General features: G+C 46.9%; 2 protein-coding genes across 4 annotated transcripts; both read left to right on the forward strand.

The window, feature by feature from the left end:
- Positions 1–18194: 18194 nt before the first annotated feature.
- On the forward strand, positions 18195–25862 carry AMOTL2 (angiomotin like 2). Of its 3 annotated transcripts, none has more exons than XM_076341792.1 (10): positions 18195–18252; positions 18752–19590; positions 21051–21285; positions 21820–21964; positions 22118–22210; positions 22878–23173; positions 23280–23572; positions 23683–23894; positions 24061–24216; positions 24527–25862. In XM_076341792.1, exons 2-10 carry the CDS (start codon positions 18839–18841, stop codon positions 24583–24585), a joined length of 2241 nt encoding a protein of 746 aa, XP_076197907.1. In that variant the 5' UTR covers positions 18195–18252; positions 18752–18838; the 3' UTR covers positions 24586–25862. The 3 variants fall into 3 exon arrangements, with proteins under 3 accessions (XP_076197907.1, XP_076197908.1, XP_076197910.1); XM_076341793.1 differs by having other exon boundaries at positions 24064–24216; XM_076341795.1 differs by lacking the exon at positions 24061–24216.
- A 23142-nt stretch (positions 25863–49004) lies between these two features.
- RYK (receptor like tyrosine kinase) lies at positions 49005–112697 on the forward strand. The gene is made up of 15 exons (XM_076341800.1): positions 49005–49317; positions 67390–67511; positions 69829–69928; positions 71111–71245; positions 73544–73600; positions 75031–75175; positions 79188–79288; positions 81817–81951; positions 84307–84393; positions 98724–98793; positions 100755–100887; positions 102714–102823; positions 106789–106948; positions 110662–110798; positions 111650–112697. Exons 1-15 carry the CDS (start codon positions 49005–49007, stop codon positions 111759–111761), a joined length of 1917 nt encoding a protein of 638 aa, XP_076197915.1. The 3' UTR covers positions 111762–112697.
- Positions 112698–132080: the final 19383 nt, after the last annotated feature.

Consider the following 132080-nt stretch of genomic DNA (forward strand, 5'->3'; position numbering starts at 1 on the left):
CTTCCCTGTTGAGCTGTCTCCTGGTGGGTTGGCTGGTTGTTAGGGCAATCCCTGGCCCACTATTAAAAGGGCTTTTTAATGTGGTGCTTCCCGATCATTTATCAGCTGTCACCTCTGGGGTGGGAAGCTGCAGGTGTTGCTGCCTCTCCTCCTGGAGAGGCTTTTCCACGTGAGGAGTGAAAGTGACTTTTTAAGTCTATGGAAGGTGAAGAAGGAAGCTGGGAAGCAAACTGGGCAGATAAAAGCGCTTGGGGCAGGAATGGCACTTTGGGGCTGCCCTTGGCACAGGAGGTCCCGCTAGCCTTCCACGCCTGCAGGAAGCCTAAGTGATGGTGGTGTCTGGTTTAATTAAAACGACCTTCCTCATTACTTTAGGAACTTAATTACCACTCCACTTACGCTTCAGGGCTTTGGCCAAGGAAGATGCCTGAGCCCTGGACGCAGAAGTGTGATGTGGCAGCGGCGCACAGGCAGGGCCAGGTGGGTGGTGGAAGCAGCCCAGCAGAGGGCACGGCAGCCCCACGCAGGGCCTGCTCTGGGCCTGCAGTTTGGAGATGCTTCTTCAGTCGGCTTTTCCATTTGTCTCCTCTCCCCATCCCGCATGTTTTAGCTGAACCCTGCAGCCGAGAGCTGGAGGGGGCGCAGGGTGTTTGTTCAAATTCCTGCGTAAGGAAAGATGCGAGGTTTTTCTCGGTGTAGCTCTGCGAAGCCGAGACTCACCTGCAACACTCCTGCTGTTTATGTCCACAGCTAAATTTGCAGAGAGAAAGCAAGAGCACTGAACCCACCGGACAATATCCTACAAATTAGGAAAGGAGGAAGGATGGTCTTTTGGGGAAGGGGTCTTTCCTGCCCACAAGGTAGACATGGCACACATGAGGCTCGTACAGCTGCCCTGCATGGCTTGCTCCCCTGTCAGCAGGCGCTGTGCCAGGAGCGGGGACAGTGCTGAGGCTTCTCCTGCCCTGGGACCCCCAGTCCCAAGCGCAGGTGTGGACCCAGCCCTGGGGCTGCAGGATCACTCCAACAGGCATGTCCCCCCAGCTGCGGTTCCCTCCACCATGGGGTGTAACCCACTGCTGGAGAAGTCTTGGGGTACAGAAAAAATAGGAGAAATCTTCTCGGGAATTATGTTTGCTATTTTAAACAAGCTCCTCTGTGCCTCCTGATAACACCACTTCCTATCCTCACCAGGACAGTGTAAGGACAGTGATTTTAATGCTGTTAAATGATTTTAAAACATCTGTGTGAATGGCTTAGCGTGTGCTGGAAAAGTACCTGACTGTGACAGCAGTGTCAGTGTGACTGTGGTGCCCATCCAATGTCCTGTGCAGCCTGAAGGTTTTGTCCTAGGCATGTGAGGACAGTTAATGTGGAGTTAGATGATCTGATTCTTTTTTACATGGTGCTTGGTACGAAGACTATTGCGATCTCTAAAACATCAATAACCAAATACATAGAGAAGTTAGAATTTCATTAAATTAATGCCACCAGACTGAGAATCTTTCTTCTTGGAGTTGGGTGTCTTGTCGCACCTTACATGAAATGCCTTTTTTTTTTAATCTCTCTCACGTATATGGCAAAAATTTCCTTTTTTGTCCTAAAGGAAAATATAACTATGGCTAGATGTACAAGAGGCTATATGTTGTAACTCCTGGTGTGTCTTTACAGTGCAGTTTTACATCGGTTACATTTCTCAATCCCTGTAATTTATGCAGCTGATGGTTAACTTCATGACTTAATTCCTTACTATGCCTTTGAGCTTCTTGCTCAGTACATTGATGTGTAATGACTCAAAATTGTGACATTTGGTGCATGTAGATCTAGAATCCTGTTACCGGCCATTTAAATACATATGGATTACCTGTCGCCCATCTCCGATCCGATAGTGAATGCAGATAATTACAGAATCTGGGCTCATTAACTGTGTGTTACCCAAAGTCTCTACCTTTAGAGCAGCTTCAGTGTGAAAGCAATGTTGTTCACATACCTGGATGCTAAAGCAGCCTGTTTCAAATTAGTGGGATAACAAAGTAATGCCACTGAATAATAGCCCTTTTGGGGCTAGAGGAATGATTGGTAATTTTAGGTATATACATACTTTTAGGTATATAAAATATAATATACTTAATCTATCATTAAAATATCTTTATTTTACATGTATTCAGGATGATGTCCAGGTGGCACAGCGCTATACCAAAGAGCTGTTTGCCAAAAAGATGTTTTCCCATTTGCCTACCGCACCCTTGGTCTAACACCAAGAGAGGCCAGGTTAGCTCAGTGGCTACGATCCCCATCGTCGTACGGCTCTGGGCACTGCGCCCTACAAAAGCTGCCACTGCCCGTGCTTTCACTGACTGCCTACAAAAAGGGGCTTGGCATGTGGGACTGGAGCTCAGCACTCCCAAACCAGCACTGTGAGTCTCAGCAGTGCACGTTTGCTGATGCTTTCACATCGCCCACTCGCTAATCTTTGCGATTCGCTGCCTTGGGTATCATCCCACTAAATATGATTCAATTTGTCAACATAGCTGCCTTATGACTCGTGTGTGTTTAGCCGGTCAGCCCATTTTGTACCGTCACTCTCTATCAAGTGGGATCACATGCGACAGCAGAAGCGGTTGGAAAACATAGCTTAAATTTCACCCCGGATAGCTCTGAGGCTGGAACTTGCTTGCTCTTTCCCACTGCCCCAGTTCAGGAAGGTTACGCTTTATAATGCAGTGCCTGTAGTTAAGGTGCATTTATAATACTGGTTCGCATGGGTTGCATTTTTCATTCCCTGTAATTTACATAGCTGAAGGTTAAGTTCACGGCTTCGCTGTGTATTACCCCTTTCAGTTTCCTGCTCGGGACGGGAATAGCTCTAAGCACATCACTGTACAGCAGCCCGTTTAAGCCTGTGTTTACGGTGCATCGTAGCTGGTGGGGTGTATTTCACCCAAGCGCCGGCGTCTCCAGCATGCCTGGCTGGGTAACTTCATGCACATACAAACACAGCACCTAACAGCGCATTGTGGGAGCAATGATGACTTTCCTTTGAGGACCTTGCAGCTTGTCCCTGCTTCCCACCCAAAAACAGCCACTCCAGGAGGCACACTGTCTCATGCCCAAGCGTCAGTCTGGGCAGTCTTACTCAGGATGTAAAATTGCAGAGCATGAACTCAACTCCTGGCTGAGCTGAGAAGGGCAGATCTGAATTCATGCCTGTCTTCTCACCTGCCCACTGACGCCTCCCAGACATTCCTTGTTCCCCATGGGCTGTCATGGTGTCATTTGTCACTCCGCTCAGAAGGGACACCACCGTCTCCACCATTTTGTGGACCGAGAAGGACTCTGAGTGCAGGGCAGGGGTCCCTCAGCTTCCCATCACCATTGCCATGGCAGGGGCTTGTGTGGAGGTGGCACATCATCTCACCGAACCCCAGCTGCATAACAGTGCGGTGCCTGGTCCACATCTGATCTCGGCTCTCCACCGTCCTCGTCCTGGGGTGACACTGCTCATAGCAGGGCAGGATTCACGCTGTGAGATGCCACACTCCCACCCAAGCCCGGAGAGCCAGACCCCTGCCCGCAGCCCCTGGGCCCATGCATCGAAAGAGGAGATTGGTATGCCATCCCCAGTGCCCACTCTGAACACAGCTGGTGGTGTGGTGGCCATAGGACCTTCCCAACCTCATCCTGCCATGCCTTCAGGGCAGGTGGTTAACGTTGCCTAAGGGAAGCAGAAGAGGAAGGCAACGGGTGGGAAGGGAAGGCAAGGCAAGGCAAGGGATGGGATGGGATAGGAAGGGAACGCAAGGCAAGGTCAGAGCAAGGCAAGGCAAGGGAGGGGAAAGCAAAGTAAAGGAAGATAAGGCAGAGCAGAGGGCACCTGAAGCACCCTGGCCAGGTCTCCCAACTCCATTTTGAGGTCAGGGTGGGAAGTCCCACCTGCCCTAATATTTCCCCACCTCCCACCCCCCCGCGCTCCCAGCCAGGAAACGGGCCCTGGGGGGCAGCAGCGATGCCCAGGGAGGGTATGCTGGTGCTGGAGGCCTCTGGGAGAGCCCAGAGGCGTCTCCGCTCTGAACTGTGTTTGGAAAAGGGCTGCAAACCGAGACCTTGGAAAGTCTTGGTGTGAAGACAGAGTGCTTAGCCAAGGCCTCCAGCCTGCCCAGAGTCTGTCATGGGTGACAGCAGTGGTCCTCCTAACACCAGATCTCCTGACTGTGGCGCTCCCGGGGCTTTATCCCTGACCCTGTCTAGCGCAAGCGAGCAATTATACTTGACCACTTGCTTCCCGGATCCACCACTCTTTGTCACGTTTCATCAGCGGCTGCTGGATTCATGGACCAGGGAGTACTAGAGTAGTCCCTGCATGGCACTGGCCTGAGTGGTGTGTGCGGTGGCCATCTCCCTTGGGATGGCTCTTTGGCTGCACGGTGTGACTTTATTTAGCTTTTCCTAACAAGGTGGGGCTGCGACTAGTGGGCCAGGTGCCGCTGTCATGCGGTGAGCTGAGTTGTGTCATTATTCTGTGGTCGAGGGCAAACAAAAATATCGTGGTGCAGAAAACAACGCTGGTGATGATGACTCATGTCCCTGCGATGCCACATTACACTTTCTAAACACAGCCAGCTTTTTTTTTTAAGCAGATGCTGAACTTTGCAGATGCAAATTGCCAAGCTAGAAGCCTTGGAAGACTTGCAAAAGCCCTGGAAAGGGAAGGTGTTGGCAGGCTCCCGGGAAGGGACTGCATGCTCAGCACAGCTGTGGCCACGTTAGGAGGATGCTGCTGGGAAAGCTGACATGGAAGCAGGGTTAAACTTGGCTGCTAGACGGAAGGGCACAGGCGCTGACACATGCGATCACAGAAGAAATGCAGAGCCATGCATTAAAGCCAATCCTATTTACCGGGACAAAACCAGTTTCTGAAGGATGTCAACTCACATTCAACTGTGAGCTAGCTGTCGAAAGGTCTCCTGGACTTCTGCTGCATTGGCTGGTGATGAACAGAGGCAGGAAAAACAGGAGGACCACAAGGAAACTGCTTGCAGTAATGATATGATGTACTGAGATGCAAACTCTCAATAATTCAAGTCATGCTCCCACATCTGGATCCCATGGAGCATCCTCAGAGCCACAGCGAGCTCTGTGAAAGCTTGGGCTGCAGGAGGGGAGCTGGGGCAAGCTTTTGGGGCAGGCAGCCCCACTCATGCCTGAGCATGGGCTGCAATTTGGGATAAATGCTCAGGGCAATCTGCATCTTCTTAGTGCATGGCAGGTGACTTGTTGAGTGTGTAAATGAGAATTTTATTCTAGGATGATGACTGCATTCAGCTCTGGGGCCCCCAGCACAAGAAAGACATGGACCTGTTAGAGCGGGTCTAGAGGAGGCCACGAAAATGATCCAAGGGCTGGAACACCTCTCCTGTGAAGAAAGGCTGAGAGAGTTGGTGGTGTTCAGCCTGGAGAAGAAAAGGCTCTGGTGACATCTTATTGCGGCCTTTCAATATATAAAGGGGGCTTATAAAAAGATGGAGAGAGACTTTTTTCCGGGATCTGTAGCGACAGGACAAGGGGCAATGGTTTTAAATTGAAAGAGGGTAGATTTAGATTAGATGTAAGGAAGAAATTATTTACAATGAGGGTGGTGAGACACTGGCACAGGTTTCCCAGAGAAGTTGTGGATGCCCCATCCCTGGAAGTGTTCAAGGTCAGGCTGGATGGGGCTTTGAGCAACCCAGTCTAGTGAAAGGTGTCCCTGCCCATGGCAGAGAGGGTGGACTAGATGGTCTTTAAAGGTCCCTTCTGACCCAAACCATCCTGTGATTCAATGACCTCAAGCATGTGCTTCCCTTTAACTCTCACTTTCAGCAGATGACTTATTTCCTTATCAGTCCCCTCCACCGCTCTTCAAGAAACCGTCCGTCTGGGAGTGGGAGCTGGAGCTTCCTGCCAGGACAAGCCACTGGCAGCTGGAGTCAGAGCAGAAGTGGACAAGCCATATGTAACTAAGCGAGGTTGAATTCCACTTTCTGTGGGGTGGTTTGCAGAAAGATGAAAAAGGAGCCTTTATGCAGCAACTTATCCTTTCAGAGGGGAGAATATTTCCAGCTTACAAAAATTTCTGAGCTTTCTCACTTTCTTGTCCTTCAGGGATTCTTCCTCTTCTTCACCTAGAGAGATTCAAAGCCTGATGTAGAGTCCAGATTATCCCACAACACATAGTCAGGACTAACTGCACGATTGTGAGTTTGTTGCCCAGATAACTTGACAAACAGGAGCAAGTTCTGGGAAATACAGCCAGAGAGTGAACTCCCTTGAAAAATTGTTTCAAATTGAATAAAGGAAGTTCAAAAGAGCATCAGAGAAAGGGGAAGCACATCATTTGGACCGATTTTTTTAAAGAAACCAAAGTGCTGTTTCCCTCCTGCCTTTCTCATGGTCCCTTGAAAACCCATAAATGAAAAATATTGCTGGTCTTTGTCAAACAGCAACAGTCGGGGACCAGCCAGGGAGTGAGCTCTGGTCAAGCAGCCCAGGAGACAGGTTATTCTGCAGAAGCAGCTGAACCCACCAGTGGGACCAGACCTGCTCTAGCCTACCCATTTCTCTTCTCATTCAACCCTGATGTTGCTCGAGGAGTATTTCAGTGGAGGCAAGCAGTTGCAGTGGCATTGCTGCATCTCCTGGGTTGGCATTTGGGACCAGAGAGGATGGGAGTGTTTCCACTCACTTCAGAGGGCTTTAGGGTAGGACGGGGGGTAACAGGTATTGACCCAGCATGACGACCGCTGCTCTCAGGCCAGGCGTCTCGGTGGTTGGAGCTGGAACAGTGGTTGTCTCTGCTCCAACGGGCTCAGATTTGGTGTTGCATTGATTCAGAGTGACCCCTGCCCAACTTGCTAAGGAGCAGGGCTGAGCATTTCCAAAGGAAAACTCACATTAAACGCTGCCAGAAGGCTCTGGTGACCATATGGAGCTGGGAGAGGGGTGGGGGCCAGCCCTGACCTTTATTGTATGGAGGGCACCACTGCTGACCCTCTCCCTGCCCCCCCAGGGTGGCTGTTCCTATGCAGCTCAGGTTGTTCCATGCAGTGCTCAGGGCTCTCTGCTAAATAAGACAATTAAATCCTTGAGTCCAGGTTTTAGTGTTTCCATGTGCCGCCAAGTATCTTAATCTGGGCTGTTTGGGGAATTTTTATCCCGTGGATGCCTTGGTATGCCTGGAATGTTTGCTTTTCCTACTGTGTGTGTGTGTTTGAGGCACTCCTGTAAAAACAAGAGCTTCCTGCCTGGCTTGTAAATCTTTCCTTGATTGGCAGAGTCGCCTTCAGTGATTAATCAAGGGGCGAGCCGAAGCTGACACCCTCAGGGAGCTCGCTCCTTGCAAATGCCTGGCACATCGGTGAGAGACCTGAGAGGGGGACCAAGAGAGCTGGCCGGTCTCCAGAGCCTGCCGAGGAGACACATGTGGTGACACTGGTTTTCGGTAAGAGCCTGGGAGAGGAAGAAATAAACGGAAATTCCAGCTAGCTAAGGAAATGCTCCAGAGGGCTGGGACTTCGGAGGCATTTTCTATTGTATCATCAAGCGCACAGCTAAAACATGCGGCTCCGCTTGAAGGTCTTTGCTCAGTGGGCAACCTAACCTTCCCAAGTTGGGCTGGGCTGGGGAATAGTGAGGTTTACCCCATGCACAGATGAAAGTTTCCTCAGGAGATGAGCCCAGGACATCGCAAAAGGGAATGCTGCTGAGAAGACCAGGACCACCTTGTTGGTGCACTGGGGCTTCATCTCCACGTTCCCCTTGGAGGCTTCCATATGTTGCAGGCTCTGCCTGTATGCGATGCAGGGGTGCCAAGTTAGCTCTGAAGAACAGGTCACCTCCAGAACAACAAAAATAGCTCCAGCATTCTGGCCAAAGGGGCTCTAATTTGCCCCAGCTAATGCAGCTATTGCTCTTCCGACACCTGAACTTGTGTGCCAGCACCATTCTTTCCTAGAGCTGGCTGTGGGATTCCTGAACTGACGCTGTGTTGTGCAGGGCAGACGTATGGACCTGTCCCCATGTCCCCATGTTCCCAGAGGAGGCTCACCTTGGCAAAAAAGCTGGCTCATAGAGCAGAGCTGCAGGCTGCCAGCCACAGGGCCAGCCACAAACTCATTGCCATAAGCAAGAAGACCTTCAGCATGGGAGTCTGGTGGAAACTTGCCACCACAGAGTTCAATACTCATCATTTTCAAGTCCTGGTCTTCCCACTTTTTTCTTTGCTTTTCTCCATTGCTAGAGGCAGCATCCATGCTGCATGCCAGGGGAGGGACACTGCCAGGACGAGAAGGTCCAGGAACAGAGCACTTAATCATAGTGTCACAACTGAGCAGGCAGCCAAGGAGGGTCTGTACCTCCACCCCAGCTGAGTGATGGGAGGAGGGACAGGTGTGCTGGGGGCACACATCCCTGCACGGCTGGGCAACTGATGTGGCTGCCAGCTGCTCCCTGGAGCTGAAGTATAGAAGGAAAGAGCATTTCTGCCATGCACAGCTGTGACAGTCTGGGCAGAGTCCTCCAGCGTCTCCCTGCTCTGAGACAAGCTGCTCCCGAGGCCCTGCCTCTGTTTATCCTGCCAGCTAATAAATAGGTGCTAGGTATAGGTCCTCTTGGAGCGCGTCTCTCCACACCTGTCTGTGTCCCCCTGACAGACAAGACCAGAGGCAATACAGCCTATGGGTTTATCTCTGCTGCATCTTTGCTGGGCAGTGTTGGGTTTGAAGCTGCTGCTGCTCCACCCTCCATCTTTATATCCTGCTTTGCCTCAGCTGTGTTTCCTCCGTACATTTGCTGGACTGAAGGGAGCTATAGAGAGAGATGCTCTTCGCCATCCCCTCTCCACATCTGTCCCGATGCCACCCCAGCCACTCTCACGACCATCACCATATGCAACAGGAGAAGCTCAAAAACTCATGACGAGGGGGTAAAGGGATGTTTCACAGCCACTTTGTGCCCACGCAGGATTTGCCTGGAGCTGCATCTGACTAATGAGCCCTCTGGTAATCCAGCTGCATATTAGTGGTGACCAACTTGGTGACACCCTCACTGTCACCATGCCAGGTGATGTTCAGTGCCGTTAAGGTGTTACCTTTATGTTTTGCATACTGTTCGCTTGTGTTTTCACCACAATGCAGCTCCCAGACATGGCTCAGGTGTTTGGATGCGGCTGGGACCTGTCACAGCAGTGACACAGAGCTAGTCTGTCCCGTCCTGCGTGGCCTTGGTGCCAGGGGCATTCCTGGACACATCTAATTTGTTAACACGGAGTAGCTGGGAAGCCCTCTGCACTGCTATGAGACCAAGTGAGCAGGAGCAAGCGTGGTGGCAGAGCCCTCAGCCAGGGAACCTCCTGCAGCTCTCTGCCTCCTCCTTTACACCGTCAGTCTAAGAGGTGCCGTTTCTTACCGAGGCTTTTCCTGCCATCCTCCTGAAATCCTGCTGGATTTCAGCACTCACAGCCTTCTCCTGGACAAACTGGCAAGACACAAACCAGAAATTGGCTCACAGGCTGTGTTCAGAGGGTGGTGATCAATGGTTTTGACTCTAGCCGGCAGCCTGTCACAAGCGGAGTCCCCCAGGGATTGATACTACACCCCATGCTGTTCAACATCTTCATAAATGATCTGGACGATGGGATTGAAGGCACCCTCACCAAGTCTGTTAATGACACCAAAATGGGTGGTGAGGTGGACACGTCAGAAGGGAGAGCCATCTGACAGAGAGACCTGGACAGGCTGGAAGAAGAGTGGGCTAGCAAGAACTGAATGAAATTTAATGAAGACAAGTGCAAAGTCCTGCAGCTGGAATGACATAACCCACTAGCCCAGCACCGGCTGGGACCTGTGTGGCTGGGGAGCAGCCTTGCTGAAAGGGACCTGGGGGTCCTGGTGGACAACAGGCTGGACATGAGTCAGCTGGGAGCCGCTGCAGCGACGAAGGCAAGTTGGATCCTGGGCTGCATCCGCAGGGGCATTACTAGCAGAGATGGAGAAGTGATCATCCCACTCAGTGCTTGTTAGGCCATGCCTGGAGTACTGTGTCCAATTCTGGTCCCCACAATTCAAGAAAGATGCAGACAGACTGGAGAGGGTCCAAAGGAGGGCCACAAAGATGATCAAAGGGCTGGAGAACCTGCTCTATGAGGAAAGCTTGAAGGAGTTGAGTCCTTACTCCCTGGAGAAGAGAAAGCTCAGGGGGGACCTCATCACAGTATTCCAGTGCTTCAAGGGCGGCTACAAAGAGGATGGAGGCTCTCTCTTCACAAGGAGCCACATGGAGAAGCCAAGGGACAATGGGTACAAGTTACTTCGGGAGAAGTTTCATCTCAACATGAGAAAGAATTTTTTTATAGCAAGAACGATCATTCACTGGAACAACCTCCCCAGGGAAGTGATGGAGTCCCCATTGCTGGAGGTTTTCAAGATGCGACTGGACAGGGTGCTAGATAATCTCAACTAGGCTCTCTTGCCCATGAAAGGTTGGGCCAGATGATCTTTCCAGGTCCCTTCCAACCTGGGCTGTTCTGTGATCCTGTGATCCTGATCTCCTCCACTCCCTTCCCTCCCTCCTTTACCCGCCATGTGCAGTTTCTGCACATGTGTGTCCCTGCAGGGCACAGCCGATGCCTCAGGGAGGACATTCATTATATCTTTCTCCCCTACTCACCACCCCTTTTTCCAGGGTTTGTAGGAAATGTGTATTTCTGAGAGCTCCGTGTCTCTATGGGTGCAATGGGACAACAATTTCTAACTACACTGGAGGGGATGGGCGGACCGCCACACCTACATCCTCCCACCCCAGCCACGTTACCTGCACCTCCCGAGAAAGCCACGAACAGCTCCAAGAGTTTCAGGGGCAGATCAGGTGACTCTCCCAAGCCTTTGTGGCTCCAAAACCCAGAGATGCTGAAAAAACCATGACAATTGTCAGCTTTGGGCTTCAATAGGAGAGCAGCAGGGAAGCCGGGAAGCCCATTGCCATCCATTGGAGGGATGCCCACCACTCGGGGGGGGATGCTCTGCCATGGAGTTGCGTGATTCATCTCCGTGCTGTGACAAGCTGCCTGTGCTGGTGCCTTTGCCACCAGCTGAGTTTCTGGAGTCATGATGGTTCTTATTGCGCAACAAAACCTCGTTAGACACAGCACAAGCCAACAGCATTCCACAAACAGCGGTAACATTTTAATCTGACCTGTGAAGAGAGCCAGCAATAAAACCACTGAGCCCGGTCTCCAGGGATTCTCTTTCCCTCCAGGGATGCTTCGAGGCAGGCTGCCTCTCCCCAAGGGATGGCCACCATCCTGGGGGACCTCGAAGTTACAGAAATGCTGCTGACCTCCCTCTTCCCCAATTCAGGGGGCATGGCGTGATGCATGCCAAGAACTGACCTCTGGGGCATCCCTCACCCTCTCTGCCCTGTTCTGCACCTCGTCCCAGTGCCTCTCCCTTGACACTGCTTTCTGTTGAGAAGCACTCATATCCATCTCCTCCTTTCATGATAGCTGAGCAGCCCCTGAAGAAATGGAGCTGTCATCAGAGCTTTGAAGAGTTTGGCCTTTTTATTGGTGTACTGATAAGACATAATTATCTCTATGGCATTTAAATGGGGGAAAAAGGAAGATCCTTCCTTCTTTCCATCCATCCATCCATCCATCCATCATCCATCCATCCATCCATCCATCCATCATGCCCACTGTATATTCCATATTCTGCAAAACAAAGTTTGTTTTTATGATTTCTCAGGCAGTTAAAAACCTGCTGCTAGCTAAAAAGACCACCCTAGCTGCCCCAAGAAGAAGGTCTGTTGGAGGAGGAGTGTGGTGAGGGCTTGGGGGAACACCTGGTCTTTCTCCTGTTTGCTTTTGTTATTCTGTATTTGCATGAAAATTTAAAAGCAGGTTGTTCGGTGGCTGCTGTCTCCCTTATTCCTGGTGCCAAGCTCCTATATGAAAACGCCTCTCACTTCTGCAGAGGAACTGATGAAACAGCAAACAGGGCTGTGGGTTCAGCTCCAAGATCCCACATAGCTGTCTCCACCATACGCAGGAGACAGCCATGGGTGTGAGTGCACCAGGACATACTCCTTGCATCAGGCACCGATTTGCCTGGAGGGGAAGTCCGAAGAGCGCCTGGTTCTTCTGCTCTCACCAGTGAGTGGGGAAAGCGAAGTCCTTCCTCCAAATCCCTATCTCCTACGGCTTCTGAGCAAAGGGCAGGGTGGCAGGGACCCAGTGGGAGCTGCTACAGGAGGCTGCAGTGCTCAGGTTCAGACACACTCCCTCCTCTCCTGCTGGAGCCACAGGATGAGCCACTGCCAGGGACGTGCCTAATTTAATGCCCCACTCCATGGTGGAGTGTTTTCCAGCAGGATGGGAACACCACGCTCACACCAGGAGCTTGGTGCCCACCTTGGCTGCCCCAGAGGGTACACCCCAAAACCATAACATGGTACCCAGAAACAAAGGGCTGCTCCCAGGCTGATACTATCCAACGCGCCTGCCCTTGTTATCCCTTTACTTTCCTCCTGTGGGTGACACCTTGAGGTGGGAGTGCCTCCAGGTAAAGCTGCACGGCACGGGGTAGGATTTGGGATCCTGGACACCCTATGTGTGGGAGCCAAATTTCTCCCGCAGAGTGGCCTAAAATCCCTCTAGACAGGCCATCAGGTCTCTACCAGGACAGGCAGGAGGCAGGAAAGGCAGCAAGAAGGCAACAAGTTCTTGCTGCACTTGGGGTCCAGTGATGAAGAACAACCCCTGCCCAATGCTCTCCTTCCCACTTCTTATTTCACTTAGCCTGTCCATGCATTGGAGACAGCTAGTTGACAGCCTGTTTCATAAAGCGTCATCATTAGGCACAAGAGTTAACAGCCCTTTTCTCTCCCCTCCCCTCCACCCCAGCATGACTTGGCCAGGGCTGCTCTTCCAGGATGGATAGTTCTCACTTCTATGTTTGGGAACACTACGCCGAGCTGATTTTGCCCTGGCTACATCCCTGGCAGGTTATCCTCACGGCCGGGAAGATGTGAAGCTTCCTTAGGGGTCTGGATGTGTGTGCTTATTTTCATCACCAAAGAGCGATGGGGAGCGGGGTGGCTGGTGTCCCTCTGCCCCTCTGGGTGCAACCCCCCTCCTTCTGCAGTTGGTGGCTCCAAATTAGGGTACTGATCCCCCGCTTGTCTGTAGGGAGGGGATACGGACAAGGAGGTGATGGAGGGATCCACATCAACCTGGAGGTGCACCGGCGCAGGAGGCAGCAGGGACAAGTGTGCAAACATGGCCAGTGAGGGGACGCTGCCCGTGGCCACCTGCCCATGGCACTTTCCGGGTGGTACTGTGTCACCCCACGCTCCTACCCGGTGCCGGGGCAGGGGATGGAGCTGCCCCCTCTCCTGGTGATGCTGGAGCCATGGGGGGTTCCCTGCCAGCCCTCCCGTGGGCAGGAAATCGCACCTGGCACTTCACATTTCTCAAGAAAGAGTGAAAATGCCTCAAATGTGAGAACATGGCCAAACGACAGCGAAGGGCTTTGCTATGGAAATGCCGAGCCATGTCCCCTGGGGCTGGTGGCTCCCGGCATCTCACTGGGACGCGGTGGGTGGCCGCGCTCGACTTTTGTTCTCACTGGCATCTCCTTGGCGGACGCCGGCAACTAAAACCAAAGCCCCGGGTCCCACCGTACAGCACCAGCAGGTCAGGAACAACGAGCCCCTTTCAGGAAACGGGGAAATAAAGGAAAGCAGAAAAGGACAATTTAACATCCAGGAATGGAAATGACTCAGGGGGTTTAAAACGCGGAGAAGAGGAGGAGAAGGGTCCCGGCCCCTTTCTGATGGCCACGTGGCTTTGTCACGTTTGCACATTATCCCTCGCATTTCCTACCTTGCCCCTTACATCAGCGGCCGATGCTGCCTGTTTAGTGGGGCTGGAGGGCGCAGAGGCATCCAGCCTCACTGCCTCCTTGCTGGGCTCCTACAGTGATGGCTTCCCAAAGGCCAGGCAAGGCTTGTCCCTGCCACCGGGAACCGGTTTTGGTCCTGCAGAGTGGCTGCCAGAGCCAGAGCCAGCAGCCAGGACGGCTGGGAGGGTGAAGCTGCAGCACTGCAGAAGCTATCGGTGCGCACACCCAGGAGCACATCCCTGACTGTGTCACACTCACAAATCTGTGTTATCCCGTGGATGAGCAGCAGCTGGGGGGTTTCCAGTTGTGCTTTCCCCCTCCCTGAATTCCTGAGAAGGGGCTTTGTGAATGTGCCTGTGGCATCAACTCCCTAGGTGTCTGATCGATGGAGAACCGTGGCAAAAGTACCCTTGCTGGGGAGCAGGGATGTCCCCTGGGTTACCCAGGCACTGGTTTTGGGATGTCCCAGCTGCACAGCAGGCGGTCCTGCCCTGCCCCAGGGGAAGAGGAGAGCACCCAGGACCAGGAGTGGGGGGGCGCATCCCTCCAAACAAGGGGGAGTCTCAGGGCTCTGGCTCCAGGCCAGACATCTGAGGCATGGAGGCAACCTGCTCTTTCCCGGAGCAATGGGGCAGGCAGGAGCAGTGCTGGAGCCATGTCTCAGGGGATGGCTGCCCGTCCCCTGATGACATCCGTCCCTATCAGCCTCTTTCCAACAGGACTGGCCCTGGTCCCCCCATTGCTCCAGCTGAGTCCCCACTGAGGCTGCTTGGGTTCCCCATGGGCAGGAAGGGATCTTTCCTCTCCTTCCTCCATGGAGGAAGAGCCTTATCAGTCACCAGCTCACGAAGCTGCAAGAAGAGGAATGAGGGGACCAGGCAAAAGCCAGGAGGACCCCATTCCCACCCATACCTTCCCCAAGCACATTGAGGAGTGTTCCCCATCTGAGTCGCGGCCATGGGAAAGACCACAGGAATGGGGTTCACCCCCGTCGCACAGCAGCACCCCAGGCCACGCATCCCCACGGGGGGCAGAGCTGGGACACCCCCAAAACGGCGCGACTCCCATTTCAAGCTGCCGGAGAGAAACCAGTATCAGAGGACATGGAAGAGGAGTCGGGCCTGGTGGGGGTGTCTCCAGGACTGGAGCACTCAGCTGGGATGCTGGGTGGTGAGAGGAAGGGCCTGGGTGCTGCCTTTGCTCCCTGCCCACAGGGATGCAGCATCCCGGTACCCTTGGAGGACAGCCTGGGGGCTCCCCCCAGTGTGCACCCCGCATGGATCCTGGCACCGGGAAACAGCACAGGAAAGGTGCTTGTGTGATTCCTTGAACTCCAGGTTCTCCTTCCCACCTGGTTGCACTTTGAATCAGGAGCTTGGGAGAGAAGCAGGTATCTGGAGGGAGCTTTATAGGGCAAATTGCCACACAGTGGTTTGGGGAGTTCAGCATCCTGCAGCCCAGCAGCGGTGCTCGGCAGCTGGGGGACGCTTTCACCACCATAACCATTGCCCCAGGAGATGCACTGAGCCCAGCTAAAGCCAGCTGCAAACCTTCTCTCCATCGCAGGCACCTTCAACTGCCCACAATGCCCTGGTTATCCGGGCTCGGCATGGCCAAGGCATTTTGGGAGCCATGAAGACAGCCGAGGTGATCTCATCCCGTGAGTATTTTCTTGGCTCATTCGTCTTGCTCCAACGCCTCGCCGATAAGGCTCAGCGGTGAGGTCAGTGGGAGGGTTTTGCATTGCGGAGCCATGTGTCACCCGGGGAGCCTGAGACACTGGCACCTGCGCTCGCCCGCCGCTCCTGTGGATCCAGCTGGAGCCACGAGTCCCTGCCCCACAGCACGGCTCCAGCCGGGCTTTCCACCGCACGCTTCTACCTGGGCAAGAGGGTCCATGTGGGCAGCCCCCGTGGTGCTCCTGCCGCTGCCCGCTGCCCACAGGTCCAGCCTGGCGCGGGGCTGCTGGCTGCTATTTCACCTTCTCCAGGGGAAAACAGAAACATTGAGGCTTTTCTTACCTCCAGCATTAGAAAGAAGAAGAGGAAACCCTTCAGATCACTTTCCAAAGGGGTGTTATCAGCCCAGGAGGGGTTTCCTGCTGCCAAAAATAGAGCGGTGTTAAGAGAGGAAGGGAAGTGGGATGACGCAGGCATAGATAAGGCCGGTGGTTGAGCCAGGAGAGGCAGCCCAGCTGCTGGGGGAGCTGCTGGCTCTCTCGGGGTGGGTCGCTCCATCCCCTTGGGCAGAGCCACAGCCCCCCCCCCCCCGGAGCTGCTGCTGCCAGGCTTGGTATCTCAGAGTGATGCGTCCGTCCATGCATCCATCCATCCATCCATCCATCCATCTGTCCATCCAGCCAGTGCTGGGCTTTGGGCTGGTGTTTCCAGGCTCAGCATGTGCTTGGGGACACATGGATGAGAGCCATGCCTTTCTCTCCTCCCCATGAAGGGGTAGACTCTCGCCGGGGTTTTGGGATCTCTCCCACACCCACAGGGCTGATTCCCACCTCCGAAACTCCAGCCAGGCAGATTTGACTTGTCACTGGCAAAACTGGGCTGGAAAACTTGTTTCTTGAGCCCCGTTACTGTCTGATGAGCTCCCAGGCACAAAGTACAGGCTCAGGACCTGTCTGGGTGGGGATGCTGTTAGGCTTTGTTAAGCCTGAATCCAGACCACGCCAGAGCTGCGTTCTTAATCTCTGGGTCTGTAACGCAGCGATCCTCTTCCTCCAAGCACCCACTCCTTCTCCCCGTATACCTTCTCTGCATGCTCCCCTGCCTTTGAGTCTGTTACCTGCTCCACATTGGGGATTTCTTTTTTCCCCCCATTTTTTAGAAGAAAACCCAGAGGAAAAGACCTGTGCCTGCAGCCCCCTGCCTGCTATCACATCCTGTAGCTTTCAGGGCGCTTGGGGTGGCCCAGAGGTGATACCAGGCTGGGATGGGGTGGATTTCACACCAGCAGAAGCAGCAAAGCAATGAGACGAGGCTGGAAACGACTGTGTCCCCCCTCCCCAGACCTGCCTCCTGGGTCTGCACCGGTTGGAAAGAGTTCCCTCTTGCAAGAATGGGAGCTTAATGTCCCGTAGCTAATTACCAATTTTCCCCTGCACCTGCCTTGCTGCCACCGCCTCCCCTCTGACCATCTGCTGTCTCAGGGCCCCGCAGGCAGCCGCGGCTTTGGGCTCTGCACCGGCAGCCTTGGGCGCTTGGGGCTGAGACAGGGCTTGTGTTTCTCTCCTTTGGGGTTGGGGTTTTCAGCATCCCCCCCTGAAGACAAGCTGGGGCTCTTTGGTGTTGAAAGGGGAAAAGGAATTTGGTCCCTTATGGCTCCCTCCATCCTCTTATGTCCTCCAGCATGGTGGGTGGCCAAGCCCCACTGTGGTCCTGTGGTCGTGCTGCAAACAGCATCTGCCCGCAAAGGGAAACTGAGGCCAGGAGAGAGGCAGGGGCTCGCCCAAAGGTGCGAGCCCAGCGCCTGACAGGCAAGAGCTGGCAGGGACTGCTGCACTTGCAGTGAGCCGACATCCCCCAGCCCGGGGTATGCGAGGAAGGGGGGCGTGAGGGCAGAGCAGATGGGGCCGGCAGGTTTTTGTGGGGCTGGGTTGGTCCTGCAGACAATGGCGAGTCTCTCCGAGCTGCGATTAAATGGGAAGATTTATGCTGCCGGACAGCTGGTGGGCAGAGCTCGCCGGCCCCCCCATCCCGGCAGCTGCGAGCTCCCCGCACGCATGCAGCGCGCACCGGCCCGCAGCGTGCTCCTGCATCTGCCCCCCAGGCCTCCTTGCATGCCTGTGAGTGCCTGTGGCGCGTGCGTGGCCCCTTGCACACCCTGGGCACACGCTCCTGGGCCCAGGCCGGCCGAGCACCCCGAGCATCCCTGCATGCTCGTGGTGTGCTCCCCGCGCGCTTGCAGGGCTGGGAGCAACATCGTCGAGGCTCACGGTGCGGGTGGGCTCCGGTGGGTGCGGGAAAGGCGAGTTTTGGGGTAATTTTGAGGAGGGTGGGAGTTGGGACTGGGGATGCACATCCCGCTCCCTCCCCTCCCCGGGGGTCTGAAGCCGCCAGCCCGGGCCAGTTGCGGCTGCCCCACGACCCCTGTGTCCGTGTCCGTGTCCGTGTCCGTGCTCCCCCTGCCGGCAGCGGCCCCGGCGGGCCGGGGAGGGGCGGCGCGGAGCGGAGCGGAGCGGGCGGGTCCGGCCCCTGCATTCCGGGCATAGCAGCGCCCGGGCCGGCCCCCGCTGCCGGCGGGACGCCCAGTGCCGCCGCCGCGCTCCCCGGGCAGCACCGCCACCGCCCCGCTCCGCCATGCCCCGGTAAGTGCCGCCCCGGCGGGGCTCCTACCGGCACCGGGACCCCGCCGGGACCGGTACCTCCGTGCGGGGCCGGCTTGGCTCGCCCTGGCTGCGGGGGCGGCGGCGAAGGGGGGTCTTGCCCGCCTCCCGGTGGCTGCGTGCCCGGTCCCCCGGGGCCGCCTCGTCCCCCTTCCCCAGGCCGCGGTTCAGCGCCGGTCCCTGGGGGAGGTCCCGGGTGCGTGGGGAGCCAGCACCGGAGCCAGCCCCAACCTCCGAGCCAGCCCCGGCCCCAGGAGCCAGCCCTGGCCATGGGTGTGATGAGAGCGCCAGTACTCAGCCACGACAGCGAGGAGGCTGTGTCCGCACTCCCACCGCCACAGGCTCCTGCCTGGCCAGCACGTCCCAGCCAGCTCGCCAGTGTGCTGAGCGGGATTCCTGGAAAACAAACCCTTGTCGATGAGGGTCTGTGCTGCGTCCTGCCTGGGCCAGTTCCCAATTCTGCCTTCTTTTCCCCGCACAGGTGCTTTGGCGTGGCTGGTTGCTGCTAAGGTCCCTGAGGACGCCCTTCTCGGGTGGAAACGTGGCTTTGCCAACGGCGCGGGCAGAGATGAGGACAGCGGAGGACTCAAATGGGACGGTCCTGCACCGCCTGATCCAGGAGCAGCTGCGCTATGGGAACCTCACGGAGAACCGCACGCTGCTGGCCATCCAGCAGCAGGCCCTGCGTGGCAGCGGCGGTAGTGGCGGTGCCGGTGGTGCCGGCAGCCCCCGCTCCTCCCTGGAGAGCCTCAGCCCGGAGGAGAGCCAAATGGTTCAGCAATCCACACGGCAGGAGCCCCAGGGCCAGGAGCATCACTCCGACCACGTCTACTTGGAGAACAGCGTTTATCGGCTCTGCCAACCCCAGCACAAGGGTGAGGAGCTCCCGACCTACGAGGAGGCCAAGGCGCATTCCCAGTACTATGCCTTGCAGCGGGGCGGCCAGCAGCCTGGAGGGGCCAGCCTGGGAATTTGGGGTGAAAACAGTCCGCGCGGGGCCGAGAGCGGCACCCGACGCCCTGATGAGGGGCTGAAGGACCTGAAGCATGGCCATGTGCGGTCGCTGAGCGAGCGGCTGATGCGGATGTCGCTGGAGAGGAATGGGGCCAAAGCACAGAGCCCCATCAGCGCCTCCCACAGCTACCCTCAGCTCTTCCGCCACCACCAGCTCACTGCCCTCCGAGGGCAGCACCCCGAGGGGCTGGAGCCACGAGGACCCCCCCCGGAGTATCCCTACGTCATCCCATCCCAGGACGCTTACCTGGCCGAACCCCAACCCTGCTCCCGGGAAGGTCCTGGATTTCAGCATCCTGAAATCAGGTAACCTGCAGCCCCTGGGCCCTGCTTTTGGGGTGCCCACTGGGTGCCTCCCAGCTGTGGTGCCCCAGAAGCAGCCAGGATGGATGCTCAGAAGATGTGGGATGTGGAGAGCAGTGGGGGGCCTGGGGCAGTTGTTGCTGATCCCCTTGTCCTTATGGGGCTGGATCCAGCTCAGCCTGCAGGGATCTGTGGGGATGCCTCCAATCCTCTCTTTTCCCCAGTTTCCCCCATCACAGTTGGTTTTTTCCAACTGGTGATGAAAATCCCGTTGCCTCTGCAGACCCTGCCCCTTCCCCATGTGCTGGGAGGATTTTGGGGTTAATTTAGGAGCTGGAACCAGCTCAGGAAATGGCTAAATTTAGAACAATCATGGGGCAGGGTGGAAGGCAAACACGCTCCCCACTCCGTGGAAACCCACCCCAGTTTGCCCCCAGTTCTGCAGGATTGCTGCCGAGCCGAGCCCAGGCTGGTGCGGGGCAGTTAGCAGAGGCAATGAGCAGCACCAGGCAGCTTTCCCCTTCCCTTCAGCAGCTTGACGCCTCTGGCAAAGCCCCACGTTGTCTCCGAGAGGGCCACGGAGAGGTCTGGGGAGCCCGGAGATCCAGGCATTGCCTGGCATTTGGGGAGGGCTGGAAGCAACTTCTTCCAGTCCAGAAAACAATGGGAAGAAGGGAATTGGAGGCTCGATGGGAGGACGCACGCTGCTCCCAGCCCTGCTGACCTATCCAGGCAGAGAGCGATAGCATCTCCGGCAGGAAAACCTTCTCCTTCCAGGGAACAAAGAGGGGAAGGGGAGCCGCGAGGAAGATGTATTTATTCTTCCTCGCTCCTATATCATCCCGCAGGAATGCAGGCCCTTGGCGGGCAGCCCGTGGTGGAGCAGGGCTGGGCCGTGCACAGCCACCCCACTTGGGGTATTCAAGGCGGCTGCAGGATGTCGAGGAACTTGGAGCGGCTGCGTGAGGGGTGGTGGGGCTGGCCCTGCTCCTCCGAATATGGCAAGGACGTATTAATAGTTTGGTGGTGAGAAGCCGTGCCAGGAGCCCTCGCTTTGCCCAGAAAACAAGGAAAAGGGGCAGCGCTGCCGGCTTCCAAGGTGCATCCTTTGCCGAGCTGTCGTCCATCTGCAGCATCCCCAGCAATAGAGTGGGCCTGGGGATATGGGAGCCCATCCTGACCCACCAGCCAGGTCCTGGAGTTGTCAGGTCAAGGCATCCCTGAGAGATGGGGTTTATTTCGTGTTCGAGGGTGCTTGGGTGAGCATGTTTTAGAAAGCAAACGCTTCCCAGCTCTGAAAAGCAGGATAGGCGCTTCCTGCCTCCCTCCTCCTTTGGGGTGACCTGGAGGCACCAGCACCCGCTTGGCCCATGGGTTTGGAGTGGTCAGTGGCACGCTGGAGATGCAGTCGGCTCTCCCGCCCTGCCAAGCCCCTTGACCATCCCTCTCTTCCCTCCCTGCAGGGTGCTGCCCACCCATGTCCCCACCACTTTCCTGCCGCCATCGGGTGCCCTGTGCCCAGGCACGCTAGGTCCCGCCAGTGTGGAGGCACTGGTGAGCGTCCAGGCGGTCTCGGCCAGCAGCCGCCTGGCCCGGGCAGACGCAGTCCTGCGGGAGAACGAGAGGCTCCAGCGGGAGAGTGAGAAGCTGCGGCGGGAGCTGGAGAGCTGCGCCGAGAAGGCGAGCCGCATCCAGAAGGTAAGCAAACAGTGGCAGCCCCATGGCCAGGGCTTCATGTCCCCCCACCCGGGGGGATGCTCAACCAGCTGCTGTGAAAATTCACCCCCTTTAGCGTTTTAATCCCTTCTCCCCTCCCTCCGGCAGCTTGTTCCCCTCCAAGCAGCTGTGTTTTGGCAGCGTGGCAGCCGGGATGGGGGAGAAGGAGCCCATTCTCCAGTGACCCCCTCCCTCTGCCTGTCCCCCTCATCCCCGGCCACCACAGAAAGCCCTTTGTGCAGCTGCGTACAAGGGGCGGCTGTTCCCCACCGGCCAGGCTACGGTGAAGCCAAAACCTGCGGAGGGACTCTTCTGCAAGAAGAAAGGCAGAAAAAATCAGTTTTTCCCCCAAAACGTGCACTGGGGGTCAGTCTAGGGGGGGTCCCATGGGTGCGCTGAGCTCCTCTGGCAGCTTGGGTTGGGCTGAGCGACCCGGGTGAGCTTTGGCCAACGTCTCCCTTTCCTTTCCTCATTCCACAAATATCTAACCCCAGCCTGTCCCTTCCTCTGCCCCAGCTGGAGAGCGAGATCCAGCGCATCTCAGAGGATTACGAAAACCTTGTCAAGGCGTCTTCCAAGCGGGAAGCCTTGGAGAAAGCCATGAGGAACAAGAGAGACGGCGAGATGCGACGGCTCCAGGACTTTAACCGAGACCTCAAAGGTGAGGGACCCTCCGTGTCCCCATCCCCGTGGGCGCTCTCTGTCCTCCGGCTTTTCCCTCTGGGTGTTTCCACGGGAAGCCAGGCTTCTCCCACTTCCCCTGGCTGAAATCTTGTATTTAAATCTTAATTGGGTTTAATTGCCTTTGGACCAGAGCGGTTGGAATCGGCGAACAAGCAGCTGGCCAGCAAGACCCAGGAAAGCCAGGAGAGCAACCAGGGCAGCGTGGCCAAACTCCTGGCACAGAGTAAGTCTCCGGGGATGCCCGTCCTCGCCCGGCTCCCTGTGGCATCTGTGAGTGGGATGGCGGGGCTCAGCACGCTGCCTTTCGGCTGGAGGAGGAGGAGGCGGGTGGCGGGCGGCAGCTCTGGCCCTTCCCCGGGGAGGATGGAGCTGCTCTTGGCGCTGGACTCGAGCCATTAATCCCGGCCGGCCGGCTGGCGGCGTGACCCACATTCTCCGCATTCCTGCTGCCGCGCCGGCTCTTCCAGCACCGAGCCCACACTCCCACCCCGCGCCAGCCCGGCCCTTCTCTCTCTCCTCCCTCCTATGCCTCGCAGCTGCGCAGGCTTGGGCTTTTTTTGGGGAAAATATACCTAAAGCCATTATTTTAGCAGAGAGACATGGTATTGGTGTTAGGTGGGAGGAATCACATCCCCTTCCCTAAGGTGGCTGGATTCACGCCAGGCAGCTTTTACCCTTCATGAGCCAAAATTTAGGCTGGAACGTGGCAAATGTAGGCTTTCGTCCATCTGCCCGAGTGGCTGGGATGTCCCTGGCCCCCATATACCTTGTGTGCTGGGAGAGGGATGGCACAGCCACGTTTTGGGGAGCAAAGAGCCCCCATGGGGCTTCGTGGACCAGCCTTAGGGTGGCGAAGCCTCCTCGTCTGAGGCTTGGGGGCTCTCTTGCAGGCTATGAGCACCAGCAGGAGAAGGAGAAGCTGGAACGGGAGGTCTCCCTGCTGCGCAGCGCCAACGAGGACCAGCGGCGGCGGGCAGAGCTGCTGGAGCAGGCACTGGGCAGTGCCCAGGCACGGGCGGCCAAGGCGGAGGCCGAGCTGCGGAAGAAGCGGGCCTACGTAGAGAAGGTGGAGCGGCTGCAGGCAGCCCTGGGCCAGCTCCAGGCCGCCTGTGAGAAGCGCGAGCAGCTCGAGCTGCGGCTCCGCACCCGCCTGGAGCAGGAGCTGAAGATGCTGCGGGCTCAGCAGGTGGGTGCCGGTGAGACATGGCAGTGGGTGCTGGCAAGACATGGTGGGTGCTGCATCCTCCCAGCACCTCCTCATCCTCTCTTTTGGGATTTTTTTTCTGCTGCAGAGGCAGGCGGGCACCGCGGGCGGGGGGACGCCGGAGCTGAGTGCTCACACACTCTCTGAGCAGCTGAGGGAGAAAGAGGAGAAGATCCTGGCCCTGGAGGCTGACATGACCAAGTGGGAGCAGAAGTACCTGGAGGAGTGCACCATGCGGCAGTTTGCCATGGATGCTGCAGCCACCGCGGCTGCCCAGCGGGACACCACCCTCATCAGCCATTCCCCGCGGCATTCCCCCAACAGCAGCTTCAACGAGGACCTCCTCCTGGCCAGCCACAAGCACCAGGAGATGGAGAACAGGTAGGCCCACCTCGCCGGCAAGCTTGCGCCGTGGTCTGGCCAGGCAGTGCCTGCATCCTCCTCCCCTACCTCTGGCTCCTCTCCCAGCTTCTGCCTCTTCTCCTCTCCAGGTTAAAAGCCCTTCACGCCCAAATCCTGGAGAAGGACGCCGTCATCAAGGTCCTGCAGCAGCGCTCACGGAGGGACCCCAGCAAAGCTCTCCAGGGCTCCCTGCGGCCAGCCAAGTCCGTGCCCTCCGTCTTCGCCGCCTCTGCTGCCCTGAGCTGGCCAGGGGCTGGCCAGAGTGACCGGTTGGCCGAGGGCAGCTCCCGGGGCAGCACAGGTAAATAGAGGCACCTGCCCGTTCCCTGCCTTTGCTTCGTGGCAGGGAGTTGCCTGCAATTTCTCCTGAGGTTTTGGAAGTAGAGGGACTGGGGAGGGGGGGTTTCTCCAATGAGCCATAGGGACCGTCTGGAGGAGCTGGCAATCCCTAACGGTGTCTCCTCCAGCAGGCAAAGCCACTGCCGAAGGGACAGCAGCACCCGCTGCCCTCCCCCTGCCCTCCCACTCCAAGCATGGCAGCAAGGATGGCAGCACGCAGACGGACGGGGTGGCCGAGAGCAGCGGCCAGGGTGAGGGCACTGAGTGCCAGGCCGGTTTGCTGGGTGAGTCCCCTGGGGATGGCATGGGGGAGAGCTGGGGATGCTCCAGCACATGGGCTTGGCATCCAGGAGATGGGCTTTGCACAAGCATTGATGATTTTTTAAGGCATTTTAAAGGCCCCAGTTGAGTCTGGTGGGTTTGAATCCCTGCAATCACTCATTGCTTTTTTGTTTTTAAGGCGCAGAGCTTTTTTCTTGAACACCCTGGGGGGAGGCTGGACCAGCGGTATGCTTGCTGCCGGCCCTTTGGTGGGGTGGGTGCCATGCCGATGCTCTTCACCTCTCCTCCAGCTCTCACCTTCTTTCTCTGTAGAGAGCTCGGCCGCTGCCAGAGCCCTGGACCTGTCTGACATGGTGGAGATCCTGATTTAAGGCCACCCAGGGGCTGCACACTGGCCCCTCTGCCCTCCCTGCCTGCTGCACAGGCAGAGCCGCCCTGCCTGCACCTGCCTGGGACAGAGGAGCCTGCGGGAAGGAGGACTGAGCCTGGAGCTCAGCGGCATCCCTGCGGCTGGTGGCTGGAAGGCCACTGTCCCCACTCAGCACCTGCATGGGTCCCCAGCTGTGTGGGGAGCACTGGAGCCCCGGGACACCACAAGCGGCGGTGGGGGCTCACAACCCTTCTGTAAATACACTTGGGTTTTGTACGACAGAAGCAAATGTATTTATCGTTTCTGCCTCTTCTCCTTCCCGAGGTGGGGGCTTTCTTCCCATCCCCTTCCTTGTTGGCTCCATCCTCATCACAGCTCCAACCCCATCCCACTCCTGGGTCTTGGTCATCCACATCCACTGAAGCGCTTGGACTCCAACTGGAATTTCCCGCTCTGCTTGCCCGAACTGTACCCACAAGCTGATGTCTCTGTGCAAGGGCAGAGCCGGGAGGGATCCTCCGCAGGTCCCATTGACTGCCCGGATCCACGTGGCCAAGCAGAGCGCCGGGAGCCCCAAACCTCCATCATCTGCATCTTGCCTCTGGGTTTTCAGCACAGGGTGGCAGTGAAGCAAAAGAGAAAATGGTAATTGAGGGAATGAAAGGCGGAGGAGAAATCCCCTTGAAGCCAGAGGTGAAACACTCGGAGTGAACTGAGGACGGCTGATGGAGGCAGTGGGACGTGCTGCCCCTCTTGTGGCTTCATCCCACTGCCACATCCCCTGGCTACTGGCAGCTGGCTTCTGCCCGTAGCCAGCGCTGACATCTCGCTCCTCTGAGCTCAGACACTTCCCGTCCTTGCCCTTCGTGTATGTGTATATATATGTATTTTTTTTCTTTCTTCTTTAAACGTGTGCATTTGCTGGACAACTGCATTTTTTATTTTTCTCTCCCAGACACGTAAAAAATGCGTTCGGTTCTCGTGCATTGTTTACAAGGTGGAAAACAAACAAACAAAAAATTATGAAAGAGGAAAAAAAAACCCCACAACTTAATATATTTTATATTAATATTGGTATTTCTTTTTAAGTATTTTTTTTCGTGCTGTGAACTTTTTTTTTCCCCTGCCAAAGACGATGAGTTCTTGTTTGTGCGTTTTAAGTTATCTTAAGTATTTAAACGTAAACCTGGCTGTTTCGTTATGCCGCCCTATACCGAGATTGCTGTAGCATTCCACTTGGTATAACAATATTTTAATAAAAAAAACCCAAATATTGATCCACGGGCACTCTTTTTTCCCATGTGATGGGGCGAGACGGAGGTGCCACCAGGGGGAAGGGGTCTAGGGGTGGTGACCCCCTGGCTGAAACATTGCCCTTCCCAGCTCCAGAGGGCAGCAATTTGGGAGCATAAATGGTCAAGAGCATTTCTGCATTCCCCAAAATCCCACTGGGATCCCATTTCCCTCACCTCGATTGGGGGAAAAGGATGGAGTTGCCTAGAAATGTCGATGTAGTTTCCTTCCTGCGTGTAGTGCTCTGGTAAGTCCATCCTGGTGGGATCCTGCCCTCCTAAGTCCCCCCTGCAGGGACTCCTCAACGGCATCTCCAAGCACAGCTGGACCTTCCTGGTCCCCAACCTCCCCCGTGGCTTTGCAGCCACCTCCAAGCCCTTCCCACCCTGCTCAGCTCCTTGGTCTTCTGGAAGACCAGAAGTTCTCCTGGTGTTCAAGCTAGGGTTGCCTTAAGTCTTCCACAGCCATGCCGTACTGCTCCCCAGCCCTTCCCCTCTGAGCTTCTTGCTCACTGCTGTCATTTGACTCTTATTTTTAATAGCTGTCGCATTAATGCTTCCAGGGGGCATCCCTGGGGACTCTGCTCTGGCTGCCTGGGTGCTGGCAGCCTGGCTGGAGCCATCACCAGCCGGGCTGGGGCTTTCCCTTCTGTGCAACACTTGGCATTTATTGGCAGCTCATTTTTTTTTTTTTTTTTTTTTTTATCCTGCTGTCCCTGGGGACTAGGAGATCTTGTGCAAGTCTCTGCAATGGGCTTTAGCTCAGATTATGCAGAACAATGGCATAAGAAACCAGCTTTGCTGCCAACTCCTCCCTGGAAGGTGGCTTAGGACTCCATTGAGGATCACTGATCTTGGTGGGACTGCGATGCTGAATGCCGGCTTAGTTCTACCCTTCCCACCCAGGAACCTAGAAGGAGCGTGGCTGAAAATTTGGGGCTTCCTGTGGCTGTGGAACAGGTCTACAGCCCTGCAAGAGCAGGTTAGAGAGACTCAGAGCAATGGGAAGCTCGGAGCTGGGCTCCTCCTTCCACCCATGGCTTCTCCTGGGTTTTGCAAGCAGGGAAACAAGCTCCCCCTGTGCACAGGGCATGTCTGAAGGGAACCCTTCTGCCCTCAACAAAACAGGGCCAGCGATGGGGAGGACTGGGTGGGAAGCTCACAGGGAGCTGCTGCTGCTGGGAATATGTCAGGGGGTCCCGGCAACCCCCAGCCAGGGGCCGTACCTGCCCTGCCTCCCCCAGCTTCTGCTGCCCCAGAGCTGCAGGCAGCCGCCCGGGAAGGCTTGCAGCATTCCTGGCATACCGCAGCTCTCACGCCCCACGCTTTATTTACCCAAATCCGGATGTGGAGCGGCCTTGTGGCAGGTCTGGCTGTTTGCAGGCAGCTTTCCGGGTGCAGGGATTCAGGGAATGGGCTCCTGTTGAGAGCTTTGCCCACTGCTTGGCCACCCTCTGTCCTGCCCATTGCCCTCTGGACCCCCATCCCCAGGGCTTTCACAGTCTCCGGGAGCCAGAAAACGGGGGAGCACAACCCTGTACGAGTGAGGTGGCAGAGAAGCGTAAAAAAATGGGAAGGGAAAGGAAAACCCCAAAGCCCATCTGTGAAGGCGGGAGTCGGGCTGTGGGGAGAGGATGCCCAAGCCTGGCAGGTTGGGGCAGGAGGTCACGGCTCCTCCTGTTATGCCCCCAAGGATGCGGCAGCAGTGCCCAGATTCGTTTGTTTTGGTAGGGTTGCTTTTCAGCCAGAGCAACAGTCTGATGGAGCCCCACACCTTGGCGCAAGGAAGGCTGGTGTGGGTGTGTGTTATCACCCACTTTATCACTCTGTCATCACAGGCATTTCCCTCCGCTCTTTCTGCACTGTCTCACCGGGTTTCACCATCAGCATTGCTCAGACCCACAGTCCTTTACCCCATGTGGGTCCTGCTCAGGCCAGGACATGTCCCTGTCCCTGTGGCACAGTTGTCAGTGACTCTTTTGCTGTTTCAGCTGAAATACCATGCAGGAACCAAACCTCCTGCTCCTGCTCCCATCCCTGTGTCCGTGATCTCTGTGTCCTTGATCCTTGTGTCCCAGCATCCCTGCGTCCCTGCATCCTTGATCCTTGCATCCCTGTGTCCCTGCGTCCCTGTGTGCTTGATCTCTGCATCCCTGCATCCCTGTGTCCTTGCACCCCTGTGTCCTCAGCCCTTGCATCCCTGCGTCCCTGCTTCCCTGTGTCCTTGATCTATCTCTGCATCCCCATGACCCTGCATCCCTGTGTCCTCAGTCCTTGCATCTCTGCATCCCTGTGTCCTTGATCTCGCATCCCTATGTTCCTGCATCCCTGTGTCCACAATCCTTGCATCCTTGCATCTCTGTGTCCCTCTGTCCCCATGACCCTAAGACGGGGTGGCTGGAGATGTCTGCAGGGCTGCTGGCTGGGCTGGTGCCTGGATGCAACACCTTCTGTGGGCTGCACATCCACAGCCCTGGAGAGATGGAAAAGGGCCAGTGGGCTCTGCTCTGAATGCCACCACTGTCACCCTGGCGGCTTTGAATGAGACACCCTGTCCTGGGGCAGCAGCTCTCTCGCGGGTGAAAGGGAGGTGGCTCGTCTGGCCTGGGGGCTGTTCGGGGTGGGATGGTCCCTCCCGTGGTCACCGCTGGTCAGGACAAGGCTGAGGATCTTGTTGGGGCCCCGTGGCTGTCCACTAAATCCCATTCCCAGCCAGGAGCACCTCATTCCCCTGGTGCCACACCACAGCAGCATCTCTGCAGCTTTGGTTCCTGCTTTTCCTCATTCCTCCTTGGAGCCTGGAGGTTGGAGCTTGGTTCTTGGAGCATCCTTGGAGCTTGGCAGGTCCTTCATTGGCCCTCGTCCCTCCTCGTCCTCTCCTCCTGCATCTCTTCTCCTTTTCCACTTGCCAAATGCAAGAGCTGGACGGTGAAAGACAAGCTCATCACAACAACCTTATGATGGAAAACAGCTCTTTGAAAAACCAAAAAATCCCCACCAGGATTTGGGCAAAAGGGAATTTCACTCCCCTTCCAAATAATCCTGATTCTTGTAGGGGAAGGTTGGTGATGCTGCGGGCCAGCCCCACAGCTGGCTTCCTAGCAAACCAGTCAGGCAAACCGCAGTGCTTTCTCCTGCCTCAAGTCCCAGCTTGCTCCTCAGGCCGGCAGGAATGAAGCTCTCCCCGCTGGGCCTGCTGAACCCTTCCCTTCCCCCTTCCTCCCTCCCTCGCCCCACCGCCTTCCCCGGGGGCTCTGCTGGACACCCAAGCTCATGGGTTCTGTTCTGTGCCCAGGGCTTGTTGGGGGGCTCTCCCCTGGCTTCCTTCTTCTGCGTGGCCAACGCTCCCCCGCCCCAAAGTCCTTGCATCAGGCTTTGCATTCCGTTGTAGTTATGAGCCACCCCCAAGATGCCCCCTCCATGCAGAGCATTGTGTAGCAGGCGCTGGAGCAGAGGAAGGACCCGCGGGGTGGGGTGAGTGGTGTTATTTAGGGGAGATGCACAACCCCGTGCACACAGGGGTGGCTATGACTCCCTCCGGGATGCTCCATGCACCAGCCGTGGAGCAGCGCGAGCATCCTCCAGCACCCGGAGCTCCTTCTCCATCGTCCCCAGCCCCAGGTCCTTCCTGAAGCCCATCCTCCTGGGCCCGTGGTGGGGACCAGCCCGGTGTCATGGCAGGGATGCCCAGCTCCTGCCCTCACAGCCAGCGCAGGCAGGCCGGGAGAGCCGCCCAGTGCTTTGCTGGGCTAAGCAGAAGCGGTTGGTCCGCGGCACGAGCACGGCAAATTCCTCATTCCTCTTCCCTGTGCTGTGCTGCCTGCCTGCCATCTTTGCATGCAAACAGTAAACAGGCTGTTATTATCCCGGATGCTTTGAATAACTGTGGCTATTTTTTCTCTTCCCAGTATTCTAAAAAGGCAAAAAATTCCCTGTGGTTTCTGAGTCAACTTTTTTTTCTCGCTGTCTTTTCTTTCCTTCCCACCACCTCTGTGACCTTGAAAAACCAGGCGGACAAGCTCGCTGGTTCTCCCCGCTCGCACCCGCTCCCCAGCCATGCTCTGGGTGCCGCTCTCGCTGCTCCCTGCGGCTGGCAGCAGGCAAATTTGAGGCCAAGTCTGGTGGCAGAGCAGCCCCAGGCTGGCGGTGGTGGGCAGGATCCAGCCCGTTGGGCACCTTGCCCATCACCTCCCCTGGCTGAGGCAGCTGGGGATGCTTGAGGCAGCTGGGGATGCTCGAAGCTGCTGGGGATGCTCCAGGGGTGCAGCTCGTGCAGGCAGCTGGGGCAGGGGTGCAGGATGCTGCCTGTGCTCCTTGGTTTCTGTCCCCAGGGACTGGAAGACATGTGTCCGGGAACAATGCAGGCAGCCAGGAGCCGAGGGGAGCATGAGAGCAGCCTGCCCATCCAGCCCTTGCAGGCAGCAGGTATTCCCTGGTTCGCCCCGCAGGTCCCCTGGCAAGGCTGGGACTCCTTCCTCCCCTTTCGTGCCTCCTCATCCTCCTGCAGGGCAGCCCCATAGGCACTCCTCTGCCTTTGCTCTTAGGTGTGATACCCAAAAGGCCTCCGTGGACCTGGTATCAGGGCCTTTGGATGGGCATATGGTGGGCAGGGGCCAGGCAGAGGATGGCTGTGGCCAAAAGCCCCTCTCCAGCCTGGGCTTCAGCACCCTCAGGTCTCCAGGAGGTCAGAGCTGGTGGCAAGAGGCATGGGATGAATCAGGGCTCCCATATCCCCGCCAGCTCCTCTGGCTCTTCAAATGCAAGAGTTTGCTGGTGTGTGGGGGTTGGTTTATTGGGGGCCTTCTTTCCCTCCCCCAGGTACGTTACTTCACACAAAAAATGAGTCTGGGCCACACCGCCCAAGTGCTGGTATGTGGGTCACGCACCCCTGCCTGCGTGCGGGCACTGCCTCTGCAGGCAGCACTGGCTGAGGTGGAGTGTTGGGCCAGGGCCGGCTGCAGGCAGGGAACACCACACTCAGCTGCATCTCTGCCTGCTGGAGGAGGAGATGCCTGGCGGGGAGGGCTCCACGTTCAGCCCCACGTTGTTTCATCTCGGCAACATTTTCAGGATGCTTTGGATGCTCCGGTGGCCAAGGAGCAATGGTGAGCCCGGATGGATGGCGGTGAGGAGACGAGGAAGAGGACGTCGGTGCCAGCTGGGATGTGGAGGATGGGCAGGATCCACGCCGTGCCTCTCGCCCATTGGTGGTTTAATGCCGATACGCGATGGTGCAGCTGGATCTCTCTTCAAGTTTCCGGCTGGAGCTAGGGCTCTGTTCAGACAGCAGTAGCGATGACCAATGAGCGGCTGATAAATTCATCCTCGTGCAGCATCTCCGGGGGAAAACCAGTGCTGGGCTTTTGCAGGGGGGTTTGTCTGTGCTGGGAAGGCACCAGGGCGGGAGCTGGGGGACGGTGGGTCCCCAGGACGGGTGGGCTCTAGACACCAGCTCTATGATGGTGGAGCACCCACATGGACGTGTTGAGGCAAGTGTTGGATGAAAGGCTTGGGAATCGAAAGCTCCCTTGGGGTAATGAGAAGGTGCAGCAAGTGGGATGGGGGCGATTCAATGTCTGGAGAGATCCGAGCGCGAGGCCCCACCTCTGGGACTCAACACTTCCCAGGAACGCGAGAGCAGCAATAACCAGGCAAGAGAGCAGGAGCAAAGGGCTCTCTGCTCGGCAAAGCCGGGTCACGGGAAATCCCAGCATTGCTGAGGTTGGCAGGGAACCCCAGAGACCCCAGGTCACCTCCCCGCCTGAAGCAAAGTCACAGCAGGAGACTGAGAACCTCATCAAGTGGAGCTGCCATTGCCTGCGGGGATGGGAGTCCCCCAGCATCCAGGCAGGCCCCGCTTGTTCGTTAGAGCAGGAGCACGCAGAGGACTCACAGGATGCTGGCCACAATGGCATTGCTGAATGAAAGCAGGGGGACAAGCTGCCTGGAGGCGTGAACAATGACCACAGCCAGGCACACAATAATTTTAAGCTCCAGCCTAATAGTGGGGGAGGCTCCAAAATCAGCTGGGGCTTGGGGACATGTCCCACGTGCCTGCCCCCCACAGAGCTCATGTGATGCCATCTCTTGCTGCGCACGACACTCATCATACTACTCATGTGTGTAAATTAAAGTATTTCTGTATTTCTACGTTCCCTGACAGCTATAGGTGACTTCTGTTATATAGGGCAGCCATAAGCATCCCTGACATCGCACACATTGCCTGGGATCAATGGTTCAGTGTGAGCGAAGGGGAGAGATGCAAGAAGTGTTTTTGAGTGAAATACATTTTTTTAGCTAAACATTATTCACGCCACCCCGTCAGTGTTTGAGTTGTCGCTGGCCCAAGATGCCTTTTTATTTCTTCATTTATTTTGACCAAAAAAACAACCCTAAGTATTTCACTGTGACATTTTGGAAGCCCGACTTCCCACCAGGCAGGGGTTGTTTCCCAAAGCTTTTCATTTTCGAACGTGCCACTGAAAATATTTAAGCAGAAATTAGAAAGAAAAGGAACCAACCACCCTGCTAGAGCTGATGTGGGTTTTTTTTGTTTGCTCATTGGGTTTTGCTGCAGCAGAAAAGTTTTAGAGGTTCATGGCATGTCCCAGCACACCGTCGGGACCGGCACGAGGAGACGGGGCTGGATCCGGCACGGAGCAAAGGGCAAGTCCCCAGGGCTGCAGGGCTTCCTCGGCAGGACAGGCAAATGATGTTCAGTCACAGGGGATGGAGACGGTCGGAGCCATCACTTGGAGCGGGGAAGGTCTTTAAAAACCACTGAACTTCATTTCCCAGGTCTTAACACCAGCACTGAGTCACTGCACAGTAACACTGCTCAGGAAATTTCAAGTGAAACATTTTCCCATACAGAAATGGCTTGGTTTCTCCTTTTTTTTCTTTTTTTTTTAAATAAAAAAACCTGGCTTCTTCCTTCCAGGAAAAATTGGACGTTTGGCCTTCCTGCCCGCTGGAGGGGAAACATTTAATCGTAATTTTGCTTCCCTCTCCACTTTCGAGCTAAAACTCTTCTAAAAGAATAAGCGTGTAAGAATTTGTATTGGTTAATTGAAGAGAAGGTTCCTATTTCTCACTGGTCTCATGCTTAAGGAAATCACAGAAATACTTAAATTTGGGGAAAACAATTGGCTTCAGGCCGAAGGAAAGTTTTAACTCCCGATGCTTGAAATTTTACATGTACAAGGTTTCCTTGAAATTTTTCACTTGGGGGGGGAGGGCAGAATCACTTCCCTTGAATTTCCTAATTCTTCAGTTGAGAAAGTCAGAGTGTGTTTCATCTCAAGCTGACACTTTGAAGCAAAGACGGGATGCCGCAGCCACCATCAGAGCTGGGACGGGGGAGATGCCCGGTCTCCACGGCAGGCACTGGGGGCGACCACCTTCCCTGTGTGCCCCCACCCCGGGGAGCTTGGCTTCCCCAGCTGCCTGCCCCGCTCGCTCCCTCCCCCTGGTGCAGGCTGGATGCTGCGGGGAGAGGGGTGAGAAAGGCGTTACAGAGCCTGAAATGAGAAAAAAACAAGTTTCAGGGAGAAAAACACAAACAGCAAGAGGCAGAATGTGAATTTTGGCCTCGATGGAAAATGACATAGGCTGGAAAATATTCCCACCCGCATTTTTACAGCCTTAAAGTGCGATCTTTTTATTTTTTTCCTCTTGCATAGGGTCCAGCAAGAAGCAACACTACACTAGCGATCCCATGGCATGCCCCAGGAATTTGTAAGCAACACCGTATTTGCCGAGTAAACAGGGGTCGGTATGGAGGGTAGGTCAGGGCCACGTGTGCCCAGACCCGCCAGAGAGCAGCGCCTGCCACTTTCGGGAAGTGAGGGCAAGCCTCCGCTACCATGACTGGCCATCCTGGAACTCCTGGCATGTCTTGGACCCACCAAAAGTTTAGAAGTGTGTTTCCACGGTAACCAAAACATTATTTTTTCCAGCTGTCCAAAAAAAAAAAGTTGAATTAAAAAAAAAAAAAAGAAACAGAACCAACATAGGAAATTCTAAGAAAATGAAATCAACCGGAAAACTGGCAGGCGGGTCCCTCTCTCCAGCCCTCCCTGATGAACATTGGCTGGAGGCAGGCAGGGAAGATGCTCGTGGTGCGAGCGAGGTCCTCTCCATGCAGGAAAGCACACCAGGGCCATGCTCACCAGCCGGGGCTATTCCTGAGCTGCTGCCCCATGCGCCAGACCAGGAGTGGCTCCATTCCGGAATAGAGCCACCACAGATACACTACACTGTGGTGGCTATTTTGGGTTGTGTCCTTGCAGAGTTAAATGTGTGTCTCCAGCACCCAGGAGGCTCCTTCTCTAGAGCCCAAACACAACTCGCTTCTGCCCAAAAGCCCCTAAATTTTCATCTTGGTCCTCGCTCCTCTTCCCTTCATTTTTCTCCCCATCTTGCTTGGCTTTACAGCACGTCTGTTTAACCAGCAGTGTTGCTTTTTCTTCACCACATTTGGCTGGGTGCTCCCAGGGCTCCAAGGCTGAGTGGTATGTGGAGCCAACCTGGCTTGGGGAGGACTGTGGGCCGGTGGGGAGGAAGGCTCAGCATCACCCAACACCCAGCCTCCCTGTGCACAGCTCACTGGCAGGTCAGGAAGATATCACAAGTCCCAGCCATTTTTTTTTGCGCTCTGCTTTCTTATTTATCCCTGCTGTCCTCCTTTTCTATGCCAGGCATTTGCTGGCAGTGCTGCCGGGTGAGCTCCAAGCCGGCAGTGAGTCTCTGCCCTGCCACGGAGCTGCAGCCAGGAGGGTGCAAGGGAAGCCAGGCAGCTAAGGCAGGAGAGCCCACTTTGGCTTTGCAAGGTCCGAGAGGACTGTAAGAGAGAAGACGACCCATGCAAGAGAAGGGCATGTGTGCCACAGCAGCTGAGCTCAGGGAGGCAGCTGGTGGCTTTGTGGGCATTTGTGCTGCAGAGGAACAGGAGTGAGGGGGAATGAACATCGCTCTTGGGACTGCTGCACCATGGGCAGCAGGAGGGCTTGCTCAGGAGGCTGAGGTTGCAGAAAGCATCGCTCTGTGGTAAAGCAAGTTAGACATCACATCACCCCCCTTGGCTTCTGCTTGCTTCCAGGCAGGAGAACCAGCCCCAACCCTTCCAAACCACGTGCTCTTCATGCTCCACCAAACACCATCTCCTCTCCCATGGTCCAAACACCATCTCCATTCCACAGTCCATCTCCACTCCCACCGCTCCTTGGAGGCTGGTGCCCTGGCAGGTGGGAGAGCACTGAAAATGACTCTGAATCTGGAGCATCTCCAGCTCCACAACCTGTCCTGGCTCCAGCATTGGGGATCCTTGGTGCTAGAACTAGGGATCCTTGGCGTGACCACGGCACAAACAATTAATAAAGGCTCCTGTTGTGTCGTGGATCCCTCTTGCTGCCTCTACACACAGCCTTGCATTGCACAACCAAAGCACAGCTGTGCATCTCCCCGACTGTCAGATCTCACTCACACACCAGGGAACAAAATCCTGGGATGACAAAGCAGCAGCATGCCAGGGTGAGCTCTACCACTGTAAAACAAACATGAGGCTTAACTCTTGAAAGCCAGCACAGGCAGAGCATTCCCAAGCATCTCCATTTGGGGCAGACTGTTCCCACTGTCGGTCCAAAACAAGCTCAGTCCCTTCCTTTGCTAGAAGAATGGGGACAGATGGCCTTTGTGGTGGGTCCACTTTCTGTGCTTTTCTCTCCCTTGAAGATGTCATTTTAGGGCAACAGGTCTTTCTGCAGCTCAGCCCTGCTGTCCTTCTGTCCTAGGTGGCCATGGGTCAACTCCTTCTGTGTTTTGACAGCAGGCTCTAACCACCGAAAGACGTGGGCTTGATTGTGCTACCCACGGACACATCAAGGGCTCAGGAACAGTTGGTCTTCCTTCCTGCAGACAAGAATTTGCCAGGTAACCCTGGATGCTCCCTGAGCTTGACTTTAAGAGCATGACTAGAAAGTGTTGGCTGGCTCCAACATGCCGAGGCAAGCACTGCCTCTTCCTTCAGGTTCTGCAACAAACCGCTGGTTCTTTGCTTTTGTGCAACACCTGGAGACTTTCCAGAAGCTGGAGCAGGTAGGGGAGGAATGGGAGCCTGTGCCGCTGAGCCTCCCGGGAATGCTGGGTCAGCCTGCGGTCCTGCACGGGGTGTTTGCTGCTGAGCTCCATCCCTGGCACAGCGGGTCGGGATGGTGCTGCCGCACTCACCCCCACCCCAGGCGCAGAACCAAGGTGGATTTTGTGATACCTTATTTCATTTTATCCATCTGGTCTCAAACCAGTTTCCCAGGGGCTGGGAATGACACTCCTCTCGTATTCTGGTGTTGTTCAAAATTGAGAATTCTGCAAATTCTTTTGAAACTCCCCAACTTTCTCAGCTTCCCTGCAATCTCGGGGCTTCACTGCCCTTGAAAACGGGTGGAATGAGCAGCATTTCCCTGGTGTCGTAACGCTGACATAACAGGGTGGTGAATCAGTGGGGATCTTTCTGCCTGAACCATGTTGTATCATTGTTATTGCTGAAGTTTTGCTATTTTAAGCCACAAAGCCCCGTACAATCCAGTCTAAGTAAATGGCAAGTAACTCTGTCATATCTGATTTCAAATCTATGAACTGGTGAGAACTGTATTAATGCAAAACTATTCTGGTTCATGAGACCCTGCTCCAAACAAACTGGATGCCATGCGGTAATCCAAGTGGTGTGTAACATTATAAAGTGTATAAATAGCCATTGCTGGCCTTCGCCTGGGTGTGTTGGAGGGGCAGAGGGAATTATAACACCCATGTTTGCCTTAGAAAGATGAGCCGAAAGCTAGCAGTGGGTTTAGGGCTTGAATTTACATTCAATTCTGGTTTTTGCCACAACACAGACACCAAAGCAGGTCAGCTTTGCTTAATAGAAACCTCATGAGACCTTCAGCCTGCACTGTCTTTTTCAGGTCTTTAAGTAACACCCATCAAACCAGAGTGCTCGGTTCCTAAACGGTGGTCCCCGCTTTGCCACCTGGCCGCAGCATCACTGCTGCCGGCCTGCCAAGGAGGGGTTTGTCGCACGCTCCTGCCTTCTCCAGATTTAGAGCTGCCTGCTGCATTGAAACCAACCCATCCAGCAGCCTCCAGTGCACCTCATGCTCTCCCAACTTTTCCAAGAAAAGGCTGACATATCTGCAGATTGAGGGGCAGAGGCCACAGAGCCACCAAAACAAGGAGAAGCAATTCCCCAGATGCCCTAGCAAGACATGGCCCGCATGGGGAGATCCTCTGAGTGCCTGGAGGTGACGGGGGAGTGCATCAGCCCGCGGGTTACAGTAGCCTTGTCACCAAGGGCTGAGCCCCGCTCGGATCCCAGCATCCCCCTCGCCCAGGGCGCGGGGTGAATGAACTCCAGTGCTGGAGTTTGGAGCGGACACTATGTCCACATTCTTCGGCCCGGGGCCAGGAATGTCAGCTCCTGTCCCGACGCCAGGGGCTTGCATTCCTCCCCGATGCTGCTCCCAAAAAATGCCAGCCCAGAACAGTGCAGGGGAGAGGGGTGCCGCTTGGCCCAGGGAGACGGGAGGAGACATGCTAAGCCCGCAGAAAAGCCTTTACCGTGCTGGTGGGTGTGTGGCAGAGCCGGGCAGGGGTTAGCATGTGTGTGCTCGTGTGTGTTTACTAAACACTGCTCCCGGCCAGAGGGAATGGCTGGAATTCACACCCCTCGCTCCCCGCCAGACCCCAAGGACACGCGGGCAGACCCGGGGAATTTGCTCCTCCAGCCTGTTGCCATGGCTGAATATTTCAGAGACCCAAGCAGTAAAAAAAAAAAAAAAAAAAAAAAAGAAGAAACCCAAAACATTTTATTGGGAGGGAAGAAAAATAGCAGGGGGAAAAAATGCAGAAGGGTAATGAGAAGGACTAGCAAGTCCAAGAACTGTATTAGATCATCCTTAGAAACTGGTGTCTGAGGAGTTCTCCGTAGCTCAGGCTATTCTAATATTTATTGTGTGTTATTTAAACCGTGACTCCTGGCACCAGCTGGGGCTCAACAGCACTGCGCACTGCTCAGGAACATTATTAAAAGCTAGTCCTGGCCTCCAGGACCACTTGAGAGGTGCTGGAAGAAACCCATCCACATTGGCTGCAGAAGGCAGTCTGCTTCCAGATGAGCTGCTGGCAGGGTGGCAGCAGGGGTATATCTAGCAAGCGTGACCCAGTGCAGAGCTGGCAAGCAGAGTAGTGCGGGATATAAACTCCGAGCAAGACAAAATCCTTGGAGAGGCTAAGCAAGGACAGTCTGGTGGCTGGCTCCAGCATGAGAACGCAGCTGAGCTGGGGCAGTACTCGCTTACACATGTTACCGTCATCGATTGAGAGAAGGTGAGATGCAAACCTGCAGGCAAGCAGGTATCCCTAATTCCTCTGATCCTGAAGGGACGTGTTTATATCGGTGCACTAGGTATTTAAAATCACTCCGTGGGCAGTTTTTTACGAGCGGGTTTCGGCATGTGGATTGCAAGGCATTGTTCCCCGCGGTTCATGTCCGTGACGCTCCGGCAAAGCATCCCTTCCTCATGCAGAGGCAATGCAGGGCATCGGGAGCCTGGAGTTCCCATTCAGGCCAAGATGATGCAAGTCTGGCTCATTTGCTCCTGCGGTACCAATTCAGGTTCGCATGGGAGCAACAGGCATGCCAAAACCCAGCTGGTTTTAAAGCCCTGCAATATTATGGCACCCTTGGCTCTACTCATACCTCCTGGGAGGAATCTAGCTCTGCAGCAATGTTTATTCTCTCGTGGGATTCCCCATCCTTGGTGTGGACACAGGCATGGAATGGGGGTGCCACAGTCTCTGCTCCGCGCCAGGAGCGCTAGACCTGGCTGACCCCACGCTACAGCCTCCCTGGGGCCAGGTGGCCACAGGAGCGTTTTCCCTGCGGCTGAAATCAGAGAAAGGACGGCTTTGCTAGGCTGAAGGTCGAATCGCAGAATAAGGCACCCTAACACTAAGAGGTGCTGCCAGCACTTGGGGGGTTCCCGTGGACCATGCTGGTGGGGAAGCACTCCCCCCGTGACTGCACTCAGCCTGCGTGAAGGGACACTGTCAGACACCCCCGGCGAGATGGGGCTTCACAGCAGCCCATCGCTCCTGCGGGCATCCCGGCAAGGGAAAGCACCGGGAGCCGGCGGTGGGCGCTTCCCCGGGGTAGCTCCCCCCGTGCAGCAGGCGGGCCGGGCACAGGCGTGGCTGCGCGGGCGGAGGAGGCAGCAGCGGGCGGCGGGGCCCGCCCGGGGCCGGGAGGAGGCGGTGCCCGCCCCGCCGGCGGCCAGCCCGGGCGGGCAGTGACACCTAGCGTCCCGCTCCGCTCCGCGGTACCGTGGCTCTGTCTCCGATCCGGTTTGGTGGCACATATTCTGCCACATTGCTCTCTCCGCGGAAGTCCTGGGGGACCCGGTGTCTCCAAACCACAGCTCGCACTTGGGGATGGTGAAAAGCAGCCTCGGGCCGAGGGTTTGATGGAGACAGAGCAGCCGGTTCTTGTTGAGGGTTAACCCTCCAGCGCCAGGACCTGTCTATCCCTCTGTCACAGCCACACTGCTTCTCTACCTGTCTGGTTACAGCACCAAAACCAGCTGGATGCAGAAGAAATCTGCCCCCGAGCGCTTAAAAACCACACATGAATCTTCCGCTCCTACCATCCTCCTTGCTGCAAATATTAATTAGATGTCAGGAGGGCTCTTTAAAAATTGCATTTAGTCAACAATTTCCCATGTCTTAGTGTGACAATGATGGTTTCCAGCTGAGGGCTTTTTCACATGATTCATTAAGGAGCATTTCTGTCTGGTTTCATTCTGCGCACAATAACGGGTCTTTAATGCAGGCCTCGCTGTTCTCGCCTGCATGTGCGAGGCAAAGCTTATAAATTAGGGATAGGGAATCTGTTGCCCTCTCCAGGAGGGATTATTAACATGAGCTGTGAGATGCCAATATTACCAAAATAAAAGCAGTCTTGAAACTGAACTGCATGACTGTAAACTTTCTGCATGGCTTTCACCCCATAAAAATGCCTGTAGATGGTATTCCAAGAGCAGCCTTTGCTTTTAGTGATGTTCAAGAGATGTTAAGCACCACACCCGCAGCAGAAAGCTCATTTCCACCTGACCTAACCCTCACCCTGACCTGCAGCAGAGATGCTTCCAGTAGGAAACGGGAGATAGAATTAATTTGTGTGATCCATCACTGGATGCTGTGTTCAGTCCTGTCACCCGCAACTCAATAAAGAAGCTGAATAAATGGAAAATGCTGAAATAAGACCTGTGGAAGCAATTCAAGGTCAGGCTTCTGCTTTACAGGGAAAGGCCAAGGAAACGGCATATTTCACTTAGGCAAGAGAAATGGCTGATCACAGTGATCACAAAGCAAGAAAGTTCCTGGTAGCCAGTGATTTTTAAAGACATTGAAAGCTGGTGGCAGGGGAAGCCGAGGCAAAATGCATCAGGGTGAGAGGCCACTCTGCTCTGCCCGGGCATGGGAGAACCCGCAGACGCCTCCCTGCAGGACGCAGCCCCTTCGGGTCCCCTGCCTCTTTCTCCCTTTCTCAATAAACCTCTGCCCAACTATCAAGGGTAATGCTGGGCAAGAAGTGGAAATAACCTCTGAGCCATGCAGCTAGGGACAACTCACAACTAGACTGAAATCCAGCCTGCAGGGAGAACAGAGGCATCCAGCAGAGAAACACTCCCCATTTCTGCAGTCCATTAGGTCAGTTACTTGCTGCTGAATCACCTCCTCTAGAAAATGCTTGGCTTGGGATTTTTGTCACATCAGTGACAAAGTTTTAACCAGCAGAGGAACAAGCTGATGAAAATGTGCAAGGATCCTGCAGATCACTTCTCTTCCGCTCTTGGAAGCTGTTGTCCAAGACTGGGTGAGACCTGGCCCAAGCAAGTGCCTGCTTACAGGATCCCTCCTCGCTGACTCTGGGACCTTAAAAGGTTTTTCAGCACTGAAATCTATGTGGGAATACCAGATATTTTATGAAAAGAATTTTTAAAATGTTTTAGGTTTTTTTGTTGTTGTTGAAGGAAGGAGTTTTCATTGAATTTTGGTGTGAGCTGCTGGGGAATGAATGGTCCGGTGGAGAGTCTGAAAACACCCAGGAACAGTTGGATGGGAGGAGGCCAGGTTGTCTTTCCACAGCCTTTTTCCTGACCCTTACCTCACTTTCAAGATGAGGATCTATGAAAACACAGCAGCCCTGAAAGAACAGAATAGAGCCAAAAACACAAAGCATTTTAACAAGGCAAAACATCCTGCTAAATCTTTTAGTTTATTGGTGTTGAGTACGTTCCAAGCCCAGAGAAAAGGACTCAGAAAGAATCTGTTAAAATAGTTGGCTTATGGGATCTGCAACATAAGCATGATTAAAATTGATCTATTTTTTTATCTATATGACAATATATCAGCTACAGGAATCTGTTTTTCAGAAGTAAAATATATTTGTCTTCAATAAAAGTTGTCCAGTTGAGCTTAGGGCGTAACAGCATTGCCCAGTGCTGGGAAGAGAAGCAGATACCTTAGATCACAATATAATACTGACTCAGATCCTGTGTCCAGCTGAGGAAGTCAATACCAGTACTCTCCTTCATCCCCACGGGCAGGTTCTGGTGGGTTTGAACACCCTCTGCTCTGGTCCAAAGGCCATGGGAAGATTCCTGTTGCCCGCAATGAGTTCTTTGGTATCACCTAGCATTCACCATAGTCTAGTATATTCAGTTACACAAATAACTTAAGTACTGCCAAATCTGCGGTATCTAACTATAGGTGCCCAGCCCGCAGACTGGAGCTGGAGCCCAGGTGTCTCTCCGGTGTGTGTGCAGAGGCAAAAATCTCCCAAGTATTCCTCCTGCTGAGTAGGAGTCACCTAGGAACTACTAATTTGGAGCATGCAGGAGAGTGTGGCCATCTGAATTGGGATTGCAGACAAGAGTTTTCATCCATGCAGGATCCAGAGTCCAAAATACTTGCCAGCAAAAGGGTCTGTTCATCCCCTGCCTGCAAGGAGTGAGCAGGGGTTGCTCTTTGCCAGCCACTTTGTTGGATGGTGCTGGTGACATTGCAAGAATTGTAAAGCCACTTGGCCAGAAAAGACAAGAGTTAGATCTCTGAAGCCTAAAGAAATTCAGACTTGCTGCTCCCCAAAACAATCTAAACCCTGAGAGGAGTGTGAGAGTCATGCTTCCCGCTTTGATGGATCCAGGGGTTCCACAACCTCTTCTGTAGAGGAAGTGGGATTCAGTGAACTGGGTGAGTTGGTCAGTACTTCTTTCTGGTTCTCATGTGCAGTAACTTTTATCCTAGTGAAAATGGGGATTTTAATATTTTTTCAGAAAGGAAGTCAACTAAATATTTTCCGCTTCCTGGGCAAATGCCCCAATTGTGCTTTTGTAAAAGAACGATGGGATACAGTGACTCCTACAACTAATTATCTCCATTCCCATATTGTGTGTTGGCTCTGGAAAAGCCCTAGTAAACCATAAAAGAGCTCAAACTGCCAGAGCGCAGGGAAAAACTTATATAAGTGATCTGTAAAACATGCCCGCATAAGTTTATAACTGCTGTTCAGTTGACTTCTCAAGGGAAAAGGGAAAGGCGCAGAGAGGAATGAGCTCTCTGAGGATGGGTGCTGCATTTGGAGTCATGTGCTGAACTACAGTGCAAGGTCTGTTGTTTCAGCAGAGACGTAAGAAAGTCCCTGAAGACAAATTTTGAAGGTTCATTTGCACTGAAAAGCCAACAAAAGACCAAACAGGAGACAGAAACCCAAGAGCACCAGGCTGCCCTGGAGGCAGCTCTCTGGGGTGCAGCACCGTTGAGCTGATCTTGGGTCTCTGCCACAGAGTGATTCTCAGGACGTTTGTGCCAAGGTGGTTTTAACACCAGGGGTCGGGGGTGGTCAAGGGTTGGTTTTAACAGAAACAGCCCTTTGATGAGCTAGAAAAAAACAATCTTTTTCAGTCTCATCCAGAGCACGCTGGGTCTCACAGCTTGCACTAGCCACAGATCCAGACAAAGCCGTACTGAAGACAAATTCTTTGACCAAAGGTGAGATGGGGTATTCTGTAAGATGGGAATTGTTCCCACCAAGCTGGGGCTCACACTATCCATTGCCGGCTCCTGAGATCCGGCAAGAGGTAGCCCCCAGGTTCAGATGCCTGCTTGCCTTCTCTGCTCCTTCCAGCAGACATCTTTCCAAAATGCAGCAGCTCTGTCTGCACGGTGGGAATTACCCAGGCCAGTCAGTGCATGTCACCCATGCTCTAGATCCTGTGTCTACTGTCACAGTCCATGAAGTGACATGGGTGTCATTGCCCTTTGGCTCTGGACCTCTGCCTGTGTAAGAGCAGGGGGGCAGGCACAGGACTGGCCAACATGATGGAGGACTTTCTGGAGTGACAGCTGGAGGCTTGGGGATACCTCAGGGTTTCTCAAGCAGTAGGTATGTTTAGGCAGCTGAATCCAGCCTCTCGGCCTGCCTTCCCTTTGGGAATAGTACTAGACCAACAATAGGAGGGTGATAATGCAAGGCTCTGATCGCATGTCTTTCCTCTCAATCTTGTCATCAAAATGATTTTATTCATCATTTTCTGGCCTGTCCTGATACCAACTCTCCTGAGCATTAAGCTCTGACTGTCTGAGTGCAGAACAAAATGTAACAGCGTTACAAGGCTTACTGTGCAACCCATGACTTAAAATGGCCCCAAATCCTGGCATCTGTCGGCAAGGAAAATGCTTCAGATGACACACACCCCAGCCAGCATCCCCCGGGTGTCCTGGGGAGGGAAGAGGTGAGATGACCAACCCCCAAATGCAAACAATTTATTTTGTATTTAGCAATATCCCAGCGTGTAACACTCCCCTTATAAGGCAAACAAAGGAATGGCACGTGCCTTAACAACCACATGCTGAAATCGTATTCTGATGCTCTACTTTCCTCTTCTTGGTTAATGCCATAGCAGCTTTCAGTTAGCTTAATGTTCCCAGGATGTTTTTTCCATTAAATGCTACATTTCCAGGAACTTGTATACGGCATTTCCCTCTGCTGCTGCGTGAGCGACTTTTCCTGTCTTTATGTATTCCAGCTCAAGTGGTCCGACTCTGCAGTGACTGATCAGCCAGCCCTTCCTGCTCAAGGGCAGTTTTATGGATCTGTGTGCACAATTAGAAATCAAAAAAAGAAACTGTAGAAGTCTGTTGCAAAAAGGAGTAGGCTGGAAGTCTGAGGTTTTTTATCTTTGCTTCAGTGCTGGGTCTCTGCTATTCCAGAAACAGGGACACCAGTCTTTCCAGCTAGTGACTCATTTTTACGGCTGATGAGATAGGGTAAAAAGTTTGGGGGGGGTTCTGTACGTTTTGAACTTTGAAATTTCAGCTCTTCCCTACCCTGGAAGAGTCCGTGGGTGACTGCTGATCTGAGTGAAGCCATCTGTCTATTTATATGATTCGATATGTAGTCCATTCCCTCATTCTCAGTTCTCCTCCTTGGGCTGTGGGAAAAGGGATGGCAAATTTAGAGATGTAGGAGAAAAAAAAAAAGTAAGCCCCCAGTCTGTTCCACCCAGATGAGAGAGGAGAACTGGAAACCCTGGGACACCTTGCTCTGTGAAAGACAGAAGTGGACACCCCTCAGGAAACGGCAGCAGGTGAAGCAGAGCAAATGAATGGGGTTTATCCCTACTCAGAAGTGTATGTGCGTGTCCTTGCTCATGGAAAGGGATTCTTGCTGCCATTATAGAGCCCTCTAGAAGCTGCCTGAGACGATAAATACTAAATAGCTTAGAAAGCCTAGTGCTTACACAGGGTCAGCTGTGGTATCTTTTCCTAGGTCTCCTAAAACCCCTTTTGCCCATTTCTAATGACTGTCCATTAGCAAAGCCAAAGCTCCACAGCATTTCTGTGGAGAAGCCTAGCTGGCAGAGGTCTTTGTGCAAGCAATGAGATGAAGGCTCCTGGGCCATGTAACCAAGGTGCAGTTTTGTTGGAAGCCATCCAAGCGCTGAGGTCACCTGGTACTCATAAAGAAGAGAAACTGTTGGAAGGCAAAAATGTTGGAAGACTGATTGAAGGAGGCAGAAGGACTTCATTCCTGTGTCTGCATGAAGGGGCCAGTTCTCCTCTATAGGGAATGTTACACAGTCATTTACAGTCATAAAGGGGAGGTGGGAAAAGCCACCCTTTATTGCAGCAGTGCATGTAAGCGAGTCTGGACACGGCGCAGTCGTTACCAAAGCCCTGTCTCCCATCTTCCAGCACCCACGTAAATATCCCTATATCGTATGTCTTCCATGAGGTTCTAATGTATCAAATTCTCATCAGTGCCATTAATTGTCAGCTATTTGCTTTTGCAGATTTGTTTCACATCCAGAAATGAATACCAGCTCTTCCCTGCCTCTCGGGACACAGTGGTGGTAAATGCTGATACAATCACGCTCAGAGCACAAGCAATGATGCATCCCACTGCCTAGCCAAGCAAAACTTTTCCATACGAGTACTGTGAATTCACAGCTATTGCTAGCAGCTTTCCATGGAGAGACTTTGTGTATCCTCTTGCAATATAATCTTACCCAGAATGGTTTTGAAAGACCGTGAACTCGATCCTGCCAAAAATGGTCCGTGCAGCCAAAAAAAATCAACAGAAGATCTTTAGCATTTGAGCTGGCCTGTGAGTTGCATTTTTCACCTTTTTCAAATGATATGTTTCTTGACATCCATGAAACCTTCATTTGACTTCTAATACCCCTGATTATTCTTCTAAGTGTAGCAGACTGCATTTTAATTATAACTTCAGGGCTCAGCAAGCAATCAGCTTCATGGGCATAACGGAACAGACACACCAGCAATGACTTTAGCCCTAAAAGCGTCTGTGCGCAGGCTGGCAGTTGTATCCTAAGAATGTGTTTATTTGCATTTGGTTTATGTGGTTTTGGTGACCTTTTGTTAAAATCAGCCAGTGACTTCCAGGAGGCAAGCTACATACTCACTAAAAAGAAATGCAGTAAAATAATCTAGCACGGGTCCTTCTGCTGAATATTACATTTCTGCTGAATATCATATCCCTGTGTCCAAGGCAGGGATGACCAAGGTTAAGGTTAAAGTAATGTTACCGGTGGACAGGATGGCTGCATGGATATTGCCCCCTTGTTCCTAATGAAGAATGGCAGCCCAGAAATGGGTTACAGGGAAACTGGGGCCCAGTGACCATGTGGGGCCTCCTATGGGTCTGATCACCATTACAGGCTGTTTTATAGCTGGGGAGCGCCTGCATTGTCCTGTCTCTTCTGCCAAGTCATCAACAAGCCCATGGAAAAAAAAGAGCTGTTCATCTCCTGCCTGGTGCCTACACCACATTCTGCAGTCTTGCTGGGATCATCCTACCTCCAGAGAGCAGCAGCAATTTCTTGCTGTTCCCTCATTGCTCCAAAAAGACTGTGAGTGAGGCAGGGATCTCTCAAAGTGATAAATCCGTGTCTACGCTCAGGTGGCTTTGGCAGCATCTCAGCATGTAAGCTGCCTGCTAGCTTCACCAGAGAAGGCTATCAAAGTTTGCTTGGTCTCTGGGCAAGCCTTTCAGGGGGTGCATTGTTGAAACGTAGGTGAGAGTGGCTCTGCCCAAGAAAATACCGTAAGTGCAAGAGGTAACACTGCACTAGTTATCTTTGAGCGATACACTATTAGGATGTTAACAGCCTTCTCTTCTCACAACTTGAAACATGGTTAGTTATTGCTACTGTGAACAGATTCTTTAGTTTAAGAAACTACATGAGGATTGTTGCTGTAACAGGCTGATTTTGTATTCTCTGCATTTCTCAAACAGAGCTTGGTGGAAATTCACGCTCATTTAGTGCACTAGTTTGGCGAATGCCTTTGTGATGATTTTTATCATGCAGTTCAGGAATCCTGAGCCAAAGATGAGCCTCAGTTTTGGTTTTGATCACTTTAGACACACAAGTTGCCTGTCTGTCCATGAGTCCCTGAGTGAGGTACATTAGAAAATCCCTGGAGCTTGAAATTTAGACTACATCTGAACAGCGAATAAACACACATGCCTAGACTCTGGGTTTAGAGGCTGAGGAAATGGTCTGTGGAGAACCTGTGGTATGGAGGGCTCTCTCTCAGTAACCAGCGCTGTTCAGGCTGGTCTGCATCCACGCAACTAAAGACTTGCATATAATTTACAACTCCATTTTCAGTCTGCCATTTTATTTTTTTACACCCCATGCTGCTAAGTAAGTGATGTTTATTGTGGGGATGCGTGTGAGCAATTTCTCTTTCACCACAGTGATTAGAAGAGGAGAACTTCCTATACACTTTCCACTCTTACGGTTACGAGCTGAAAGACTCACTGATTAAAAACCCCCTGTGGCCAATTAGCCTGCAGTGTCCTTCTGTCACGGTGTCCCATGTAGGTACGAAATTCCTCCTGGCAGGTCAGAAGGGAGTGTATAATTCAAAGCTATTAACTGATTTAATGGTCATAAATGAATATTGTGACACATCTGCTGAAAAGCTCAATCAAGCAGGCAGCTACCAGCGATGAATTTGCTAAGACTGAAGCTGTTACTGCTCTTCGGAGAGTCCAGAGGAGCTAGAAAGCAGCCAGGTCCAAAAGCAGGTAGGAAGGTAATGATGGAGTCGGCTCTTCCATCATCAGCCCATAGGGGTGAGGGACCAGGCACATTTAGGTCAGACGTCAGTTCAGAAAAACAAGATCCACTCACTGAGCCGATCGCAACAGAGGTTTTGCGTGTCAGGGGAAAGGTAGACATCTTGAAATGGGGTTTTGCGCATCTTGAAATGGGGTTTTGCGCATCTTGAAATGGGGTTTTGTGCCGAACTGCAACAGAAATACTTTTGAAATTCTGCGCCAAAGAGGATTTCGGGAAAAGGTCAGGAATGTTTGTATGGGAGATTCAAAGTCTCATGCTGGAATTTAATGTTGTTTTTGTCATTTGACTTATTATTGCATTCTTTCAAAATATATCAGCTGTCATGCAGCACTGTTGCTGGCATTTCATACTATAACAAAACAGCAGACGTGTTTAGAGTTTAGATTCTACTTTAGGATCATTATAGGCAGCAACGGCTTGGCTGGGATTGAAATAACCACCCTTTGTAGATCAAAGGCCCTCCTTTGTTACAGTGAAATGAAATGCTGCTGCTATTTCTTAGCTCTGAAAGGAGCATAAGTGCAAGATAAAAGCGAAAAGCAGATTAAAACATTAAAACCAACATCAGTACACAAAGTTTTAAGAGAATTACCAAAAAAGGAAATTATCTTAAACTAAAATGCTGGTATTCCAGAAGTATTTCCAGTTGGGTAACTTTCTGATCAGTGTCAGTTCAGGATATCTTTTTCTGGGATGTTTTGGCAAAGTATTTCCAGCTATGTGGAAGAGACCCCACACACTCAGCCACCGGCCCTGCCTCCAGCCAGGCAGGCGGTAGATGACCAGGACAGGCCGCGGTAGACGATCAGGACAGGCTGTGGGGCTGGAAGCGTACAGGATGGAGGAGATGAGAGCAGAGAAGGAGGGCCGTACAGCGGGCTAAAGGCGAGCGTGAGGCAATTCGGCGGGCTGCCTGGGGTGTGGTGTTCATCCCCTTCAGCCTTCCCTCAGGACGGGCCCAGAGACCCTCCAGGCGCCAGGCACTGAGACTGTGAGGCACCGGCAGGAACCAGGGGCCGGGCAGGGCCTCCCTCTTCCTCCCCGGCATCCGGCGGGCGGCGAGAGGCGAGAGAAGACACCCGCTCCCCCGCCGAACCGGGGCTGACGGGGTCCCCGAGGCGGCGGTGAGAGGCGCCCGACGGCCGCCCCCCGCGCCGCTGGGGGGCGGAGCTGCGCGGCCGCGCGTGCGCGGGGCGGGGCGGGGCGGGGCGTGCGGCGCCGCGGAGGAAGCGGCGCCAGCGGCGGCGTCGGGCGCGCGCAGCCATGAGCGGCGGGGCGGGGACTGGCGGCCGCGGCGTGTGAGGGGTTCGGCGGGGCGGGGGGTCCCCTCCCTGCCTTCCCCCCCCCCCGTCCCTCCCTCCCTCCCTCCCTGCCTGCCTCCCTCCCTCCCTCCCCGCGGAGCGATGGTGCCGGGGCGCCGGGGCGGGGGCCGCGAGCCCGGCGGGGGGCGGTGGCGGCGGGGCCGGCCCCTTTCGGCGCCGGGGGAGGCGGGCGCGGGCCGGCGGTGGCCGCCGTCGTCGTCGTGCCGGGTGCGGGGCCCGCGCCGCCATCTCCTCCGCCTCCTGCCGCTGCTGCTGCTCCTGCCCGCCGGCGCTGAGGGCCAGGCCGGCCCGAGCTCTGGCCCGCACGCCGCGGGGCCCCCGGACTGGCCCCCCGCCGGCCCCGGCCCCAGCCTCAGCCTCTACCTGAGCGAGGAGGAGGTGCGCCGGCTGATCGGTGAGTGCGGGCCGGGGCCGGGGCTGCGCCAGGCCCCGGCGGGGGGACGGGCTGGGCCTGGCGGTGGGGCGGCCTGTGGGGTGGGGACCGGGGAGAGACGGGGGCCTGTGGGGCTGGAGGAGGGGGCGCGGGTCCAGGAGCCGGGGGGAGGTGGGGATCTGTGGGACTGAGGTGGTGTTGGGGGTCCGGGCGCTCAAAAGGGGATGAGGGGAGTTCTGTGGGGTTGGGATGGCAGTTTGGGGGTCTGGAAGAGGATGGAGTAGTCTGTGGGACTGGGGTGGGCGTGGTGGGTCTGGGGGTGGGGAGGGTGGGGGTCAGTGGGACTGGAGGACTGTGGTGGTGGTGGCTGTGGGGGTCCAGGAGGCTTCAATAGAGATGTCTGTGGGACTGTTGCAAGGGCGGCAGATCTGGGGGTGCAGGGGAGGATGGAGAGTGCTGCGAGCAGGGATGAAGGATCTGGGGCTTGGGAGAGGATGGGGGGTTATGGGACTGGGTTGGGGTTGGGTGAATCTGGGGATCCATGTGGGGTTCTGTAGGACTGGGCAAGCAGGGGGTCATGAGGAGAATGGATGAGTCTGAGGACTCAGGAAAGAGTCTCTGTGCTGCCTGGTGTGTGTGGTTGGGGTTTTAAGGGAAGAAGAGGGTCCTGGGCTTTACCCTGATGGTGAGGGGTTCCCTAGGTTCAAGTGACTGGGGATGGTGCTCTGTGGGAGTAGCGTAAGCCCTGGAAGAGGTGTGTTCAGGCCTGTGATTTAATTAGGGAGGTGAGTGACATTCAGAGGGCAGAGGGGAGACCTGACAATATTTGGGTGCATGTGTGAAAGGAATCTTAATTTCTAGGCAGGCTGACAATTGCTGCGCAAGTACTTGGAGACAGTTCATGAAGTCCCCCATCTGGCCCACTGCGGAAGGCTTTCGCAGTAGTTTTGTGCTTGGAGAGTCTCTGATTTAAACGAAGATTTGTTTTCTGTCAGCTTTGGCTTGCTTAGGCTCTTGTTTAGAGTTGGTGGCTGGAGTCTCAAAACAAATATGTTGGTATCCCCAGTGATTTGTTATTCAGCAAATGTCCTGTATCTCTGTAAGCTGAAAAATGAGCAGTGCAAGACTTTATTTGCATCAAATGGACAAAATAAAAATATCTCTAGTTAATTTGAACTCCGTAAGCACGTAGCTGACTGAAGTCAGGGGACCAGGGGAGTGAATAACACTGTAAACATTTTTTCCCTTATGGCTTGCTCTGGTGATTAGCATTCTGTTGCCGTCATTTTTACATTGCATGTGCTTGCTGCCAGATGCTCTGTTACAGATAGAGGATAAAAATGTCAGGCTTGCTGTTTAGCTGAGTTTCTAAACAAGTAGTTAATCTTGGAAATACTGAATGGTGAGGTTTGAGCTATCCCGAGTCTAGTGCCTGAAATCTGTATTAGTTGGATTTGCTTAGACTTCCATGGTCCACTAGCATAATTATTCATCATTAAGTAGCAACTGAGGAGGGAAGATCTGCTGTTATTTTTTTAAGTTAAATTGCATCCCGTAACCTCCCTTATTAGTGTGTCTATTGCTAACGTGGCTAAAGTCACTTATTACTCAAGCTGTCTGTAGCTGTTTTATATCTCAAGTATCTGACACTTAATGATCTGTTCTGCTTCTGCAACCCCAAAGGCTTGGATAAACTGGAGTCTAATGTGGAGATAAACTGGCATTTTTCTCAGTTAGTAGGATTCAGATCACTAGAAATCTGTTGTGAACTAAACTTTCAGGATCTACCTTGTGTTGTTGGCATGAGCAGATTTAATTTTAGGGGTATCCTTTACATGTACTAGCTGTTGTCAGTAAGGTGTAGTTTAACAAGGCATCTAGACACAGGCAATCAAATCTCCGGTAACTATGTATTCCTCTAGCAGAAGAAAGTCCAAAGGGATGGACAGGTTTGTTCCAGTTCTTCACACTTCTGAAAACAAAACAAGCTATTTTAAAATGTTCAGTTTTGTAGTTTCTGAATTGTGTTTACATACAATCAAGTTTATAGTTTAGGCACTCGTATCGGTGTGCATGAACTTTCAAAGAGCAGGGAGGTGTTTCAGCTTCTGTTACTTCTTTGAGGAAAGCCATGGTTCAGTGGATGCTAGAATAGTAATTCACAGTGGATAGGAAAATGACATTGCTTGTGAAGCAAACTGTTAGGTTCAGGGAAGCTGCTAATATAAACATAGAAGCTAGTTTCTTTCACCTTTTGTTTCTAAAGAAACTCTGTCTCTGCTACTGTCTTGCTGTGGTTGAACAGAAAACTCTTTAAGACTTTCTGAAGTGCTCATAAATCCAAATGTCACACGGAGTTACTACAGCCTGTGGTGTGTTTTCATGCTTCTTAGTGTCGTCCCCATACATCTTTAGATCACAAATTTGATTTGGAACAAATGTAAGCATGTGATTGCCAATTGTTGAATCAGCCATAGGCAGTGATGCAGTACGTCCTCCGTGTAAAGCTGGAGCATCCACAGGGTCTGGTGTAAGGTCTGCGGGGCCGTACCCATGCGTGGTCTCTCCACCAGTGAGGCTGTACCAGTTCAGTGGGGCATTGCAGTGCTTCTGCTCTTCTCAAAACCAGAATTCAGTGTCTTACGGAACCATGGCCTGTGTTTTTAACTAGGTTATGGCTCTTGTAAATGAAATAGTGACTTGCTTAAGATTAATTGCGGCTGCTGTTCTTTCTGTGGCATGGAGGCAGGACAGATACTATGGTTTATAGTGAAAGCTGCCCACTAATTTCCTGTATGCTTATGCCAGATTTCCACCGTTAGGCTATGTGATTCTGACCATGTGTCTGCCTTAGGAGGAATTGTTTGGAAATCTTCAGAACTTTACAGAGAAGAAAACTAGAGAAAACTGGCTTGTCCTGTTGTGCGAGATGGATTTTTATTTTGAAAAGCTGCAGCATTCTCATGGTCTGAAAGCAGGGCTTGCTGTATGGCAGGCAGATGGTGTCTCTGTCAGAAATATCTCTTGCCATTCCCGTGGAAAATGTTCACAGCCATCCAAACTGTAAGTCTTTGGAAAAAAATAATAATGTGGTTTTCACATACTTGGATGTGTCTGATTCCACTCACACCAGGCAGGATTCAGCAATAGATGAGATAAAGGTAGAAACAGAGAGAGAGAGGAGTTCGTCAAGGGGACTTGGTTGAGACTACTTCAGCCATGGCAGAGGGAGCTGGAGGTGTTTGAGTGAGAGCAGTGGCGAGGTACAGGGTGATGGGGAGTTGGGAAGGAGGAAGAGAAGCGCTGCTTGCTGGGGAAGAGACACCCAGAGCACCACAACCCTTCTTAGGGGTGTCTGTGAACTCTCTCAGCACCGTGATCCGTAGCTTTTTGGAGTTGGTTCGTAGCTTTTTGGATTTGGTTCGTATGAACAATCTTTTTTTGGGCCTGCGCATAAACCTGAAGAAAGTAGTGTTAGTCTTATGGAGAGTGGCTAACTGTATAGGCACAATAACACCACCTGATCGTATCACTTTTTTCCGGTGACCGCCCTGTGATGCTAAACATGCAGGGCAGATGGTGTTAAATTAGTGATGAGTTATTCAGTAGAGGGTCTGTACTTGATTTAGTGACTTTCATTCAGATTTGCCTGTGAAATCAGAACGTAGTGTTTGCCTAATATTGAAATGTTCCATCAGTCTGCTTTTCACAGGATCCTGTGGTATAAAGGCACATGTATTCCTGCTTGGCAAGTAACAAACTAAGGTTTAGAGAATAAGGTAAAAAATATCCATTAATATTAGGTAGCTAGCTTTAATAATTAAGGATTTGATCTGATCTATTTAAAGTACATAGCATTATTTAGCACATAATGCATTCATGGTATATCTCTTAGACCTTCAGCTGTGAGTTCCCGACAGTTCTGCAGCTCAGCTTCACAGGAGACCTTGGGTTATACCCTCCAAGTATGAGGACCAGAATCAATAGCTGCCTGTGAAAACCTGGCTTAAGCAGTTTTTCTTGCATTGCAGGCAGTTCTTTTGCAGCATTCGTGAGATAAACCTAGTTGTTCATCGCAGCAACAAGATGCTTAAGCAGAGAGGACAATCCTTTCTGTAATTGCAGGGGTTTAGGGTTTTTTTGTAGACTACATACATTTCAGCTGTGAAATTGGTCTTGTGGATAGCCCTCCTCATCATATGGCTCTGGTTCTTTTTTAGAGACAGGTCTAGCCTGAACACTAAATGAGACTTAAGTCCCACGGGGGAAAAATAGCATGTTATAACCTAACTAAGGGCTATCATAATGCATACGTGAGGAGGGGCTAAATTAGAATTGCAGGAGAATCTTAAAGTCAGAAGTCCTACAATGTTTGCATTGAGTTTGCAAACTTAGTATTCTCTGGCCTAGTTTCTTCTGAGTAATCATATTGAATGCCGTCCTCTGGTTTTATATTTGCACTTGCTTAATTACAGAGTTAAATTAACACTTATGTGACTTTTTCTTACGTGTTCTAGAATTTCATTTGAAGCCAGTGTGCAGCTTACTGAAATGAGTTGCTGGTTGTGAGCTGCAAAATCTGTTACAGCAGAGGGTTGTTTGTAAACAGTTTTTTAAATCGTACTGCTGACTTACAGAGCGGTTGGGGTTGGCAGGGACCTCTGAAGGTCATCTGGTTCAACACCCTGCTCAAGAGGGCCATCTAGGGCCGGTTGTCCAGCACCATGTCCAGAAGCTTTTGAACATCTCCAAGGATGGACACTCCACCACCTCTGTGGGAAGCCTGTGCCAGTGCTTGGTCACCCTCACAGTAATGAGTTTTTCCTGACATTCAGACAGACCCTCCTGTGTTTCAGTTTGTGCCTATTGCCTCTGGTCCTGTCACTGGGCACCACTGAAGAGCCTGGCTCAGTCCTCTTTGCACACACCTTCAGATATTTATATATATTGATGAGTTCCCCCTGAGCCTTCTCTTCTCCAGGCTGAACAGCCGCAGCTTTCTCAGCCTGTTCTCATAGGAGAGATGCTCCAGTCCCTTTAATCATCTTTGTGGTCCTTTGCTGGATTCTCTCCAGTAGCTCCATGTCTCTTATATTGGGGAGCCCAGCACTGGACCCAGTACTCCAGGTGTGGCTTCACCAGTGCTGAGCAGAGCCCTGGTAAATTATAGGCCAAATGCAGTTTTGTATATTTTAGATGGAGACTAAACATGTACTTATTGCAGCAGTTGATCTTAATTAAGATGTCTTATTTTTATACTGTGAAACAGCTTTCTTAATGTCACTGTTTTGGGGAGTTAGCAACAGGAGTTCATGTCAAAAGTGCTTTATATTTCTTGCACTGAGTTTATAGTGATTGGAAATCCTCTTGTTCCTTTGTCGGTTGCCTGGTTTGTTGTCGCTGTTATGAAAGGGAGCTGAAAATTAGTGTGCTGGGATGACCTGGATGTTCAAATTATTGAAAGGTTGAAGTACTTCTTTCTTGTGATTCTTGAAATGCTTCAGGGCCTTGTTAAAAGCCTACTCACGCCTGTCTTTGACAGTATCACATCCTAGAGCACCACCAGTGAGCTAGTGCTGTGCTCTGAGTTTTGTTAGTAGCACCCAAGATAAATTTCCATGTGAGATGGGTAATTTACAGGTGCTTGTACATGGTGCCTCTTTAGGACAGAAAAAATACAGCAAAGAGCTTCTGTGTAGCTGCAGGAAGATGAGTGAGATGTCCACTGAAGAGCAGATGTTTGAGTACCCTAAAGTCTTGAAGCAAGCGTCTATGTGGTACGTGACCTACAGTTCACAATCTGGTTCTATTGTATACATGTTCTTAAATCTTCGTTTTCTAGCTTTTAAGTGCTTGACTCTGAAGAACAATAGCTTTTTGCATGTTGTATGCAAAAACAAGTATTGTGTTGCTATGGTCCACATGCCTGTCTGCAGAAGTGCAAAAACCTGCATGTTAGTCTTCATTTTACCATTCGAAAGGGACTTAAAATTAAAGATTACTGTAGGTGCACACTGCTGGATGGAAAGCAAGCTTCTAATCTTGACAGATGCCATGCACTGTAACAAAACTGAATTGCTGATGATGGCCTGAAAATATTCTGATATATTCCACTTAATTGGAAGTGCTGGTTTTAGGATAATTATTTTATTACCTTGCCCTGTAAAGCCCTTTAGCCTAATGATAGTCAGTGATTGGTGCTTATTAGACAGGCTTTTTAGTGTTGCAGGTGAATGTCACTCAAGACTGCTTTGGAGAAATAGGGGGATTAAGGCTGGCAGGGTGTTTGGAGGGTGCATGCAGCAACATCTGGCCGTTTGCAAGCTGCAGCAGGTTGTGACATGTTACTTGCATCATGGAGTTGAGCAATCTGTTTTCATTTTGGAGCCTTTCAGTGCACTTGGATGCTCGTCCGTCTGATTTAGAGTACCATGGTTCATGTCAATATTGTTTTGAGGTTTATGAGAACAAGCTGCATTTGGGGTTCCTCTGCCCTCTTTCATTCTATTACCTCACTTTTAATTTGCAAAGTTCAAATAGCATGTGGATAGCTGTTTCCTCAGAGATGCGTGTAGTCATATAAACCCACTGCAATATTTGTAATGCTTGCAAACCAGGAGAAGAATACGCTTCTAGGAGTTTGAAATAGCCTGTGGAAGGCCATCAGGAGTGATGCCAGTGGAGGCAGCTTCTAGCCTGGGTTAGGATTACTTTGAAATAACTTATTCTGTGTGAGTGCCATTAAGAGGGAAGTCTGGGAAATAAGTCCTTGTGTGTATTGATCTATTCAGCATTGCTGAGATGGGTGGTTGATTTCTGCGGCCTGCTTATCACACCAGCTTATGTGTTGGGATTTAAAAATGCTGGGGGCTCCCTCTGAATCCTACCCAGAGAAAGCAATTTGCTTCTGCAAATTGGCTGTTCAGGAGGGACTGCATGGGCAGCAGGCGGCTTGGCTTCCTCATGTGGCTCTCTGCACTCAGCCCTGGGAGGAAGCAGCCATTTCGGCTCCCGAGAGGCCAAGGTCTGTCTAGTGATAAATGTTTGTGGCTCTTGTAACATTTGTGTGTCAGGGGCTTGGAAGAAATCTGACCTCTGAGACTGAAGGCTAGCCTGACGGGGGTGGGGGGAAATCCCAAAGCTGCATTCCTCACTGCTGTGATTTTACACCTGTGTTCTGTTTGGCAGCATCTTATTTATCACTGTTGATTGTTTGGCCTCTTTAAACATATGTTCTCTTTCTCCCTCCAGTGCGTGGACAGAATGGGAACAAGAGAGAGGAAATGGAGGCAAAGAGCTCCCTGCATGCATGAGAAAAGCCAGCAAGGGCTCACTGTACTGGGAGGAAGGCAGGGACTGAAACTGCTCCTAAACACCACCTGGGCAGAGGGAAATACAAGAGATAAGGATCATGCTCATAGGCATGAAAAATCCCAGGGTGGCATTTTCCTGAGAGTGGGAGCTGTGGAGGCAGCTATACTGTACACTCTGGTGTGTGGGTACTTTAAAAGATGAAGTGTTTGGGGAAGTCTTGTGTTTTTCTCCTCCCCTTCTGCTATTGAGAGTTGTGTTTGGATACTGGAAAAGCTGAATTAATGAGACAAATTCCAAATGTATCTTGGTTCACAGTTGTTCTGAGCTCTAGCGAAATGGGATTGCTTGATGACTAATTCCTACCTGAAACTATCCAGACTGAAATATCACTGAGGCTCCTACTTTTCTTGCAGTGGAAGGGACTTTAGTTAGAGGCTATTCCTCTAGTAACTTAGTGTGCAGTATTAAAATCATACTTGAGTTCTCAACTGTGAAAGCAGGGGGTGCGTAAAGGGTGAAGTGTGTTTAATGTGTTGTGTCTGATGAATTGATTTTTTTTTTTTCCTTCCCCCCTACCCCTGAATGGCAGTACCACCAGCAGATCCCATGTAAGAATGAATGCTAACACTCTCTGAAAATGCCTTGTGGTGGTATAAAGGGCACGATGGTAGAGGCTTCAAACGCGTTATTTCTCTTCCATCTCTGCCTTTGTCCTTCTTTCAAGTGGATAACTCACATATTTGTACTGACTGCTTTGGAGATCTGGGAGCAGAATCAACAGCATGAAACTAATGTGATGCTTTAGAATTTCGCTGCCACTTACTGGGTGTTGAATAGCTGTAATTAAATTAAGCAGTATATTGGTTTCATCATGCTGCTTGGGAAAGATAAGAGCAGTAATGTAAGCATTGGAGCTGCTGCTTGGTAGGCTTGAAAAGCTGCAGCAGCTCCGAATACCTAATGCCAGCGATACCAGTGGTGAAGCTGAGCAGGTTGATAAACTAAAGATGGTTATCCTCTCAAAACTGTTTTAGCCTTTATGAAGTTAGTGGATGGCCTTGTAGAGTAATTCCTAATAAAAGAAAAAGATGCTAAGCTTCATGGCTTTCCTGAGCACAGAGATTGCCGCAGAAGTGAATAGACCTGTTTTAGTTTGTGTGGAGCTTGGTTTTGTGTTAAACAATTATTGTCACTGTGATGGAAGTCTTCCAAAGCGTCTCAACAGATGTGAAGGGTGCGTTATCCCTTCAGCAGTCCCATCGGTCACAGAACTAGAAGCATGAGTTTCTAGGCTGAGAGGTCTGATGCATTGAGGGAGGGGTATGTGGTTTTTTCCTATTTTTTTTTTTATTTGTACTCAGTTGGGTACTTGTTACTGAAATAGTCATGGTCACTGGCAGGGACACCGTTCTAGAGGTGACTTACGCTGTTGTACCTTACGGTCTTGCTTACAGGGATAACTGAATCAACATGTGGGTGCATTACAAAAAAAAAAAAGGTGACACAACTTCTGTGGGTAGGTGACACTAAAATACTGCAAATGCACATTATTCACGAGTCCAAATGATGTCTGATATACCTTTCTTAGGTGATTGAGTTTTGGCTGGGAAGATTACAGCAGTTCAGTTAAAGCTTTGGGATACTAGTAAGCATTTGGTCTGAAGTTATTTTATTTCGAGGTGTGTGCTCTTGGGCAACTGTGGTTCACGTGGATGGAACCTTTCTTTGTTTTCTATTCTCGGTGTTTACTTTCATTCTCATTCAAAAGGAACATCAAACTTCATGTTACAATAATTGAGACATTTGCCATTACTAATAAGTTAAATTTTTATTTCATAAATATACCTATTCTGTGTGCTAAGAATAAAGTTGTTTAATTTGCTTATTAAAGTTAGCTTTATACTTTTATATTATACAGTTCCCTTTCAGTCGCCTCCAACCCTGTACCTGCACCATTCCTATTCCCATCTGTCCCCTTGCCCGCTGTGTAGGTCACTGGCACTAGTTTTCCTCTGCCTTCAAGTATCTGTCTCATGCATCTCTACTGCATCCTTCCTTTGGAATTGGCCCTTCAGGTGACTCGCATGCACTGTTCTTGCTATTAATAGCAAAGTGACTGCTGGCTTTGTTGGGAGTTTTACTAGGGTTTTTTTTTTTTAAGTTTCAAATGGGCAAATTCAATTTAGAAGGTGTTCTCAGGAGCAGAGTTTACTTGTATTCTGCTCTGAGGTAAGATATGTGTTGTTGGTTTGTTTTCTTTTTTTTTTTCCCCTCCCCATTAAGGAGTGTGTCATCTTCTAATCGTTTTCATGGCTGCCTTTATATCCTACCTATCAGAAAAATGAAGATTTTTCTGTAGGTGAAGGAGAGAAGAATAAGCAGGCAGGCTGTTGAAATGTAATTGTTGGTGTTGTTCAAAGACAAAAGGGTAAGCAGTTGGGTCCTAGGAACAATTAATGTCTTCCTTTTGGTATGGATTGAGTTAAATATTGCCATATGCTTTCACTTCAGCAGGTGCCATCTCCTGGGGGGAAGCTTCTTCCCATAGAAGGGAAGAGGTCTACTCTGTGACTTTCACAAAGACCTTTCAGTGAGAAAAATCCTGTTTGCCTGTGGTGTTGAACTTGCAAATTCTGTTTAACAGCATCAATAAGGTGAATTGTGGGTGATCTGTCAGTGAAGATTCACGAGGATTTAATGAGAGCTCTCAGCTAAGAGTTTTTCCTCCTGTGTGCTAGATGTTGGGAAGTTTCCTACTAATATTCCCTGCTAGGGAGTCTTGGTTGGTTTTCAGGGATGCAATCATTGCCTTGAAGTTATGTTGAGTATTTCCTCACATTGAATGCCTTACATATTGTTTTCCATCTCCAGCTTGTGAAAAGTTAACTGCACAGGTAGCAAAGGCATTTGTGTAAATAACCACAGTCCATATGCTCTCTGCTACCACTGGGCAGAGTTAGGTGAGTTTGCAAAGCAACTGTGCTATTTGCAGTGAGGTATCAGTCTCTGGTAGGAGAGATTTTCCATGGAGGTGATAATGAATTTAATTCTGGGGCCTCGCCAATCAGTGTGTGTTATGTTAACAAGCTAATGTTAAGCAATTCCACAAAGGGTTTGCATGTTTCAGTATGCTTTGGTGATGTGTCAACCTGTGACTTTATTTCTAGTCTGTTTTCCATGGACTTGATACTGTGGGGTTTTTTTTCCCCCAAGGTCTATGGTACTGGATTATAAGACACTTCTTTCTAGCAAAGCATAGACTGAAGTGTAGAAAAGTGGGTTGGAGAGCTCTTTGGTGAAATAGATGCATGTAGGTAATGAAGAACTTCATGTAGAGGTAGGAAGTTGCCCCCCAAAATGGGGGATTCTTTTCTCTTGTTTTTTTTTTTCTAAGTGTCGTGTGGATGATGAGCAGAAGGACTATTCAGCAGCCAGGGAAGAAATGTTTGTAAGCAAAAGGTAGAAAGTGTGTTAGTGAGTATTGATGGATTTGTGCCTGCTGATTTGTCTTTCAAGCTTGACACTGAACAATGTCCTTTGATGTTCTCTGGCACCTGTGTTAGAGAGTGAAAAGCTCTTTTCTTCATCGTCTCCATGTTACTTAAGATTTAACTTTTTTTTCCTGTGATATTTTTCATCAGTCATCTTTTTCCAGAGACTCATGGCCTGTAAGATGTTTAAAAGCAAGTATTTCAGCCTAAATTCCTGACCAACAGCTATAACTGGCAGACTGTAGCGTTGTGGAAAACTTAAGTAAAAATGCAAGTAGAAGGCTATAATCTGTTACTTGTTTTATTAAAGGAAAGTTCACTTTCATTGTTGTATATAGTAGATATGTACAAATAGGATATAAGAAGTTTTTAGTGTATGTGTATATATATTCAGATGCTTAGTATTACATTTCCATTAGTTTGCTATTTTCTAAATGAAATTGATCCATGTGGATCAGCTTGTATTTGATTTCCTCTTTTTTTAACTCCCAGTTGTAGTTTCAGCCCTGTGTAAGCTGATTGTTGAAGTGAACTAATTAAATACATTCAAACTAAGAAGGCTTGCTCTGGAAAAGTGTTCTTTCTACCCTGAAAAAACACGTTTCAGTAGTCAAGAGCTGATTTTTAATTCTTCAGCCACATTTCCTTGTGCTTAGGCTGATGGTATGAAAATAGCAGAGTCTTTCCAGCGTGCATTTGCAGAACCTGTTGCAAAAAAAGGAAAGTTAAGGATTTAAAGTCAGTGTTTCAGACTTATGGTGCACTTCTAATGAAAGGAAAATGGAAGGAAAAAAAATCTTTCTTCAACAAGTTAAATTGTCCAGTGCTGGGACAATCCTGTGTGTTTATGGAGTAGGTTGCACAGACTTGGGAAGTGGATGGTCTGAAGGGATGTTGAAGCTTGAGGTTCATATTCTTTCACGTAGATGTTCACCCTGGAGCGGAAGCTTCTGGTCTGGCCAGAGAGTTAACCCAGATGAGCTGCTCAGGAGTGGAGGCATCGTTCTCTGGAGAACGTTCTTGTTCATGTAAACCTCTGAACAAATGGAATGTTTCTATAAAGATAATAACTTGTTTAACTGTGTAACTCTTCTCAGTTAATGTATTTCAGTGGCGGTAAGTCAGGAGCAGGAGTGGCTTGCTTTGTGAGGGCTGTAGTGGTTTGATGTCACACTGCAGAGATTTCTCAGCTGCTTATGAAGAAACACAAATTACAGACCAGTGTATGAAGAAAACAGGCACTAATTTCAGTCATTTCTGTACACAGACAGGAATCTACCAGAAAGTTGGGTAGGCAGCTGGGAGAGCCAATTATGTCAGCTATCGTTAGCAGATTGCTATTAGACTAGAGCTAATATTCATATTGCAGCAAGCAGTATTTCAGTAAGAGCAATCTAATCTAACTCTTACATTGCACATTCATTCTTGATTTTTAGACATAATCTTCCAGAATTATGATGATTTGAAGTCTGTAACCTGGGGTAACAGATGCCTAAATACTGTTGTCTTTAAGAAGAATGTGTTACTACTAGTGCATGTTGTAGGATAGATTTGATTCATAAGAATAAAATCTAATTTTTCCCATGCTGATAGCGGCTAGTTTCTTTTGTATATTCTGCTTAAAAAGGAAAAAAAAAGAGTTGAAGCTAGACTGCATTTACACAAGGGCATTTGAAAAGAAGTGTTTTGTTAGACTGCTAGACTGACATGATCCAATTTTGTCATGAACACAAAGGCTGCTCAGCATCTTTTGCCTTTGGGAATGAAAATAGGCCTCTCCCCTTCCTTTCTGAGCTTCTTCAGATGTTTTGTTATGTTAAACAGTGCAAAGAATGACAGACTTTCTCTATGGTGCTGCTTAAATTTACCTTTTTGTTTGTGTTCAACTTTAATTTATTCTTTCAAGTTTGCACCCAAGGGTGGGAGGTACAAAGATGTAAAAGTTAATAATGAGATTTAGGGGTTGCCTGGGTAAAAGGGTGGCGTTTTTGCCTTGAAATCAAAGCAAAGCATTGGTCTTACTGTTTTCACGTGGGTTGGTGTAGGTTAGTCAAGTCCAAGTAATGAGAAACTAGATCCTGCATTGTCTGCATATGGACTTATTTAAGGAGGCTTGCCAAAGCAAAACTGTAGCCTATGTTTTAAAACTGTTCATTGTTGATCACCAATATACTGCTTAAACCAATAGAAGCATTTCTGAAAAGCTTCTTTTCCTCCTCTGCAGTTTATGTAACCCAACAATTTTTTGGTATTTCTTTGTGGGGTTCTCCGCCCCTTTCTTTATGTTTTACTGCTTTGCCTAGAAAATTATTATTGAAGAACTGCCCATTTTCTCTAGCTGTTTGTAATGCATCTGTGTTTTTCTTCTAGAGCCACCCATTTTCTCCTTTTATCATTCCAAATATGACATAAAACATTACATACCAATTTGGGTTTGTTCCAGGATGCTGGTCTATTTGCCCTACTTAAAGTGCAAGGTGGTGGAAGTGTTCAACACCTTAGGAGGAACCCGACATCTTGCAGATTTACATTTTCCCTCCCCCTCTACCAGTCAGTAGGTTTTAGTGTAGTAGTTTAGTAGTTTACTAAGCATTCTTGAAATCTGAAACAATTGGCAAAACAAACCTTGTTTCTATCTTCTTTTCCTCAGCAACCTGCTACATAGGCTAATTATACCTTACGCTGCTCCTGTATTTGAAAGAGACTTACACATTTTAAAAAAAGTAAAAAATTGAGGTCGTTGGTTTAGGCTGTGTATTGACAGTGACTTGCTTAATTTGATACCATCTTTCGAAGCTACCTATGCCCAAAGCATGCTTTGAAAAAAAGCATAGACTACCTGGATAAGGTAACTACTATTTCAGTATGAGATCCATCTAGTTAGTGCTGCTGCAGTCTTGCCCTCCATATCCTCCATTGAGGATGCTCCTGACCATCCTCACTAATTCAGGGAGTTAAACTGACTGAGGAGTGTTCCCCCACTTTTTTTTCTCCCCGCCTAGTGCCAGCTTGCTCCTTGAACTTGGCTTGCTGAAGGTTTAAATAAGGAACATTGCAAGGCAGGTGTAAGTATGCACGTCTGAAGAAAAAAGGTGAAATGCAGAATTAAAGCAATTCTGAGTTAGACTTAAACTGTCATGGTAATGAAGCCTAAAGTGTTTTCTGCAAATTCCTTAACGATTTTTAATGTCTACTTCAGAGAGAGTTAATAACAGCACTTAATCAGTCTGGAAATCTAAGCAGTGAGGAGGCACCACTTTGTTGTGTGTAAAAAGGTGTGTAGATAACAAGGAACAAAGTATCTGATTGAATAGAGGTAGCTCACCACCAGTATTCACTGAACATAACCGAACCTGTTTGACATTTCACCGAGGCTGATCGTTGTCCTCTTGATCTGAACTTGTGGGAAGAGAGGTGTTGGATGCGATCTGCCCAGTGTGTTTGCAGTGGCATCCTCGTCCTCTGTCTTCAGCAGTGCAGGGCTGTTGGAGCATGGCAGGCTGTGCCGTGGTTTTTCTTGGTGAGAACTTAACCTGTGCAACCCATGTGGCGTTGAGAAAAGCATACCTTATCTTGGCTAAAATCTACCAACCATAGAAGTCTGGAGTCCACCCGCCGTGGAGCTCTTGAGCACACACGGTGCTGCAGCATTGCCCAGCCAATTTCTCTGGGTATAGGGAAATTTTCTCTTCCTCTAAGCAGAAGAGTCACAAAACAGAGGAAGTCCAGGAATGCAGTGACCGAAGCGATGGCAGCCTGCATCAAGAATACTGAGATCACGCAACCGATCGGTGAGCTACGGCTCTGGCTTCCACCACTGTTTGCTGCAGTGCCCTGCGTCATTCTGACACATCATGTCGTGTGGCTCCCGGCATTGCTGGTAGTTGGCACCTGGGCTCCTTTTTGTTGGGCAGAACACACCTTCCTGCCTGGATGCCTGCCCGGAGCACAGGAAAGGTGCTTTTTTTGACTGGCAGGTTCAACTGCAATTTTTTATGTGTTTTGCTGGCCTGATTGAGATCAATTATTTAGACAAGGTGCTTCAGGAATTCAGGATTGAGGTGGGGGAGGCAGCAAAGGGATGAAAAATTAGGAATGGAAGGATAGCCCGGAAGCAAAACTGTACAGTGGCGGATTGGAGGTAGGGAGATGGGAGCTTGCTTGTCTGGTGTGGACACAGGTTTGTAGCTGTGCATGGCAAATTGAATTTTGTCTGTAGTTTGTTGATGGGAAAAGATGTGCTATAGAGGAAATGTTTTAATTGTTGATAAACTAAAAAGGAAAAAATACCATGCAGTATTGAAACACTAACATTTCCCCAAGTACGTATTTATCAGTTTCCAGGGTTTGAGAAAGCATTTATCTAAATTCATAGAAGGAAAAAAAAAATCTAACGGGAAGCTGTTGGAAGATACTGCCTGTTAGTTTAGGAAGTTTGTGATCCACAAACACTAGAAGCACAGAGGATCTATTGGCAAAGTGTCACTGTGTATTTACTTCGGTTCTATATTCTTTCCTAGGCATTTTCTGTAGACCCCTGATAGAAATGGGATACTAAGCCAGGCAATCTTCTGCCTTTTTTATGAGTTAAGAGCTATACTACAAAACCTCTTAAATTATTTTTATATGCCAGTCTTTTAATGAGAGCATAATTTTTTGAAGCAATGAAACTTGACATTGATTCTCATGCTGCTCTTACATGATGCTGTTGAAATTCATATAATTAGTATCGCCTGTTAGTGTGTAGCTTTTTATGGCAGTACAGGCATTAAAACATTAGTGGTCTATATAATCAAAGTACTCAGTGTTGTACCACTGTTAAAGCTTAAAGATTTGATTGATCTTCTGTAGGGTAATTTAGTTTTGTACACCTTTTAGATATTGCACATCAAGATATTTATGCTTGACAGCTTCAATTAGGATTGCCTTTTACATTACTTTCATAAAGGCCAGTTTTTATAACACAGGCAATTTTATTGCTGTGTACCCATTTGATTTCTATGACCAGTTTCTCTACAAAGTTTGTATTACATCAAGGATTATCACCTTGAAAATCTCATGGTGTTACAAGTTCTGAAATCTTGTTTTTGTGAACCTCTAATCGCTGGTGTGATCAATTATCAGCAAGTGAAGGTTTTGTTTATTCCAAAAGCATTTTCATTGCTCCAATTTCATTGTTTCACTTGCTAATCCTTTTGTCCTCCTAATTTTTTTTTTTAATAACTTGTACTTGCTGGGTTTGATATGAATACTTTTTTTAGTAAGTTTATGCCCATAAAGCTTCCCATCTTCTTGATTGGATCTAATGGCACGTGTCTGATAGTTGTGAGCTATTCTCCACACTCCTTCCATGTTTTCTAAATCTGAGGTAGATTTCATGTATGAACATGTACACATGTAAAAATTATCTGGGCAAGCTATTTTGGAAGTTTGCTGTTTCTTTTATGTACTTTCAAAATTTTATTTTGTTTCAAGGTGTGTGTGTGCTTCCCCCTCCTCCCTGTTTTACTGATGGATATGCTTTTGCATTTGCCATTTATTATTGAGTGGAAATATGGACAAATTGGAGAAGAAAGGTTTAACTTTTTTATATACTGTCTCAGGCTGATTACATTCAGCACTTAAGGCATCACCTGCATCTTTTTCCGTTCAAGATCTTGTCTGAGAGTATTTCTCCCTGGGACTACTCTGTTCTGTTGATTCTTTTCATGCATCCAGTCTCTAGGGTTCTCCCCCTTGCCACCCCCCAGTATCTGTGATTATATACTCTTGAGTTTTGATTAAGTTTCAGGACACTAATGAGCCAGCAGGGAGTAAAAGTGGTTAGCAGCAATAAGAATGAAGAGGAATGTCTTGGCTGCGTTTCTATATCTTGTGAAAACAAGGTGGATTAAATCAAGTTCTGGAATAAGAGAATGCTTATCACTTTGTACTGATCTGTGCCCAGTTTTTGCACTAAGTAGGAGGAATTATTTCTCTCAAGCTAGTTCTCCCTTTTTTCAAATGCAGCTTGTCTACACAGTTCAATAGTTATCTTCAGAGTTTTTTTTCTTTCTTAAAAAAAAAAAACCACCACCACCCTTTCATGATTCCCTAGATTCTTAGAATAACTTCAGGATGCCTTAAATGCTGTCATCTTGGAGTCACAGCCTCTCCAGTTTTCTTGACTTTCTAGCCATAATAAAAATAACTCTATTATTTACGTTCCCAATTGTACTGTGAATACTTTAATTGAACCCAGTTCCCTCTGTGTAGATCATGCTTGGAGCATGCACCTGTGTCTGATTTGCCCCGTTGTTCTTTTAGCATGTCAATATATTGCTGAGCCTGGATAGTGTTTAACTGGGAGCAATGGAGGAAAAGCTGTATGAGACAAGACAAAATGGTACTGATTACAAATACAGTATGGTTTTGTCCTGAGGATATGGAGCTGGGATTAATTTTACAGCTGTATGGAAGGGGGTTAACTTGTAGTGCTTACTTTACTGCTAATTGCTAATGACACCCAGGGCAAGCTTGTAGGGTCCTACTCTGTATTCAGTGTGACCTTGGAATGTGTGCTGCAAAAGATAACGGCAGCTTCAGTATTTAATATCAGTATTTAATATTAGGAGTATGCATCTACTTAGGGAAATGCATCTTAGTGCTCTGTAGTAAATAGTTTTGTGGGTCTTTCAATTATCTAGGTTTATTTAAAAGTCCAGAAAGCAAAGGGTAGACAAAAAATATTAGTATTACTTGGTATACAAATGTCATTCCTCCTCTCATTATGTGCTTTGTGTTATGATCTAATTACCTTGATGTTAATTTCTTAGTGCTTATGTGTCTCAGCTGAAGAAATGAGCTATTCCAGGAAGAATTACCTGCAGTTAATGAGCTGATAATCCAAAGCAGTTTGTTTTGAGTGTACTCAGTTGTAAATAAGAGCAGAACTGGACCTGTGATTCCCAGAAGCAGACAGGAGTACATTCAGGAGAGTCTGTAATGACTCTTTTGGAGGATTGTATGACAAGTCATATTTCCTTCCATTACATTCCAACTTTTACCTGTTTATTAGGCTGCGGCATCTCTCTGAAATTGTTGCTTTGTAAGAATTTGAAGCAGTCTTGTTAATGCTGACGTGCATGAGCGTTAATCTCCAAACCTGCAATTGAATTTATGGACTTGAGGAAGTATTTGCTTAAACATTCAAATACAAGTGGAGCTGGTGGAACTGGGAGTTGTTTGTTCCGGTGTGTTACTGCTGGTCCTGTTCCTCCCTGACTTACTCTCTTCTGTCTCATTACAGGTCTTGATGCGGAGTTGTCTTACGTGAGGAATGATGTGGTTAATTACTACGCGTTGTCCTTCAATCTCTTAATACCCAGCGAGACCAACAATCTTCACTTCAGCTGGCATGCTAAATCCAAGGTAAGCAGGCATAACTTCTGTGTTTGAGTACTTGATACATGATCTGTATTGCTTAGTGAATACCCACTATTACAATTGAATGTTTTTTTTTCTTTGCAAAAATTAGCATATGTTAAGTGCAAAAGAATTATTTATATGATTGCAGGCAGTAAGTTAAGATGATACTGTTGTGGTTTAACCTCAGCTGGCAACTGAGCACCACACAGCCACTCACTCACTTCCCCCCCCTCCCCCCCCAGGTGGGATGCGGGAGAGAATCGGAAGAGTAAAAGTGAGAAAACTCGTGGGTTGAGATAAAAACAGTTTAATAATTGAAATAAAATAATAATAATAATGGAATATACAAAGTAAGTGATGCACAGTGCAGTTGCTCACCACCCGCCGACCAATGCCCAGCCAGTCCCCGAGCAACAGCCCCCCCGGCCAGCTTTCCCCCAGTTTATGTACTGAGCATGATGTCACATGGTATGGAATATCCCTTTGGCCAGTTTGGGTCAGCTGTCCTGGCTGTGCCCCCTTCCAGCTTCTTGTGCACCTCCAGCCTTCTCAGTCGGTAGAGCATGGGAAGCTGAAAAGTCCTTGACTAGTGTAAGCATTACCTAGCAACTACTAAACATTGGTGTGTTATCAACATTGATCTCATCCTAAATCCAAAGCACAGCACTGTACCAGCTGCTAGGAAGGAAATTAACTCTATCCCAGCCGAAACCAGAACAGATACATATCCAAACTGTTCCTTTCTTGTTTTAGAACAGTTAAGCACTTCTTTTGAAGTATTTTATACTTCTTGCTTCTGGCAAGCTACATGTACATATAGAAGCTATTGGCTGTGGAATCTCTTCTGGTGGTGCATTGAACGCACAGAAGGGGCAGCCATGAACTGAAGCCTCTAGAAATCAAATGTAGAGCAATTGTGTTTTAGAGATTTCTAGAAACATATGTTTGGAGACGCGAAGAACCTATAAAAGTAGCATCTAGTGTGTTATTACTGAGCACTGATTAAATGGAAAAGGATTTTTATTTCACTTAATCACCATGGCTGGAGCATGCAGCAACAGCTGTCATAAAGATTGCATATGCTCTTACATTTTGAAGGATTTCCAGTTACTTAACAATTTATTTTTGTATATGAAATGATCTGTTTAGTCTCTGCCAGATGTTCTTTTCTTTTTTTTTTTAAACTTGAGCAATGGTTATTCTTCTGTCCTTAAGTAGGAAAGACTGCAGTAGGAACAGTAATATTTAACAACTCCACCAATGCAATTTCGGAAGATTCCTTCTGCCAGTGTTCTTCCCTTTGAGGTGTAACTTCTTACAAGATGTGAATTTTGGCCTGCAACGGTGTTGGGTACAGTGCAAGCCAGCCCTTCTGCTTGATATTGCATTCCACCTTCACAGGCAGTTCAGTCACTTGCTATTTGAATAGGACCTTTGAAGGAGTTTCCCTGTTATTACAACTTCAGCTATGAGCTACCTGCATCACTGTCCCTGCCCAAGTTTCCTTGGGCCTGTCTGAATTTTGAATAGGAATTCTTGAGCTTCCATTACTGTGACTGCACCACTCAGCATCTTCTGTGCTAACTTTATAGGATGGGTGTAGTGCAGTTTATAGGAACTCAGAAACTGTGATGTTTCTACCCTTGGCATCTTGACTGAAAAATAAATTGATAATATAAATGCTTCCTATTATGTTTTAGAAAAGGGGGGGGGGGGGGAGCTAATGGGGCAAACAAAGTCAAAAGAAATTCATTCAACTGAGTGTGGAGGGATAGGATGAATTTCCAACAGGAGCTTATGACTCAGTTACAATAGGTCCTGTACTTTTTTGAATGAATATTTGCAGAATCAGCTTCTTAAGTGGAAACAAAATCTTGACTATAGTTGAATAAACTGTAAGCAATTTTGGCTGTGTAGTTTATAAAATGGACTAGAGGAAGGGGAATTTTTTGAATTCCTATGGTTTTAACAAACTGGCTTTTGAAAAAGTAAGTTTAAAAGTATCAGTAAGTGAGGCTTGTGGTGTTTTGGTTTTTTTTTTTTTTGTAATACAGCACTTTAAATTCTGCCCCAAATTTTCAAGAATTATTTCAAGAGTGGCTTCTATTTTGGCTTTCTTAATTTGAACTGTCACAAAAGTCTGATATTTAGACTTCATATAAGAAACCTTGAATTTGGGCACCTAAAATCACCAGCATTCTTTGAAAATAAGATACAGGGTTTTTTAATTTCAAGAAGAATTATGAAAAGGTATGTAGCATTTCTTTTTACTACTGTAGAGATTTCTTATGTGTTTTCCATCTTCTAACTATTGTTACAGGTTGAGTATAAACTGGGATTTCAGGTAGATAATCCCATGGCTATGGCTATGCCCCAGGCCAACATTTCTCTACAAGGAGAAGTTCCTCGCACCCTTTCAGGTAAACCTCCCACCCCCTGAAAGTGCACAGCTAGTGCTGATACTAATAATGCTTTCTGGTGGTACTTTGTTTTTTCCAAAATATGTGTAGTGTTGCTTAAGAGCGTAATCTTTCTCTATTAAGCTTAATATGTTTACAGGCTTTCTGCAACAGTTATGACATTGCTAAAAAAAGTGTATTATAGATTGAGACTATTAGTCTGAGAGTAATATTTTTTTTTTTCCCCCCCCTTGTTTAGCAGAGGATACAGATTTTCCTGGAAAGGAAATGTGACATTTTTATGTGAATGTACACACACAAGGTTTCTGTTCCCTTTCAACAATAATCATTAGCAACTGCATGGATTTTAAAATCCATGCCTTTTAATTTCTCTAGCCTACAGAGATGACATTTCAAGATGTGTGGGAGTTGTTAATAGATTAAAGTGTTTATGGTAAGTTTTAAAACTGAGAAAACTATTTTGAATATGTATTAGCTCCCCCATAGAATTTATACTAGAAACAATTTTGTTTCAGGAAATGTGCAAGTGATCATCATGCCTTTCTCATTCAACTATGGTTCCTTGTACTCTGTTAGATATTCAAAGGGCAATAAAATATATATTGATGTTTCGGTTTTGTACAACTTTTTTGTGAAAGCAGACACTAGGGAATTAGGCTTGTTGTGTCTGCTCTGTTGGCATAAATAATACTGGTATATAAGCCAGAAAGTAAATAATGTCATACTAGTTTAAGCTTGATTCCAGTCAGATTTGCAGAGACCAAAATATTTAAACTTAACAGTTGTGGAAAAAAGCTAGCTTTCATAGCATTTGCAAAAGCAATGAGGAAAACTAAGTTTTCTGGTTTTCTGTGATAACAGGTTTCTCTTGTGACAGCGCTTTAACTCCAAAGCTAATGGATGGCTAATGGTCACTTATCCACAGATACAATTTTAGTAATCTGTAAACTTTTAATATAACTCACATAAATTCATTTAAAATCTATGCCCTTTAATGCTTTAATAGTTGTCTGAAATTACAAGGCATGAAGGCTAAAGTAGCATTTCTTAATAGCAAGTTCTTTAAAAATGTACATTATAAACATCATTTAAAAAGACCTTTATCATTTAAATATTCTTTCACCACAATGTCTGAAAAGTGCTCGAACTTAACTGTAGTCCCTATTTGTTGTCTGTTTGCAGTGTTTCGTGTCGAACTCTCCTGCACTGGCAGATTTGACTCTGAGGTCACAATACTAATGCAGCTCAACTTGACAATAAATTCATCAAAAAACATCACAGTTTTAAATTTCAAACGAAGGAAAATGTGCTACAGAAGTAAGACATTAAGTTTCAAATATTAACAAGCTTTTAGTGTTAAAGTATGATAGGAAAAAGGAGTGGGAAGGTTTATGATCCAGGACATGAGTAACACATTCCAAGAGTGAATGTTGGAGAGGATAGGGAAAAAAACAGGTAAAATTTTGCCTTTCAGAGACGAATGGGGTCTTTTGGTAAAAGCAGAAGCTGATGGATGAACAAATTCCCCAAGTGTTATGCTGCATTGACTGACATTTTTACATATATAGCAAAAAGCATTTTCTCTGTTGTGCTTGGAAGGAAGAAACTAGTTTCCTCAAAACTGCAGCACTCTGAATATTCAAATTGTTCTAAGAATTACCAACAAAATCTATTTAGTTTATAAATTGTATAAAATTGGCTATTTAGTGAATGTAAGCAGGTGTTAGTCTTTCAGACTTGGAGTACAAAATGATCTTGGTAGATAATGCAGACTTCAGAAATCCCAGATCGACTCTTCTGTGTTTTGACTTGGGAATCTGCAAACACAATTTATTCTTGGATTGTTACTATCTCCTGTTGCTGCTTCCTAGTATTTTCATAGGCATCAGAAGAAAATTATTTTGGAGAATCCCAAGAACTGTACCCTCCTTAAAAATGGCGGTGGTGTCCTGTTCTCAGGCAGCGTTTGAGGATGGCCACCTCTCTATTTACATGCTCCTCCTGGCACTGTTCAGTTTACTTGAAGCCTTTGAAGACAGTAGTTGGCTTTTCAGAGGGGAGTTTGCCGCTTCTCTTGAGTATGAATGTCTAAGGATGAACTTCTGGAAGGTGTAGGTGAAAGAGCTAGCGTGGCTTTTTAGCACGTAATGATGTGATACTCATGTTCCTTGCATTGATGTTACGGGAAGATCATTCTTAATTTGAGGTGTATCTCTTTTTCTAGTGAAAATGGAGGTCTGGCTGAGAATGTTTTGAAGGAAAGACATTTTTACCTTTTATTTCATCTTTTCTTAGGTACTTTTTCAAATGTTGTAAGTGGGGATGTCAGCATTGCTTGTGTATTCATAGCTTATTGAGCTGCTGAATGTGCAGAGGAGGTTTCCATAAGCACCACACAGTTATCTGGGTGTGTGAGATAGAGCCACTTCCTACGTTATGCAGAAGTGATTCTTATAAAGATCATGTTTCTGTGGGTTCATAAAAATGTCAGTGACTTTTTTTGATGTGTGTTGATTGGTATAGAGCATCCAGGGATTTCTGATTTAATTTAGTGCATAAGTTAAAAATATGCAGGAACTTGCTAGCGGTTTTGCTCAAGGCATTTGTAATAGTTCCTCCTAAAGTTTAAAAAAGGGGAAAGAAAAAAAAAAAGAAACTCTCAGATTTTTCCCTCCCCCAGATTACTTTTTCACGAGTTTATCAGGCTGAACTGGCTTACCAAGGAGTCAGAAGGGGCTGTGCTAGGAAGGAAGCAGCTCTTCACAGCTGGGAGCAGGAAGGGGGATGTGCAAGTGGGACTGCGCCTTTGCAGCCACAGAAATCCATAATACTGCCTTAACTGTGTGCGAATCTTCAGTGAGGTTCATCTGAAGTCATCTCCACAGCCTGCATTCCCTTGGTTTGCACTGCTCCTCTTAGTGACCAGACTCACAGTAAGCTTAATGAAGACTTATTCCCTTTCTAAAGGAGTACTTTCACACACAAACCTGAATATTGTCCTTGTGCCTTTTGTTCCATATTTATAAGTATTTAAACAGGCACTACCTTTTTCATCCTTCAGTTTTAAAACACTCATGACTGTAGCACCAGCTGAGAAGGCACAGTGCCCATGGCTGCATCTCTGACTTCTTCCTAGGATGAGTAGCATTAGACTGGAGCCAGAATTTCTTCCAAAAGGTCAAGATAGTATTGATCGAACAGTCAAGAAATTATTTTCTATCTTATAGTAACTGATTCTGTGAGGTCTTTGTTGTTTAGTGTCTTAGCATACACTCACATACTCTGCACCTCCTCTTTCTACTGTCTGCTGCTTTGGACTTTGGTGGACAAGCCGGAGGGGTTTTTGAGGTAGGTAGATTCAGTGGGTTCAAGCATGGCCTCAATGGACGTGTATCAGTGGTGAAATATCTCTGACCCATGTGTCTTAAGTGTGATTTTTATTATACAGTGGTTAGGTATTTAAAATGGAAATCTAGAGATAACTATAGTCCTTAAGTCAGCTCACCTGTTTGGGAAAGCAGATTTGTTTTTCCATAAATAAGGCAATTGACTTCCTGTGAAGGGCTACAATAATAAATGTATACCAAACTTAATGGTTTTCTTTCATCTCTTTAGAGCTTGAACCAGAAATAAAATCTCCAATGTCTGATAAAAACAGCAGCAAGGCTATCTGTAAGTGATTCTGAGTGTACAGCTTACTTCGGGTGTAAAAAATGAAAAACTTGTGATGTTCTTTCTGTTTCCACAGCTTTCCCTATGAAAGCACTCCCAAGGTAGCCTGTAGTACACCTAGTATTTTAGTGGGTTTTTTTAGTAATTATTTATTTTAACTGGGAATATATACTAGCGAAGAGGGAGAAAACCCTATCTCAAATCTCCTAGCAACCTTTTTTATCATGTCTTAGGGACTCTGGTTTCTGTACCTGACTCTGATCTATTTTCTTAACTTTAGGACCTATCTGGTTTGCTGTTTTAACTTGTCAGTATTGAATGAATAGAATGAGGTAGTTTCTTTTACTCAGTCCTCTTCTAGCTGGAAATACCATCGACTGACTCTGCTCAGCCTCTGTAGTACTCAAAATAGAAACGTTTTTGCCAAAATGCTTTTGGAAAGCAGTGGAGTGCATTGCTCAGTTTTCTCTTTACCACCCGCTGTCTCTTCCAGGGCAATTGTTCTCCACGATGCGTGATTTAAAATTGGGGATGGCTGGGGCTACTGCCTCTTCCTGCCTCCAATTCCTCTGCCCTTGTTGCACCTTGTTGAAGGCCAGTGCAGCAGACAGCCCTCTGCTGCCAAGGTGCAACTGCAGAATTTTGCCCTAAAACTCACCACAGTTGAGATTCTTTGAGAAAGAGGATTAACTGCCCTGTTAACACTGCTGCATTAAGATTCAGGTCAGGGGGCTGTAATACACCCATCATACCCTAAAATCAGGAGGAGAAGCTGAAGTTGTGTGCTCTGGCACATTTGGTCAGTGAGTAAGCACCACTATCTCACTGCACCTAGGTATTAGTCTCATTTTATTTACTGCGTTAGTGTGTGTCCTGGTGTGCAGGTGACTCCTGCTCTTCCAGCCCCAACTAGCAAGTCTATGCCACTTGCTGTGTTGGGGCTTAGCTGAGCTGGAAGCTGGGTTTGTCCATGCTCCTACTGTGTTTGCAGCATGGGAGCCATGGAGGAGGGTTGAGGGTTTGTGCAAGGTCGAACCAGCAGGACCAACAAGACCATTTTAGGAGGTTCCTGGCTAGCTTTTATCCTTCAGTAGGAACCTTCCTTGTGTCCCAGTAAATAAATGGAGGTGTCAGGTAGCTTGCTGGGCCCTGCCCTGCTTTGCTGCAGCAGGAGCTCTTCTGGGTGTTATCATGGTCTGCCTCTGCAGGTTGGCTCCTGCTTCTGCCAGACCTGGGTGGCAGGGCACCGGGGGTGAATCTGGGGACAACAGCACCACCCTCCTGACATGTCAGCCTGCTGGGAACTAACAAAATGTGGTTTGTGGGGTTGGTTTGGGTGTTTTTTTGGTTTTGTTTTGTTTGTTTTGTTTTGGTTTTTGTTTGGACTTTTTTTGAGAAAGGTTCAGTAACTTTTCACCTTTCTATTTCAGTTGATCCTGTAAATGCAGCTCCCACCACTTCAACCCGTGTGTTTTATATCAGTGTAGGCGTGTGCTGTGCTGTTATATTCCTGGTGGCAATAATATTAGCTGTCTTGCACCTCCACAGCATGAAAAGGATAGAGTTGGATGACAGGTATGTATTCAAGCTTTTCGAGCGCATTTCTGGGACATGTTTACCCAGACTTGTGGGAGTTCTTGTCTCAAAATGAGCACTCTGTAGTAGCTTGCAATTTCTGCTCTTGATGTCAAGCTGTAACAATTACTACCTGTGCAGAGTTGTGGTAAGTGCTATACTGCAGAAAGGCAGCAGTTGCAGGTGCTCTGCTGTTTATGGGGTAGGAGGGTTATAGCTGTTGGGTTTTTGCCAGAATAGTTTTGTGGAGGACACACAGTGGGGAAATTTGGACAGAGTCAGGTCTACAGGGATTGTCAGGACTGAAGGAAAACTTGATATATACCTGGGCACGCTGAAAATACTTGTTTCTTACTGACTTCTACAGGAGATTGAATTTCAGTTTTCTCTATTTTGATTCATTTACCAGTATTCACTTTGGCCTTAGGATAAAATCTGGGTATTACAACTGGTTGGTTAGAAAGCTGAAAATGGGCTCACTCTGAAATGTATTTTCAATCCAGAAAAATCAAATTGGCACATGCACGTGAAAAGGACTTGTAACGTGAACCCAAGGGCAATATGGTTGGCTGAGTGGGGATTAAACATCAAGGCGGAAGGGAGGCTGATAAAACAGGTGGACTGAGGCTCTGCTGAGGCAGTGTGAACAAGCTGCATCAGATGCAACTGTTCAGAAGCAGGCAGTTTTGAAACTGAATACTTTGGAAAGCAGTTGGGCCCATGGGTCGTCACCCCTGTTGAAAGGGTACCTTGAACTGTTTCTGTTCCTGCCTGCAACCTCTCAGAGTAACTCTATCTTTTCATCTTCCTCTATCCATTCATGTGTTTCTTTCTGTTTTTCTTTCTACCCTTTACTCCTCTGGTGTCCCAGACCACTTGGTTTTTGGGGGTGTCAGTGTAGTTAGTAATGGTTTCAAGGCCAGGTTGGATGGGGCTTTGAGCAACCTGGTCTAGTGGAAGGTGTCCCTGTCCATGGTAGGGGGGTTGGAACTAGACGATCTCTAAGGTTCTTTCCAACCCAAACCATTCTATGATTCTCAGTGTGTGATTATCTAACCAAATGACTTGTCAGCTTTCCTCAATTCATTTGTGCCTAATTGTCTACTGAGGGTTTTTAATGAATAGAAGGTGTTAAAGGATGTGCAGCTTGCTTTAATTCAGAAAGGAAAAGCATTACATTTATAGAGTGTGTAAATAGTGTCATCTACAAGTTTTTGAGATACTGTCTCAGCCTAGCAGTGTGATCAAGTTTCCTTTCATCCACTCCATCGTACTTGATTTCTGTGGAGATACAAGCTAAAAATTAATCTAATGTTAATACTCTGTGGTTTGCAGGTATTAAAGAATTTGCTCTAAATCAGTATATGGCCTTCTGATAATTTCTGTGAAGTTTGTGCAGATAGTGGGATTTAGTTCGTCAGAGAGCCATGTGATGACTTGTTTTATGAGCCTGAAGGTGCCTGACCTGACAAAACCTTGGATGGGCTCCTGGGTAGGAGCTCTGGTCAACTAGTACGGTAGCAAAGGTGTAACAGAGAGGCAAAATGTGCCTGAAAATCAGGATCTGTGGGGTTTTATTTTCAGAATGGGCAGCGTGCACAGGAGCCAGCAAAGAGACTGTGAGGTGATGTTTCAGTGCTCAGCTGAGAAACTGGTTCAGTGTTATAATTGAGCCTTGATGTTATGCACTAGCATTCCATATGATCATTGACTGCTTGATTTAGCAACTAGTCAAGGAGCTTGTGAGAGAAGAAACAACTTTTGCTTTGGTTTTGAATAACAAGCTCAAAACATTGCTGTAGAGGGGTTCTGAATCAAAGATGATAACGTCATTAGGGTTAACGACCTCCCAGGAGCAACAGAGGCTGAAAAACCCACTGCTGTTGCTCAGAGCATTTCAAAAACCAGAACCAAATAAAAATGACGAAGATTGTTAAATAGAAGCTAAAACCAGGCAGCTGAGTTTACAGGCTGCACATGGACTATTTAAGAACATTGTACTGAAAGTTCAGAGCAAATGCTTGCATACCTCCTATCAAAGGCACTTGAAAAAGTGCCAAAGAAACTTGGCGTGGCTTAACAGCAGGATAATGGAGGTTATTAAAAGCAAGAAGGCATCGTTCAAAAAGCTGACATAGTATGCAAGTGAGAAAACTAAGAAAGCTCATAAACATGAGCAAGTTAAACCAAAAAAACAGAATGAAGCCAACCAAAAAGGTAGCTTTTCAAACTTGCAACAGGCATAAAAAGAACAATTCCTTTTTCAGACTTGCTTGCAGCAGGAAGCCAGCCAAAGAAATCTGTAGGGCTAGTAGGTGATCAAGTTACAAAAGGAGTTTCCAGCCATAGCAGGAAAACGAACTGGAAGTTCCGCATCAGTGTTTAATGCAGTGACCATGCCAGGACACTTCTTTCCGGGAAACTCGCTGGAGAGTGGATCGTGTGGAAGCAGCTTGTAGATGCAATAGTGCAAACAGTTAAAATAGGCAGTAATAAGTTGCCAGCACCAGAGAATATTAATTCAAAAACTCTAAAGGAAGTTAAAGTGGAGTAGCTAGACCACCAATGGTGGCTTTTAACCTCATGCTAAAAACTATGCTGGAACCCTACACCTGGAAGACAGTGAATGTGGGAATAACTTTAAAAAAGGTTTCCAGAGAGAGAGCGAGGCCAGCTATAAATCAGTAAGCCTAGTATTTGTATGGTGAGAATTAGTAGATTCTGTTCTAAAGAAAAGATTCAGTAGGTGCATCTGTGATTATGGTATAATGGGGAAGAGTTGACTTGTTGGCTTTCTTTTTTTAAAGGAAGTCTTGCTTCAAAACTAACAGTGGTCCTTGAGGGCATCACCAAGCGTGTCTAAAAAATCCTACAAGGATGGCCAGCACTGCTTGGTCAGTGCTCAATAGCAGCCCAAGAAGCAAGTGGAATGTTGATTACTTGGCAAGACAGAGGGTTATACCCCAAAACAATCTCTTCTTTGTTCTCCAGATACAGTCAGCAGAATTGGAGAAGCTTTTAAGTTTCAAAAAAGAGGGGGATGTTTGTGTGTGTTTGGGAGGGAGATCAAAAAAGCTTCTTCCAGCCCTGCCATATGAGCTAGTAAGAGGTACTTACCTTTGCCCGCAAACTTTCTCACCTGTTCTTAGGCCGTTACAGCTACAACAATTCTTTTTGTAGGATTTTGTCTATGAGGATAAGACAGAAAACATCCTACTACGGTTTAAGCTATGGTTTGCCTGTCTCTTGAATACTCTGTGCAGCTATGGTCCTTCTACCCAAAGAAAATATCTCAAAAGCACATTGTAGGTGGCCCTGGAAGGGGCAACAAGTATCCTTAGAGAGAGGAATGACAAAGTAGGCTAGGACAGTTTGGTCTGTAAAAGAGCTGAGACAGGTACAGGGGTACAGGGCAGACAACTGTTCGCAACAGTGAACTAGGGAATATCTTTTCGATATTTGTTCCAGCACAGGAACTAAAGTGCAGCAGATAGAGCTAGCAGCTGGCATGCCCAGAGCAAACAAGAGGAGATCACTCTGGCTGAAAAAGCTAGTTGAGCTTTGCACGGTGTTACAGGTGCCTCTCTGTTTGGCTCAGGCTGCTGCTTTCAAACTTTAGCAGTCATTGTTGATTCTCAGTAGGATGTTGGTACCATGAAACAAATGCACTCAAGTCTTCTCTGGAATATAATAGTTTTGTTGTTTCTGGCATGACAGGGTGGTTTTTGCAATAAATGTTTTGTCATCTTGATTTTTCAAAAGTGGGGGAAAAGTGCTGGAAAATAGAGCAAATTCTGCAAAACAAATAGGAGGAAGTTGTTCACACTCAAAGGACAGAAGTGCTAAGATTTTTGAGTTACCTGACATACGTTTTAATGTGTGAGAGACTTTAAAAATGCCGTTCTTTCAAAGTCTAGCCTGGAAAATCTTCTGTTTTAACTTTGATATGTTAATTTTGAATTTATTACAGTGGCAGGCAGTCATGTTCATGTCCATTTTTGTTTTAAAACAGCATTAGTGACAGCAGTAGCTCACAAGGCTTATCCCAACCTTCCACACAGACAACACAGTACTTACGAGCTGACACGCCAAACAATGCAACGCCAGTAACCAGTAAGTGTTAATCTAATTATAGACCCTTGCAACAGACCCTCTTGGACACAGCTGGAGTATTTGGTGGTAGGGGTCTCATCAATTAGTCTTTTCATCTTGTTGCTGCAACCTGCAAAGGAAATGAATGGGGAAGAAGCTTTACAAGGGTGATACATTCGTGGTTTCTTTTTGTTCACAGCTTTGCTTGAAAGAACATTAAATAGTTAAAAAGAGCAGTGAATTAAAAGGAAGTGCGGCAGTGTTTTATATACTCTGTGATAGACTGATACTAGCTATGTTCTGTGTTAATTCTGTAATTACTGAGGTATTTATTATCTGCTGAATGTTTACTCCAATTACTGTCTGTCTTCTCTAGTGGAGAGATATCCCGTATAGCATCACTCCAGGGAAGGGACTGTTTAGACTGTAGGGAAGCTGGATGGTGTAGAGACGCACTTGGTGTGCAGTTCCTTGGCAGTTCGGTCTTATTGGACTGACCATGAGACTTTCCCCTGTGCTAGCACTTACGCTGCTAGGCTGCAAGATGGTTTGGGGAGCTGAGCCAGCCAAAAACTGACTTCCTTTGTACAGTGATGGACTTTTTGGTTGACTTGGGTTTCTGAACTGGCTTGTAGCCTAGCTGTATGAGCGCCAAGATTGGTGCTTAGAGGGTATGGGTCTACATGACTGAGCACTAGAAGAAGGCAGGACTTAACCCAAACTCAGTTGGCTTAAGCTACTGCTGGAGATCCTGCTTTAAAAGATCTAAAGTGAGGTAAGGGTTTATATTACAAAGTGAGAAAAATGGGAGAGCCCGGCCAGAGGAACAAACTGTCTCTCTGTTAAACTCAAATTGCTGTTTTTCTCAATAGAGTGAGAACTGCCAAGCTAAAATAGTACCCTGGCACTCCTCACCTCTTCAGAAAGTGTAAATTAAATGGCTCCTGTTTTCATCTACTGCCACCAGTGATTTTCTTTTCTGTAATGCTCAATAGTTTTGTATTAATTGCCTGAAGAGACTTTGTTCAGCAATCTAATGAGTAGAAATGTCAATGAAGATCCGTTATTTAGAGCTAGGTAAAAATAATGATGAATGACTCGAATTTTTTTTTTTTTTTTAAAAGCAAGCAATAAGTCCCAAAAGTCTCTCCCATTTTCTTCTGATTGCACTTAGTAGGGATACAGACCATCCTAATTCATGAGGGAGTACTGTACAAATGTCATGATTACTGTTCAGCCCTACTGTGTTTTCTTGTTTCCTTTCCACGTATGGAAGCAGATAAGCTAAGATTGAACTCCTGCAACTTTGGGAAAGTTTTGGCTTTCTTCTAAATATATATCTATAGCTCCTTATAAAAAAAAAAAAAGAGATGTTTTTTGTCATCTGAGTTCATCTTCTCCCATGCAAAAAACTGCCTTTAAAATTTATTTAGTAGAAGAATTAATTTAAAAATAAAAATAAATATATATAAAAATATAAAAACCCCCTCCTTTCCACAGAGTTTGGAAGAGACCTTAGCATACAACAAATTCTTGAGCTGGTTTTCCCTTTTGCCACGCAAAGTCCCTTCCCAGCCTTTTTATTTTCCATCTCTTATCCCAGATCACATTCTGCTGTTGATGTCCTATCAACCTCAGGTTTTCAGGTTGGCCCTCTAAGTGACACTGTTTGTTTAATTTTAATATGACCCCTGGAAACTAATTGCTGAGCCTCTGGCAAAAGGGGAGAGGAGGACTTGTCATGAAGGTGGCCTACAAACCAAGCCTATAGTGATGATTAAACCCTCCTTCACCGTGACGACCGTGGTAGCTGCTATGCCTAAATGGGACCTGTTTGCTGTGTTCAGTCTGTATTGTTTCAGAATGCCTTTTATATGTTTTGGGACACCCCTGGTAGCACAGGGAAAAAGAATATAAGAAGAAGAAAGGTTGGATGCATGAAATAAACAGGAAGAACATTATTAGTCCTTCCACAATCACATTAACCTTGTTTTCAGTAACGTTTAAATTAATAAAAATTATAATCAAAGTAATTATCAAGATTTTTCTTTAGTGATTCATAAACATGTACAAAAATATTCAGACCTTTCTGACTATATTAGTGTATCTAGATGTCTAGAAGTGCCAGAAGAGGGCACTGGTAGTTTTGGTTACATCCTGCTGGCGTAAGGCATCTTCCTCACTCTGACAAGTCATCTGACAGTCTCTGACCATGATCTTTATTTCCTTGTTGTCAGGGAAGTGCAGTGTTGTGTTAATGAGCTTCAGTATGTAAGAAGGAGTTTTATTTACTTGGTGTTAATAATGAGACTTGATTGCATGACACTATGTATAATTCCGGTGTGATTTTTTTTTTCTGCAGATTATTATATTCACATGACTTCTCTTGTGTTTGTTGTTTAATACTACAATCTTTTTAAGATTAATACATAATATTTTTAAGTACCTGCTGCTTGCATGCCTTTATACCTGTAGGTGGTGCTAAGGTGAAGCAATGTGCTTGTGTTCTCACTATAAGGGTATTTATATTGGTTTGTTTGGCTCTGCTGGCTCCTCAGGTTATCCTACATTACGGATAGAGAAGAATGATCTTAAAAGTGTCACTCTAATGGAAGCAAGAGCTAAGGTGAAGGACATAGCCATCTCCAGGGAGAGGATAACTCTAAAAGATGTGCTCCAAGAAGGTATTTACAGGACTTGGACACTTGTTGGCTACAACATGGTGTATATGTGTGTGTGTGTATATATATATATTTATAGCTAGATTTTTCTGAAATTAATCGTGGATGATGTTTCTCATCTTTGTAACTTTGGAGGAGGAGACTGATGATGAATGATGTTTACATTTGGGGTGTGGGGGAGGGTGGGGAAAGCAGTTTCCAGATTTCATTAGAATAGGGGAGCAACTAATGCTCAGTAAATCATTCGGCTTGTCTGTCTTAATAATCTGGTCCTTTAAATAAAGGTAAGGATTAGATGGCTAAAGAATGAGGTAATCAGTTGGGGCTGTAAGTGGCAAAGTAACTCACTTTTGTAAGTTACTGCAGGAGAGCTTCTCTTAATTTAAAAAAAAAAAAAAATCAAAACAGAAAACCCCAAAGTCCACAAAAACCTCAGTCATCTAAACTCATCATCCCAATTTAATAGCTTCTGATTTGGAAATCTAACCAGCAGATGCAACATTTACAGCTCTGATATGAAAAATTCAGAGACTACCTGATTCTTTTGTCTTGTTTAATGTTTACTTTGGGAGTGTTCATGCACAACATTAATTGATTCTTGTTGATGTTGAATTTGGGAAATAGACTTAAATATTTAGGGATTTTTGTCATTAATCTTTACTGCTGCAACTTCAAGTCTGTGTTCCCTGAGCCACATGAGAAATCAAACTTCCCAAAGCTACAGATTTGAGATACTCATCCTTTGGAGGTGGAACTGCTAAATGCTTTGCATTACTGTCTGAAAAACAATGGGAGGATGCTAACACTCCCCATTTAATGTATGCCTCTAAATCTCTAAGGAGGTAGCTTTGTGCTCAACTTCAGTGTCGGTTCTGCAAAAAGCTTCCTTCACATGCGGGATGTGCTTTGTGTTCCTTTGTACTGTCTGTTGTCTCTAGCTGTGGTGTTAGGAGTCATCTGATGATGAGAAGTGACTCAGTGCTACAGCTAAGTGTCAGATGTTCAGCACCGAGTGACAGAGCTGCCCTACTCTACAAGATGCAGCTTAAATGGCTGTTGAATGCAGTGTGGACCCAGTTAATACTGGGGTCTTGTTTCTTGGCCTCCAGCTGGTACTTGCATCTGTGAAAACCTTCAAAAGTTAGTCAAAAGACTAGAAGACCGATCCTGATGAACAATCATGAATTTTAGTTCAGGATCGTAGCAGAGCTGAGCCTCTGTCAACTAAGAACAAAAGAGCTTCAGAGGGAAAGAAGAGAATAATGGAAATGTTTGCATAAAATTTTCAAGAATTCCTAAGTGCTGCCAATGGAACTTAAACATATTTTACAGGTCTTGGCCAGAGATTCATTATAAACTTCAAGTAGCTTCCATAACTTAATCTACTTTAACATTTTAATAATTTAGGAGATTATGGTTCTGCTGTGGTGTAACCAGTTGGAAAATGCAAAGCACCAGGTGTGAGAGTGCGCAAAGGAAGAAGGATCTGTAGGGGCCTTTTGTATTGCTGGGCTCATGCAGCACCTGATTCTGAACCTGCATCAAGCTCATATTGTACTAGATGTAAGACAAAAATATAGGTGTCTTAAAGTTTCAAATGGAATAGCTCCGCTTTAGCAAGTGGAGCAGATATTAACAGCAAGTGGACCTTTACCATTTTCTGGTGAAGTAGAGAAATGACTTAGATGTCCAGTCTGGAATATAAACAGCATAATCTGCAAAAAGCCCAGAGGAGAGTGAGGCAGAAGTAGTGTGTTCACAGTGCTGTCTCTAAATGTTATAGCACACGGTGACACACAATTCCTGCTAAGGTACAAGTCTTTCAGGGTACCATTAAAAAAAAAAAAACAAAACCACAAAACCCCAAACCATGGACCATACAGGAATGCTGTGTTACAGTCTTACTATGTCTAGATACTGGATTGCATGAAAATTATTTTCTATTCATAACTGCTTTTACACGCTTCCCCATTCTCTTTATTTGCAGCATTTAAAAATAGATAGATAGCTTGATACCGTAACATGTTTCAGTACAAAACGCTATCTTCCCTTTGACTTTTTCATATATCTGTGTATTGGAAATATATATTTAAGGCACTCTTATGATGTCTTCAAGAACCAAGATAGGAGGGGTTTAGTTTACTAAATAACTAAGTTAATAAGTTAAATAACTTATGCTGTGTATTTATGTCTGCCTGTGGTCTCTAGTTAAATTACTTCTTAATGAGATTACAATTAACTTTCTGCTGTGGCTGAATCATTTTAAGGTAGTGTTTTCTTAATAGATACTAAGTTCTGTTAATGTTATCAGTGTATTTTTACCACGTAATACTTATTAATTGTATGTTCTCTTTGTAGGCACATTTGGGCGCATTTTCCATGGGATTCTAATAGAAGAAAAAGACCCCAGTAAAGAGAAACAAGTTTTTGTCAAAACTGTTAAAGGTATGTTTACATAAAGGAGGTTTTTTTGTGTCCAGTTGTTTGGATTGTGGTGCATGCTGAGTGTATCAAATCTGTCTTTAAAAACAACCCCCTCCTCCCTGAAATATGCAAATGGCTACTGATTAAAAAGCAAAAGCAATTTGGATGCTGCCTTCAGCCAGAGAGAACAGAAATCTTATATGGAAGAAAAATGCATGTGCTCTCCACCAGTGCCTTCAGTTACTGCGTCTTGAATACTTTTGCTTATTATTCTTCTAAGTAAAAAATATATTTGTTTTTTTTCCCTGAGCATGTCATTGTTCTTTCCATCCACAGCCTTTTCCCCTGCAAATTGCTGAAAAAGGCACCTGCAATGCATCTTAAAAATCTTTTATAAACATGCATGGCTGTACAAAAGATAGGGCATAGTTTCTGCCATCCTTAAACTTTGCTACTGAAGCATGAGAATTATTATTTAGAACTTAATTTATATAAATAGGGCATCTTTGTTCAAGAAATATGTTGTTGGAGTGATTTAAATCATGATAGGTAGACTTAAGAAACAACAAGGTAAGTATAGATGAAAACCGTATTACACATATCCTACATATATATATTACATATGTCCTACATATATCCCTTCCTCAACACTCATCATTGTAAGAGTTCTCTAGTAGCTCACAACAGGTTTGCTGAATTCCCTGTACAGTAGTTGCTTCACCAGTTATTTTTGTCATTTCAGTTGGATGTATTATTGCCTTTGGTTTTTCACTTTACAACTTCTTTAATTCTTTCTTTAAAAAAAAATAAATATTAGGATTCTATAAGAATTTCAACTTATTTTAATTTTTTTTTTTTGCCTGGCTAGTAATTTTTAAAGATACTAATTTTGAAGAGAAAGGTGGGAATTTGTGAAGCTGCTAAATTTTGTTGTTGTTGAATCTTTCTGGTACTGATTTATTCTGTGCTGTTTTTAAGAAAAATATATTGCTTAAAGAAAGCAACCTTCTATTATTCTTGGTATGTTTCTCACACAATCAGATGTGTGCTTATGATAAAAAAAAAAGTTTAGGTGGAAAGCCACTTAGAAGAAGATTCATGCTCACTTCAAGGGGAGGAATTTCTTAAAGTCAACCTGATTTGGAATAAAGGTAGCTGGAAAAGGGGTCCCTACTTCCTGAAACAGTCTGAATTGGCAGTTTGGGATGGGTGCTGTTGCATTCTTTAGCTGCACGTTGTTCTTGATGTAGGCCTATCAGGATGGTGTGCTTTTGGCAGTGAAGACAGGTCAGTGCCTGATACCATACCTGCTGCTCTGACAAAATATGTTGAACTTCAAAAGGTCCAACTTGCAGTACTATGAGCCAGGTACCAGCTGTGAGTAATCAACATAGGCAATGTGAAATTAGCCTCCTTTCCTGCCTAACAAATCCTTACCTCCTAATCAGCCCGATATGCCTGGACTGTAAGGTCCCTCCACCTCAGTGGGATGGGTACCAACAGTGAAGTAGTGCTTTGTGGGCATCAGGAGGGTAACCTGTGAGTAAATCTGTCTTGGCATCGAGTCAGCCAGCAGAGCTTGATCTGTGCTCTAGGACAACTGTTTGTGTTTCCACTAATGGGATTCATGGAGGGCTGAACAGTGAGGATTTGCTGCTGTCCCTCTTCCTGCACTATTCTCTTGCATGTCCTTGTGGGCATTCTTAGGTTCAGAGTGACAGCTACTCTCGTAGTCACAGATACTTCCGTTATTTCTTCAGGAATGCCTCTGAGGTGGTACACTTTCATTCTGTAGCACTTTTCCTCCCTGTTGAGTCCAGAGAGGGCTTCTGAAAAGTAGGTATGCTGCCCCTTTGGAAGATGTTGGTAGCTACCCTTTAGCATGATGGTAGCTAGAACTGTGTCGTCTGAAGTAGTCATAGCCTTAACAAAAGTAATGGTCCTGTTATATAAAGGCAAGTATTTTCTTGTAGTGACTTCTAGCAAGAAGCAAAGGAGTGTCTTTTATTTTAAAAAAAAAAAAAGTATGCTTCTTCCCAGTATTTTGGGAACTTTTCCTGAATTCTGCCCTCTCCTCTTGCCCCTCCCTGCCAAACAGTTCTGACTGTCATTTTGCTTTTCTTTGATATTGTTTCCGAAAGACTTATCCCATGTCACATGAGCCTGGTGCTCCTCTGTGTTGTTGGAGGCAGTCTAACTTGGGGCATCATTCACCAGTGTTACCTTAGTCTGTGATCGCCTTCGCTCTGTTATTTGGTGGTTCTCTGCCCTGATTCAGAGTCAACAAATGCTACGGCTCTTGGGAGCACAGAAATTGTTGTAAGCCAGGACAGTTTGACATCTGTACAGCACTACTCAAGCATGCTTACTTTTTATAGCATTGGATGAAATGACAAGACAATATTTGTGAGAACAGATCTTCATTTAGCTGCCTCCCATCACCACTTATCTAATTGCTTTACCAAAATGGGGCTTCCAATCCACTCTTAAAGCCACATTTCTCCCTTGCAGTGGCTTGTATCTTTGACACAGCACACATCCTGATTTCTCTAGCTCTTCCCTTTGCAGTGAAAGATTTGCTGGCTGTGGTGAACTGGAGTATGGTCTTAAGGGAGTAATGGTATTCATGTAATTGTTGTCTGTAGAGAATTTCTCAGCTTTAAAAAGGATCTATATGGACAAAGTTTATAATAGACTTTGCTGATACTTGTCTGTGAAAGAATACTGGTTTGGGCAGCAGAATGTTGCTAGGAAAATAACTATAAACATCCCCACTTCTCCTTACAGCAGTTCATTTGCAGTGCTAATATTAAGCAGCTTCGTTTTCGTACCCTGGCTGTGATAGCTGTGTGTGCAGCTGGGTCATGTAATAAGTTGGGAATTTGATCTGCTTGGAAAAAAAAAAACCTGCAAAAATTCTCTCTTAACCAGACTTTTTCCTTGATCTTGTTCTTTCTGTGACCACACACACACTGCTGTTTTGGCACAAACACAGGAGTAGGGCAGGACCACAAAAGTGAGATGGGTTTGAGAACTATTAAACTGACTTAAGTATCTCTGTTGCAGAAGGCAAAAAAAGAGCCTGAGGGTCATGGAAAAGAAACAAGGGAAAAAGGCTTTGTCTGTGTAGCTAAGTTATCCCCCCCCCCCCCCCCCCCCCCCCCCCGAAAAGTATAGGCTGTTCCAGAACTGTCTTGTTTTACCCAGTGGTGCACTCTGATAAAATAAAGTCCAGTGGTACCCTGAATGACAGAAAATAATGGGGAGGGGGAGGGGGGTGTTCCAGGTCGTCTGAAAAATGTGAACTGAAATTGTTTCAACAGGTGCTATGAGGAAGAATAACGTTCTTGAGAGGAAAACCACCTCTTCTCAGTATCAGAGCTTGAGAAACTTAAGACATCGCATTGGCTGTTTTGATAGTAGGGTAGTTGCTATGGCTTTAAATCTGGAATTGCCAGAACCCTTTGGAAGGAGAACACCTGGACATGGCAAATATCATCAGTACACTTGTGCCCAAACTAGAACTTCATATCGTAGAATCATAATCGTTTGGGTTGGAAGGGACCTCTAAAGACCATCTAGGCCAACCCTGCTGCCATGGGCAGGGACATCTTTCTCTAGATCATGTTGATCAAAGCCCCATCCAACCTAACCTTGAACACTTCCAATGATGGGGCATCCACAACTTCTCTGGGCAACCTGTTCCAGTGTCATACCACCCCCACTGTAAGAAAAAAAAAAAAATCTTCCTTATGTCCAATTTAAATCTGCCCTCTTTCAGTTTAAAACTGTTGCCCCTTGTCCTGTCACTACAGGCCATGATAAAAAAAAATCTCTGCATCTTTCTTATAAGCTCCCTTTAAGTATTGAAAGGCCACAATAAGGTCTCTGGAGTGTTTTCTTCTCAGGCTGAACAACCTTAATTCTCTCAGCCTTTCTTCACAGGAGAGGTGTGCCAGCCCTTGGATCATTTTCATGGCCCTCCTCTGCTTCTCTGGACCCGCTCTAACAGGTCCATGTTTTTCTTGTGCTGGGGACCCCAGAGCTGGACACGGTACTCCAGGTGGGGTTTCATGAGAGTAGAGTAGGTGGGGAGAATCACCTCCCTCAACCTGGGAACTTTGTCTAGACATGACCTTAGTTGGTGCAGTTGTCTACTGTGTCACTGGATAATAAGTCTTCGCCCCTGCAGAGTAACACCAGTGTGCTGGCATATAAGTGGCTTTGTGTTGGGTGTTACCGTTGCAAGCTATATTGATCATAGCAAGTTTGCATTGTGCAGAGTGGTAAAGCTGGTGGATTAAGTGATTATCCACTGGACATGCGCAAGAAAGCCCAAGTAGTATACATGGCACTGAAGGCTTCCTCGAGCCATGGGCAGCTAATGTACATTGGCTTTTAGGAGAGGACCTCTGCTGTACTAGGAAAGGTGTCAAAGAAGGGTTATTGTGCCATTCAAGTAATGGTTTCTGAATACTTCTCATAAGAAAACCTGTGAAGAAAGGTCATGCCATAGATCTAATAGCAGGTGTGTATCATAATGGATCTCTTCTTCCTTGTGTTCCTTCTTCATATTAGTGTATTTATAAGATCCATAACCTTTCAGGATGGGTTACTTCCTAATAATGTGGACAGAGGAGAATGTGCTGTCAGTTTTCTCATTTCATATCCTGGACAAGATGGATGTTGTGGCTGACATGCTCATCAGACAGTAGTTAGATGCCTGAGTATTTCCCACTCTGAGAGGAGTGTGTTTGCAGCCTTGTCAGTTTCCCTCTTTCCTATTTTTTTACTTCGCCCTAGGGTTGATCCTTGTCTGCAAAGGATCAAAAAAGCAAAGGTACACTTTGACTGGTTATGGCAGTAACTGCAGCAGCCTTTCCCCCTTTCCTTCTCTGCTGTTTTCTATTAACCAGAAGAGTGCTAAATGAAATCAAGAAGCCTTGATTTTTCTGAACTTAGTACTTGTTCTCCCTTCTGAAGTGATCTGCTGTTGAAGGAATTGGTAACACATAAAAACTGAGAAAGCCTGGACCTGCCTACCTTTGTCCTGAGAAACTCTTTAAGCGAAAGAGGCCATTCAGAGAGTGTGAGACTAGTTTCCAGGAATGTATTGTATTCCCTGTTTTCTCAAGCTGGGATTGACCTATTAGGTCAGACTCTCAAAGGGCAAGTTTGATCCTAATAAAGCAACATCAGTGCAGGAGGCCAATAGGTTGGAGTTTGCTTGTTTAGCATTATTTGACTAGTTTCCTATGCCACAGAATTTGTCTGGGGTCTTTCATCTGAACCCTTCATTAAGTCTTTGAAGTGCTTTTCAACCGATTCAGTGACTGCTTGTTCCGTAGCTTGTAAATTGATATGACTGAAAAGTTGGAGACACTCCTCTTGAAATCTCAATGCTGCATCTTTTATAAAGGTATAGTCTGAAGGCAGAATTCATCTCTGAGTGCCAGAAGTTCACTCCAGATCCCCTAGAAGAGGTTTTTCTTTCACCTAACTGTAGTGCACTCCAGAGAAAAGTTTTAACATGCCCTGGGCAGTGACAAAGCTTCTACCTGCATGTTCACGAGATACAGCATTAAAAAAAAAAAAATATAAATGAATGTATCATCTAACGCTTTAGAGTGCGTCTGGATGCCTGAGTCTTCAGTTATGTGCAGTGCTCTGTGCCAAAGAGGAGGGCCTAAAAGAAAAAATGGGTATCAGTTAGCAAAATTAGAGGTAGCTTTCTGGAAGCTCTAATAACTTTGGGAGTACAAAGATACAAGCCCTGAGCAAAAGGTGTCACTTGTTCATACTTTCTCTAGATCCTTCATGTTGGCCATCCAGTTGTTCTTTTCTATTTGCAGTTTATGGTTTCACTGTCTGTTAATTTGCTAGTCATCATCCTAAAAGTTTTAGCTTCTTTCACATTTAGACTTTTCTATGGATAATTCGCCTTCATTCTTTCTTTAAATGGACATTCATGAAGATTAAGGATGTGTCTCATAACATATTCTTGTTCTTACTGGTAATCTGTACTATATTTGGGATACTGGAATCCGTGGATCAACATAACCTGAATAAGTTCTTCGTTAGAAAGATGAGAGACTTAGCTGGCATTTGCTATCTTCATTGTGTTTCTTGCTCTACAGTAGAATTGTTTTATGAGGTTGTAATGCTTCACTTTCCGATAGGAGGTTTCCAATCACTCTCAACTTTGGGAAGTGTTTTGGTCGGCATGTTTCTCAAAGCTGGCATTGCATCTCTTGCCAGTGATTGACAGATCTCTTCTGCCTTTATGTGATGTGAAATAGACTTTCTTGTGAATCTTTTAGATCATCTTGCATCAGAAGAGGAAGAAAACACACGGTTTTCACCTTTGATTTAAAGAACACATTGTTTAATGGTGCTTTTCCTGTGAAGGAGAAAATTCTTTGCAGAACAAATGGAATTGTATTATTCCAGGAACATACGCAGTGAGTTTGAGTTGTGCAGAGCCCTGACTCATTTAGTACGTTCTGGCCAAGGTACCTTTTTGTTAAAAACAACTGATCATGCTGTTCAAGATAACCTGACTGGTTCCATTTCATTTTCTAACCACTTAAAATTTTTCTTACGTACAAGAAAGGAGTGTTTGAAAACAACCCACCCATGAAAAGCACTGGAAACAAAGTTCATAGTATGAGTGAAGATTAACTCTTAAGACTTCATCATTTTACCAACTTTAACAAAGCTTTGAGTTTCGTTCAAGTCATTATAGGTCACTAAAGGACTCTCAGCATTCTTGGCTACCTCTAAAATTACACTTTAAAAAATTTTTATTTGTTGTTAATCTAGTTAAGAGGGGATGCTCAAAGTGCACCCACATAGACAATATGGATCACGATGCTGTAATGGAAGCCTTGGAGAAGGACCTTACCATGAATTCATCTGGTATATCTCAGGACTGCAGCTGCCTTCAGAGTATTTGTAGTACACAAGACTTTTCTAGTATGGGTCAAAACATGCATTTTGCAGTGCAAATTTGTGTTGAGTTGTAGATATGAGGAAACCTATTAGATGTTGAATGTTTTATGTTAAAACAAGTGGGACTTAATTGTCCATAGTGTGCAGACCTGTTACTGCCTTCATTCATGTGATGTCTGTGTTGGCCTGCTTACAACCTAGCTGAGTGCAAGTTGGTGACCCTTTAGGACTTCTTCAATACAGTTAGGAGATGTAGGAATAGAGATCCTGAGAACTTAGGCTATGTAAAACAAGGGAAAGCAATAGGCATACTTAGGTGACTTAAGTGTGTATAATAAGCTTTGTGTTAACCAAGTTGAAGGGTTTCTTGTTCATATTAGACATATAGTATACCGCAAGCTGGAGCATACATAGTTGTTCCCAAGGTACCATTTTTAAATTGCATTGAATTTACTGTTCTGGGCAGTTCATTCTTAAAAGCACTGCCTTGTGAAAATACTTACAAGTTTAGGTTCATGCCTTAAATGTACAGTATTTAAGTTAATTGTTAGAAGTATTTAACCTCCCAAAATCAGAGTACAGTATCCTGTTTCTGTAGAAGAAAGTTTATGCAAAAAAAAATTCAAGAAAAGAGCTGCTTCTAGTCTGAGCTAAATTCTTAAACGTCTTCATAAAGGAAGATACTTGAATTTAAAGACTTAGGGAAAAATAGCAAATTTCTGAATACCAGCTTAAAAATGCACTATATTTGTCATTCAATCCTAGTTCATTAAAAAATGTCCTAAGACCTAAAATAGTACAATATACATTAAAAAAATACTGAGTAGCAGCTCTGAGGTTGATGTCCAAAGTACTGTACTACTTAATTTAAAGATTTGCTATTCCCTATGCTTCTGCAGGGGGGAAAAAAAATCATAATCTACAGTACACTTTCATTTACATACAGTTAAAATCACTACTTGTATTTCAATTTTGTTAGCTGCTGCCCTTTAGCAGTTGAGAGACTTTGAAACATTAAATCAGTTATGTCTCTCTTCCGCAGTTTCACTTCACACTTACTTACATTTTCAGCTTCATTAAGTTAAATAGATTACTGAGCAAAGAGCCTTTTACTTGTTGCTATTTGCTGCTGCTACTTGGATTCTAGTGTTATTGTTATGTAGGAAAATAGCACTATCCCCAAATCACACTTCTCTCTGCCCTTTTCTGTGGTTTAAAATTGTGTGTGCGTTTGTAATGTAGGAAAACCAGAACAGCATTCCCTGTTTTAGCAGTGTCATGTTGAGTCACTTCCAGAATATATTTAAAATTGGGCTTGAGTTTTAAAATATGCACCGTGTTGCTTTGGAAAATAAACTTATGTGGTTGTGGTGTGGAAACAAATGTTTCAATATAAATAGCCTTGATATTAAGATTGGAGGAGAAAACCTGTTCTATTGAAACTTTTACAAGACTAACATAGTGTCCTATGTTGTAACCTCCTTACATTGTCATTTGTGTATGCATGTCTTAACATAGGGAAGATTTTAATTCTGTAGGATGTACAGTTGCCTTGTAAAGCAGATAGATTGATGCATGAAAGCATAGCCATTACCTGAATGCCTCTGTAGCTATCTAGACTTGTGCATGCAATAGAGCAGCTAAGCAGGAGCAAGGTGTGTTTTCCTTCACTTCTGTGGTAGGCAGAAAGCAATCGGATGTGCTGCTGGCTTCCACGGTAACTTGTCACTGTCTAACTGTTAGGGCCTCTTGCAGTTTTAAAGCATAAATATACGTATATATATGTATGTACTTCCCCTTCTACCTATAAAAAAGCAGATTGGATCATGACTACTTGCATTCCTCAAGCAGTTCATCCTTCTATCAAAGGAAAGTTCTGAAAATGTCTGCTAGCAGCATTAAAAATGTCGTGTACAACAGATGTGAATGCAGGGTAGTCTTCAAGTGTTGAATTTCTTCCAAAAACCCAAAGACTTGTGTAGGAGGGTTAAGGCAGTATTCAGGCATGTATTCTCTTTGAACTGGGATTGAATTCTGCCTTGGGAGAAATTTTACATAATTAATTGCTCTGCAGAAGCAGCAGTAATTAAAAAGGATGTGTTGATACCAGGAGCATTTCTTACCTGAAGCTGAACATTCAGGGCAGTTCTGGTACTACAGTCTCAATTCCTATGGGCACAGAGTCTGTGACCATTGTGCCTGCCTGTGTGCTTTTCACCCTTCAGTAATTTGAGCTTGTGGACTTTGTCACAGTATATGTGGCAAAGCCCTCAAGTCTGAAAGATAGTAAGGGTAATACAAGCTTTGTGAAAACAGATAGCCATATAGAAAATGGGTTGTCTAAGTGTTCTGATGTTAGGGAATATTAGCTTGCAATATGAACAGAAGGAAGTTTGCATGGGAACAAGATGTTACAAATGGTCCAAAGGTGAGAAAAGCTTCAGGTAAAACATCTTTTTAAATATTGCTGTCAGGAAACGTGTTTATCGGAAGCCTTAGACTTCCTAGCTGTAGTGTTTGCGGAGCTGCTTCTGATACATGTGCTGAAAGAAATTGCTGTGTGTTACTGCCCATAGTAGGCTATGAAAGGGCTCTGGAATGACTTATTTCAATTTTGAAACCCTCAGTTATATTGCTTTTAAGATTCTGCTTTGCCTTCTGTCTGAAGAAACAGATTTCAGTGACCGTGCTACAATCTAAGTCTTTAAGTTGTAATACTGTGCTTTGCTATTTTGAGATTCTAGGAGGTCTGACTTAAAATGTTATTCTTGAAAGCCATCCAGCTAATCGGGTAACCCACTGCAATATGCAGGTAAATGCTGCTTTTCATCTCTGGTAAGTAATTTGAGGTGTGGAGTGACTCTTTTCTGATATACTACCACCTAGTGAATGTAGCGCGTGATGCTCTGCAGTTGTTATGAGTGCCCAGTCTCGTAGCAAGCAAATTGCTGCAATGTTGGTGTCATTGCAAAACTTCCCAGAGATATTTTTCATGAGTGTCACAATGATTCATGTGACTGATAAGTGATGGAAAACAAAGATTTAAAATGCAGTTTTGCATGTGGCCTTTTAGAAGTTGGTAAAAATCAAACACGTGCCCTTTCTCCCCATGAACCAGGAAGGGCCTCAGCACATATTACACTTGCCAGAATTGTTGGAGAGATTAGCCTCTTATATAAAAATAGTAGTGCCAGGAGCCCCATTGTGCCTGGCTATATACAAATAACATAATATCATGAGGTAAACTTGCAGTCATATCAAAGCTTCTTGAAATCCTAGCTTGTTCTTGCTCTGTGCCTTAGGGTAGGCTTTCACAGCCAGGTTCTTGGCACAGAAAGAGTAAAACCAGTGCTTTAAAAGCATCTTCCTAGTTCTGGAATGCATTTACATCTATCTCAGATAGTCTTGTTTTTAAGCACCTTCTGAAAGTTGGACCTTTTTGGTCTAATTGAACCCAGAATTACTACTGGATATTATATCTTTCTCTTAACTCGTGTGACCTGAAGTCTTTGCTATTCAGTTACTCAGCTGTTGGTGCGTGATAGCCTTGTGAAAATAGAGGATGCTCTTTCAGGGCTAAGAGGCGCTGACCTGGCTACACCTCATGGTCACCATGCTGCAATTGCATGAATTGTTGAGCAGTGATGTATTCTTAATTACAAATAGTGTTAATATCTCAGAGGGAAGTTTAGCTTTTTTTTAGGACTTTGAAGAAGTTGTGCAACAAGCCCTTGTTACCTTGCCCTGGAGTGTTTGACTTAAACTCAGGGCTGTTTCTTGATGCACAAATTTAATATATGGGAGACTATGGCCTCCTCTGTCATGGCTTTAAATTGCTATTCTAATTTAAGAGGTTTCTGGCTCTGTGGGAGGCTTTCCCCCCATTCCCTGCTCTTTAGCTGCGTGTGTGGCTGTGGTCATATCAAATGACTTCACAGATCCGCTACAGAAAAAGCGAGCCGCAAAAGCCTGTGGGCATTCTTGTGTGTCTGACAAGATTGTTCCCCAGGTCTCGTTTTGTGTGGCTGCACAAACAATTCTGTGAATAAAATGCCCACGTGTATGTGCTTACATGTAATGCTTAGAGATTTGATATATGGTTTCGGTACAGGATTACACTTTGGCCCAGGCAGGAAAATGAAATCTGTAGGATTCACCATAGTACGTCCTCGTAAAAATGTCTCACCAAGCTGGAATTGCTGGGTCACGGCTGTCACTGGCTTTGCTCTGGGACTGCGTATTTCTCGTATCAAAGCCAGAAACACTGTGGACTTTCTGGATTGCTTTTAAGGGTTTTCAGTGCAGGATGGTCAGATTCACCAGGTCCTTGACAACAAAATGTATTATTACCAAAATGATCTTGTTCCCAATCTATGAAGACCTGTCTGTTGGATGTTCGAAAGTGGTTATAATCCGCTAAATGTGACAGAGTTTGTTTAAATGTACTTTTTGTTGTGTAACTAAAGAAAATGGCCTTAAAAGGAAGTCTAATTGCAGTGGGGACTGTTGTAGTAGCATTATTTTGGTATCTTTTTACCCCCTTTTGACTAGAATCACTCGAAGTGGTGATTTATATTCTGTTTTGAATTATATCTAGTACAAAACCACAATAATCAAATTGTGTGGTTGTTCTAAATTGGCACTGGTCTAAGCTAGAGGAGGATTGGCCTTGTACTGCTATTGTTTGTTCTGAGTGTGTTGAATTTGTTGGTGTTGTGTAAGTTTTTTCCATACAGAAAACAAGGAAATAATATTGATAAGAAAACACAATACAGATGCTGGGACTGTTTCACAAGATAAGATTTAGATTTCTGTATGTACTTGAATCGTCCTTTTGGGTGCTCAACGACTATAGCGTAGTATCTCCGAGCTGAAAGAAAACAATGAAATGTAACAGTGACCTGCTGAAAAACACTCTGTGTGATGGAAAGCGAAAGGCATCGGCAGAAGAGTGTCATCTCTTACAGTGTTAGCATGAAGAGATGAATAGGTGCATTGTCTGAACCAGATTAACTCGTTCTGTAGATTTTTAAAGCCAGTCTTAAATAATCTCTGATTTAGAGCTTTGGATTATTGCATGGTGGCTCTTATAATTAAAAGCAAACCAGTTAAGCAAGCACAGGGCCAAAGAGTGTATAAGCGAGTTAATCAGCTTAAACTCACATCTAGTAATCTCTTTCCTCCCTTTTGTCATATGCTGGGTTGAAGAGGTTGTGGTCTTTGAGTTCTAGTAATTAATGCATTTAAACCTGAAGCTATGTACTAGTAGCCTGCTGGCAGTTCCTCTAACTTCTTATAATATGCTTTTACACCTCTATTTTTAATACTTCTTGCCCTTTATAACAGTTGGATGATTCAGCCATTCGTGCCTATATAACTGCATTTTAATGCAGTATCTTGGTTTTTCTTACTTGTCTACAAGCCTTTTGAAGTCTGTCTCCTAATATCAAATTCATCACATATAAAACACTTGGGAGCTATTGCTGCACAGTAGGTAGGACCTTCTCTTTCTTGTGCCTCTGTGTGTTGGAGTGCAAACTAGAGGCTTCAGCTGACCATTACTTAAATGTCTCCTGCACTACAAGAACCTGTTCAGACCCTCCCCCCCATACGTACTTGTTATCAAATACAAGGAAGTGTGCCATTTTGATGCATCCTGTAATACACCGCAGCCATAGTTGTCACAAATCTAATGGCACCTCTGTGTCTGGACTTCTCTAGAGCGCTGTGTTTTGGCTTTCGGTGGTCTTGGTCCTTCCAGTCTGTACAGGGTCTAGGCAGTGATGCTCCTTAGGGGTTTCCAAGCATGCTCAGGGTTCAGTGCCTCTGGCTGGGACCTGTATCTGCATTTACAACCTCCATTTCCTGATCTCCTCCTTTTTTAGTGCCTGTATGCTTTTGGGAAGGCATGCCTCCTTTTTAATCTTTCCTGAGCCAAGGGGGTAAAGCAGCCTTTGAAGTAGTTTGCCTTGGGATATCATTTGTTTCCCTGACTTAAAGGAACTCCCTCAATCCAGCCGATGTTTTGTGGCTCACAGGTTCTTGAGTTGTGCGATTTCTCTTTTGATGAACCCTTCTTAGGCAGGAGCTGTGTTGTGCCTGAAGCTGTCTCCACTTCCAGCAGATCTGGAAAGCTAAATGCCAATTTGTGTATTATGGTTAAAGCCTATCTATTTAGCTTGCCATTGCCATGAGGGGGAGGCCATGCTCTCCCTCTGGGCTTTGTGCTTTCTTTCCTTACCTTGTGCTCATCTGCACTGACCACATTCACCACTCAACTCAGTCAAAAGTCAAGTTTTCTTTTGCAGGGTTAAAGTTCAATTAGGAAAGGGTGGTATGGGGAGGAGGGTAAGACCATGAAGAAGGGAAAAGAGCAGATGAGTTCTCTCCTCTTCTTCCTCCCAGGGCAATAAAATGTTGGTTTGACTCATCTGTAGTATGTAAATTCATCCTAATGCAGCAAGAAAAATTGAGCGGCTCTTGCTGGGCTCTCTCCTGTGCTAGCTTGCTGCCTAGGCACATCAGTACTAGTTCTAGCACGAAGGAGGGACAGAAAATGCACCCAGGTATGAGGAGGGTGGGATTGTGAGAGCTCTGATTTACATCGCATTAAGCTTCCCTGTTGCTTCTTGCCACCAGAGGGGGAAAAAAAACTAAACACAAAAATATTTGTGGGGAAGGGGTTGCAGGCAACACTTCTGCTTCTGCCCAGTAGATGTTCTGATCGCTGTGGGTTACTGGAGTTACCACAGATGCTTGAATTTTAGCTGGCAGCAGTGGTTTTTTTGTTGTTTTTTGGTTTTTTTTTTTTTTTTGTAAAGGCGGGGAAGAGAACAGCAAACATTTCTAAGGTCACCAAGAGTCAAGTGTTTCAAGTAGAGAGCAGTAAATATAGAAATAAATGTTCTCCATCAGTGTGGAAGTAATCTGCAGAAGCCTGTACTGGTAATTCAGCAGTGAACCGGTGTCTTCTGAGCACTTCTGTGCTTTTGGGAAATGCACAGCATGCTCCCCTTCTTCCAGCAGCATGCTCCCCTTCTTCCAGCAGCACCGGCCCCGTGTGCAGGATGTGACCCGTGCTGCCTAATGCAAGCAGTTCATGCCTGCCCAGAAGCTGTCAGGAAGTGGCAAAAGTACAGTCTGTCAGCACCTGCAGTGTGTCTTATTTCCTTTTTCGGCTTCACCCCATTTGTTTAAGCAGAAATATGCCCTAGAACTTGGCTTACTTGTTTGGGGTTTTTTAAATTCCATTTTAAAAAAGTAGGCAAGCAAGTTCTGTTTGTGCTCAAATGACCTCAACTGACTTGCAGATCTGGACCAAATTTTAATTAATATGTTGATTTGTTTCCAAAGTTAGATCTGCGGTTTCTTTATATATATATATTTTTTTTTTTTATTAGATCAAGCCTCAGAGGTACAGGTGACAATGATGCTGACTGAAAGCTGTAAACTCAGAGGACTTCATCACAGGTAAGCTAAGCAGTGTTTATAAGCAGCACTGTATCTGTGTGAGCTGAAAATACTTGTGCTTAAAGCTCCCTAGGGGGAGAGGAAACAGTTTATTCAGAATTTAGCAATATTTTGCATGTTTGAAATTTTTAAGCCATAGAGAGCTGAAACTATTTTTGTGTCACTCTAAAATACAGAATTCTAGATATGCTTCTTATTGCAAAGAGTGCTTGTAACCTTTTTTTTCTCCTAGCTGTGCACTCCATAAAATCAAATGGTAGCAGTGTGTGGGAAAATGGGGAAAGTCTTTGGTTTGGTGTTCCAAGCCTCGCAGTGAAATATGGGTAGATGCTAGTTGTTAAATGTGGTGGGATCTTAGTGATGACGAGAGTAAGTATATATGCAGGTTGATTGTCAGTTTAGCTAATTTACTAGTCTGTTTTGTATTGTTCATAATTTTCTACATGGCACAGGAAAGTACTGTGATTAGGTACCGTCCCACATGGACACAAGGAAGTGCTTTTTAGGACTCTTGCACACATGTTGTCCTGGTATGGCATCATAACAACACTGATGGGATTTATTCCTTAAGAATTAATGGCATGGTTTTTTGGTGTGATGGGTTAAGTTTTTTTTTTTAAATTGATGCCCCAAACAGCTTGAGTTAGTGGCAGTTTTGCAGCTTGAATTAAAGGCTAAAATTGGCCTTAAAGATCTTCATTACTGGCAAGGATGCAGGTAAGAAACCGAAGCTCATCGAAAGTCCCTAGACTGGTAACTGATCTTTTTTTACTGGTAATGTGAAGAAATGAAGATAGTTCAAGCAGAATTATTAGTCCTACAGTGCATTTAAAAGTTGCTTTTCTAAGAGTTGTTACAGTTGAGGCCTTGCCTAAAATACAAGATTGTATTAAGAGGAGGAGGTAGCAGGTTCTTGGGGAAACATACTTAAAATTGAAACAAAATGAAACAACCCCGCTCTCATCATTCAAAATCAGCTGTTATCCTCCCTTTTACAAGTCAAACTCTTTAAAAAGTCCAGAAAGCTTTTCTTCTGTACACTGCCTATAAAGCTGGGACCTTTATCTTCATTGAAGGTAGAGCTACATGGGTATGTAGAGCTCATGGATGTGATACCTGACTATCAGACATCTTCAAGAACGAACAGGAAATGTCAAAGTTCCCTTTTAAAAATCATTATAACTCATTGGAGACTTACGAATGTGTTTTCAATAGAAGATACAGTTTTTTAAAAAAATGTTTCATGGAAAATTGAAACTATATACAGTTTGTCTCAAGTTTCTACAAATTTATATGTTGATGCTGTAGGAAGATGTTTAGAAACAATGCAGCATGGGGGTTATCTGAGCTATAAGGAGGATTGGAAGGGACCTTTAAGGTGGTTTAGTGGTGGACTTGGCAGAGTTAGGTTAACAGTTGGACTCGATCTTAAAGGTCTTTTCCAATCTAAATGATTCTATGATTCTAAAACACCTGTGATAAGACTCCTGAGATACTTCTGAATTTAGAGTGCAATTTAATGTTTAGTTGATTCAAAACTAAAATCTTCTGCTCTCTCATTTTGAAGTGGATCAAACATGATGTTTTGACTTTTTTTTTTTAAACCACTGTAATGGAGCCATATATTTTATATCTATAGTTGCATTTAGAATTATACACTTCCAAGTTATCGCTTCGTAATATAAATGATAACCTGTATTCACAGAAATTTATTTCAGCCCTTTTGGACCAAGTGAGAAAATTTGGAGGATTCTTCCTAATGGGAAGGTACTCAAATCTCACTTAACTGAAGCCCTAGACTTTTTTTTTTGTTTGGAGTCCTTGTGCTCTGCAATTCATAATGCAAGATTAAGTGCTTTTCTTAGTGTTGAACTACTTTCACTTACTGTGTTTAGGAATCAAGAAGACTTTTATCAAATTTCAATTTCATAAAATGAGGAATTTCTCTCCCTGTCTTCCAGGAATCTGCTACCTATCACTCATGTCTGTATAGAAGAGGGAGAGAAACCAATGGTGCTGCTGCCATACATGAACTGGGGGAACCTTAAACTATTCTTGCGACAGTGCAAGCTGGTAGAGGCCAACAATCCTCAGGTAAACTCAGAAATCTGTGTCTTCTTGCCCATTAAACTTAGACTTGGTTTGTCATCTGTGTATGTGCCTTACAAGAAATAGTTGTGGTATTCATCTGTTCCATTGTGACAATGAGAGAATTGGCAAGGAGGTTCCCTAGCAAGTGTTTGTCTTGATTCCTACAAGGAAAACATTCTTGGCTGTGTTTATCACAGATGTTCAGAGGGCATGAAACTGAGTTAAACTCTGGTTAGGGTAGTAGCTGGTATATCAATACATCTTAAAAAAAAACCTAAAAAATGGAGAAAATGGTATATGATTGTGGATTTAAGTTAGAATACACATGGGAAAATTGTGTGGAGAAATTTCAGATTTACTGATTTTATTTTTGGTATAATTAATAGATTATCCCTTTAATTACTGTAGTTCTTAATTTTATAGTAGACATAAAGCACTTCTGTTGAACTTTAAAGGTGCTGCTGTAGATTAGCTATTAAGTAAAATAACTGAATTTATTTAACTTTAGATACTAAAGGAAGCAATCTCTGCTGGTTGGCTTTTTTTTACTGCTGTGGGTGCTCTTTAGCATTCATGACTTTACTGTGTTTCAGTAGAACCTGCTGTATATATTTCATAAGAAGTAAGAAAGAAAATATTCCTAGATGAGAACATATTTTGCTTATTTTTAAAAATCTGAATAAGTGTTTAGTGATGAATGTGTATATGCAATAAAACTACCCCTCTTGTTAGGATTACCTTGTCTTTTCTTTTCTTCAACGTCACCTTGGTTTGGCTTCTGTGTCTAGACTGAATCAAGCACAAAATGAAATCTTGTTTCCTGAGGTTAGCATTTGTCCCTGTTACGTACCAGATTTCAGACTAGCAAGGGCCACCTACCTCTGTTAATTTACAAGTTGTGATAAGCTGCTAGGACCTTTCAACTTTGATTTTTACTTGTTTTGCTGCTTAATCTCAGTTGTAAATCCCTATGCAACGCACTAATATTCCTTTCCAAGAATTTAAGCAGAAATGGTATTTATAATCTTACTATGTCAAACAGGAGTTGCCTCTTAGTAACTAGGTATGACTGTACTATCAAAAAATGGGACATTTGGTGTCCTAGATACTTATTTTAAGATGGAACTTTTCTACGAATACCTAAAGCAAACTCTTGAGTTTTCTGAAATAATACATGGCTATTGTTCTTAACCTGTTAATGAAGAAGCCAGCTTATTATTGTTTTAATTTAGTATTTGGTTTATTTTAACCCCAGTCTTGCAACTTCAGTGTGTCCACCTACATACTGAAGTTTCTGAAACACTATAGAAATGGAAGAGGGAACCCAAGGTATAAGTATGTGCAAGGGTTTAATTTATATAGGACTGTGAAGTTGTAAAAGTAGATGGAGCAACAGCCTTTGATACTAGTTTTCAGAAGTAGATAGCAACAAGAATTTTGACTGCTGTTTGTGCTCTGCTGCCTGAAAATGAGTTGGTTTCCAGGGACACAGAAAGTGAAAAAATTGTGGTAAGAAGGGTAAAATTGAGCATTTTTGCCTGTGTTCACCACTAATCAAAGGAAAAGCTGTGTAGCAGTGAGGCAGTTGCAAATTGGCAACACTTGCCCCGACATTTGCCCCGGCATGTCAAAAAAAAAAAGTTAAAATTTAGAATTCATAAGTCTTCATAAGTTTTCAACAGGTGATATAGTGTCTGTAGCTACTAGAAAGCATCAGCCACTAAAGTTGAGGCGGGGTGGGGGGGGGGCACTAGAATACAACAAAAACACTAACCTCGCAGGCACTGGGCTTGCAGTTTTGCAATAACTGTTGTTGTGTGCTCTTGCAGGCAATTTCCCAGCAGGATCTTGTACATATGGCTATTCAGATTGCCTGTGGAATGAGTTATTTGGCCAGACGGGAGGTCATTCACAAAGACCTGGCTGCTAGAAACTGTGTGTAAGTACTCCAATGGGGTAGAGTCATCGTGCAGACAATGTTATGTCACTAGCTAGGGCTAGGATGGGCTTTCTCCAATTGACCTGATCTCTGCTTCAAAATATACTGCTGTTTGGGTTTTTTCCAAATTGTGACTGAATAGCCTTGTCAGTGAAGTTGTTTTCCCCTAAACATAAGGTGAACCAGAAAGCATGGCTTTCAAGAAAGCAGAATATCCTAATCTTAAATACTTTTGCTAGGTTTTGTCTATCTTTATTTTTTCAAAGGCTTGAAAAATGTTAAAGCTTCCCTTAAACTTTAATAAAAACTTGGAATATCTTTGGCTATTTACCAATGGATAGATTTTTGTATGAGGTTGATTTCCTTCATTTTTTTCTTAAAAAAAAAAAAAAAAAAAAACTAATGGCTTTGATCGCTGGTAGATTTCTTAGTTGTCAAATGATGGATAGATATGAATGTGCTCTGTAAATAGTAGGAATGCTGAAGTAGGGTTTGAGACCATCTTCTGACTGGAATATGCCCTCAAAATGTAGAGATTGTTTGAGGTGTTTGGTGGCTTTCTATAAACCAAGTGACTCAGAGACCACCAACTGTGTTCATTCTCCACCTGCTTTCATACCTAATAAGGGGAAACATAGAAAATACAGTGTTCTGCCTAAACTTAACTGAACATCTGAAAATACCTAAAGGGGCAGTTAGTCCATGAGCTTAGTCTTATGATATCTGCAAATAACAACATAATTCAAGTAACACAGTTACTTTTCAGAGTTCAAGACCATGTTTGAAGCCTTGAATTCAAGTTCTTGATTTGGAGAGACACTTCTTTTTGCCCTTCTCACATCCATCCATCCCCCCCCCACTAGGACATGTACTGGTCTATTAATGAACTAGCAATGAAAGAAAAGGAGAAAAAAGCAACCTCTGGGTTATACCCCAGAGCTCTGTACAAGTTGTCGGTCAATGAAGTAAGTTCTAATGAGGTAACTGAACTACTGATGAATATAAAGTCTTTAACCTGAAATTGGCTATTAGAAGTGATCTTGAGATTTGATGAGCTCTGTTTTATCATGAATAATTTCATTTATGAAACATACATCATCATTAGATCACTTGGGATGAATGCACATCTTGCATTCCTTCAGTTATGATGCTTCATTTATTTCTGGAAGAAAATAAAATGCCTCATGATCTAGTCATTTGCTTGATTCTTCTTGTGTCTGTTTTATGAAAATATTATTGATAAACTAGTTAGTTTCTCAGAATTGCTGCCCACATCTTCTTGATGACCTTGGGACATGCCTTACATGTAATCTGAGAGGCTTTTTGCCTTAGCAATACCTACAGGGTTTTCTCAAGCCCCGTCTTCTGTCAGTGCAAGGGTGTAAAGACTGGAGCACGCTCCCGAATCTTCAGGTTTCTTAGTTGCCCAGGCAGGATGGGTTACTGTCTCGGTTCCTGTTCTTTGGCTTCCATCTCTTTCAACTTCTTGCCACCTTTGTTTTTTCCTTATCTGCCAACACGTTTTCCAGTATACCCTTGGAAATACCTCCTAGGATCCTCAATGAATCAGTCCCTCCAATATCTTCAAGGCACAGTTGTTGAACCACCTTGTTGTACCCCTTTTTGATTGGGGGCTTGCTTTGATTGCTCCCGCATAGTCCTTGAAGTGGAAGCCCAATTTTCTGTCTTTGCACTTTTCATGGACAGCATGCCCTTCTAGTGTATGGTCTGCCTTGGGGTGATGCCACTGGTGTCTGTTAGAGAGCTCTGAACGTCTGGTCAAGCAATTAATAGTAAAATATGGGTCACATTTCCAACACCAGGATAGGTCCTAGTCCTGAAATTTGGACTGACTTCCATGCATAGCCCCTCAGGGTTGTCAGGGGTCACTATTGCTACAACTTTTGTCCTTCGTGCTTCTGTCCACAAAACCAGTCGGTCCTCTCAGGTGCAGTCTTTTGCTCAGTTCTTCAAATGTCCCAACCAGAGCCAACAGAGCTTCTGATGTGGCATCCCAGGGGCTAAGAGAAAAAGCTGGGAGACGCTTAAGCACTCATGCTTGTCCTAGGATATTCTTTTATCTACTGCACCTGTTGTACTGGCACCACTGGCATCAGGCACTGTTGGTGCAGCAAATGCTGGGACAGAGGGAGCAGTGAGATCCACCCTGAAGCCATCCCTTGTGCTTTTGAACTGGTGCCACTGAGCTAGTCCAGCAGAATCTTTCCTGGCTCTTGCACTACGCAAGGATGCTCAGTTTGATACAGTACCTTAGAGACTCTTTTCCTAATTCCTATTGCTTTTCCTCTCTGGTGAACATGTTGAGGAAGAAGTGGTACCTCAGGAGACAAAGATCATAAACAGTGCTCCAGGGAAATTACCTTGTGACAACCTCTCATTTCTGTGCAGTGAATTAATGGCCTCCTGCCCTTGCTGTGCGAAAGGTCAGCAGTCCGAACAGCTTGACTCCCTGCCCTGCTGGGGCAAAGTCCAGCTTCACTTTAGTTGTCATACGTGTGATCCGGAGTTCTGGCAATAAAAATCAATTCATAGTGCACCTGGCACTTCTCCATGGGAAATGCAGGCAGGAGCTGAGCATCTACTGATCTGTGCTGCAGTACAAGAAATCCTGGGCTAGCCTAAAGAGAAAAAGAGGGTGCCAGTAGCCAGGATCCCTTGAAGGGCTTTGTTCATCTGCCACCCCTTTGTTCCCCAGGTCTATTCCTGTGTGGTGAGAGACTGGGAGGAGTTGGTATGAAGTGTATCAGAGCTAGGTACCTGTGCCCTAATTTTGGGAGGGGAGCCAGGACTGCAGTGGTCTTGGCAGGTTTGTTAAGGGGGGAAATACCTTTGGTCTCAAATGCCCGTGACACAGTTGGGCCCAGTTGAAGTGGACATATGGATTACACAAGTCAGAGCTCTCTAGTCACTGGAAAATTACCCTTTATATTGTATTTATTTATAGACAGGTCTTCTAGGAATTTCTCTGAACCCTGAGTGATTAGATACGGAAATTTCCTGGTCTATAAATTTTGAGGGCAATGAACTGACCTGAAAGTGCATAGAAATGGGATAAATAAGAAGGTATTTGCGATAGTGAAGCGGGAAACACAAATTGAGCATTTCTATTTAATTTTTCTTATCAAAATAAAGAAATAATTGACAAGATGAAAAGACAGCAAATGCTATTTTGTTACAATCCGCCTAACCCAATGTTATTTCTATATTTTTGTCATAAGATGTTAAAACCAGCATCTTACCCATATTCTGAAGTTAGCTGTTTATGAGAACATTGAACTTAACTTAAAATAGTGTGTAATAATACGAATGAATGTCCCAGAGGGGGGAAAAATCAGTAGGTTCCATGTGCTTTTTTGAGTCATCTTTTGTAGATTAAAAGTAAGTTTACCTTAGCCAGTATCCTATTTCTGACAACAGTCAGAATGAATATCTCTTGTTGAGGGGAATAAATGATATCTTACCAGATTGCTTGATTAGAGACAAGTTTTTAGGCCACAAATAACATCAGTTGCTTTTAACAAGATATTACTAGATTTTGCTTTGCTTAAATCTTTGGCTCATTATTGCTACAGAGGTACTATAGCTAAAATTTAATTGATCTGACAGGGGATCTCCAAGGGAGCAGGAATAATTTAAGGGAGGAGTTTATTTGCTTTAAGTGTATTTTTTTTTCACTTGCAGATGTTTGATTTTTATTTAATCTAAGGCTGCTGATTTTTCTAGGGCTTATCTGTTAACGCAGAATAAATACGTTCTTTGACAATATTTGATAATCACAGAATAAGCATGTCTTGATCTAGAAGAATGCTAGTCCTTTGAAATGTTGATAGTGTGATTAGTGTTCCCCAATTAAATCCCAAGTCTGAAACTTAAGGTTGAGCATAAATATTTTCTGTAAAACTGTAATGCCAAGTTTGCTAAATACTTCTGTTCTTTTAAATTAGCATTGACGACGCACTTCAGGTTAAGATTACAGACAATGCGCTATCTCGAGACCTATTTCCTATGGACTACCATTGCCTGGGAGATAATGAAAACAGACCAGTTCGATGGATGGCTCTTGAAAGCCTGGTTAACAATGAATTTTCCAGTGCTAGTGATGTGGTGAGTGGTTTTTTTTTTTTCCCTCTTACATTTTGTAAATATATTTTGTTGACATTTTTCCCTTTTTTCAGCCGTTGGAGAATCATGGCACTGAACAGATGAGAGATTTGTCCAGAACAGCATCTCTACACCTGCTCCTGCACTTGCTGCTTGTGCAGATAGTTCAAAGGTCAAGCAGGCCCTTCCTGCATGGCAAAATTGTCGCACGCTGTTCTCCGTGGTAGCGTTAGCAGAAAAGGCAATTAAATTCAGTGAGCAATCTGTATTGGGACTTGTCTGCTATTTGAATGAACGTGATCCAGAGTCCACAACAGAGTGTTTCAGTTGCAGTCTCACAGATAGAGAAAAGAGGGAAAGAATTACTTCCCTTGACCTGCTGGCTACGCTTATGCTAACACAGTGCAGATTGCAGCTGGCGGCTTTTGCTTCAAGGGCATGCTGCTGATGCATTCAACTTGTTCACCAGGACCCCCAGGTCCTTTTCTGCAAAGCTGCTTTCTAGGCAGTCAGCCCCAGCCAGTCCTGGTGCATGGAGCTATTCCTTCCCAGATGCAGGACTTCGTATTTGCTTTCCTTAAACTTTGAGGTTCCTATCAGCCCATTTCTCCAGCTTCTTGAGGTCCTTCTGCAGAACCCTGTCCTCCAGCCTGTCGGCTACTCTACCCAGATCGATATCATCCACAAACTTCCTGAGTGTCCAGGTTGTTACTGAAGATAAAACAGTATTGATTCCTGAGCAATGCCACTAGTAACCAGCTGCTAGTTGGACTACTACTGCTGGTAACAGCAATTTGAGTCCAGCAGTACAGCCACTTTAATGTCAACATCTCACTAATTTGGTATAAGGATGCTGTGGAAGATGTCAAAGGCCTTGCTGAAGTCAAGGTGAACATCCATTGCTCACCCTGTGTCCACAAACACTGTCTTCTCAGCAAAGAACTAGTCAGGTTAGTCAGGCACAGTTTGCCGTCAATAAATCCATGCTGGCTGTTCCCAGACACCTTTATGCTTCATATGCATGGAAATGACTTCCAGGATCACGTGCTCTCCAACATTAGCAGGAGCTGATGTTAGACTACCTGGCCCGTAGTTAGCCGGATCCCACCTTTTCAAGAGAGTGCCTCTTTTCCAGTGGTCAGCAACCTCCCCCAGCTCCGGTGGTCTTTCAAAGATGATGAGAGCAGCGTTGTAATGACTTCAACCTGCTCCCTTGTCACTCTTGGATGCATCCTGTCTGGTTCAGTGGTCTGGTGTGTATGCGCTTGGCTTCAGTGCAGCCTAAATGTTTTCTCTATGGGCATTTCTTGGTAGTTTAACTCTAAGCTTTGGTTTTCCAAACTCCATCCCTGCATGCTGATGCATTCTCACTGTATTCCTCAAGCAGCCTTCTCCTGCTTCCACCCTCTCCTTCCTTCCTTAGTGTCTGAGCTTAGTCAGTGTATCCATGGTGACCTTCTACCATGCTTGCTCAGCATCCTGCTCATCAGAACGGACTGTTCTTGTGCTTACAGGAGCTTGTCCTTGAAGATGAACCTGTGGTAATTACAGTGCTAATTAATGGTAAACCAGTTGCACTATGATTTGTGTCTTCCTGCTAAGGGGGTATTTTCTTTGGTTATGATGCTTTTCTTAACATGGCTACATCCAGAGATTGTAATCTGCATCTTAAAATGTGCTAGTTTAGAAAACTTTTGAAAAGTTCTCATTGTTTTTTCCCTCATTGCCATCGTCTCTGTACTAGTGCTCAAGCCACATAAACAAAAAAAGGGAAGGGAAGGAGTCAGCTCTGTTTCAGAAATACTTAGTACTCATTGGAAAATGTGTGGGGTTTTGTGTTATACCAGACTTGAAGACAGAACAGAAAATAGAAGTTACCTGTAAAAGCATGTTTTTATAATACTAAATGGGATCAATTAAATGTTGATTTCTTACTCGGTTTTTTAAATCTGGAACACGAAAGTGTTCACTGTTCATGAACACTGGACTTGGAAATAAAAGCTTATGTAGCAATGGCAGTGAAATGTAGAATTTTATTAGGATGAAGGCACCTCAGTATCATAACCATTTCAGAAAACTCTAATGCAATTCAGCATATAGTCCACACTTTTAACACAGAACTCCTTTTTGGATTATATATAGGGATAAATGCAACTCAGCTTCTAATACATAGTTCTTAGCATATGTAGCTATCTGAGTTTTGCAATGTGCAAAAATGGACAGTTTTTCTTGGTGTAGAAAATACTGTCTGCCCTAAATATCATCTTTGCATTTACCTGGACGCTTTTCACAAATATGGTGTAATATGTTTTTGTCTACTTGCTAGGAACAAATCTAGTTACCGATTGCATGTAACTTCTAATCAGTGGTGAAATCTTCTACAAACAATTTAGGTGGTGCCTGTTAAGATGCAGTTGGCATGTGTTCTAGGCTCGCTTTTTGGATGCATTTCTTTAAAATGGTTTTGCTGGCTTGAAACTTATCTAGTGTGTTCTTCCTCTGCCAACAGTTATCAGTCAGCCAAAGCGTAGAAAAACAAAACACGATTCCTGTTGAATTTTAATTCTGTGGTTTTTTTTCCCCCTCTGTTGGACATGAAGCTCTACATCACTTCATGACATTTTTATCCAGTTACTTACGGAATTAGAAATAGTTATATTCTCAAAGTAGTTTTGCTTGAGTCGCCTTTTATTCTCATGTTCTAGGTGCACCACCACCTGTCCCTCGGCATTTTTCCTAACTGGAAATAAAAAGGATGTCCTCCCCTGCCTTCCCACACTGCTAATAGATGGCTGTTCAGAGCAGGGCCGCATTTGTGCCCCTGCCATTCTCTGGCTCTGAGCTTCCCATCAGTGCCCACTGACAGCATCCCTTAGTTAAGGCCTTGGTTGGGGGTTGGGCGTTTCTTTTGATTAAAACCAAGAATCTTTCGAGGCTTGCAGAATTCTGCCCCTTCTTAATAAATCATGATGTTTGCAGCACTTGTAACTTCAGCATGAATCATCAGTGTGCAGTATCAGCACCATCTATGTTTGGTCTCTTGATACCAGCTAGTAAATCATTTTACTTGTACTGTGCTTGCACATGAATTGATTGATTTTACTTTTTTTTTATCACCTTAAGCTCCTTTTGGCAAGTATTGTCGGCTGAATGAGGTGTTGAATGCTGATCCAGCTGTCAGGTTTACTTAGATGAAATCTTTATTTTTCTCATGAGTCCTACTTCTGAGCATGTACTTAAAATATACAGATGACTTTGATTTTAAAAAACTATGGTTTCATTCAGTATGCTCTTCTGAACCTTTGAATTTCACAGATCTTTTTTGAGGAATTTCATGTAGTGTTTTGAAGAGGTAAAATGTAATATAAAATTATTATTTTTTTCAAAACAGTGAGTATAGTGTTTAATATTCCTTAGATTTGTTAAGTGTTTTGAAATGTCACACTGGAAAAATGCAGTAAGTACATGATTTTTTAGTACTTAAATCTTAGTGCACTAAGATTTTAATTTTAGTTCAACTGAACACCTGTTCTTTTAGTCTTAATTGGCCCTATTCAAGACAAAGTATTTTCATGTTAAACTTGGATATGTATATAGCATTTATGTAAAGCTTTCTTACTCTGTGTAGTCTTACTCATGACTGATTTTGTGGAATGACTGAAGGAGCTCTCAAAATTCAGCATGCTCTGTTAATGCTGTACGGTATTTCTTTTTAGTGGGCCTTTGGAGTAACACTGTGGGAGCTGATGACTTTAGGACAGACTCCGTATGTTGATATTGACCCCTTTGAGATGGCTGCTTATTTAAAGGATGGCTATCGAATAGCTCAGCCAATCAACTGCCCTGATGAACTGTAAGTGCGTGCTTTTGGAGAGAGGATAAAATGTCTATTTTGTAACCAGCACATTAAGCCAGCCTTATTAATAAAAGAGCCGTGTTTGCCTTCCCCTGCCTGTTTATTCTGCCTTTTAGGCTGACCGTCGTGTAAGTATTTGTGTGGCTTCAGTGACCTACGTCAAGGAACTCAGGCTAAAATTAAATGCTTTTTTGTTGTTGTTGTTGAGGTTCACTTAATCCTGACCTAACTCTTTTCCTTATTCTGACACATGGGAGAAATGGGGTTGACCAGCAGGATGGGAGGAGGGAGGCAAAGGGACCGGGGGTTTTCAGTTTAGTGTTTGTGGGAGTGCAGTGTAGGAAGCCACGAGGTTTGTGGGTAGAAGGAATGTCTGTTCTCTCACGAGACTATGGAGAAGTGCTGTGTGTAATGGAGTTAAATGGCAGTGCTTGAGGTGTTTATTCATAATCCTAATGGTATAGGAGAATGCAAGAGCACGGACCCTACCTTCTGCCTCACGTGTTCTTCTAAATCCCCTTCCCGTAAATCTACCACAGAAACACTTTGAACTATGCTTTTACAATAGTTGAGCAATTTCCGATGAATTATGTATTGCTTCCTCCTGGATTGCCTCTGACTTGTATCCTAAATCAAACCAGCGCTTTCAGTCACGCACACTTATCGATCATTTTGGGTGGCTGTCTTCTGAAGGAGTTGTTCAGCATCGTGTATCAGAAGATGCAGGGTTCCTTTTCTCTCTCTGGTCAGCAGGTTTTCTAGTGGCAAATGCTGGCTTTCATTTTCAGGTTGGGAATGTGGTCGCCTGGCTTACATTCTCATGTCTTCCATTTGCCTTTGTCTTGCAGGTTTGCTGTGATGGCTTGCTGTTGGGCCCTAGATCCTGAAGAAAGACCCAAGTTTCAGCAGCTGGTGCAATGTCTAACTGAATTTCATGCAGCGTTGGGAGCCTACGTCTGAAACTGCAGAAGATTGAATTCACTGATTGGGAGAAGGCATGGCATACATCTGCAGCTCCATGCATCACTTGGACTCACACACGTGATGTGTATAAAGCAACACCAAAGGGAGAAAGCACTTCTTCCAAAACACTGTGCCTTAGAATGCTTTAGTAGTCTGAAGTTTTTTGTAAGACCTCTTGATGTTGAATATTTTCTAGATATCACTTTTGCTAAGTTAAATTGAGACCTTTTTATTTGCCATCAGGATTTTTAAAGTGTAGTGATAGTGAACTTAAACATGAGATTTGGATGGACTTTGCACTCTTACAACAGACGTGATTTTTTTGAAGGGTATATGGAACTGGTAGAAAAGTGAGGATAGGGGAAACTAATGCAAAAGCCACACTGCAGAAAATTTTCCCTGCTTTTTAAAAATGTTGAAACTAAATCTTTCTGACCAGCTCTAGTGTTTGTACTTGTATGTATCTGGAATAGCTTTTTAGTATCAACTTCTTCTATTTTGAGACAACAGCACATTGTGGTTAGATCCACAAGCGGCATCTTACTTTTTAACCCATTCACAAATGTTTTTTGGAAAAGCTGGTCTTCAGGATACAATATCCCCTTTTTTAAAGCAGTAAGTGATTGTGTAAAAGTGATTCCAGTTTACCTCATACAGAGAGTAGTAAAGGTGGGGTAAAAATGGTGTCCCTCCTTGCAGATAAAAGGCTGATGTGATTTTTAAGATGGTTTTATGTGCTAAATAGAGGCCTTCAGAGAAGCGCCAAAGCAGCCCTTGTGGTGGAGTCTTTCACCTCAGACTTCTGGATTGCAGTTTCTCTTGTTCAAAAAGGTACTGGTTGTTTTTTATGGGCTTTTATGGCCTGAAATGGGCTTAAATATATAAATATATATTTGTAAAGACACTTGCAGAGTAAAGAATGTTTTTCTATTACATCTAATGTGAAAGCTTGGTCCCTCGCATTGCCCTGTGTATGGAACGTACAGGTTGGTGGTTGTCATTGGGCTGGAGTTGGTATGAAGACAAGGTGGATTTCCTTCCTCCCTCCTTGCAGAACTAGTCCCTGAGACTTAATATATTGTCTTGCTGCCTTCTTTAACCCAAATATCCATTCCACCCCAGGTTATTTTGAGTTGAACATTACTTAAGAGGACTGAACAAGGTATTTCAGGAAAATGTGTGGTGATCTGTTGATTCAGCCTCAGTAACTTTCAGATTCTATGTATAACAAAGTTATTTTTAGAATAACTTCCAGTTCTCCAAGTGAACTGTAGGTTGCATCCTCTACGTGGTGGCACCATGAGGCAGGCTGCACTTTAGCACAATGTGAAATGTGAAAAATTGCCTTTTGTTTCGTGCTGTCTTCAGAGTAAAGCACCCATAGCCTCGAGTGTTTGTACAACTGCATGGTTGGGAGCATTGCCCTGACAGGCTCCGTAGCAATCGTAGCGTTTTGGGAGACTCTGGTGTGCAAGCATGAGCAGCTGGATTTGGCTATGTTGGGCGGTTGGATTTGGCTGTGTCATGCAGGTGTGTAGCTTTTGTTCTTTCCAAAGTTCTGAATCTTGCTGAAGAAAATTAATCCTTTCTAATTAGTATCACGTGAGGCAGAACTTTGTGCGGTCTGTTCTCAGTCTCACAGGCTGCGCCTTTGCATTGCCGAGCTAAAATGGAGTGTCCTTCAAAATGCAGGAGCTTTCCTATCTGTACTTCGGTGTCAGTTATCTGTGGCTAGTGAACCAAGTCTTACTTTATCCTAGAAGGAAAATTTCCTGCTGGCTCAAGTTTGGGCATGTTATGACAGGCTGTGTTGGCTTGAATGAATTGAAAGTGGTTTCATTTGGTTGGCTTTGGAGTCACTGAGTTTGTTGGGGATAGCAGTAAGGCTTTGGTTGTGTGGAATTCTGTGGTCTTTTTCCTTTCTGACCCAGGAAAACTACCCAATGTCAGTACTTGTTTACGATGACTTGGTTGTTAAACCTATCAGTGGCAGTTATTCGTATCCAGATCTGTGTTATGATGGGATCTAGAGAGGTCATAGCTGTATGATTTACTTGAGATTGGAAATCAACCCAGGGTGAAAACGGTACACATATTGCATGTACTTCACAGGATAGCATACGCTTCACTGAGTGCACTGTAGTAGTCACAAGATGCACATCTTGCAAGATCTGTTCACATCTGATACATATTGGAAGTGACATCTAACCACTGTGGCCTTAAGGTGGGTTTAGGGATGTACTGTGCTTCAAGCTGCTCCGCTCATCAGCGCGAGCTGGGAATGGTAAACTATGTCAGGTTTTCCTTCGATAGGCTATTTCTCATCTAATCCCAGATGAGTGTGCACATCAGTAGAGACTGAAGTGGTTTAGTGTGGTGTTAAGGTATAGATACAACTACCAATTTTGGAAATTCTACTTTCATTTAGACATGCTTCACCTACAGGGGTTAAAGCTAAGATAGTCATTTTGCTGATAGCAGAGCTACCTGGAGTAGATGCCTTGCAGGCGTTTATTGTACCTAGGATTGCAAATAGCTTACATGCTGGCATTTTTCTTCACTGCTGCATGTGATACATCTTAGCTCCATGGCCTTTTAGGAAAGCTCTTGAGGAGCAGGTCACTTGGGTAGAAGATTGAAAATACAGACTTTCTGGAAAGAGAATGTTATCGGTAGCCTCTACTCTTAAAGTACACAGAAAAGTCTCAGTATTGAAGTTTGGATTGATCAATACTTGTTACCTGAATACAAATATACACCCTCTTACCAAGGTCCGGTATAGCACCGTGTTTCATGCTGGAGAGGCATCAAGAGCATGTTGATGATAGTCCTCAGGCTTACAAGCTCCAGTGGCAGACTAGGCTGGAGGTGTGTTTTGTGTTGACAAGAAGAGGATGAAAAAAGGGTGGCTATTTTGGACATACTAAACATATCAAATAGTCTTTCTTCAATGTTTTTTCCACATGTCTGAACAGGAGGTAACAGGGTCTGGCAGAGAGGTACAGCCTGTAGACCTGATGTGTAGAAAAGATGTTTTGTGTGTGTGAGAGCCAGGAGATAGGAGCTAAAGGAGAAAGAAATGGCTGAGAAAGCCCTTATCAAATTTCTGGGGAAAATAGCAGGGTCGGGGTGGACCAGTTCTCTCTGCACCCAACCCTCTGGAGCGTGATAGTTCCTTGCTGTGGATTCTCTGTAAAATAATGTTATTGGAGACCTCCGCAAGAGCCATTTCACTTGGAGTACTGATATTGAAACTGTATGGAAGGTGTTGTGGAGGGGGTTGGGGAAGCAGCTGTCAGTAACTCTCTTGGTGGGCTTAGAGACAAAAATGAGTAAACCATGTGGGATGAGAGTGTGAGTTTTGGATATTATAGTGCTCCTTTATTAAGGAAAAGCCAAAGGAGAGGCTTAGTAGAGCAGTAAAGGAAACAGTATGAGAGTGACCCTTGGGAGAGCTAGATGGAGCATGACTGGTAGGTAAGTCAAGAAGGTAAAAGAACAGAAAGCTGTGGTTACAGGAAAGGGAGGAAATGGGGAGGATTGTGGCTTCCAAGTTTTTTTCTTGGGGGGGTTATGCTGGGTGAAAAAAGTAGGCAAGAACAGGTAAAAGGCTAGAGGTGTTGAGCATTAAGTGCAGGGTGTCATGGGACTCCCTATGGAAGCAGAGGTCAGGGTTGGTTGGGATGACTTACGACAGAGTAGGGCTTCAGAGTGAAGGAAGGGATCAAATCATGGAGAGAAAAAACAATGGTAAGAGAGGAGAAGGCTGAGAGCAGACAATTCATCAACAGTGATGGGTTGAGAGCTATGGAGGTGCTAAATAAGGAATATGAAGGGTGCCTGGAAAGCAATGCTAAGAGAATGGCTGCTCCATGGGCAGTTTTTCCGTGTAACTCAAGAGACACCTGGGAGGATCAAAGCACTCTTCTTGGCTGTCTTGGCCAGCCTTCATGTTCAGGTTGTCCTCTGTTTCCCACTGCAACTGTCTCCAGGTTTTCAGCGACAGGTGAGGCTGGCATGGCAAAAGGAGGTGCATGTTGAAGATGGTGCCATTTGTTTTTACTAGAGGTGACCTTGTTTTATTTAATTTAGGTTTGTTTAATTTTTCTTGCTTGAGTTTGGCACTAAGAATCGGCACTCCACGCCAAAGTGTTTGACTGATAGCCTTTGTGCTAGGATTTGTGAGAAGATTTTCAACTATTTGCTCTGGAAAGACACGTGTGTGGTGTGCTCTAAACTACGTGCGTGGAAAGGGCTTGAGTCAGCTGGTGCTTTTCAGAAGAAAGTGGAAATATTGCTGAGACTGTGGAATTTGTGTAAGGGTATTGAGTTTTGAGCATTTTTGTGGTAGATGATGGATATGAATCATTTTGAAGAAAAGGAGGATTAAAAAAAAGAAAAAGTCCTCCGTGAAAAGAGTGGTATGAGTACATCAACCTCATACTGCATGAGTACATTCCTCACAGGTAAATCTGCGTACTTGGGGCCAGGTATAAATTTGGCTGTCTTCTGCAGTTCAGTCCCAAAGTCCTGTAGTGCCAGCTCTGAAATGCTTACCTTTGAAAGTAGTCAAATACACATGCCACACAAATACACATACCAAATACAAATGCCAGTGTTAAAAAAACCTCACTTCACACGAATGAATGTGAACATGCATGAAGGGTGTTCAGGTAAGCCTTGCTGTAGTGTTCTGGGAAGCAGGCCTTGGTATGTTTTCTAGCTAACACATGGTGTATTTTTTCAACATGGCATGTGACTTGTAGTGCGAATGGTCTGTGGTCCAAGGATTGTGGGTGTTCAAGGCTGTGTTAACTCAGCTTAAGAAATCTCTGTCAGGTGAACTCCTCTTGGTGTTGGTGGATTGTCATTGCAGGATGCGAGGTGAGTCCAGCCGTAGCCTTTGATCTCAGCACAGGAATAAGAAAATAAGAAAAAGTGCAGGCTGCCTCCTGAGGCTAGCAGCCTGCTGAGAACTGATGTGAGTGAGGTTTGATCCAAGTAGCTTACCAGAGCCACAGAGTGCCTGATAAGGAGCTGATCTGGCAGCTGAAATCTGCAGTGCTTCTGCTGGGGGAGTGAGGCTTTTATGCCCTTGCACGTCCAGGTTCTTACAACCAGATAAGGACGTTCCTGCAGCCATTCGTGCACTCCACGTGGTGATGCTCTTGGTAATTGCTGCTTCCTCCCTGGTAAGGATGTGGAGAATGTGTCTTCTCTCTGGGGTGCCGCCTTGGAAATACCAGATTGAAGTGGCGTTACAGGGAGGGAATATTTTAGGGGTGGAGGGAACATGCTTTATTTCTGATGGCTCATCTCGTTCCTTTAAGGAGTGGACCGTGCCTATCCTGACCTTTAACTGTATGTATCTTGCCTTGGAGCAACATCTCATGTATAGTGCTGCTAAATACTGCCTATTTGATAAAAAGAGGCGGCTTGTATTACCATACAATAGCTCTGTAGCAGAAGGCAAAGTTTGATTGTAAGATTCAGTGGTTTTTGGGGTCAGTTATTGGCCTGATTGGGGCTGAGTATACTAGGCTTAGGACTCAGGAAAGCTTGGTATGTATTCTCATGTGCTGACTTATATTGGTGTCCTACAGCCCCACCAGAACCGCACCAGCTGAATGCTTCTTTGATTGCACTGTCTCATGTTTGAGCCATCTGCTGTCACGCTTCCCTTGGCTGGAAAAGGCAATAATATTAGTTCTGTCTCCTTCCTTTCATGGCGCAGAAACTGTTCTCGGTCACATAACCAAGTGTGGCTCAATAACTCGAGGACCAGCTCTCACTCCAAGTCTGATGCTCCAGATAGCAGATCCCCTTTTCAGGGCTGCACAGCAGCTGAAGCAGCCAGACATGTCAGCTTTACAAAAGCTTCAGATCGAAACATTTTTCCACTAAGAAACCAAGAAATATGCAAAGTTAAACAAAGTAACTACCCCAAGTGTATTTCTGATTCAGCTGTTGGCTTCTGTGCATTCCTAGGGTGGGAGAGGCTGGATGCATCAAATAACCCCATCTCCTCCTCTCCCTCCCTCCTGCCCCCCAGCCTCTTCTTCAGCTCAGTCTCATCTGTAGTCTCAGTTTTCACCTTGTTTTCTCCTGCTCAAACGAGATGCACTTCATTTTAGTTTATTCTAGCTCTTTTTTGCTTAGTAAGTTTTAGATCAGCCTCTTCTGTTGTCCCCTGTTGTGTTACTATCCCCATAGCTTTTGACCTGATGAGCTGGGTTATCTCTGGGAGTAACCCTCCAGGATCCAAGAACTCTTTCTGTGCCTTGCATCCGTGCGGAGCCAAAACACTTAGCAAGCAAACAGAAACCCTGGCACTGGCTGCAGGCAATCCCCCAGCCTGAGAACTTGGGCTCGTTAGTGAGACAAGATTCATCTTGCTGAAACTGTAGTTCATAAGAGGAGGACCCATGTGGTGCAGTTCATTTCATCCTGTAGATAACAATGAAAATGGCTTAGACCTGTGTGCTGATGTATGTGGACACCTATGTCCAGAGACATACCGCAGCTGTGGTGGGGATATATATGGTGGCTCCCTATCACCTTGCCTGATGGAACTCACTTGGTCTGCAGCAATGTGCCCTGTATCCCGTCCTGTCCTTCAGCAGGAGAGTTTGCTTCTGATGGAATCCTTCTTGCTTGCGGACACAAGAATGGCTCCCCTTCCTCCTCAGATACCCTCTTCAGACTGCGGCGAAAGCCCCCTTGCATTTTTGTGGCCCCTTGGCACACAAGTCAAGGGTTCCCTCTGATCCAGCAGGCTGAGAACTGTGGAAGCATGGCGTTGTGCAGCTTGTGCGGGAGAGACCTGCAGCAGAGTCCAGCCGCTTGGGGATTGTCTCTTGGAGCTGTCCAACACCTTCAAAAGAAGCATTTTCAGTATTTTTTTTCAAACCAAGTTCTGTGCGGGTCCCAGGCTTGCTTACCCAACAAAAGCTGATCACTCACTTAAGGCTGAGGGTTAGGGATGAAGGTTAAGGGAGGTGGCTCCAATATGTTTGTGATGCTTCAGCCTCTGGAATCGACTTGGAGAAGGCTGGAAGCTGAAGCCCTGGATGCTGAGTGTGTTTCTGCCGTGAAGCTTGGATGAAAGCAAGTAGGAATCTCTTCTGGATGTGCTTGAGATGTGATAGCCTGTGCAGAATGGACATCAAGTGCTGTAGCTAACATGTAAAAGCTGTCTTCAAGCTTACCTGGTCCTAGAGGTCCTGCTTAGGGTTGCTCAGACACCTACCCAGACCCTGTGTGTCCCACACCACTGTTCAGGCAGCCTCGGTCTAACGCTGCTTTGAGCATTTCTTGGTTCTTCAAGCCCCCTTGCCTGCAGAGAAGCAGGCTGTCCCTCAGTGATGGCCTTCCTCTCAATCAAAATGGAGCTGAGCTGGTGAGGCTTTAAATAAAACCGTCCTCCAGGCTTTGTTTTTGAGCTAAGAGAAACCCATAGATAGGGAAAGCACTACGCTGGGGATGATTCGCACTCTACAAGGAAAAATAAACAAATTGTCTGTCCTTAGTGATGCAAATGGAACAGATGTTGGCAACACCTCCCTAGGAAATGCTGAAGAACAGACTGAATAATAGTATTTGATGGAAACAGGGCTTGAAGGAATAGGGAAGTGGACTGACTAAACTTGTCTTTGCAGAAATGTCAGAAGTCTTAGAGTAAGCCTGGAGGTGGGGAGACAGCAAGCTGGCTTTGAAGGAGAATATTGATACAATGGGCATGAGAGAAGGATGATACAAGCAGCACGAGCAGTGATAGTCAAATATCAGGTGAGAACAGGTATGTTGGCCTGACAGGAGGCTTCAGTCTTTGTGTTGGGTAAATGTCATGTTTGGGTTTTCTCTTTTTGATGCATAAATGGCTGTTTTCATGGAGCAGCTGGACAGGACACCCCCCAGAAAGAAACCAGTTCAGCTTGGTCCTGGATGATGCACAGGACCAGCTGTAAAATCACTGGAGAGCTGCTCTGTACCAGTGACCAAACTGTGTTTAGATCTGCAGTCCTTGCTGGTGCAGTAAATGCAAGACAGCAAGGGGGGGGCAGGGATGACCAAACAAAAAAACCAAAAAAATCCCACAACCAAAAAGACCAAAGTAAGCCAGCACTTAATTTTGAAAAGGGGAACTGTGTAAAAACAAAAGCAGTTTAAGGAAAAAAGAAAAGCCTGTCAGAAGGGTAACATGCTCCAAGGTTCTGCTTGCAGGACTTCATTCCTGGGTTGAATGCTGGCCAGAGGGCTAAAATCCAAGCTTTACATGCCCTCTTTCAGCTGGCGGAGATTAACCTGTCAACAGATAAAAGCATACAGGAAGGATTCCTGGAGTTTAGGCGCAGATTGTGCTACTGTGTGGATGTTGCTGCTGGAGTGCCATGAGAAGTCTTCAGTGGTGTTGTGCCATGACGTTCAGGCCATGGCAGCGTGGAGGGAGGGAAGAGCACAGGTGGAGGGCACTGAGAAGCAGCAGAGTGCTTCCAGGAGCATCTGCAGCCAGGAAGTACAGGCAGGGGAGGGGGAGGCAGGACTGCTGCCTGCCTGAGAGGAGAGTGCAGCACAGCTCTGGTGAGCAGCACCTCTTTTTTACCACTCTTCTTGTGAAGCTCGTTTTGTTTGTGTGCTTCATCATGTTCAGACTGGTGATGTCTGCTTTGTAAGGTCAAAGGGAGGGTTTCAGGCAGATGAAATAGTGTTAGTTTTACTTTCACTTGCTTTAAAACTTCAGTTTTCTTCAAAGAATAAGATTTTGAGAAGGAACAGTGCTGGCAGCTGATGGACAAGCTGTTCCCTGTGTTGCAATATTCAGGCTCCCAAGAAGCAGCAATTGCTTAAGGGCGAGGTTGTGTAAAAGTGATTTTTTTTTTTTTTAATTTTACATAATAAGAGAAAGAAATGTGTGGCTGAGGCTGCCTCGCTGAAGGATTTATAGGAGCAGGGAGGAATGGTGGGGTAGCAAGGCAGCCTGGGCCATACAGCCAAAGTCTAAGGGCAGAGCTGACATAGCAAAGTGCATCAGCAATAAAATCGCTACTCGGGGAGGGGGAACAGTAGCAATCTCCATGTCTGCTATAGGCAAAAAGGCAGAGGGGGAAGAATTAACTAACCTGTGATTTAGAGACCTAGATTCATTTAGCTGCTCTGTTCCACGCTTCTCCTGCCACATTAAATAGCTCTCTCAAACGCTTGAGAAAGTGCTGGCCTGTGTCACAGAGGTGTTGTGCAAAGGAAAAATAGAAGAAAACTGGTAGGTGCTCCCAGCTTCTACTCAGGTAGAGTTGTCAGTTAATTGGTAATAGTGTAGGGGAAATAAAATGTGACGAGAATTGCTGACAGCTTCTTTGGGACTAGTGGGAGGGGGAAAACCTGTACTGCATCTCCAAGTGGCCCTTCCATAGGGTGCCATCATAAATTAACTACCAAATTTTGCCTCTGAAACAAAGGAGTGGGTTATTAAAGGGACTGAGGAGACAGAGACCATTGGCCTTGAACTGTTATAACAACACACTGGGATGATGAAAACCCATTGAAAAATTTGCTAGTAAAACTATTTTCATCTGAGTTCGTCCTCTCTCCAGGCAGGATGATGCTGGCAGCTGAGTTACGGGTCCAGCTGGTCTCAGAAAATGCCATTTGTAGCCTGTATGATGGCAGCAACTTGGGTGTGAGTCAAGGCCACCTCCATCAAAAAAGGCACTTTCAGTGTCAGTATGTCCAGCAGAAATCCCAGCTGCTTGTAGCTGTTGTTCTTGGGGGACAAGTTAAACTTCAGGCTACTTCAGGTCAGCCACCTTTCCGTCTCTGATGTTATTTTAAATGGCGATATCTTGGTCCTATCTGCGGAGACTGTTGCTAGCTTTGTTTTGGCAATGTGGGAATATAACAAAGAATGTGGGTTCTGGGAAAAGCTGTGAATTCCAGCTCTGCTCAGCATTTAGGGAAGACAACATTATTGTATGTCAGAGCCAATTTTGTGTTTCTGCAGGGAGTTCTTGTGCCTCAGGGAATCTACAGTGATGTGTGCTTGACTCCTCTGTACTGGTGCAGCTTGGGATGATGTTGGCACCGCAGAGAGAGAGAGACTGGGTAGCAGCCAACTTTGCAGAACATCTGACTGCACTCGCAACATGAGTCTTGGCTTTTTGGTTGCGATCTCCGAAGACTCTCAGCCAGAAAGGTGTACTTGGGAGCAACATGAATACTACTTCCTAGAAACAGGAGGACTTCCTTGGGTCAGAACAAACTGCCCTCATGTTAACATGATGTCTTCAGAAGTGTGTTCACTTAGGGTAGGACCATGTCTGTAGCTGACTTCTCTGTCCAGTTGTGACAGTGGCCTCCACAGTGTGATTCATGAACCTGCAGAAGAGATGCTCAGTTCTGTATCTTCTGCATTAATTTGGATTTTAATTCAGCAGTGGTGCTGGTGGGGCTGCGTGTTTTCCACCCTCCCAGAGGGGGAATGCTAGCTCACCTTTTCAGGTGCTTTGATGCTTTCCCTGGAATATCTTCCTTTTATTGCTTGGCTTTAGTGAGCAAATTGTATCAACCCTACACAATTCCTGGTGTGGGTAAACTATGGATTTACCTAGCAGCGTAATGAAATTTGTCTTCTTTTTTCCCTCTCTGATCCTTTCTGCACACCTCATGCTCAGTTTCCCACTAAGGAGCAAGCTGACATTTTCATGGAGCATTGAAAGTACACTAAGTCTTCAGGGATAAATTAAAATGCTGTTTCTAACACCTGGTTGCAGAGCTGCATTAGGATTGCCCTTTTTCCTTGTGTAACACTCATGTAATGAGGAGTGCATCTCATCATGAACAATTATCTATACTGGAAAACTTAAGTATGACTCCCAAACAAGTTTAAAAAAAAAAACCAAAACAAACAAAAAAACCCCACACAAAACCAAAACACTTTTAACAATAATAATAATAAAAAGCTTAATGACCTTGGTTGTACATGCAGAGCTCTAAGTTTTGCTACAAGAAGGGACTTGCGGATATTGTCTCCGAGTCTATAGAAACACATAACTCTTTCAAAGCTCCTTTGTTCCTTTGGATAGCAAGAGCCATTCTGGGCATGTTTCTCTAATCTTGAAATCTGTGAGCTTTAAGGAAAAAATTAAGTTAATTAAAACAATGTTTATGTGTATTTTTATGCAGTACTTCTGAGTGTGGTACCAGACTACATGGCTGGCTACAGAATCCCTAATTTCTGTCCTTAGGTAGTGATCACTAAAAAAGCAGAAATCTTTTAAGGAAGGCATAATGGTAAATCTCTGCTTGGTTTGGACCAGAGCAGTTTGAAATTCTGGTGTTTAGCTTTTAGTAGATTAATATCCTATTTCTCAGCATGTCTGCTCAATAGACGCTGAATCCCAGTGGGGAAATTTGGAGCCATAGGAAGGAGAGGTGGGTGGGAGAGCGCATTAAGCAGTTGTCCCTCCCACAAATATATTTCCTCTTTGCAAGTCGTTGATGAGATGCCACGTAGTCGCAGGAAGCTTGAGTGCTGCAACTTCTTTTTTTTTATCGTGTTCCTGTGTCCTGGCAAAGTTCATCTGACATTAGTTGGCGTCAGGATTGCGTTTTCCTCCAGCTCCCTGGAGCAGAAACTGTTCCTCCCCTTGCTCTGCTGGTGTCAGTGAAGACGTGTCTCCAGCTGACCTGGGTGCAAGGGAGCCTTGGTGGTTGGACCCTCATAGCTTAGTAATGGTGTGGAGCAGCCGTACAGCTTGTCTTGTGCCCAGTGCAGACCCTAGGCTCCTCTGTTGTGCTGGCCAAAAAGTCCATGGCTGGACCATGCCCAAAGCTGATGTTTGGCTGGTACGTGCAGACCTCCTCCTTCGTGTTCATCCTGGCTGTGCTGGCTCAGGCAGAAACCCACTGCTCGTTCCTCAGCCAGGAGCAGCATCTCCTTTAACCGCTTTAAAAGTCAATTTGGGCTTCTTTCATTTGCCGTTGGTGCCTGGCAGGCCTCTGTGGCTCAGAAACCTGAAGGTTTCCTGGCTCTCCTGTCCCTGTGTGGTCAGGTCATGCCAGGAGCAGAGCCCAGATTTGGTGAACTGGTGTTACTGTCTGTGACAGCCCACCACAGCATCAATGTGAGCTCTGCAAAGAGCAGAAGGAAAGCTACAAAGCATAAAACTGCCAAATGATGCTTTTTAGCATTTCTTCAAATCTGCTTTCTTAAAAATCCCGAGGTCTGGAGTCCTGTCCTTATGTGAACATCTTATCAAAGTACTACAGCAAGTTTCTAGCCCTGAGGAACCAAAAACTGGAAAGCAAATGGGCTCTAACAAGGGAGATGTCTTAATTTCACCCTGGCATAAAAAGCCTTTAATTTGTTTTTTTTTCCATGTTAGAGGAAGTGTGTTTTCAGTCACGTGTGGAGTACATACCGGTAACGCGTAAATCCTTTAGCATCACCTCGGTTGCTTGGACAGCGCTAGCACAGGAAATCAGGAAATTGTTGCTGCTCAGTGTTCGACTGCAAAAATACTGTAATCTTTAGATACCATTTGGTGGAGGAAGTGGTTTTAAATGTTGATTAATTGCTTGGACTTTTTTTGAAAAGAAAAAAAAAAGTCTTGAACATTTAATTTCCCAATCTCAAGTTTTCATTCTTTCCCCTTACAAGACGCTTGCTTAAGTCACCCACTTTGTTCAGGTGGTGTCTGTCTGTTGTTGTAAAACCCCACAGCCTTTCCAGGAGCTCTGAGGTGCAACTCAGAAGCTGCACAAGGAGCATCTGTGTGTCTCCTTGCCTGCAGCAGATGATGCTTGACCTCAGGGGTTGTGTGTCCTAGGAGGGGGGTGGCTTGTCCTGGGGCTCTCCCCTCAGAGGATTTCTGCTGTCAGGACAGGCCTGGAGCTACTTTATGAGCTGCTCCTTTAGGAAATCTGCCCCTAGGATGCTTCAGGCTTGCTGTGCCACTACCAACAGCGAGGGCCAAGCTGAGCACATGCCATGAGAAATGGATGCCCTGCAGCAGCTCACCATCACTGTGCCTTGTAGAGCAAAGTCCTTGTTCCCCAGCTGTGCCTGGGGCTGTGGGCAGGTGATGCTCCAAGTGGTCCCTAAAGGTAAATGAGGGGGGAAAAGGCTGGACAGGGTTCCCCTTTCTCCCACCCCACTGTGAACGCACATTGCCCAGCAAGGGACACAGCGAGAAGGTGGTATGGATGGTCCCCACGTGTGAATCCTGCTGGGCTGATGGGAGGTGGTGCAAAGCGATGTCTCTTCTCCCTGACCCTGTGAATCCTCTGCAGGATTTGGCTGTGGGCATCCCACCCACCCTGGGATTTATTTCATCAAGGATCTTCAGGGTAAGTTATTTTGCAACTGAGCCATGCAAAGCTGTCAAATGAGTTGTAAACACTTTTTTTGCTTATTTGTGGGAACTTTGGTTTCCCCCTCAAGGAGATCCAAAATTTTCCAAGCCCTTTGGCTACACTTTGGGGAGGGCAGCAGGCAGGAGCAGGGGATGCCCAAGTCTTCATGTACCTTGTGCACCCCTGGGGCCACACAGGGCACGTCTTGTCCTGCTGGGCTGCATCCTGGTCTTGCTGCAGAGGGTTTAGCGCCACCAAAGGCACGTGAACTTGCTTGACATCTTCAAAATTTGCTTCCCCTTTGCAGTTTCTGCCAAGCAGCTGTCACTTTGGGTGCCAGCCCGGCAAAGCCTCACTGCCTCACTTGTTTAAACAAAGGCAGGTGGCTAATGTGGTCGGTGAAGGAAGCACTAGCAATGCTTGGAGGTCAGCCTAAAGAAAATAAAGGGATGGGAGCTGTAACCTTTATGGTAAGGGCCTCCAGAAACAGAACAGTTTGCTCACCCATCTGAAAGGTGGGCAGGTCCGGGAGAGAGGTTGGAGCAGCTGGCACACCTCCAGTGACCTGTGGGACAGTTCACCCACGCCCCAAGGATGGTGCCATGTGCCCTGGCCAAACAAAGCACCACCTATGTGGCAGCATCTGAGATAACAGCCAGCATGAGGGTGATGTGGGGGCAAGAGGGCTTGCAGGCTGAAGGCACCTAATTTCTATGCTCCCAGGACCAGGAGCAAAGCTTTTTTTATACTACCTTCTGTTTGCCCCCAGCTGAGGCGTGGGAGCCCCCGGAGATGATACCTGGCTTTCTTCCTTAGTGTCCCCCAGGCTTCCAGCACAGCATTGGGTAACCTGTCCAGCTGCTGTGTCCAGGGCTGCTCCAGGACCATCAGGACCAGAGCAGTAAGGATGCAGCAGCACCTTCTGCATGTCAGGTTCTAGACCATCTTGTACATCTTTTCATGGCAGGCTGAGAGCTGGGTGCAGTCCCCTAGACTGCAAATGCAACCTGAGAAACCTCTGTGAGAGAGGAGGGGATGCTGGGACAGTCTGCATGGCAGTCCCTGCTCTGCAAGGAGCACAGGAAATGCTGTGCCCTCCCAGCATCTCTCCAAGCTGCCCCACATCCCCCACCGTGCAGAGAGGTCATCAGCTTTCCCTCTGGCAGAGGGATACTCCCACCCAGCAGCATTGAAGACAGTCAGGTCTGGGCTAGGAAGAACTCGCAGATGTCAACTGCATCACTGATCTGGGCCCAGGGGACCTCCCTGATGCATCATGGCAGTGTGATCCTGTGGAGGTAGGTAGCACACGAGATACGTACTGAGTGCCGTGCTCTCCTGGTGTCCCTGTGAGTGGGATGGTTTCAGTCTGTGCTCAAGGATAAGGGAGAGCTGGAGAACATTCTCCCCATTAAATTGTTTGGCGACTGTTTCTTTTATTTGCTGACGAAGGTAAGTCTTGCATGAGCCCACCAGCGTGGAGATGTTGCTGTGCACATGGGGTTTCTACAGCTATGCAGAGGACCTCAGTCTGTTGCGCAACTCCTGGGTGAATGAAAACAAACTGTATTTCTTCCTCTTTCCTTCATCCCTGTCTGTACCATTTAGTGGAAATGCTGATTTCCACACACCGCCCCCCCCCAAGTCAGTGTTAGCACAGACTTTTGGTTAAGGTTTTTCCTGGAAAGCTGTGCCCTTGGAAGAGAAGGAGTGCCCAGTGAAGGCTTGGGCTCTGCACAGGTGCTTCAGAAGAGGTAATGGTGGTATGTACTGACCAGGGCTGAAATAGGTCCATCTCCTGGGGCCAGCAGGAAAACTTCAGCCTAGAAGATGGAGGAAAACTTGGATGAGCACAAAACACTTGTAGATTTACTTTTTAAAGATGGCAAACCCAGCGGGGACCACAGGAGGGAAGCGCGGAGTTGGACCTGGGAGAAATTCAGATAGCACTGAGGACATGTGGGGAGGGCTGGGGAGCAGCAAATGTCCGACCCGAGTGACACGGCGCCAGAGTTTTGGTGGCTCTCTGCCACCTGTCTGCACCGCGCCCTGGGATGGAGCCTGGTGTTTACTGAAGTGCTGTGTCAGGATGGGTCATCTGGTCCCTCCCTGTACCATCTTTATACAGGGAGGGATCTCCATCCAGGGAGCTGTGTGGGCATGAAAAGCCCTCTCAGCTGCAGTGGTGACAGTGGAAGATGGTCTCCTGGGGTGCTGAGGGCCTTGAGATGACCCAAAGCCCAGCCAGGAGGGCAGAGCTGGGCTTTGCATGGTGGCTCTGTGGGCACAGTGGGTCTTACTTGAAGCTCTGCCTTGGTGATGGGTTGGCATGTTCACTGCATCTTTCTTTGAAAAATCTCACCCTGGGCTTTCAGTGGCAGCTGCTGCTCTTCCCTGCACTAGAGGTATCACGGTCTGCAGGCTTGGTGGTCCCACTTTTTTTTTTTTGCTGTTACATATCTGTGATTGGGGCCCTTACTTATGGCTCTGAGTTTTCTCACTTGTGGCCAATTCTGACAGCTGCACGTCTTGCCATGCTGCTGGCAATGTCCTTATTGTGCATCTCATTGGTGGGCATCTGCTACTGGTGGACTAGCACCCCAGATGATGTGTGGTGTTCCTTTGCACTACTTCTGTGGCTGGAGGAGGAGCTGGCAGCTATAGATGTGTTAGCAACTCTGCTCCTCTGCAGTTGTCCTCCCCCCCACCCCTGGCTTTGGTGGTAGTCGGCAGCCCTGGTGACGTTCCTGCAGAGAGGAGGATCTGGCTGTTGACTCATGGCATTGTCCATCCCTGTTGCCATCCCACCTCCTGGGGGATACTGTGTCAGAGCTGATCTGTCCCGTCAGGTAACGTTGGGGGGACTGAGGCCCTGGGAGAGGAGCAGCACAGCACCACGCGGTTGAAGAAGCTGGGGTTGAATATGGACACTTCAAGTCGGTTGTCTCAGTAAAGCCCTCAGGACATTCCTGGCACAGGTTGGAACATCATGACTGAGAAGCACAGGACAAAAAACCCATGGTGTCAAAAGTGCCATCTTCATGATCTGCAGAACAATCTTGTTGGAGCCCTTTCTGCAGGCAGGGTGGTGACAGCCGCGGTGGGGGACCAGAGCTGGCAGAGGTTTGGCCATCTGCCTGCCTGTGTGCATCGAGATGCCACAGGCCACCATGTGTGGGGGTGACAAAGCCAGCCTGACCTATTGGTGCACACCGAGCCTGATGTGTCTGAGGCACGGCAGAGCTCCTTGTAAGGCCACCCGTATGTGAGTCACTCCAGCACCATCTCCACTGAATGTTGACACTTGCAAAGCACGATTCCTGATGAAGGGTCTGCCAGGATGGGTTGTAGAGGGCAAATGCAGGGGTTTGGGTTTTTTGTTCTTCGTTTTGTTTTGTTGGTTTGTTTTTTTTTTAATTCTTGGTGGGGGTGATGTGAAGCATTTAAGGTGTCTTATCAGCCATGGGCAGATAGTCCATGCAGGTGGTGCTGTGGTTTAACTTCAGTCAGCAACTGAGTACCACACAGCCGCTTGCTCACTCCTCCCCCCCTGCCCCAGTGGGATGGGGGAGAGAATTGGAAGAGTAGAAGTGAGAAAAACTCGTGGGTTGAGATAAAAACAGTTTAATAATTGAAATAAAATAATAATAGCAATAATAATAATGTAATAATAATAATACACAAAGCAAGTGATGCACAGTGCAATTGCTCACCACCTGCTGACCTACGCCCAGCCAGTCCCCGAGCAACAGCCCCCACGGCCAGCTTTTCCCCAGTTTATGTACTGAGCATGACGTCACATGGTATGGAATGTCCCTTTGGTCAGTTTGGGTCAGCTGTCCTGGCTGTGCCCTCTCCCAGCTTCTTGTGCACCTGCAGCCCTCTCAGTTGGTAGAGCATGGGAAGCTGAAAAGTCCTTGACTAGTGTAAGCATTACCTAGAAACAACTAAAACATCGGTGTGTTATCAACACTGTTCTGTCCTAAATCCAAAACACAGCACTGTACCAGCTACTAGGAAGGAAATTAACTCTATCCCTGCTGAAACCAGGACAGGTGGGCGAGATGTGGTCGTGGTTGACTGGACTTTGGGTTGCTTGTTCCATCTGAGCCTCTGGTCAGACCTTTCTCCTTGAGTGGTTGCCTTCAGCACAGCCCCTCCTAATGTGAGTCGTGCTGGATGCCCCGCTTGATGAAAATAGAACAATGACCTCCAGGGTTTTCCTTTGAAAGTGTCTTGAGGGAGAACAAATGGGAAGGACTTGAACAGGCCATCTGCTCTCCTCCCATCCGGCTGTGCAGGGCCAGGCACTGCGATAAGGTTGGGTGAAGGGCAAAGCGTGCCAGGAGGTTTGGCTTGAAGGGTGTGAGAAGGTGCAGCATGCAGGGTAGGGACCTCTTGAATCCCACCAGACCAGGGACCGGTCTTGGAGTGCAGAAGTCAGCAGAGCCCGTGAGAAACTGCTCTCTTTCCCAGCCTGCTGCCCCTGGAGCAGCTCCTGCTTTGGGCACCTCTGCCTTCTGCTCTCAGTGGATCTCCTGAAACCCACCTTGGCTCAGCTGGGCTGTAGGGCAGGGAGTCCAGCGAACGTGGCCAGTTTGGATTGGATCTGCCCTCTCCATACTTGTTCTGGTCCCTGGAGCTGGGGAAGGCAAGCTTGGGAGAGGGTTGCATCCCCTGAGACCCACAGATCAGCTGAGCCAATTCATAGAGAGCAGTGAGCTACTGGCTAATGGCTCCTCCAAGCTGTGTGCCTCATTAAACCCAGGGGTGTGAGGGCACTGTGGTGTTCAGGGCTGCTTCTTTTGAAGGGCATGTCCTCCTTCCTAAAAGCTTGGGGTTTTTTGGGGAAGGATGCTCTGGGTTTGGTCCAGCTGAGAGCTGCTGTGGGCTCTGCCCCACCTTGGGGAAGCATGGCCAGCCTGTGTCACTCTACAATGTCACCATCATTAGTGGCAGGACCTCATCAAAGGGTGTTCCCATGAGTTACAGGAGCCCTGCCCAGTGCAAGCAAAAAGGCATGGCAGCCTGGTTCTCCTGCTGCTGCCCCAGGGTCTGGGGGTTGCCAGCCTGGTGCAGAGGGGGCAGGACCTGGACACTGCCTGTCCATGTCCATGGGCATGCTGTGCTCTTGTCCCCAGGCAGTGATGTCTGCCTTACCTGGGTGAGCCAGGTGCTTTCCTCGTGCATCTGGCAAGATGCAGCTCTTCAGCAGGCTCCTGCTGCTGGAGCAGGAGCAGGCGTAGCTCCTGTGCTGCAGACACACCAAGCTGGGAGATCTTCCCAGCAAGCAGGGCACGAGCCCAGCAGGATTTGTAGTTCATGCTGGAACTGTCATATCCTTGTGTGTTCATATCTCTGGGTGTTGTAGATCGTATTTGTTTAACCTCAGGTGCCCTCCTGGGTTTGCTTGTTTGGTTAGGAGTTAAGGTTGGGAGGAAGGCTGGTGCTCTGCTCTTCAGTTTGGGTTCAGCTTTGGTTACAGGGACGTTTCTGCCTGTCCTCTGTCCCAGCCACTGAGGTCTCCCAGCCAGGTCCAGGTCAAGCCCAGCCTGGGAGCTGAGTGGTGAGGAAAGGAGCTACCATAGGCAGTGCTGGGTGACCTCTGTGTGGTTCTCCTGCCTTTTTTTTTTTTTCTTTTTTTTTTTTTTTTTTTCCAAAAGACAGGTCCTGGCAGCCCTGCTGACAGCAAGTCACTGTACCAGTGGTGGGAACTGGAGGGTTAGTTTGCAAAGCAGGACCACGGGACAGTCAAGCATGATGAATAGGAGCAGCTCCCATCCCATTTTCAAGGCTTCAGCTGCTCCGCAAAGGCCAGCCCAGCCACATCCCGTGCCTTCCCTGATGCCCAGGCTCTTGCTGCGCGTCAGGACTGCAGGTCCTGCAGATGTGTCTCTGCCCCAGGAGAAGCCCTGGTCCAGAACCCCAGGGCTGAACCTCTTGAGGTCTGGGTGGAGCGAGGACTTGGCTTGAGCTGAGCTGCACCTCTGCAAGAGGCAGCATGTCATCGCCTCTGTCCCTGCGCTGGGCAGAACAGGGAGGGATCGCACCCCAGGCCTGTTCCTGGCACTGTACATCTCTTGGCATGCAGGCTAACCTTTTACGTGAGCTGGAGCCACAAGCAGCCAGCACCAGGGCTCTGCCTCTTCCCAGCCCTGCACAGGGCAGGGGTGCCCTTGCCCCGGGGGGTCCTGCTGGGCGTGCACAGGGGGACTGCCGAGCCCCGTTGGCTGCCTGGGCATGACTTGGCCCCTGCTGGGGATCAGGTTAGGTCTTGTGTCCAGGTGCAGGCAGCCCGGTTGATGCAATGTGCCTGTTCCTGCTCGGTGGGGAATGTTGCTTACCTGCCCGGGGAGGCACACAGGCTCGCATGGCTTGGCACTGCCTGCCAAGCTTAATCTCCATTGTTTGACAGCTGGCACTCTGCTGACGTCAATCCCATAGCTCAGGGGGCTTTTTGGGGAGGAATGGGCAAGTCTCCGCATACACGTGCTTGCAGGCTTAGCTGAAAAACATCGCACTGAAACCACAGAAGGAGAGGGGGGAGAAGAATAAGAAAGGAAATGGGGGGCACAGCTCCAAGGGACACTGCTTCTCTGCAGCATGGCCCAGCCCCGGGAGCTGCCGGCTGACACACCTGGGTCTACCTGGTCGGGCAGCATCCCTGATGGGGGGGAAAAATGCCACCTTATGCATCCAGCTTGCTGGGAAGCGCTGCTCAGCTCCCTTCCCCTGCCCATGCTGAGGGTCCGTATGTGCCCCGTAAGCATCTCACCTGCCTTTCTGATAATGTCTCCTATCTCCTTCAGCTAGCTGAGACCACTGATGTTGTCTCTACTGCCGGGTGACTGCTGCTCTCCTCTCCTTCTCCTATCGAGGCCCAGGGTAGAGGTGCGGTTTTGTCCCTTCTTTTATTATATATCATTAAAGAAGCTGTTCAGCCCTGTCTGGATTGTGCCAGCTCTG

This window comes from Aptenodytes patagonicus, chromosome 6 (assembly GCF_965638725.1).
Source record: "Aptenodytes patagonicus chromosome 6, bAptPat1.pri.cur, whole genome shotgun sequence".
NCBI lineage: Eukaryota > Metazoa > Chordata > Aves > Sphenisciformes > Spheniscidae > Aptenodytes > Aptenodytes patagonicus.

Coding starts and splice junctions, on each gene's coding strand:
- AMOTL2 (XM_076341792.1), top strand. CDS start 18,839: ATGAGGACAGCGGAGGACTCAAATGGGACGGTCCTGCACCGCCTGATC. Junction 19,591..21,050: donor TTTCAGCATCCTGAAATCAG/GTAACCTGCAGC, acceptor CCCTCCCTGCAG/GGTGCTGCCCACCCATGTCC. Junction 24,217..24,526: donor GTGCCAGGCCGGTTTGCTGG/GTGAGTCCCCTG, acceptor CTTTCTCTGTAG/AGAGCTCGGCCGCTGCCAGA.
- RYK (XM_076341800.1), top strand. CDS start 49,005: ATGGTGCCGGGGCGCCGGGGCGGGGGCCGCGAGCCCGGCGGGGGGCGG. Junction 71,246..73,543: donor AAGGAAAATGTGCTACAGAA/GTAAGACATTAA, acceptor TCATCTCTTTAG/AGCTTGAACCAGAAATAAAA. Junction 98,794..100,754: donor CTCAGAGGACTTCATCACAG/GTAAGCTAAGCA, acceptor CCTGTCTTCCAG/GAATCTGCTACCTATCACTC.